The sequence below is a fragment of the Xiphophorus maculatus genome, chromosome 3, assembly GCF_002775205.1.
Source record: "Xiphophorus maculatus strain JP 163 A chromosome 3, X_maculatus-5.0-male, whole genome shotgun sequence".
Classification (NCBI taxonomy): domain Eukaryota; kingdom Metazoa; phylum Chordata; class Actinopteri; order Cyprinodontiformes; family Poeciliidae; genus Xiphophorus; species Xiphophorus maculatus.
In genome coordinates this window covers 3,739,122-3,860,359 of record NC_036445.1, presented here as the reverse complement: position 1 = coordinate 3,860,359, position 121,238 = coordinate 3,739,122, and the positions used below count along the sequence as shown (strand labels likewise).

Sequence of the window (121,238 nt, the reverse complement as noted above, 5' to 3'; positions counted from 1 at the left end):
TAGGATAATAAAGCCATTTCTTAGGTTTCAGAACTTCAGCGAACCACACAGAGAAGCTTTCAAAAGCATTATCCACAAAGGGAGAAAACATGGAAAGGTGGTGAACCTTCCTATTTGTGGTCGCCTTAAGCACCAAGCACAATACTATCTATTCAAAATACTTATTGCCACACAACTGTGTCAAAACAAGCCCTTAAATTCAAGGGAAAGAGCAGCATAAAGCTGAAAGATGAAGCACAAGCCTCCCCTTAACCCTTATTCATGCACTGACTGCAGCAGAAGGGTTAAACAGATCAACAGCCAGACCACAAAGGATGGCCCCACATGTCAGTGGTTGTCGGCAAGTGAGTGTGTCTAAGCACTTCTATCTTTAACAGAAACTATCTTATGTTCAAAGGCATTTTTCTCAATTTTGGTATGACAAAGCTGTGAGCTACAAATCGGATAACTTTGTAAAAGGTTATAAGACAAAAAATGATGGCATATTCACATTAAGATGTGATACTCTGGTACAGACAGTAATGAGGTATCTTGTATATTTATGCATGTGTATATCAGAGCAGACAAGAAAACGTAAAATGTGTATTAAAATCAGTATTTCTGGAATTACATGCTGCATGGGGTAACATCTTCCATTTTTTTGCAACTCTTAAACTCAGACAGTTCTTAGCATGGAATGTCCCCTCAGATTCAAAAAATAGAATTTGAATTACTGAATATACAGTATACATACCAACAGAAATAATAACTGTTTGATCATAAAATTTCTGGGTTGCTTTAGAGTCAGGGTTGATCCACACATAAACTCTCAGGTTGTTGTCAGCCATCGTCACATCTTGGATCTTCAAGGTGCAGTTTCCCTCTGCAGCTTTACCCACCACGTAGGTCCTTCTTCTGAACTGGGGTTCCACTTGATTAAATCGTTGATCATATACCACAGGATAATTCATGTTGTGGTACTTGTACCAAATGACACGTACATGCTGCTGCGTATGGCACGGCACCACAGCACAGCTTCCTTCAACTGCAGTAACTGCTGTCGGCACATGGATGGTCCAACATCTGACCTCGTGGAGAACTGGCATGGAAGATGGATCCAATTTAGATTTTTGTGTTCTGACGTACAGTATATGTTGTTTGTGAAGTAGATCTTTTTTTTTTTTTAGCAAAGCTGTAAGCCTAATATAAAAGGTAACCAGAAATTTTTTTTAGCAGCATGTGAAACATTTGCAGTAAGAAAATGACATAAAAACCCAATTATTATTTTGGGTTTGTTATTTTAATTTTCAATTATTATTTTATAAAATTATGACATTTAACAATACAATACTAAAAATAGTATTTAAAAATAACGTAATTTTTTAATTTAAATTGGGGAATTGGTGTATATCAATGGAAAATATGAAGATAAATAAATACATTTCAGTCATTTGTTTATATAGGAGCAGATTTAACGACCTCAATAACTGCAATTTGGTTCTGTCAGAATAATGCAAATGAATCCAATACTTGCAAAAAAATCTGTGTCAAACATAAAATGGTTCTTCAGTACAAGATACAGGTTACGGTACCACCACTGATGATGCAGAGCAGTCTAAGAAGACAAACAGGTCCCATGAAGACAGTGGTCACTTTTAAAATCCTCAAGATCCTAAAACACAATAAATGTAGAAATATTTCAGCAGATCATGTTGACTACTCATGCACTGACTGTAGCAGAAGGGTTATTATTATTCCATCACAATCATTTTTGCCTAGACATCATTTTCTTATGCCACTGGAAATTCTTTAATGACAAAGTTCTTCAGCAGATGTTAAAAATTGATTTAGAGGAGATAGTTTTAATGTCAGATAATCTGATTTGTAGGATAAAACTGCAGGCTTTATACCATAATTTCATTCACTACATAAATGTACTAGAGCACTTACCTTGTCAGATGAGCTGCTGCAAGAATATGTGATGAACCACTTGTGTGTTGCTGCTTTTAAGTCCACCGGTTTTGACCACAGCCTAATCGCATGCACGTCCCCTCACTTGTAGTTTTAAACAAGAAACCAATGACTGCGTCTACAGAAGTTAACCAGAGGAACAAGACCACCTGAAAAAGAAGCTTTCTTGGTTTACTGTTTGCAAAACATTAGACAAAGTATTTCAAAAACCTATCTTGACCCATTATTAAAATGCAAAGTTTCCGGACAATGCGTGTTTGAATCATGCCATATTTTGCAAGCTGTAAGGCATACATGTTATTTCAAAGAGTTTTTTTTACCCTTTACAATAAAGTTCATAAAAAAGACAGGCTATATTGGGTGCTACAAATGAATGTTTCTCTTTCATATGTACTTTTGTGACCTTTTGAGTTTGTCAAGCAGGAGAACGACATTTTCTTCCAGCAATATTAATATTAAGAGCAACTGCTTTTTCTGAGGGCCTAATACATTTTTTACAATATTTTTTGAATGGGCATTTTGTAATAATTAAAAATTAAATCTTACATTTATGCCTGTATTATGTTTACTATTTTTTTTTCTAAACAAATAAACAAACTGCATTTCTTTTGTTGGAATTTGCTGCGTTCTTTGTAAGCAGCAAGTTTTCATCCTATCAGAATTCATTTTGATCTGTTGCTAGGCAGATAAACCACTGTGGCAATGAAGACAGGCTTTGGGATTTGACTTTCTCTTGAGCACTCAATGTGGCTGACATCAAACGGTTTACTGGTTGATCCAAAAGAGTTGGAGATGAAGCAAAGCGAGGTGGACAGATCTCTGTCATGGGGCTCATTCAGAGTGATGGTGCTCCTCAGATGTGAGTAATTAAGAGGCTCATTTGTAACCACAACCTGGCTAGATTGATTAACAGGTTGCCCACTCTAGAACCAATGTATTATGGGTAACAGCTCTATATGTATACAAACATTCATTCATTTGTATATATATATATATATATATATATATATATATATATATATATATATATATATATATATATATATATATATATATATATATATATATATATATATATATTTGATAATTTGCTCAATAAAGTTAGCAAAATAAAAAATAGGAAATAATAATAATAATAAACAGAGACAACATGTAGCATGTAAATATATTTTAGAAATCATTCTCAGGACTGGATGCCTCTGGAAAACATATTTTTCTTCAGGATTTTCATAACAAACCTCTACGTATTTGTACAGTTTTACTGAACAGTAGAAAATTAAGACTAGCTGATTTAAGATCTGATATGAATGATACTGTAATTTTATCATGGATTGCACCAAAACAACATTTACATTCCATGTTTATTTCAAAGCTTGTGAGTGGCAGCTACAGTGGCTTGCAAAAGTATTCATACCTCTTGAATTTTTGATATTTTGTCACATTGCAACCATAAACATAAACATACTTAATTAGAATTTAATGTGGAATATCAATACAAAGTGGTATATAATTATAAAGTAGAAGGAAAATTATGATTGAAAACATTTTTCACAAATAAAAACTGTGTGCAACCAATTGCCTGATGACTATTTATAACTAAATAGTGTCCAACTCTAATTTCAGCACAAATCCCACCTAAACAAGGTTAAAACTTAGTGAATGTAAAAGAAGAAATAGGTCTTCAGATATATACTGAGTTCAAGAACATTATTAAGTGCTGGAAAATAATGATCTCTGTTAAAACCCAAGTAAATTTAATCCAAAATGAACAATTCAACTCATATAATAGGAATTTTAAAGTGTTATAAGAGAACAAATAAACTTACATAAAATATCTGACATTAAACTTGTGGTAAAAGAGTCATCTGGACTTTCATTTTGTTTCTTGAAGGCAGCAGTACAGGAAATAATTTACCCATTATGGCGGTGAGAAGCAGTGAAGTTCAGAACAAAGGTCTTAAATTTAATTTTGACTTGATTCACCTGAAATGTTTCATGAGTGTCCCCCAGTGAGGGAGTCCATGTCAGAGCTGGAATATGAGGCAGACATGGAGACATGGATCATATGACATAACCTAATCAAAATGTCATCTAACTTAAAATAAAAAAAAACTAAAAGAACTAGTGAAAAGTACAATCTCTTCTCTTTTATTCAGTATGTTAGAAAAATGTGGTTAGCATAAATAAACAAACACAAGAACTCCAAACATTTCCTTAAACATTTGACTGCATTTTTCTTTACATTTACAAAGGTAACCTTTTTTAACAAGTTTGTAATTCATAATCTCCAAAAACAAGCGCAAAGTTTAACATTATATGTGGACACGCCTCACCTCAGAAGAAATCTCTCACAACTCCTTTCCCTTTTCCTTCTTAAATTTTAACACTTGTTTAAATATCTGTGCACTAATAATCCCAGGATTCAAATGCTCAGTAAAGAAGTCATCTTGCTTTAAAGTGAACTTACCATATTTTTTAGAAGCATCAGAAAATGTCTTAACAAAGGAGGAACTCATTTAAAAACTGACAAGTACAAAAGAACATGCAAATGAAAACAGTTGGGAACAGCCCTATACTTATTTTCTCTCTGTGATCTCAACTTAACCATCAGTTATTTACTTAACCACCAGAGAAGGTGAGAACAGAGAAAAAGACTCTGCAAGCAATGGACATGCAAACCTCATTCATAAACATCCCAGCTCAGGTCTTTTGATGTTAAGTTGCAAATTATTGTGACAATATTAGCTCCAAAAAATCACACAGGGCTTCACATGCTTTTCAATGTCCAAGTGACCAAACAACAGGAACATCTCCGTCATGACAGACCTCATACCAAACTCACATAAAGCATACTCCATGTTAACTTTCGCTGCTTTCTGTATGATGCACCATTATATTTTTTCTGTTGTGTACTTAGGAACCATTTTAACAGAGAGTTTTATGATCCTACATGAACTATGAGTGCATTTTAGGATCATACCTACGTATGATAGTACCCCGAGCATACACATCTAGTGTAAGTCTAGATGTGTATGCTCGGGGTACTAATGGGTGAATGAAATGAATAAGTGCAAGCCATAAGGACCTTGTTCTTTTTAAACCCTCCTTGATTTTCAGTGTTAAACTTTTATTTCACTTGAGTTTATTTTCACTATTATGTCCAGAGAATGATCATTTACTCAGACTCGGGTTTTGGTCTGAAATTTAACCTGCGCATATACAACCTCTGATCCCTTTCTTATGTTTTTAGTCTTATCTTCAGCATGCAGACTTCCTATTTCTTCTTCATTGCTCACAGAATGTTCTCCCACATTCTCACACTTTTTCTCATTCCAACGGGAGACATCGGGCAGTTCAAGATTCACGTAAAAGTCTTCCTCCTTCGCTTTGTTATTTTCTCTCCAATTTAAACTAGCATATATCACATCTTCACTTTTGTCTGCTGAGCTTTTACTCATTTTTTCCAGATTATTGCAGCTTAGATCAGTTCCAGTTGAAGGTTGGCAGTTGTCGGCCTGAAAAAAGATCCACAGAATATGAACAACTTTTTATATTGTTTTTGGCTACTGAAATGGAAGAGAAGCCTTGAAAAAACAAAAATATTTTGGAAATTAAAAAACAAAATAATTTGTAACAAAGCAATGTCAATATACCTTGGTTTGCTCTTTGGCTCCATGTTGACCTGAAGCAGCTGCGACACTTTTAGGTGTATAGTGAGTCCTCTGAAACCTACAAAAAATGCAGAATATCTGACATCAATCGTGTCTTTTATTGGTGAACAACACAAGGCTGCAAAGAAAGTGAAACAGACTTATAAAAAGAAAAATGCTGCATATCCTACCCGACAACAAGCAGCAAGGCGCATATTATAAGTAGAAAAACTACAACAATGGCAATGGAGACAGGCATCCAGATTTGACCTACAATAAAAATGGAAGATAAAATTACTCTGCTCCAGCATGAATTTTATTTGCAAATTTAAAGAGACAAGACATACCTTCATTTTCTCTTGAGTTGTCAAGGTAGCTGACACAAAACCCTTTACTGAATGAACCCAGAGAATTGGAGCTGAAGCACTGCAAGGTGGACAGATCTCTGTCCTGTGGTTCATCAACAGTGATAATGCTCCTCAGATATGAGCTATTTAGAAACTCATGTGTAATCACCATCTGGCTAGACTGAATCACTGGCTTCCCATTCAAGTACCAATGTGTTGTTGGAGACGGGTTTCCTACTGTTTCACAGGAACAGTTGACCCGATTTGAAGTTTTCATGCATTTAGATGAAAATAATATCTGTGAAGGAACTGAAAGGAAAAAAGGAAAACATTTAAAGATGCTGCATATAAAAATAAATGCAATGATACAAAGATCTAATATTAAAAGTAATTGTAAAAACTGAAACAAAACATGAAAATGTATTTTGAAATCTTGTTTGGCAACTATGTAAAATAGCTTGATCAAGCTCACTTGTTTAAGGTTAATAAATTTGACAATTGGCCATAAAGCCTTTGAAAGTTGATTTACGGTTTGTAAAAACAAAATTATAATTTTTTTAAACTTATGATCTTCTTAACCTTATAGATGGTTTTGATCTCATCAGATCTCATACATACACAGAACATCTATGTCACTGATGTTTGAAGGTTTTTCGCCAAGAACATTTTCAGCCGTGCAAAAAAACCTCTTTTTGCTTGTAGACACTATGATGTTTAAAATCTTTTCATTTCCAATGACAATTTCCTTGGATCCATCAACTCCATGCCAGGTGTAATTCTGCTCTGCTGGGTTGGCATCACTGTTACATGTCAGAGTCACATTGCTGTTCTCTACAACCGGACCAGAGGGACTGACTGAAACTGTGACATTCTTAGGGGAATCTAAAAAAAAGGCAAATGACACATTGTTAATAATGGACACTAATCAAATATCTTTACAAAGCTGTGACAATTCAAAGACACTAATTGTTTTCTGTTTTGCTAACACTTGTGGAAACTTCTTGTTCATTGCAAATATAATATAAATTAGTGATTTAATTAAGTCTTATACATACACAGAACATCCATTGGACTAATGTCCAACGTCATTTTCAGCTTTGCATTAAAAAAGTCTTTGTGCTGCACAAACTTTAATGTTTAAAATCTTGTACGCCAACATCTCCGTATGTACAAGGTATAATTCTGCAATGTTGGGTTGGCAATACTACTGCAAGTCATTGGTACATCACACTTCCTTAGAACTGTACAAAAGAAACTGACTGCAATTTCTGTATTTTTAGGGAAATACAAGAAGAGGAAAGCAAATTATTTGAACCCCATAATGTATAGGAAGTTCATTGCAGGTACTTGGTAAAATGAATAAGCTAGTGTGACGGCCCCTGCTGTGCGGTCCTGTGTGTGTGCAATGTGGCAAGTAAACTGTTTATCAATTAGGGCCTCGATTGTTGGAGGTGCTTCTAGTTACGTGGCCACCTGGAAGGTACATAAGGAGTGCTGTTCCATTCGTGGGTGTGGCTGGCCGACGCAAGTACCAGACGCAGACGACCCGGAGATTAAGGCCTCCCGAGATCCGGACTCGGAGGCGGCGCTAGCAGAGTAAATTCAAAGTTTTATATTGTGAAACTAATCTCAGTGGGGAAAAAAACAAAACAAAAAAAACTTTCACGCAATAATGTCTTTCCTAATGCAGGATACATATTCTCCCTGGGCGTGCCTAATTTCTTTCTATGTACTCCTGTACTTTTTCACAATGCAAAGACATGTATGTTAGGCTGGTTGACAGGCATGGTATGTTAACTAAATCAATTGGATGAAGTGTCCATTTGGGTTTATTTCTATATGTCTAATGAGTAACCCTATGATGGACTGATGACCTTTTTAGCGTTTGCCCTACCTCTTATTGAATGATTGCTGGAGAACTAGGTTCTAGTTACTCTACCATGTTTAACTGCAGGTAATATGTGAAATGTAGTTTCTCACTACGTGTAACAACAAATATGTTGTCAAAGATATTTGTAACATAAAAATTTTGGGGGGGTTAAGACAGGTCTTTATTTACTTTTAAGTCAGCAGTGGAGGAGCTCAGCAATAGATACTTGTTTTGTTAATTCATGGCTGAGTTATTGATGCTGTTTTGAATTAATTTTGGTCGACTATCCACTCATGGGAAAGCTCACAATTGTACCACATTTCCTCTATTTTGGCATAAGAGCTTCAATTGTGTGTTGAGATTTTCAAAACCTTAGAAAAAAACTTCATGTTTTCCAGATTAGTAGGTGTCATTTCCTTTGTTTTACACCTGTTGTTGAATTTCTTTAGTAATGGAATTGATGTATAGCCTTTTGAGATCTTGAGCCCAAATACTTCAACCAGAAATGTTCTATTTAAGATATTTGATGTTTGGTCAAATTGGTCAATGTCCAGGTGTGGTTAGTGATGAATTAGAAATGAGCTATTAACTAACGAATGCATTTGGAATTAAGTACAATGAATTTATATTTTTGATGTCTAACAGATTCTAACTTAAGCAGAACACGGTAATTTGAACATAACCTACAATAAATCTCTGTATTTAGCTTCAAATTTGCTCAGTTATACATAACTGATCTGAACGTCATCTACTATGTTATGACAAAATGCTTTCAATATAATCCTTGATACAGTTAAGAAACAAATTCTTTATTAGGTTGATTATTCTTTTTTATTTTTAATATTTCTTCTGACTGGGATCAAAATTTTACTAAGGCCTAATCTAAGTTGCTGACTAATTGAATACAAAATCTGTGAATGTAGCTGAAGTAGGGTGGTGACAAGTATGCTTTTCCACCTAAAAGACTGGGTGCTAATTAACATAGATAAATTGTAAAAACACCACTAGAAACAATTAAATTGTTGCACTGATTATGAAATAAATATGAATAATATTTGACATTCTACTTTTTATTAAAATGTAAATAAAAATAGATTTTACGTTTGATTTGAAAGTCATTGCTTTATTACATTTTAAGCTGTGCATGCCTCTTTTATTATGAGGAATTACTTTCTTGACTGAATGCAAACAATTTTGAATCTCCAGAAGTATGTATATACAGTAGTTAACTTTGGACTTAACTATCTGTGTTTATTATGCATTAACAGTGGGATGCACTCCCGACCTTGTCTCAATTGTGGTTTAAGTGGAATTTGCAATCTAAGTCTGTGGTCAATAATGGTAACAAGTGGTTAAGAAAGGAGGGAATTACTTTCCTGTGAACTGTTAGATCAGTTTAAATAAGTAAAATCATCCATTAAAAACCTAATGTTTTATGAGATCAATCTATCGTCATTAGATGATCAGCTTGATTAACTGAAACACTGACTTATCTAAAAAGTTTTATTTCCTTCAGGCTTGAATGAAGATCAAAGAAATTCAAGAAATCTAAGAAATTCAGTGAATTGTCCAACCATAAATTTTATAATGATGACTTTTTTGTTTTACTGTATTATTATTATTATCTCTAAAAATTTTGATAAATATTAAAAGTTTTTAGCCCAGTGCCTACTCAGGGTCATCCAACAAGGTCAATTCTCCCCAGTGGAAAGCTGACTGTTAAGTCCATTAATTTACTATGTGATTTGTTGATTTAACATTTTTGTGTGGTACACTTTTTCAGCTTATGTTATAAGTTTTAACTGTTTCTTTTTACTCTGATGAAGGTTAAACGGCAGTATGTTTGTATGGTAACAAACATGCTGACTTTAGTTTTCTCCACATTTAATGTTAAATATATTTAACTATTAATCTTGCTGTCTAAATAGCATTAGATTCCATCTTAATTTTTAGAAACTAAATAAACGTTTTCAAATATTGTGTTTAATATCTCTAAATCTAAAAGCTATATGTAAACAAATACCCTGAGTTGTGACTTTAAAAGAAGATAAAGAAACTTACACAAAACATCTGGAACTAATAGTGTTGAAAGACCAGCATCAGAGCTTCCATCTTGTTTCTTGTACACAGCAGTGCAGGAAATGTTCTGTTTATTGTGGAGGTGAGAAGCAGTAAAGTTCATAACAGACGTCTTGAATTTAGTTTTGTCCAGATTCTCCTGCAGTGCTTCCTGAATGTCCCCCAGTTTTGGGGTCCAAATCAGAGTTGGAGGATGAGGCAGACATGGAGCTGGAGCAGAGCACATCAGACTCACTGACTCTCCTTCCTTTATCTTCAGTGTGGACGGAGTCAGAGTTGGTGAGGGAAAATTATCTGGTTGGAAAGTTCAGATGCAATTGATTATTTAGCGTGTTAGTAAAATACAATAAATTCAAAGTTAGCTGCCTCAACATAATTTATCCAACAAAATTCTGCATGTGTATGTCAAACCTACCTGTGACATCAATTTTTACAAATGGTGGGTAAAAACTGTATTTTAGAAGATTGCTACAGTCGATTCTGAAGTAATAACTCTTGGTATGAGAAAGCTGGATATTGTTGAAAGTTGTGGTGCAGTTTTTCTTTGTTAAGTCTCCTGTTTGTGGATTTCTGTCAGCAAGCTGTTGGGCATTGCCTGTGCTTTGGGAACGCCAAATAGCTTGACATTGGTTATTTAAGGCGCTTTGATCCGCTACATTAAAGGAGCAGGGCACCGTCAGACATGATCCTGTCATAACTTGTACAATCTGTGGCAAGTTAGCCTGATATCGGTTACAGTTGGAGCCTGAAAAACAAAACAGATATAGCAATGAAAAAAATGCTGCAATCTTTTATTTAAACTGTATCATGACTTCAAAAATAGCAATAAGTTTAAAAATGAGACTTTGCAGTTCATCTTTCATTCAAGATAATGTTAAAGTCATGATGTTCTTGTCTAAAATAGCTTTTGATTTGTCTCACATTTTTGCTTTGTAACTTGTTTCATAAAAGTTTACACTGTTCATTCATGTAAACACTGTGTAAAGATGGGTCATGTTCCTCAGTAATTTGCAATTTATGAAAATTTATGTTAATTTGAGTTCAAACAACCAATGAAGTTGGAGTAAACAATACACTGAAAGAATGAAACTGATTAAATATTCAGGTGTTCATTGATTTTAAAGTTTTTTTTTTCTAACTTCTGTTTATATGCTGCTAATAGAAAAGCTCAATAGAATGGTATTGAACCATTATTTACAATTTGATGTATAATTTAAATTCGGATAAGCTCAGTCTTCTTATGAAAACTCCATTATTTATGTAATAATTTAATTTGGATAATTTTACACTCTAATCTAAAATGATTTAAATACAATATACTGTATATCCAGTGTTATAAAAATTTCAACAAAGTTTAAATGTAACCAATTAGAAATTCACCTTGTAGTAAAGAGCCAATGAGAAGAATCATCAGAGGTCCAGTCATGTTTGTTGAGCTGATGTCAATCTTACTCTGCAAACAACATAAACCATCTGTGATAATCTTATTTATACACTTTAAAAGAAAATTAAATAAATTAACTGACGATCAATATGAACTTAGATTTATGTAGTGTCCTTTTACCATGTAACTATCTTCTAGTATTTCGAAAACATAATTTGGCAAGAAGTGTCATTCAGTAGTTAAATAAATCAAAAGGACTAATTATTATGTGGAAATAGACCCCCTTTCATTTTTTTCTTCCATATATTGAAAAAAAGCAGGTTAAGACAGACAAAATAACAGGAACTTCTTACTACATTGTGTAATAACAACAACAACAAATAAATTAGCAATATTTTATGCAATTTATTAGATTTTAATCTTCCTTTCCAGGTATGTCCAAAAGTAAAAACACTGACAAGCTGAAACAATCAATATTTAAAAATTCAAATGTCTCACCTTGTAAATGAAATGCTGGAACTATTTGTTTTCCTTGTTTGGTTTTACAAAATAATTTTATTCCAGTAAATAAAATTATCATTGAAAATAATATTAACCTTCTTCAAATATCTTTGCTTCTAGTGTGGAGTATCAAACAGACAATGACTGTTTATGATTAAGCAGTCATCTTCCTTAAAATGTGCACACCTATTCAGAAGCTGCAAGTACTGAAAAAGAGGTACCAAATTAAACATTTATCATATGACAATGACAACTTCCCCAGAGAAATGTAAACAGTCCCATCAGATTTGACTCTGTAATCTTAGCATCAGTTACTCATTAATTTAATGTGCAAATGTTTCATCCCTGATGTAGACCTACTGCTGATATTGTCTAGACAATGTTGTAGCTGCACGACTCCCCCAGCCTCCCTTTCCCACCTCCTTCTTCTTCTGAGGGGATGAGACGCGCTACCAGCTCTCAATCTAACTGCTAAATTGAGTTTCCTAAGTCTGCCGGGTATGACCTTGTCCAGAACTGAGATAAACTCTCTGTAAGCTGGCCTCCATCTGAGTGTCCCATCCTGCTTCCCCCTGTGAATTAGCCAGGCTCAGCAGCCTGTTTCACAGAGCACACCTGTTAACGGTCGCTCTTCCTCTTTGTTAGAATGTGCACTTGTTTCTGAACCAGGTTCTTTTTAGTGACTTGTGCGAATCCCAAGAATGTTGTTTTACATATAATTTATTGGTCTAAGGCAACCTATTAAAACTTTAACCACCTTTTTCTCTCCAGAATTAAGCGTCATTGCTATTTTACAACCGTCAAAGAACTTTGAGGTGACACTTTTTTAACTGAATGTCCACAACTTCTTTTAGATTTTCTTTATACTAAATAGTTTATTACTAAGGCAATTTTAAGAGGGTCAGTACAGCTTAATTTCAGTAGCAGAAGTAATCAAATAAAAATCCATCTTATCTAACCTATCTTTTCTTAATGCTGACACTGAGAACTAAAAGAGAACCTAAAATCTCCTGCATGGGAATAATGGATGATCTCGGGTTATCTTGACAACGAACATGTGTTAAATATTAACCACATAACACATAATGTGTGAAGCACACACTTATTTCATCATGTTGTAAGTGAACAATACATACTTGTTGAAACCAAACTGCTTTTTGTCAATATCAGTGTCAATGGAGATTTAGCTCACTACAGAAAAGTAGACAGTCCACTCAAGAACTGAAGAGAAAAAACAAAGCACATGCTCATACTCAGAGTCCTTATAAATTAAAACTACATACTTCTATGTATACAAATGAAATGTATGCATTTACATTTAGTATTATTTGTAAATTTCAATAAGACCATAATTTTGCTACATTTTTCTGCTTGACTCTCTTTCTTTGTCATAAACATTTTAAATGGTTTATGGTGGATTTTATAAATATACATCCACTGATGACATAGACAGCCGTAACAGTCACTAAAATCTGGCTGCTGGTTTATCTGGGTGCAGTACAAACCTTCATAGAAAGAACAGACCTCACACAATCACTCTGCTATGGTCTCAACCATCAGTTACTACTGATGTAACTGGTGGATAATTGTACACTAGCCAGTTTGATCCATGTTATTTCAAGCCAATATTGACTTTTTATTTCAATTGGCATAAGCAATGTTGATGGGACATGGGAACAAGTGATTTATTGGGGTTAGGTTTTGCATTCAACACTGGCTGTTGAGAAATACACTTTAAACTTTTTGTAAGATATTTCACATTGTTGCTTTCTATAAAAGCGGGAAGGGAAGAAGGGCATTCAAACAATATGTTGCCTCCACCATCTTGATGTCCCACTTTTTTGTAGTTTTTTGAGACTCTCTTGTGATCATCCCCTGTGCCTGCATTCATATGAAGGTATTCTTACTTACAGCCTCTTTCTTGCCAGAACCTGAACTCAGGTTCTTTGTGCAGATTCTACCACATCATGACTGAGGATGTTTGATAATTCCTGCTCACAAGTTCCACCACTTAGTATCATCCTAATACCTACTGAGCTGATTTCTGAATGTGACAGTAAGGAAAGCCGACTCAAAGTTTTCTTTATAACACCAATTATTCACAAACTCATGTTTTATAGAAAAGAATTAAGAAAGAAAATGAAAAAAAATCCTGCTGAGGAACAAGGTACACTGTATTGTGGCTGAAAACCCAACTTAAAAGTGTTGAAAATAACCTTATTTACATCAAAAAGAGTAAAACTGTCCATAAAGAGATCCTTCTCATGAATGGCCTCTTTCAAATCTAAATAATCATCCATCCATCCATCCATCCATCCATCCATTTTCTATACACCCTTGTCCCTAGGGTTGGGAGGGGTGCTGGTGCCTATCTTCAGCGAACGCTTCGGGTGAGAGGAGGGGTCTAAATAATCAAGAAGTTTTAAATTACATACATTCAATAATACAAGTGGAACTGAGGTGGAACTAAATACTGTTTGTCTTAGTCTTAAATTCTCCATCATTGTGTCTCCTCCAGTGTTGCTTGATGTTTTGCAAGTTTAAAATCATGTTGCAGCAAAGCTTTTAAACTGAAGAAGGCAGTTTCACTATAAACTACTGAATTATTATTTTATTTTAGAAGCTGAATAGAGGTTTTATGTTTCCATTATAGAAAACCTCCTGTTATGGTGTGGTAGATTGACACTAGATGGCAGTGTGCACATATTTTACTGAAAATGAGTGTGTTGATTTCTGTTGTCTAAAATAATAAATAACAGGAAAACATATAACTATATTAAATTGTATTGCACTTTATCAAGATTATATGACAGAACGGATGCTAAAATGCAAATTCATAAAGCATGGATAGCTCAAATGGTCAAATAAACACTTTAAAACAATCGCAAACCAAATGTAGACCATGCAATAGTGATATTAATACTGCAAAGTACTTGATTTTAAAGCATGTGATTGAAGATAATTTAATGAAGTATCAAACTATAACTAGAAAAGTTTGGCTCTTTAATTGCAACTTTAATAAATGGTTTATAAATACAGCACAAAGTACTGAGATATAGCACCCTCCACTACTGCTGGCATCACAATAAGTAGGGGAACAAATATTTTAGGGAAGCCTGGTACTATCAGCATTGTTTTTTGACAGCTCATATAAAGCCAGAAGACTGCAGCTGTTGCTTTAGAAAATACAGATGGTTCTAAAATATTCTGTCAATTTCAAATTAAGTGAACATATCATATATTGACAAATTGCATCAGCTAGCGAGAGTTAAAATAAGATCTAAATATATTGTGTGGATACAGAACAATTTGTTCTTCTCTGCAAAAACAAAATGACATAATTTCTTAGCTTTAGCAGTACGTTCTCGAGACATCACCTGAGGAAAAAGTTTTTGTTGTGTGCCGTTACTATTGTGTGAGTGGTGAGAAAATTGGATTAGGTATGGTTTCTACACTGACAAAAGCTGGAGTTGAAGATAATTGTCATAACTTTCCAAATGTTATAAAATGTAAGAAATGCTTTGGCCAAAAAGGTCCTTGGCCAAAACAAGAATACCTTAAGTAAAACAAATTCATAACAATATAACATATTGTTCTTAATTCAATGTCAACCAGCAGGACATTTTTTTCAAAACCTTCTTGACCTTGTACTAGGACTTTAGTTTGTTTCATCGGATTCTTAGAACCACGCCTGCCACAGAGTGATAATTTATTCTGTATTGTACATTTGTTCATGAATTTAAGCTGAGCATATTCACTTTTACATTTCTGGTCTTAACTTCTGCATACAGACTTCCCATTTCCAGTGCAGAGCTCAGAAAAAGCATGTCTCCCCTCTCAAATTTCTCTTCCTCTGAAAAGGAGTTGCCAGTGAGTTTCATGTTTGCATCATTCTCCGGCTTCTTTGCTTTCATCTTTCTTGACCAATTCACACGGGCATAAACCAGATCTTCACTTTTCTTTCCTGAACTTTCACTTATTTCGTTGTCAGTTTCATTGGAAGGTTGGCAAATTTCTGCTTGACTAAGTTCAGCAGTGTTTGCATAAATTGCATCTTCAATCATGTTTGGTACCTAAGAATGAAGGAAAAACTTGAGCAATAAACGCCTTTCAGACATCATAGTAAAGAAAAACATGACAATAGCATCGTTGGTTAACAAACCTGACTTTCCTCCGTCATTAGATATGCATTTGTATCAATATCACCTCCAATCCCTCTAGGTTTGGAGTGTGTCTTTTGAAACCTGAAAAATATGCTGATCATTTAATATCTGCTTATCTTTCTCCAGAAAATGCAAGACCTCTTCCATGGATAAAATAACATCCTACTTTATCTTCTACTATGTAATCAAAGGAGAATTGTTAATACACTCCAAAATTTCAAAATGAAAACGAAAGACAACAATATGTCTGCATAATACTCAGCTCCTTCACCTACCAGATTAAAACCAGGAGGGCAAATACTACCAGTACAAAAGCAACAACTGTGGCAATGAAACCAGCCAGTGTGATCTGACCTACAATAAAACAATATTATCAAAATTACTCTGCTGCAACATGAATTTGATTCACAAATTTAACCAATTAAAGAGAGAAAAAAGACAGACCTTGGTTTTCTCTTGAGCTCTCAAGGCCGCTGACACAAAACTGTTTACTGGCTGATCCCAAGGAGTTGGAGCTGAAGCACAGCAAGGTGGACAGATCTTTGTTCTGTGGCTCATTCACAGTGATGATGCTCCTCAAAGGTGAGCCATTTAGAAACTCTTTTGTAACCACCACCTGGCTAGATGGACTAACAGGTTGCCCATTCAAGAACCAATGAGTCATTGGAGTCGGGTTTCCCACAGTTTCACAGGAGCAGTTGAGCTGATTTGCAGTTTTGGTGCAGTTTGATGAGAACAGGATCTGTGAAGGGACTGGAATGAAAGCCAAGAATCTAATCAGTAATAAATACACAATAGATTTATGTACAAATTAGTTTGTTTGTTTTTTTTAAGTGACATTAAAAAAATTACTAAACGAAAATCAACATTTATTTTAAAATCTTGCTTGGATACTTTGTGAAGCTCTTTAGTCATTATTAGTTGTTTTATTTTGACAACTTCAGCAGAGAAAATAAAAAACAAAACCTGAATGAAGACAGACAGTTGTGTGCCAATCGAACATTGGTTTTTTGAGGTTATGTGGGCAGTAACACATTTCACCATCAAGCAGCCAAAAAGGAAGTGGAAAAGCAGATTAATCAGCACAAATTTCTTCAAAGGAGGACTATTGTGTAAAAATCTTTGTGGAACTAAAAATAACACAAAACCGACTCCCAAACCAGGTGTCTAAGTTTAAACCAGGATCCTCTTTATTGTGCTTTAAATGTAACATGACAGCAGCCTCACACACTGTCTTTGGTTGTGCACTAAAACCCAGCTAACATTGATCTCGATCCAGCGTCTCTTCTTCTTACTCTATCAACTAACCATATTAAAAACAAAAAAGAGCAAGTTGTGTAATATCCTAAACTTTTGTGGTTGAAAGAATATTATATTTCCAATAAGTTCCCTAGTATTATTTTGGAATACATCCCACTTAACTTTCTAACATGCCTCATCCACTTAAAACCTCTTTGCATGGAAACCCTTCTTGGACTATGAAATGCTGAAAATATGTATGCCCCCTAACTTTAGTTTTTTTTTTTTCGTCTTTAAACTGCACTGCTGAACTTTTGCTTTTTGTTGTTTTGTCCTTAAAAACAAAAATTAATAAACATATTTTGAAAAAAACAAACAAGCAAATTACTTAAAACTTTACAGAGATAATTCTGGACAATGGTAACTAATTATTTACATGTTTTATTTACTTCTTGTATCTATTTACTTTTAAAGGACTTTTACAAACCTTTCATCAGGAGCTGTTATATTTTAAGACTGAACTAACCAGACATTTTTTTCTGTCTTAAGGTTTGAGGGACATATGAAAGCCTGCATTATGTGTAAGACTGTCTTATTGTTCCAAGTTGGAAAATAATTTATATCTGCTTTGTTTGGAAAATCTTCTGTGTTTTCATCTATCAAATAAACTGAATGTGAAACCACACATCTGAAAACTTTAAATTTTACCAACACTGATGAAAACCTACTTTTTAATGTAAGCAATGCAAAAATGCAAAAATGATAAGACATATACATACACCAAACATCTATATGCCTGAGTTCGGAACGTCCTTCTCCAATCTCATTTACAGCTCTGCAGAAAAAAATCTTCTTGTCTGCTGAAATTTTAATGTTCAAAATCTGTCCAGTTCCAAGGACAGTTTCCTGTCCTTCATCAGCTCTATACCAGGTGTAATTCTGCTCTGCTGGGTTGGCATTACTGTTGCATGTCAGAACCACATTGCTGTTCTCTAGAACCGAACCAGACGGACTGGCTGAAACTGTGAGATTTTTAGGGGAATCTAAAAAGAAAAAAAAAAGAAAAGAGAATGACACATTGTTAATATGGACAAATAAAATATATTCGTAAAGTTGACAGTTCAAGGACACTGTTTTGATAAAAACATTTTGTTTACTGTAAGTGTTATAGTAAACGTTTGATCTTTTAAAATCTTATACATGCGCAAAACATCTGTGTATGAGGTTAAAACATTCTTCTCCAATCTCACTTACATCTTTGCAGGAAAACATCTTCTTCTCCCTCAATAATTTAATGTTTGCATTTTATTGATTGACTTACAGTTTTGATAGATATTGAAATATTGTAGACCGAATCCTACTCAGGATCACTCAACCAGCTAAATCCCTCGGTGTCAAAAGATAGGTTATTTTATTTATATGCTAAGTGATTGGCTGATTTAAATTTTTTATGTAGTACACTTTGATAGTTAAAGTTATAAATTTTAACTGATTGTTCTGTGTGACTCTGATGATGGTAAAATACCAGAATATGTTTATTTGGTAACAGTTTGTTTCTTAGTACAAGTGTGTTTTTAATCTTCTCCACTTAGTTTAGTTATTTATCATGTAGTCTAAGAAGCATTAGCTTACAACTTAAGTTTTTACAAACTAAATAAACTTGTTTTAATTGTGTGTGGAACAACATAACATTGATTACATCTGACTACTTTATACTCAGATATAATGAATTTATAGAAACAGATAATTTTATATCTATACAATTCAGATATAGTAAATTGAAAATAGAAAGTTTTATTTAGTTAAGCAACTCATTATGCTCTTTTAACTAAATAACATATATTGTCTGAGTTGCCATTTTGAGAGAAGACAAAGGAACTTACATAAAACATCTGGCATTAATCCTGTGGTAAAAGCTGCATCAGAGCTTCCATCTTGTTTCTTGTACACAGCAGTGCAGGAAATGTTCTGTTTATTGTGGAGGAGAGAAGCAGTGAAGTTCAGAACAGAGGTCTTGAATTTGGTTTTGTTCCGATTCTCCTGCAGTGTTTCCTGAATCTTGCCCAGTGTTGGGGTCCAAGTCAGTGTCGGAGGATGAGGCAGACATGGAGCTGGAGCAGAGCACATCAGACTCACTGACTCTCCCTCCTTTATCTTCAGGGTGGACGGAGTCAGAGTTGGTGAGGGAAAATTATCTGGTTGGGAGATTTCAAGTTGGTGTTTAATAACAGTAACTCAGTAAAATACAATAAATTTAATTGAGTTGCATTATTGCCAAATTTCGACCTACATTAAACCTACCTGTGACCTCAATTTTTACTTTTGAGTTTTTGAAACTGTATTTTAGAACATTGTTGCACTCCAGTCTGAAGTAATAAGTCTTGGTGTCATTAGTCTGCATTTTGTTGAAGGTTGTGGTGCAGTCTTTCTTTGTTAGGTTTCCTGTTACTGGATCTCTATCAATTAGTTGTTGAGCTATGGTTTTAGATGAAAACCATTTAGCTACACATTGGTTATTTAAGTTCTTTTGATGTTCCTTCATTACATCAAAGGAGCAGGGAATGGTCACACATGATCCTGTCATAACATGTACAGTCTGCGCCAGATTCACCTGAAAGCTGTTACAGTTGGTGCCTGAAAAACAAAACAGACACTGAAAGGAGAAAACGCTGCAGTAGTTTATTTAATCTTTAACATGACATATAAAACAGCAAAAACCCTTTATTTGAACTTCATTCAAGATGCAGTGACAGTCATGGGGATCTGGTCTAAAATAATTTTTGGTTTGTCTGAGCTTTGCTTTTGCATTTTGTTACATAAAAGTGCACATTCATGTAAAGACTGTAAAGATGAGTCTGTATGTCAGTGGAAGAGTGAAAATATTCAGGTGTACAGTGTACACCTGAATATTTGTGTACTCAGGTGTACTCACAGTACAGTACTGTGTACACTCAGGTGTACTCACAGTACACCTGAGTACACAAATATTAATGTGTACTGTGTACATGTGTACAATAGATATTTTAGAGAGTGTTAAAGGAGCAGGGGAGGTCACACAGACTCCTTTCATAACTTGTACATCCATCCATTTTCTGTACACCCTTGTCCCTAATGGAGTTGGGAGGGGTGATGGTGCCTATCACCAGCGAACGTTTCGGACGAGAGGTGGGGTCACCCTGGACAGGTCCATAACTTGTACAGTCAGAGGTAAATTAACCCCACACCTGTCAGTGTTGGCACCAGCTAAACAAAATAAAGCCTTTAAAGAAGAAAATGCTTTGATATTTAACATTAGAGAAAGAACAGCTTTTTTACTGACTGGTGGTAATTTTAATTTGAAGTGCTCTCACAGACATTGCTTCATGATCAACAGTCAATTTTGTGTGTGTTTGTTTGAAAATAATAACTATTTTCAGACTGAAAATGCCAGTAAAGTCAGAGTAAAATATGATGAAACAGCAACACTGATGACATATACAAGCTTTTGACATTTTTAGCATCAGTAAATCCAAGATTAGTTAAGGACATTATTGTGACTTCATGTTTCAGATCAAACATCTTTCAGAAAGGTTACCTAAGTATTCAGATTTTTTTTTTAACTTAACAGAAATCCATAATTCCTTCTTTTATGTGTTTGTATTATGAATAACGTTGGTCGCACTAAATATGGACATTGCAGGAATATTAATTAATTCTTAGTGTTACTTAAATTTTCTTTTGTGTTGCTCACAGATATCAGCACTTTCCTAAAATAGTGGCCAAAGTCATTTTTTACCAAATGTGACTTTTACCACCCTCACTCACTCATTGCCAAAAATATTGATTTAGATTAAAAAAAAAAAATTAAAAGTTTATTTTTGAATGTGAAGATATGATGACAGCGACACAAGAACACAATAGAACTCAACCATGAATTAAACAATAATTGCAGATTACGTACTTTATACACACTGGAACCTGTGATGGATTTTGTTTTTTCAAATATTTCAGCAAAACTAAATGCTATGCATAAGAATCTCACCTTGGAGTACAGAGCCAATGAGAAGAAATATCAAAGGTCCAACCATCTTTGTTAGTTGGTTCCTATCCCCAACACTTTTGTGGCTGGAAGTTTGGTTCACCTTGAGCTGATTGCTAGTCTATCACATGGAAACAAACACAAACGGACACAAATGACAAACTACTATGCAAAATCATAGAACAATTTAGAACAACAAATTCACTTAGAATACATTTTTTTTGTCCTTTTGAATACAGGTAGCATACCCAGAATAAACTGCAAATTCCATGCAGAAAAACCCCAGTCAGGAATTCAAACCCTCTTCTTGCAGCAAAGTAATAGTGCTAACAAAAGTACCACCAACTTGAAAGCTACTCACACAAACCTGGCATTGGTGGCAAGTGGTAAAGCTACTTGTAAGGCTTTGGGACTTTAGCAAGTGAAATTCTTTAAGGCTGTTAGAGTTTCTAAGCTATCATGAAAAAGGCAGTGGTAAAAAAAATGCAAAAAAATGAAGGAAGGAAAAAGAATAAAAATGACCAACTTACATTTTCATTTCAATATGTCAGAAAAATGTGAAGCCAGATTTGAAAACTTTTTAAATGTATTGTTTAAAAAATACATAAATATTTCATGCAGTATATTTAACTGCCAATATTTTTTCTTCTTTTACTTTATCTACATGCATAAGACATGTTTATTTCAAGACTTAAAGAGATAAATCCCCCAAAACCCAATAGACAGATGGCATGAAAGTTTAACAATTTGAAATGTAAATGTCTCACCTTTTACCAGAACTTTTGCAGCTCCTTATCAGTCTATCAGAAGATTTTACATAATCAATTCAGTCCATGTAGATGAAATAAACACTGCTCATATTACATTGGTTTGAAATCGCATGCAATAGCAAAGAGACAAAGATTACTCCAAGTCTTCAGTCACAAGAGACGAAAATAGGTTTAAATTTTTTTTGAAGCGTTAGCAACAGACCTAAAAAATGTGGAAGTAATTTAAGAGTTGAGAAATACGACGGGAAGTTCCCCAGAAATGGTTTTAAACAGCACCGTCTTCTCCTTCCTCTGTGGTCTTTGCTTCACATTGCAAATACTTTTTTGAGGCTCAAAGAAATTTGCTACTGAGGTGTTATTGTAATACACGGTTTCATTTTATACTGGGAAAATGCACATTTAATCAAAGAGAGTGTTATTTTGGTTTCAAGGTTGCTGGACATTCAAAAACCATATCACCTAAAAAATAAAGTTGTTTATTCTGGATAGGAGGGGATCGTCACAACAGTTACAGTGAGATGTAATTTCTAAACTTTGTCATGTGATTTGTAAATTGCAATAAGCATAAGGCATACTGCTGCAGCATAATTTATCTATTAAAGCTCTGTGTGTGGACATAACAACAACTTGTGATGCAACTTTCCACAGGTTCAGATGCAATAGTCCATCTTAGGATATTTTTACAAGTTCTGCTTTGACCAGGCTGCATAAGGCTGTGGTTAATGTTTTCTTTGTTAGGGTTCATGCTGCATGAATAAGTGTGTGAAAGGGTGTAGTGTGAAGCACTTTGGATCCTTTGCACTTGGTAGAGCACTATACAAGTAAAAGCTATGTTTACCTATGATGGTAGCTCTAGTCTGCTCTAGATTTCTAGTGAACTTCTTGTGTCTCTTGTATCTCCAGTCTCTTGTTGCCTTGTTTCCTGTGTTCCAGGTATACCTGAAGCTTTTGTGTTTTCTCCAATCCACCTAAGGGATAACTTACTGTATTTGTGTACTGCCAACAGCAGCCTGACATTCTCAGCTCCTTCACCAGCATCAAGCTCTTGTCAGGATTAAACCCAGGCAGCAGGTCAAAAACAGATGGTTTTGTTTTAGTTTTGTTCTAGTTTTTTCTCTTACACGTTGGTGTGTTTTTGTATTAGTTGTAAAAAAGAGAATAAAGAGGAAGTGGACAAAATGTGGCTGCAAAAACCACATCAATACTCTTAAAAAAGACTTGCTGGCACAGCTGATGCTTTCATTTCTTTTCTTTTGTTTTGTTGAGAAGTTTTAAAAATACTACTATGAATGAAATAGTGTTAGAGGCCAAAACAGGCACTAGGCAACAATTCAAACAACATTTGCAACCACGCTTGCCCTGGGGCAGACTGACAATCGGTAGCAGTGGGCTCTTTGACCTCCACCAGCAGGCAAAGCAGGGGGCGTGTTTTTCCCAAGGACATAATAATAGAGCAGGAGTTCAAACTGGCAACCTGCTCGTTACAGGACAAACTCCTACTTCTCACCAGAGTAATAATTACTACACTTAAACTTCTGCAAGAGTTAAACAGTTTTATTGGGACTTTTGTTATGTACAGCATTAATTTTGGAATTTGATACACAAATTGCTTTAACTCACCCTTGTACAGACAAGATAGAATCAGAAGATTAAAAAATAACTGTGTTGCAGGTGCTACCTTCAAAAGAAGGTAATTTTGTTTAATAATCAAATCTTACCATGAGAATCAGAAACAAAATTTAAGAAAAAGTAAAGAAACTAAATACAAAGGCATGAATTGATAAGGACTAAAGAACAAGGAGATAATCAAAAATATAAATACAAAAGAAAACCAAATCTAGCATTTAAGGATTGTGACATTAATTCTGAAAAGAAATTATACAATTATGTGGCTTAGCCAGAAGTAGAGGGGAAACCAATCATTATTTTACAATCTGAAGAAAAGCTCTGCAGCATTTTTCACTGGTGACAAAATGGTGAAACTGACCCTGAAATGGTCAACTATGATTCAAGCAAATGCATTTATGATGTAATTAATTGTTGTAGTGACACCAATATCTAAACCTGGAAAAAAATTCTAGCAAGATGTAATATTCAGCAATATTCTTTCTTTTTGGAAAAACAAAAATGTAAATGAAAACAAGCTACAACAGCTAAGATTCAGAGCAAGTGTATGTTTGTTAAATAAAAAAGATGCATTCCCAACTCCTGCAAACATAAAACCATAATCAGTGAATTTACATTTAAGTAGCAGAAGTCTGCAAGAATATTTACTTGTGTTTAGAGAAATAAATATGGATAATTTGAATCTCACTTAAAAAAAAAATCAGGACTGTTTTATAAATAGCAATACCAGCTTTAAGCTGTTTGGTACCTCTAAATCATTAGGATTAATTTTGATCTTGAGCCCCAACAATAATAATGAGTGGTGAAACATAATGTGATTATGAATCCCAATGGCAATTTACCTTTACAAGGAAAAGCAGCTGCTCTGTGACCACATAAGTAGAAAGTTCCTTTATCTATAAATGTTGTCGGATAATTCTAATGCCAGACTTCTTTTTCTTCTTTATAAAAGCTACAACGAATCATCAACGTCATTATTTAGGCTTCCTCTTTTCATAATCGATGTGATTTCTTTTATACTGATGTCATCTTCACTTGTGTTTTGTACCTAAAATTGAACACAAATATTTGAGCTAAAAATATGATGGGAGAAAAAAAGAAGAAATAAAAGACAAAGTCTAAAGACAATTTACCTTCGTCTGTTTGCCTCCAAATATATTATATAGAGGGTAATGGTGAGTCTTCTGAAACCTGTAAAATGATATCTAATATGCATTCAGCTGTTCATTATTTGATGAATGAAGACCACAGAGGAGGCAATCATGTCTTTACAGACACAACAATCTGTAATCTGTAATGCTGAAAATATAAAAGCTAAAAAATTATTTGTTTGGTGGGTGTGGAGGAGGAGAACAAGAAGTGTTTGTTGAAGAGAAAACGAGATATTGTACAGGAATGGCATGCAGCTGTCAGTCAGAGAGTATTATAAATGAAAAAAGACTATTTTGATTTGATTTGAACTGCTCACCTACCTGATAACAAACAGCAAGACACACACTAAAACTAGTAAGATGACGGTTGTGCTGATGAACACAGAAATCTGCCCTTTACCTGAAATGCAAGATGGGAAAATATAGATTAGCACCATTACAAAGTCCTTTGTCGGTGTCAAGATAACCAACAAATCATTAAATCATTAAAGTGTTAATATAAATCACTCACAAAGGGATATTTTCAGAGTTTTTAAAAAGTGATCATTGATTCTAAAACATTTCTGACTGACCAAGGGCCTCTTGTGGCTTAAAAATGGTGGTGGGATTAGCATTGAGTGATTAGAGAAACTCAGGGATCAACAAAGTGCATAAAAGAGATCCATTAATTATCTTCATAAAAAATTTCTAATCTTCATACTCTCATTTCAAATCAACTTCAGCCACAGGATCATTAAACAGTACTGATGAGGTGTCACTGGATGGTAATTCAGCTGAAGAAAACAGCAATTATTTAAGGACAAGTATTCAGAGTTTGTATTTACTCCTTACAACCTACATGAATTTCTAATCAGTTGGTTTTAAGGTGGACTTAGTTGAGTTGCATATTCACAATAGATCATGTATTAAATCAATTTATAGATAATAATAATAACAGATAATAGCAACAAAAAAATACACATTTATTTATATCAACAGACAAACCAACCTTGATTTTCTGCCAAAATTTGAGGGGATTTAATAAAAAGCTGTTTACTGTCTGATCCCAATGAATTGAAGGTGAAGCAGAGCAAGGAAAACAAGTTTCTGTCCTGTGACTGATTCACAGTGATGGTGCTCCTCAGATATGTGCCATTCAAAGAGTCAGTGATGACAAAAACCTCAGAGTGGTTGACAGGTTGCCCATTGAAAAGCCACTGTAACATTGGAGGGTTTCCCACAATTTCACAGGAACAGTTGATTTGGTTTGTGCGTTGAATGCAACTAGAAGAGGGCAGGATCCTTGGAGAAACTGTAAAAGAAGAAGAGCAAATTGTCACCTGAAAATATGACAACGCTTTCAAAATGTCAGGAATTAGGGATATGCTCTCCTTAATACAAACTTAATAAGGGAGATAGATTTGTTGTCCAGTCATTCTCTAAATTGCAGCTATTCCAGCTATGTGGTGAATAATTATATTCACCAGAGACATTATTGTGTGTTATGCCTTTTTTATGAAGAAACTGGGAATTTAGTCACTTTTTTCTGAGTACTATGTTTTAATATGGGTATATAACAAAGTAAAGCAGAAACACTGACCAGTGTTCAAATGTAAAATAACAAACGTTTTGCAATAAACCATGTGTGAAATACTCAACTGTAATATGTTGATGAAAATACGTGTTAATAAAATGAAAAACAAACCTTGATTTTCTCCTAAAATCCTAGGTGAGTTGATGAAAAGCTGTTTACTGTCTGAACCCAAAGAATTGAAGCTGAAGCAGAGCAATGACGACAAGTTTCTCTCCTGTTGCTGATTCACAGTGATGGTGCTCCTCAGATATGTGCCATTCAAAGAGTCAGTGATGATAAAACCCTTCCCAGATTGGTTGACAAGTTGCCCATTGAAAAGCCACTGCAACATTGGAGGGTTTCCTACAATTTCACAGGAACAGTTGATTTGACTTCTTGTTTCGATACAAGCAGAAGAGGGCAGGATCTTCGGAGGAACTGTAAAAAAGTAGAGCAAAAAGGGTTTCCAAAATGAATTAATATGTCTAAATCAACATTTGACAAATTTTTGAGGAATCTCATGTTTTCCAATTAAGCTAAACTCTTAAAAGCTAATAATTTATATATATAATTAAAAGTTTTCAGTTCTAGAATGTGATGACACATATCAATCAGCAGTTAACCTGCTGCTCTATTTCTGCAGAGATTAATGAAAATTAAGTCAGTTGAGGGCAATGGGAATTGGTGAAGTATAAGTACTGTAATCAGTGTTGGTATCTAACTGCTAAACCACCAGGACAGTCCAACAAGCTTTTAGGATGGACTTGACTTTTTGTGTTTCAGTATTCAATACATTTTCTGTAAAATAATTGATTTATAAATAAAAAACAAACAACATATATAAATAAAACAATGAACAAACCTTGATTTTCTCCAGAAATGTGAGGGGAATTAATAAAAAGCTGTTTACTGTCTGATCCCAATGAATTGAAGGTGAAGCAGAGCAAGGAAGACAAGTTTCTGTCCTGTGACTGATTCACAGTGATGGTGCTCCTCAGATATGTGCCATTCAAAGAGTCAGTGATGACAAAATTCTCAGATTGGTTTACAGGCTGCCCATTGAAAAACCACTGCAAGATGGGAGGGTTTCCCACAATTTCACAGGAACAGTTGATTTGGTTTGTGCGTTGAAAGCAAATAGAAGAGGGCAGGATCCTTGGAGAAACTGTAGAAGAAGAGCAAATTGTCACCTGAAAATATGACAAGGCTTTCAAAATGTCAGGAATTAGGGATATGCTCTCCTTAATACAAACTTAATAAGGAAGATAGATTTGTTGTCCGGTCATTCTCTAAATTGCAGCTATTCCAGCTATGTGGTGAATAATTATATTCACCAGAGACATTATTGTGTGTTATGCCTTTTTTATGAAGAAACTGGGAATTTAGTCGCTTTTTTCTGAGTACTATGTTTTAATATGGGTATATAACAAAGTAAAGCAGAAACACTCACCAGTGTTCAAATGTAAAATTACAAACGTTATGCAAAAAACCATGTGTGAAATACTCAACTGTAAAATGTTGATGAAAATACGTGTTAATAAAATGAACAACAAACCTTGATTTTCTCCTAAAATCCTAGGTGAGTTGATGAAAAGCTGTTTACTGTCTGAACCCAAAGAATTGAAGCTGAAGCAGAGCAATGACGACAAGTTTCTCTCCTGTTGCTGATTCACAGTGATGGTGCTCCTCAGATACGTGCCATTCAGAGAGTGACTGATAGCATAAACGTTCCCAGATTGGTTGACTGGTTGCCCATTGAAAAGCCACAGCAAGATAGGAGGGTTTCCCACAATTTCACAGGAACAGTCGATTTGACTTGTTGTTTTGATGCAACTAGAAGAGGGCAGGATCCTCGGAGGAACTGTAAAAGAAAAAGAGGAGCAAATTGTTACCTAAAATATAGAAAATACAGTTAAAATGGTTGGAGACATGTTTAAATCAGCTGTCAAAATAAATTAGGGATCACATTCTTTTAAAGACTTACTTAAGCCTGGAACAAAATGATACTTGAATATTTGAAACTGTGCAGCAGAGTTTTCGTTTGTTTCGATAAACCTAAATAATCGTTTGATCATTGCTCTTATGTATTCTTCTCTATAGTTTACTAAATTAAAAATGCAGCCGTCCATTGAAAATCATGTGTTGGGTATAAAAATGGATATTTTCAAGAGGATACTTTCACAAATTTGTAAAGGAATATTTTGTGTCTAGAAAAAGTTGAAAATGACTAAAAATATTAGAATAACGAAAAAATGTAAAGTATCAATTTAGGTCAAAATGCACAAAAGGTGGATGTCAATCACTGCTCACATAAATCTAATCTGTAATAGAATCATATGATGTCTTTTTCATGTAGCAAGATACTTGCTGTAATTACTAGAAAGCTAATTAGAAAAATGAAGTTATCATACAGGCCATGTCTAAAATGTAGCACTTCATTCAGGAGGCTTACATAGTTATTGTGTGCCTATGTAATCACACAGTAACTTGCTTTACTGTTTTCATGCCGAAACTGAGAATGTAGTGATTCTTGTTAATGTAATGTAATGTAATGTAATTCATAAGAGCGGACATTCTCTAAAAGTTAGGACATCTAATGATTTATTGTGTCCAAAAAGGAAAGAGATTCAAAAGGTTTTACTAGTAAAATGTCATAACATAATCAATCAACACAAGAACTTGCTGCTAAGTTGGTGCCAAGCAGTGTAGAAATAAATTCAGAGACAAAAACTATTGAAATATGAGTAGTCTTTCAATACTACTTGTATTGACTCCATGGATTACTGGATTCTTAGGATTACTGGACATGGTTACTGGACATGTCTAGTAACCATGTCCATGATTACTGTAATCCACTGTATTTTATTTTTGAAATGTCTTTTTGCCATAAAATCAAGTGTTATGTTTTTGATTTGTGAATGGTAAACAATATGCATTATAGGAATGGAGACAAACCTTGATTTTCTGCTATAATCTGAGGCGAGTTCATAAAAAGCTGTTTACTGTCTGATCCCAATGAATTGAAACTGAAGCAGAGCAATGACGACAAGTTTCTCTCCTGTTGCTGATTCACAGTGATGGTGCTCCTCAGATATGTGCCATTCATAGAGTCAGTGATGATAAAACCCTTCCCAGATTGGTTTACAGGCTGCCCATTGAAAAGCCACTGCAACATTGGAGGGTTTCCTACAATTTCACAGGAACAGTTGATTTGACTTCTTGTTTTGATACAAGCGGAAGAGGGCAGGATCTTCGGAGGAACTGTAAAAAAGTAGAGCAAAAAAGGTTTCCAAAATGAATTAATATGTCTAAATCAACATTTGACACACTTTTGAGGAATCTCATGTTTTCCAATTAAGCTAAACTTTTAAAACCTAATAATTTATATATATAATTAAAAGTTTTCAGTTCTAGAATGTGATGACACATATCAATCAGCAGTTAACCTGCTGCTCTGTTTCTGCAGAGATTAATGAAAATTAAGTCAGTTGAGGGCAATGGGAATTGGTGAAGTATAAGTACTGTAATCAGTGTTGGTATCTAACTGCTAAACCACCAGGACAGTCCAACAAGCTTTTACGATGGACTTGACTTTTTGTGTTTCATTATTCAATACATTTTCTATAAAATAATTGATTTATACATAAAAAACAAACAACATATATAAATAAAACAATGAACAAACCTTGATTTTCTCCAGAAATGTGAGGGGAATTAATAAAAAGCTGTTTACTGTCTGATCCCAATGAATTGAAGGTGAAGCAGAGCAAGGAAGACAAGTTTCTGTCCTGTGACTGATTCACAGTGATGGTGCTCCTCAGATATGTGCCATTCAAAGAGTCAGTGATGACAAAATTCTCAGATTGGTTTACAGGCTGCCCATTGAAAAACCACTGCAAGATGGGAGGGTTTCCCACAATTTCACAGGAACAGTTGATTTGGTTTATGCGTTGAATGCAACTAGAAGAGGGCAGGATCCTTGGAGAAACTGTACAAAGGTAGAGCAAATTGTCACCTGAAATTATGGTAAATACGGTTTCCAAAATGAATGAGCACTTTTAAATCATCTGTGAAAACATTTGTGATGAGTCATATTTTTTACATTTTCTTAAGCCATCAAAAACGTTGCATAAATAAACAATAACAACTTAGTTTGTGATCATTCTTATGTATTCTTGTCAGCAGCTAGCTGAATTATAAACACAGCAATCTATGTAAAAAAACAATATTGTAAAATAGAAATTTTCATTAAGATCTTCTAACATTTATGGTATTTATGGTATTATGGCTAAATACTTCGGGAGTATTTAGAAAAATTATAGAATGTAGATAAGAGAAAAAACTTGTATGGGTAATGAATCATTATCTGTATCATATTGTGACCACTGGGTGTCACTGTGGTTCAACAAAAATATGGCGGACCATTGTAGGGCTGCTAGACGGGAGAGCAAACAATTTATGTAATCATGTAAGGATTGGTTATTTGTTTATTTAGCTTTATTTTACGAGGATACAAAAACCCATTGAAATTAAAAATCTCTTTTGAAGATGAACAAACCTTGATTTTCTGCTGGAATATGAGGTGAGTTGATGAATAGCTGTTTACTGTCTGATCCCAATGAATTGAAGCTGAAACAGAGCAATGACGATAAGTTTCTCTCCTGTTGCTGATTCACAGTGATGGTGCTCCTCAGATACGTGTCATTCAGGGAGTGACTGATAGCATAAACCTTCCCAGATTGGTTGACTGGTTGCCCATTGAAAAGCCACAGCAAGATAGGAGGGTTTCCCACAATTTCACAGGAACAGTTGATTTGACTTGTTGTTTTGATGCAACTAGAAGAGGGCAGGATCTTTGGACGAACTGTTAAGATGCAGAGCAAATGATTAACTTTAAATATGGTAAATAGGGTTTTCAAAATCAGTTAAAGCATATTTGAAGTAACAAATGCATAGCCTGTTTTTTCAGCATCACTGCAGCAGGAAGTATGCACTCTTTGCACTATGTAAAAGGTGAAAAAGGAAATCTTAAAAATATGATATTACATAGCACATATGTAATATCAGTTAGCTTTCACTTCTGGTTATATTCACTGCATTTAAACACCCTTCTCTTCATAGCTCTTTTTTTCCCCTCACGCTGTCTCTAAACCACTTTCCCACTTTCTTCCCTTTTTTGTCTGATGTCAAATTTAACACAATTTCCAGCTTCCTTATGGGCAATGACACTGTGTAGTGTGGTTTCTCTGGGATGAAGTTTAAAGTTAGCATAACTGAAACAAATGTAGATATAGTACTTAAAATGTGAACAAAGGAACTAACTTACACAAAATCTCTGTTTTCAAACTTGTAGTAAGTGATGAGTTAGAGTTTCCATTCCCCATCTTGTAAGTAGCAGTACAGGAGATGTTCTGTCTGTGATGGAGATTGGTAGCAATGAAACTCAGGACAGAGGTCTTAGCTGTAGATTTATTTGGGCTCATCTGCATTGTCTCCATAATATCCCCCATTTTGGGGGTCCATGTCAGAGTTGGGGGATGAGTTAGGCATGGAGATGGAGTAGAGCACGTCAAATTCACCCAGTCTCCCTCCTTCCCCTCCAGTATGGACACAGTCAGAGTTGGTGAGGGAAAATGTTCTTGGAGGAAGGTTTCATCATATCATTTAGTAGGCAAAAATGCAAACATAGATTAATAAATACAATAACTCAAATTTAGAAACCTACCTTTGACATCAATTTTTACACTTGCTTCTTTAAACGTGTATCTAAGAGTTTTGCAATCCAGTCTAAAGTAATATAAGCTGGAATGATTAGGCTGGACATTATAGAAGGTGGTAGTGCAGTTTTTCTCTGTTAGGTTCCCAGTTACTGGATTTGTATCTGTTAGTCTTGCGTCAGTGCTTTCCAAGTAAACCCACAGAGCTGTACATTCCCCATGCAAGTGTTTTTCATATTCTCTTTGCAGCTCAAAGGAGCATGGAATAGTGACACAGGTCCCGCTCAGAACTTGTACAGTCTGCGGCAGAGAGATCTCAAACTTGTCACACTCAGGGCCTGAAGAACAAAACAGTTTAGAAAAAGAAAGTCAAATAATCATAAACGAGAAATGTTGATTTTTGCCTTCCTCCCTCCAAACTTGATTAGTGCCTTAGCAGTCTTTTCACAAAATATGTTTTATTTTATTTGAATATTATTTTAGAATAATACTTTAATTATTATTTTTTTTTGTAAAAGTAATGTGAAGCAGATTTACTCCTACAAGAGAAAATTTATTTGTCTAGTCAATACTGCTCACTGGTCTATTTCTTTATGTTTTACACAATAAATAATAAAAATTGCATGCATTATAATTTAGGTAAGTTTGAATATAAATTAAATGACCCTAAATATTCAAATAAATTGAACAAATTTTTACAAGCTACTTCTTTCGTTTTGTAAATAAAATTTAATGGAGAAGAATATACAGTATATAAATATTGCATTTGGAACTCAAGGAAGATAAATTCAATACAATTACCCAAAACACATAATTGCTTTAAAATTTTAACAGTTTAGAAAAATAATACAACTCACATTGAATATTTACTCTTGTGGAAAAGGTTACAGCACGGCTTTCATCTTGTTTCTGGTAGGCAGCAACGCAGGAGATTTGTCCATGATTCTGACGAGAAGCAGTGAAGTTCAGAACCGATATCCTCATGGGCGTTTTCCCCTGATTCTCCAACAGTTTCTCCTGACTGTTATGTAGTGGGGGGGTCCATGTCAGATTTGGAGGATAAGACAGACAGGGAACCAAAGCAGAGCAGGTCAGACTCACTGAGTCTCCGTTCTTCACCACCAATGTGGATGGAGTCAGAGTTGGTGTGGGAAAATTATCTGGGAGAAAAGTGACAATGATATCATCCAGTACGTTTAATAAGTAACTTGTCAAACACAACAAATGTTAATGTTAAAAAAGTTTAAGAAAACCTACCTTTGACTTCAATTTTTACACTTGCTGTTTTAAAAGTGTATTTGAGACCATTACAATCCAGTCTAAAGTTATAGGTGTTGGAATGGCCATGCTGCATGTTGCTGAAGGTGGTGGTGCAGTTTTTCTCTGTTAAGTTTCCTGTCACTGGGTTTGTATCTGTTAGTCTTGGGTCACTGCTATCTGAGTAAACCCACAGAGCTCTGCATCCACCATTTAAATATTGTTCATATTTTCTCTTCATGCCAAAGGAACAGGGGACGGTGACACAGGATCCTCTCAGAACTTGTACAGTCTGTGGTAGAGAGATTTCAAACTGGCCACAGCTTCTGCCTGAAAAACAAAAGAGGGTTTAGATAAAAGTAGTGAGATAATAAATTGGGTTTTTGTCATCCTATTCTTGTAGTATTTTAACAAAAATGTAATATGTTATTAGCTGTAGGACTAGCAGTAGTATTTGTTTGATTATATTTTTAAAAAGTAATCCTCAGTGCTTTTTGCACTGAATTTGTAACATTATTGCTTTTAGTTCACAAAGTAAGTTGAAATGCTGGTTTAAGACTTCTTGTTTGATCAGGTATTTGAACACAAGTTCACGTTATTAATTCTTTAAGTTCTATCAGAAGCTTTATCTAGTAACAGCTGTCATTACAATTCCTGCAATTATTTTCTCAATTTATATTATAAGCAAATTTATTTGCATTACACTATAAAATAAATTCAGTTCTTTAGTACCACAAAGACTCAGAAAGTTGTTGTTATTTTAGGAGAGGTTACCAGCTTGCTTCTGTCACATTCTACAAAGCAGTTCACGTGGTAGAACAAGTTATTGCAGGTAAGTTTTTACAGTCTAATTCACTATCATTTCAGTATGAGTAGGCTACAGTGTTAATCAAATTATTATATTAACATTTTTGGAAGAAACTAAACTTACACAAAATAGTTGTTGTTGAGGTCAAAGTTGTATCAGAGTTTCCATCTTGTTTCTTGTAGACAGCGTTGCAACTGACTTTCTCTCCATCATGAAGGTAAGAAGCATTAAAGTTCAGAACAGAGATCTTGACCAGAGTTTTGTCCTGATTCTCCTGCAGTGTCTCCTCACTCTCCCCCAGTGTGGGGGTCCATGTCAGATTTGGAGGACGAGACAGACAGGAAACGGGAGCAGAGCAGGTCAGACTCACTGAGTCTCCATCATTCATCTCCAATGTGGATGGAGTCAGAGTTGGTGAGGGAAAATTATCTGGGAGGAAGGGTCAATGATAACATGCATTGAGCAAGAATCCGAGTTTGTTGCTTATTTAAATTTTGTAATGTAGTGAGAAAATGATAATAAAATGGAAATATAGAAATGAAGTAAGAAAACTATAGTTAGTTGATACAAATAATGTTGATAAAAACGTTTACCTTTGACTTCAATATTTACACTTGCTGACTTAAAAGTGTATTTGAGACCATTACAATCTAGTCTAAAGTTATAGGTGTTGGAATGGCCATGCTGCATGTTGCTGAAGGTGGTGGTGCAGTTTTTCTCTGTTAAGTTTCCTGTCACTGGGTTTGTATCTGTTAGTCTTGGGTCACTGCTGCCTGAGTAAACCCACAGAGCTCTGCATCCACCATTTAAATATTGTTCATATTTTCTTTTCATGCCAAAGGAGCAGGGGACGGTGACACAGGATCCTCTCAGAACTTGTACAGTCTGTGGTAGAGAGATTTCAAACTGGCCACAGCTTCTGCCTGAAAAACAAAAGAGGTTTAGGTAAAATAGTGAGATAATAAATTGGGTTTTTGCTGATTTTTTGTCAGCCTATTCTTATAGCATTTTAACAAAAAATGTGATATGTTGTTATTAGCTGTAAGAATAGCAGTAGTATTTTTTTAGTGAAAAAGTAATCCTTTCAGGATACTGTATTTGCAAGTTTTAGACTTCTTCTGTGATCAGGTACGTGAACATATGTTCACATTATAAATGTTTTAAGATTAGACAGAAGCATAACCTAATAATATCTGTCAGTTATATAATTCATGTAATTATTTACTCTACTTATTATATTACATTACATTATAAATAAACTCAAGTCTTTAATTCCACAACGACTCAGAAAGTTGTCCAAGTTTTAAAATAGGAGTTGTAACCAACTTCCTTCAGTCATCTTCCAAAAAGTTGTTTTATTTCAGTATGATTAAGTCACAACATTAATCAAGTTATTATTTTACCATGTTTAAAAGAAACAACAAACTTACACAAAATAGTTGTTGTTGAGGTCAAAGTTGTATCAGAGTTTCCATCTTGTTTCTGGTAGACAGCGTTGCAACTGATTTTCTCTCCATCATGAAGGTAAGAAGCATTAAAGTTCAGAACAGAGATCTTGACCAGAGTTTTGTCTTGATTCTCCTGCAGTGTCTCCTCACTCTCCCCCAGTGTGGGGGTCCATGTCAGATTTGGAGGACGAGACAGACAGGAAACGGGAGCAGAGCAGGTCAGACTCACTGAGTCTCCATCATTCATCTCCAATGTGGATGGAGTCAGAGTTGGTGAGGGAAAATTATCTGGGAGGAAGGGTCAATGATAACATGCATTGAGCAAGAATCTGAGTGTGTTGCTTATTTAAATTTTGAAATGTAGTGAGAAAATGATAATAAAATGGAAATATAGAAATGAAGTAAGAAAACTATAGTTAGTTGATACAAATAATGTTGATAAAAACGTTTACCTTTGACTTCAATTTTTACACTTGCTGTTTTAAAAGTGTATTTGAGACCATTACAATCCAGTCTAAAGTTATAGGTGTTGGAATGGCCATGCTGCATGTTGCTGAAGGTGGTGGTGCAGTTTTTCTCTGTTAAGTTTCCTGTCACTGGGTTTGTATCTGTTAGTCTTGGGTCACTGCTGCCTGAGTAAACCCACAGAGCTCTGCATCCACCACTTAAATATTGTTCATATTTTCTTTTCATGCCAAAGGAGCAGGGGACGGTGACACAGGATCCTCTCAGAACTTGTACAGTCTGTGGTAGAGAGATTTCAAACTGGCCACAGCTTCTGCCTGAAAAACAAAAGAGGTTTAGGTAAAATAGTGAGATAATAAATTGGGTTTTTGCTGATTTTTTGTCAGCCTATTCTTATAGCATTTTAACAAAAAATGTGATATGTTGTTATTAGCTGTAAGAATAGCAGTAGTATTTTTTAGTGAAAAAGTAATCCTTTCAGGATACTGTATTTGCAAGTTTTAGACTTCTTCTGTGATCAGGTATGTGAACATATGTTCACATTATAAATGTTTTAAGATTAGACAGAAGCGTAGCCTAATAATATCTGTCAGTTATATAATTCATGTAATTATTTACTCTACTTATTATATAATCAAACTTCTTGGCATTACATTATAAATGATCTCAAGTCCTTAATTCCACAACGACTCAGAAAGTTGTCCAAGTTTTAAAATAGGAGTTGTAACCAACTTCCTTCAGTCATCTTCCAAAAAGTTGTTTTATTTCAGTATGATTAAGTCACAACATTAATCAAGTTATTATTTTACCATGTTTAAAAGAAACAACAAACTTACACAAAATAGTTGTTGTTGAGGTCAAAGTTGTATCAGAGTTTCCATCTTGTTTCTGGTAGACAGCGTTGCAACTGATTTTCTCTCCATCATGAAGGTAAGAAGCATTAAAGTTCAGAACAGAGATCTTGACCAGAGTTTTGTCTTGATTCTCCTGCAGTGTCTCCTCACTCTCCCCCGGTGTGGGGGTCCATGTCAGATTTGGAGGACGAGACAGACAGGAAACGGGAGCAGAGCAGGTCAGACTCACTGAGTCTCCATCATTCATCTCCAATGTGGATGGAGTCAGAGTTGGTGAGGGAAAATTATCTGGGAGGAAGGGTCAATGATAACATGCATTGAGCAAGAATCTGAGTTGCTTGCTCACTATTTTTCAGCTTACATTGTAAAATTAAAAATTTATAAAAAACATTTAAACCTACCTATGACTTCAATATTTACACTTGCTGACTTAAAAGTGTATTTGAGACCATTACAATCTAGTCTAAAGTTATAGGTGTTGGAATGGCCATGCTGCATGTTGCTGAAGGTGGTGGTGCAGTTTTTCTCCGTTAAGTTTCCTGTCACTGGGTTTGTATCTGTTAGTCTTGGATCACTGCTATCTGAGTAAACCCACAGAGCTCTGCATCCGCCATTTAAATATTGTTCATATTTTCTCTTCATGCCAAAAGAGCAGGGGACGGTGACACAGGATCCTCTCAGAACTTGTACAGTCTGTGGTAGAGAGATTTCAAACTGGCCACAGCTTCTGCCTGAAGAACAAAAGAGGTTTAGGAAAAATAGTGAAATTATATTTTTTGAGGGTCTTCTAAAATCATGACATTTTCCATGATTTTAGCTCTTTATATAATTATTAGAAAAATATGAAAGTGATGAAGTAAGTTCTTGATCATCTTGCCACAGATATGAGTTCTGGAGAAAGATCTTCAAATTTGCCAGGTTTGTTTGTAATTTTTTTTCACTAAGAACATTGTTTTATGCATATGATGTGTGTAAATACAGACCAGGTATCTCAAGTTGAGAAGCTATATAGTAATAATGAAATTTATTAGAGAAGTTTGTTTGTGGCCAGTGAATAGTTGCGCACTGACAGATTTAACATTCAGAGCAAATCTGTGCTTAAAAGGGTAAAACACAAGGACATTGCATTCTAACTCAACATCATGCAAATATGTCTGAAAAATAAAGGTTTGTGGCTTTTGCAATACCAGACGACCAAAGTCTACATGAAAAGACCTGTCAGTGACACCCAGACATAAAATCATTACCTCAGGCGTATTTTTGTAGAAATGTAAAAAGTTCAGTGCAAGCTTTTAAATACTTAAGACAGTCCTTTAGATCCATTATGCAATAGTCACACTTCTGTTTTATGCAAAATAAATCTGTGTGTCATATGCATAATTAATAAAAGCAATCTTACACTGTATAAAAATGGAGCTGAGAAGTAGGAAATACATAGTGCATGAAATAGTTTCAAGAATGAAGCCCTGCTTTAGCCCACATAACCAAGGAGAGAGAACATAAAAAGTTCTCTCAGGTAGGTATGGCATGAACCACGCTAGTTACCTAATGCTTAATGAAAATTGTGCAGCAGTGAACAGATTGACCAAACATTACACAGCAGATACGCTTTCACACTGCTTCTGGAATATTTAGTGTGTAAAAACACATGTATATGTTCAGAAAGTACTACACCAAAGATCATCATGTTTGAAACAGATAAATCATAAGTTAGGAGAAGGTTTAGCATATGAGCACAAACATGTAGATCCAGACACCACGGTGAGAAATTAAACCCAATTTGACTTGAATGATTTGTCCAAATGGCATGCATGCATGTTAAAATGTTCAATAATAAGGAATTGATCATATTTTACCATGTTTTCTACCAAAAATATAAGTAGGCCACAATATTAATCAATCCATAATTCTGACATTTTAGAAACAGAAGAATTATCTTACACAAAATAATTGCTGTTGTGGAAAATGAGGCGTCAGCACTTCCATCTTGTTTCCTGTACACAGATGTGCAGGAAATTTTCTCTCCATCGTGGAGGTAGGAAGCATTGAAGTTCAGGACAGAGGTCTTAACAAATGTTTTGTCCTGGTTTTCTTGCAGTGTCTCCTGACTGTAACCCAGTGTGGGGGTCCATGTCAGATTTGGAGGGTGAGACAGACAAGGAACCGGAGCAGAGCAGGTCAGATTCACCGAGTCTCCATCATTCACCTCCAGTGTGGATGGAGTCAGAGTTGGTGAGGGAAGATCATCTGAGAAGAGGGCTCAGTAGTATAATTTATCGAATTGTATTATTGGCAACATGCAATACAATAAAAAAACATCCCCTGCATACATAAATATTCTTCTAGCTAGCTATATCGATAATAACACATACCTGTGACTGTGAGAGTCACACCAGCCATGGTAAATGTTCCTCTTAGAGAACTGCTGCAATCCAGTCTGAAGTAGTAAGTATTACTATGATCAGGTCGCATGTTGCCAAAAGTGGTGGTACAGTTTTTCCTTGTTAGGTCTCCTGTCACTGCATTTGTATCTGTCAATTGTGGATTGCTTTTATTCTTGTCAACCCATTTTGCTTCACATTGTTCATTTAGGTTGCCTTCATATTTGCTCGGTATGTCAAAGGAGCAGGGGACAGTCACACAGGATCCTCTCAAAACCCGTACAGTTTGCACCAAGGACACCTGAAACGTACTGCACAGGACACCTGAAAAACGACATCATTTGAAGAAGAAAAGGACCAACTATATTGTAATGTATGTTATGTTTAATATTTTAAAGTAAAGAATGAAAGCTTTGATGCCATAAATAGTTGGAAAATACCTTATACAAAGCAACATTAATATGCAGTCTAGTCATTAGCAAATATGAATATGTGTCAAAATCATCTACAAATAAAGTCACTAATTTCACCCACAAGTGAGAAACTAATAACTAGATAATAACTATTAACTAATCTTGTATTCCTGTAATCTGTAGTCTGGCCCATCATGCGTAGGATTTGATACAGTATAACTGTATTTTTTATGGAAATCTACATTTTATCATTTACAAACTCACCATACAGCGAAGAGTCAATGAGAAGAAAAATCATAAGTCCAACCATCTTTGAATAATGAATGTTTAGAGCCTACAAATCACATGTAAAACAGTTAGTATGGTTGTTTTATAAAAAAAATACTTTAAATGTTAAAGAATATAAAATCAACAATTTTAATATATTTAGTATTAAATTACTTGCATGAATAATAAGCAAAATGACTCAAAATGTTCCATCTGTATTCTGACAATATGATCTGGTAGGGTTCACATTCACATAGCACTTAAGTGATTATAAAAGGAACAACACATTCCAGTGATCCTTTGCTGATTGTATAATATTTAAATGCAAAATGAAACAAATTAAAAGAGAGCTAGAGTTCAAACAGGACATTCAAACAGAAACTTTGCAACTAATGTCTTTGAAGCAAATCTACAAACATTAAATTTATTTACCCGTATTATCTTAATGTACAAAGTTCACATTTAAGTGGAAAATCAGTGGACTGACAAAAATTTAGAAAGGAGAATATCTCACCTCTTATTAAAGACATCCACAACTTTTATCCTCAGTAGTTATAGAAAGCCATAATATTGTTGTTTAAAATTTTATGGCTCACATCTGCCCTACATTCTGTCTTTAGTGCACACAGAATGTGGAACTAAAAACTGAAAAAGGAGAAACTAACCAAACAGCTGACAGATGCAAAATAAAATATGACCTTAGAAATCTTTTGCATGAGGCTTCTTGAATTTAATTTTAAAAAAGTCCCAGCATAAGAAAAATTAAAAGGCATGTGACTGGCTGCTTTCTGGTGGACAGATCCAGAGTTTGGTGATAAAACTCAGTAGTGATTTCTGCCTGAAAAGTAAAGAGAGCACAGGGAGTAAAACAAATCTAGGCAAGCCAGAAGAAATAAAAATCCTTTCTCAAAAAGATACTTGAGGAGTTCAATTTCAGGGTTACTCTACCAGAAAGCTTGACTATCAAGCAAAGTCAGGTCCTACTCCTAAAATCCCTCAAAATCAGGCGAACTAACTTCAGCAGGAAAACACCAATACACCAGGAACCTGACATTAGCAAACTTCAAGTCTCCCCATAATTCCCAGCCTGAATGGGGAAATTCTTACGTTTTTAGCATCAGAATATTTTAATCTTGTGTTCAGATGTTTTCAGACAGAATGCAGTTCCATCTGCAGTAGTGCTTTGTTACATAGATTTGAATTTGATGTCCTGATGAAGTTATACAAGTTGCAACACTGCTGCGACAGAAAGTACTTTTGAAGTACATTCAGTTGTGTTTTTCATGAAACAGGAACAAGACATCAGCAGAAAGTAAGAAAGACAAACTGACAGCAAGTAAATAGTTGTCCAAGTGAAAATGACATTTAGACAGGACTTCCACATTTATTTAGCATTTCTCCATATTCTAGGTGCTTTATTTAGCACCTAGAATAAAGATTAAATAAAAAAAACTTTTCTTTGTATGATGTGTTAAATATCAAGAGCAGATTTTAACCCTGATTAAAAAAATAAGCATGGAATATTCACAAAAATAAGGAATGGTTTTGTTTTACAAACCATCATTGTAAAAATTGAGTGGTTACTATGAGGGGCCGTTTAGGACAAAATTTACGTTTTGTCTCTCACACACTACCAAAAAGTCTCGCATACTCCAAAAAAGTAGCCACGCACACTCCAAAAATTTACGTTTTGTCTCTCACACACTACCAAAAAGTCTCGCATACTCCAAAAAAGTAGCCACGCACACTCCAAAAAATTACGTTTTGTCTCTCACACACTACCAAAAAGTCTCGCATACTCCAAAAAAGTAGCCACGCACACTCCAAAAAATTACGTTTTGTCTCTCACACACTACCAAAAAGTCTCGCATACTCCAAAAAAGTAGCCACGCACACTCCAAAAAATTACGTTTTGTCTCTCACACACTACCAAAAAGTCTCGCATACTCCAAAAAAGTAGCCACGCACACTCCAAAAAATTACGTTTTGTCTCTCACACACTACCAAAAAGTCTCGCATACTCCAAAAAAGTAGCCACGCACACTCCAAAAAATTACGTTTTGTCTCTCACACACTACCAAAAAGTCTCGCATACTCCAAAAAAGTAGCCACGCACACTCAAAAATTACTCACGCACATTCAAAAAATACTCAAATTGCGTATACACACACTACTAAAATGTCACACACACACACACAAACGTTAACTTTCTCGCTCACATACACTACTACCAGCTCGCGCACATACACTACTACCAGCTCGCGCACATACACACAAACGTTAACTTTCTCGCTCACATACACTACTACCAGCTCGCGCACATACACACAAACGTTAACTTTCTCGCTCACATACAGACGTTTATCTCTCACATACACAAGACTAAAGTTGAACACACACAGTACTAAGACTCGTTTTATGTATGTGTGAGAGCGACACTTTTTATGAATGTGTGAGAGTTGTCACGGAAGAGGCGGGGCATAATTTTTGGATCAAACTGCGCATGCGTAGATCCTAAACTATAAGTTTCGATTGTTGACTCACTGTATGTTCTATTACTTAGTATATTTGTGCTTTTAAATATATATAGAACGTTTAACTTTCTTGTAGATTAAATGTGCTATAGAATGGCAGCTGCCTGACCAATTCTCTCTCGTTTCGAATTAGAGTTAGCCATGTTCGGTATAGCAAACTCTTTCTTCTTCGGCACTAGTTGGCGCCGGTTAATAATTCCTGTAATACTGGCACCCAGTGGACAGATTGTACTACAGCAATTTTGCTATTTTTAATCAATCAATCAGATTCATTTATTTCTATAGCACATTTAATCTACAAGAAAGTTAAACGTTCTATATATATTTAAAAGCACAAATATACTAAGTAATAGAACATACAGTGAGTCAACAATCGAAACTTATAGTTTAGGATCTACGCATGCGCAGTTTGATCCAAAAATTATGCCCCGCCTCTTCCGTGACAACTCTCACACATTCAAAAAAAGTCTCGCTCTCACACATTCAAAAAGAGTCTGGCTCTCACACATTCAAAAAGAGTCTGGCTCTCACACATTCATAAAAAGTGTCGCTCTCACACATTCATAAAACGAGTCTTAGTACTGTGTGTGTGTTCAACTTTAGTCTTGTGTATGTGAGAGATAAACGTCTGTATGTGAGCGAGAAAGTTAACGTTTGTGTGTATGTGCGCGAGCTGGTAGTAGTGTATGTGAGCGAGCTGTTAGCAGTGTATGTGAGCGAGCTGGTAGTAGTGTATGTGAGCGAGCTGTTAGCAGTGTATGTGAGCGAGAAAGTTAACGTTTGTGAATGTGCGAGCTGGTAGTAGTGTATGTGAGCGAGAAAGTTAACGTTTGTGTGTGTGTGTGTGACATTTTAGTAGTGTGTGTATACGCAATTTGAGTATTTTTTGAATGTGCGTGAGTAATTTTTGAGTGTGCGTGGCTATTTTTTTGAGTATGCGTGAGTTTTTGGTAGTGTGTGAGAGACAAAACGTAATTTTTTGAGTATGCGAGGCTATTTTTTGAGTATGCGTGAGTTTTTGGTAGTGTGTGAGGGACAAAACGTAATTTTTTGGAGTGTGCGTGGCTACTTTTTTGGAGTATGCGAGACTTTTTGGTAGTGTGTGAGAGACAAAACGTAATTTTTTGGAGTGTGCGTGGCTATTTTTTTGGAGTATGCGAGACTTTTTGGTAGTGTGTGAGAGACAAAACGTAATTTTTTGGAGTGTGCGTGGCTACTTTTTTGGAGTATGCGAGACTTTTTGGTAGTGTGTGAGAGACAAAACGTAAATTTTGTCCTAAACGGCCCCTCATAGGTTACAGTTTAAAACCCACAAACCATTCCTCATGTCCTGTAATGCATTTGTGATTTTGCATAATTAACATATCCTTTAACAATTTATTGTCCATTTATTAAAATGAGGAATATGATAAAGGAGATAATAAAGGTTTTAAGGTTTACTTACAAAAGTCAAAACAATAAAACATGAAATGTGTGGAATGGAGTCCACTTCTAAGGATCAGCTATGTCTGCATCCTGACCAGACATAGCTGATCAGGATGCAGCTACGTCTGGAGGATAGGAGGTAATCTATGTGTCTTTGAAGGTGTCTGATGATAAACAAATTGTTCACAGAAATGGCGGCTACTAAATGGTAAATGGCTTGTACTTGAAGTCCACAGGACTCCAAAGCACTTACTTTGGAGTTACTGCATTGCAGCCACTATGTCTGACAGAAGCAAGGCACCATGCTCTGGATAATATGAGGAGGTTTGTGGTCTAGATGAGTGCAGAGGTAAACAGTGAGTTTGAGATTCCAAAGATAATCAGACTTAGATAGTAGGGAGCTTGTACTGAGAGCAGGGACAGCAATTACCAAAATCCTGGTGGAGCTCAGAGTCTGCTGAACTTACATCTAGGCGTGGTGAAAACGATGCTTCCTGAAGCACTGAGCCACTTTAAAACAGTTGCTCAGACAATGGCCTATTGTTCTCTATACGTTCTATAATAGTGACATCTAGTGGTAGTTTTAATGTACTGCAGTTGTGAATAAAATTGATAACTTATTTGAAATCAGAAGTCTGTTTCATTCATACCATTTTCATTAAACTCATGTTCTCCAAAGCAACCTGTGTTTTAATAGTTTATATAAAATTGAAAGGAGGATGTTGCAATAAACATTACCTTTTTAACAATAGTGACACCTTTTTTTCTGTTGGACTGTAAATAATTATTATTCCATGAATTATTCTTTTCATTTTATTTCTATCTGAGGACGATGATGTCATTATAGTGATTCATATAAGAAGAGACTCTGAGTAACATTCAAAGATTTTTATTTAAAAAAGGCATCATTTCCACTGTTTTGGGCTTCAGTTTGCTCCTCTTCTGGCTCACTACCTCGCCAGCATTAGAGAAAACCAGCTGACAGGGCACAGATGAAACTCAGACTCTCACACAAGTTTTTTTAATGCACTCAAAATCACACACAACCACTCAACCTGTCTAAAGTGCCTAAACTCAGATTTTCACGGACTCGAATCCATGCACACAACCACTCAAGTTCAGACGCTAACTATATCTCGTGATTTCTAACTTATGCAAATGCATGTCCACCTTTTCAAAAATCCACAGTTTAAGAGGAAATTCAGTTTCATTTTAAAGCCTAAAATGAAACTACAAAACCTGCCCATTCAGGATTCCTGTGAATCAGCACACGAGGAGCTGGGTGTCACAAGTAGTCCAAGACACCAGAAGAAAACGAGGCCTCTTTTAGGAGCGGTCACATAATTTTTGGCATGTTGACACAGTGATCAAAACACTGATCAAAACACTGCATAACGATACTACCGGTTCATTTGGCTCCAAACTGTGTTGAGCAGGAGGTGTCGTGCAGCACATCACTAAAAATATGAACTACTTCTCAGTGCAAAGCTCCTAAGAAGGGTTGTAAATGCCACAATGGAGTAGCGTTGTAGTGATGATGTGCTGAAGATGTAGAGGTGAAAAGAGTAGAAGCTTCTTGAAGAGACAGAGCCCAAATTCAAGGCATCAAATTGCAAAGTCAAATTTATTCTAAGTTGTATTTTATATATATTTACAGCATTTTTACCACAACTGAAAGTAACAAAGTTACTTGACTGTGCTTAAAATGACAATGCGCCTAAAAAATGCATAATGCTCCCCTTTTAACAAACTGTTTTAGTTTGAAAGCCCATTACACAAATCAGATATGTAAAACAGTAATGCAATGTTATTTACTTTCAGCTGTGTACCTTAAAAAGCCATGGATTACAAATATCACAAAATTGTAGAGATGATTAGAAAAAAGTCTTGATAATATACGGCAAAATAGATTAAATCTTGAGGCAGCTATTTGATGACCAAATTCTGAAAGTATAAATGCATTTACAATGTAGCATATTCTGTCACAGCCTAAAAGCAAACCAATTAAATAAAATAAAAAATCTTAAATTAGCATACAGCGTCTTGAACATCTTTAGATATGTCCAGTTAATACCACAATTACAACAGACAGACAGCACTAGAGTCAAAGAAATTATTTTAAAAACTCACCCTATTACAAACTTTTAAGTTGTTGTTGGTATGTGGGTGTGTTTACAAGTGTTCTTCCTAATTTTTATTTTGCTTGATTAAATTCAGCAAAACATCAGAGCTGATTTTTTTTTCCACAGCAATAAAAAAGCAGGTTATAATTATCTAGCTTATTTTGCCTGTCTCGGCCTCCTTGTGTTGACATAGATGGGATCTTCTTCTGTGTGTGGTATCTAAAGTTAAAGAAGAAATATGAACAAAACTCATTATTTCAAAAGCTAAAAATGTAATAAAAAGCATAAACATTTGCTAATATACCTTTTTCCTCTTCTTTGCACTATTATTTAGACTGTTTTGCTGAATCTTCAGATACCTGAAATAAGATATTGAAAGATGTTGTCAGTTTTAATGTTTTGCTGCACACCTATATATAATCATAAAAAAGTCGTAAAACACAAAGGGGAAACTGAACAGGCTTCCTCTGAACTACTCACTTACCTGATAGCAAACAGCAAGACACAGACTAGAGTTATTAAGACGACAGTAGTAGCAATGAACGCAAACATCAGGTTTTTATCTGAAATACAAATTTGAAAAATAAAGATCAAGATATAACTCTGACAGAGCTTATTAAATACACTTTATCCAGAGAAATATATTTTCACACCTTTGTCAAAGAAGTCATAGGGAATGATAAAAAAATGCTGAACAAAGGTTGTTCTTACACTAATAATCATGGATATGTATAGACAGAAGCAATGTTGGGTTTGTAATGTCGAGTAACATGTTTCTATTAATGAGGAGGAACACAATACAACAATAAATGCACAATGCATACCAAATTACTTTGAGCAATAAACTGTTTTAGACATGTCATACACAATTATATTAAGTGGGGCACTTCACATGTATATGCATTGAGCAAGGGGCAGCTATAAAAGTAAATCATATCATGAGATTATACACCAGCTGTCTGATACTAATTTTAAATATGGAGCTAAGTTTAGTTTCATTGACCATATCCAGTATTACAATCTAAATCTTCCACCAGTCTTCAAATTCAGTAAATTTATGCTGAATAAATTATATGTTATATCACATTTAATTTCAAAATTAGAACCTTTTCTCACTGTTGTGTTGCAAAATACTGTAAGGTAAATACTCAGAAGTACCCTATATCTGCATTTATTTAAGCAAACACACTGTACAGACATAATAGACACACTGATTACCTGTTATGCTGCATTCAGTACAAAACTGTTTCCTGGCTGATCCTACAGAGTTGAAGCTAAAGCAGAGCAATGATGACAGATTTCTGTCCTGTGGTTCATTGACAATGATGACACTCTTCAGATGTGTACTATTCAGAGTGTCAGTGGAGATAGAAATCATGTTAGATTGGATAACCTGCTGTCCATCCACAACCCATTGTAACATGAGACTGCTTCCAACAGTTTCACAGGAACATCTGACGTGATTTGCAGCTCTGGTGCAAATAGATGAGTCCAGGATCACTGGAGGAACTGTAAACCAGGAGACAAAACTGTAACTTGAAAATAAGGTAAATAAAAATGGCAAAACTACTGTATATACAAAGGGTCATAGGATGAATAAAAACAGGTGTGGAAATAATCACACAGAATATTTGATCAATACTGGGGGATCTCAATAAATTATAGTACCATTGAAAAAATCTTTTATTTCATTAATTTAATTTGGAAGGTAAAACTCATGTTAGATTAATCAAACACATCATTATATATATATTATATACAAAATATATACAAAATAGTCTTACAGCTCTTAAAAAACCCAAACTGGACAAATGAATGTTAGAAAAATGTGCAGAGATGACAGGATGACTGAAACCTTGAGGAGAATGTGAAACAAAATCATTTTAATAGGTTAAGATAGTTTCACAAAGTGCTGAGTGTGCCTGGAGTAAGTGCTTCAAGAGCCACAAACATACAGGTATGACAAATTTGGGCTATTACTGTTGAAATGCTTTTGACCTCTGAACCAGTGACAACATCAGCATCATCTTTCATGGACTAAGCTCTGTCATTTTATTTGATGTTTTATTTAAAAAAAAACTATTCATCCTTGTTGTCCAACATTTGTTTCAGTTGTAGCTGGTGTGAAAATGATACAAAAAGCTATAATCTATATAAATATCCAAGAATACAATTGTGTTTTGACATTCTTGATATGTTTTCAGAGACTGAAGTCACCAGTGGAGAAAGCTTTGTTCTCATCACTGAGTAGCGTGCTTGAACAGTAGCAATATACTGTATTTCAAAATAGCTCACATTAGCAGCTACATAGGGCTAATTTCAAAGGAGGTTTGAGTTAAAATAGTAAAGCATTATTTTAGTGTAGATTAAAAAAAAATCAGTGATATAACTAAAGAGTAAAACATGGCATAGATTAAGTAATGATGTTATTAGTTTCAAGACATGAACTATATAATTTTCGTAGGTATGACCATATATGTCACACTTCTACTTTTATTCTGTTTAATTCTTTGTGTTTCTGTTGGGCATGTTTTTCCTATGCACATGTAAATTAGCTCCAGTTGCTAAAGTTTCTTTTCAGTTTGTACTGTTTTCTATGTGTCTATGAGATAATTAGATTACTTATTGGGTCCAAAATTATTAGCCCTCCTATGAACGTTTTTTCTTTCAATTCTTCACTGCTGTTAAAGAAGATTTTATTGAAATCATTAGTGATTTTAATAAAAGGTAAAGATGTAAATTCAGTGGGCTAATATTTTTGTCCTCAACAGTATGTAAAATGTTAAAATTTGGGAAAGGAAAATTACTTACACAAAATCCTTGCTGTTAAATCTGTGGTAACAGAAGCACTTCCATCTTGTTTATTGTAGACAGCTGTGCAGGAGATTTTCTCACCATCATGGCTACGTGAGGCAATGAAGGTCAAAACTGAGGTCTGAAACTGAGTTTTGTCCTGATTCTCTTGCAGTTTCACCTGACTCTCTCCCAGTTTGGGAGACCATGTCAAAGCTGGAGGATCAGACGGGCAAGGAGCTGGAGCAGAACATGTCAGTCTCACAGAGGTTCCCTCTTTCACCTCCAGAGTGGATGGAGTCAGAGTTGGTGAGGGAGGATTATCTGAGAGGAAGGTTGAGTGCTACGGTTTAGTGGTTGAGCATGACATTTAATACATCTTTATCTAGACAACAGTACATTTAATATGGGCTAGTCAAACATATTTGATCCATAAGATCTTTGCTTTTCAAAACATACCTGTGACATTAATTTTCACAGAATCATTTGTATAGGTCCATATGAGCCTACTGGGACATTCCAGTCTGAAATAATAGGTTTTGCTATGACCAGGCTGCATATTGTTGAAGGTGGTAGTGCAGTCTTTCTTTGGTAGGTTTTCCGTTGTATGGTTTACTAGTTGTGTGTTTTGATTGTAAATGACCCACTCTGCTTTACATGTGCTAATCAAAAGGCCTTCAAATTCATTCTGGATGTCAAAGGAGCAGGGGATAGTCATGCAGGATCCTTTGAAAACTTGTACATAATATGGTAAAGAAATCTCGAACTTGTTACACTTGGTACCTGAAAAAGAAAAAAAAAAGGAAAAAAAGATGAGTCTATAACTTCGGTGGTCATAGCAGCTGTGCGCCACCACAAAGCATTTGTGTGTAGGTTACCATAATGACTTACAACAGCCCTGCTGACCTGCAATATAATTCTTAGGGAGGCATACAACACTGTGTTACATGTTTGTATGTAAAAATGTCACTCTACCACAGGAATGGATCATCAGCATCCACTCAATTTTGTTGAGTTTATTGAATTTTCCTGGTGTATCCTCTGTTACAACCAAGATGATGTGTATATCATTTTGGTTGTATACCTGGCATACATGACTAAAAGCTAATTTATTTGCTGAATGAATGATGCAGAAATGACAGCACAAGAGAAACAAATAATGTGCAATCTGGGAACCTGCAACTTCTCAATGCCATGTCCTTCATCTGAGAACAGCTGGGCTGAGCGGTGCCAGATTTACACATGGAAAATGAATCTTGTTGAAGTGAACTGTGGAAAATACCACAAGTACACTGGACTTCGCCTTGTAGATTTGTCTGAACTGTGATTGGCTGGTCTGCCTGTCAATCATGATCAACGACAACCTATCAGAGCCTTAATGTGTTGGAACTTTGTGGCAGACCCGGTGTTTTTTGTAGTAGCAGTAGTTCAATAGTTAAGCAACTGTGTTATCAAAAAGGAGTTATACGTGTGATATTTGCTGATCATTTTGTTTTGTTGCATCAAGAATTGTAAGTTGAGCGACAATAAAAGGACGCCACATCTTTGAACGGATGCCTGCAGGTTTTTCAGATACAAATCACCACGCCCTTTAGTTCATGAACTGACTGAGAACATACCAGTTAGAGAGGAAAGTGTCAAGAACTCACAATAAGATAAACCATAACAATTGGTTTATTTGTCCTTTTGACCTATATTAGACATTGTGTGGCACAAGTCTCGAGAATATTTAACAGTTCTTTTTACTTCACAAATACAGTGTATGTTTTTGAACGCATTTGTGGTATTAAATAATACTAATCACAAACAAATTTTGGTTATGACTCACCATGCAGGAAACAACCAACGAGAAGAAAAATCAGAAGTCCAGCCATTTTTCTAGACTAGAAATTACAGATAAGACATTGTTCATGTTTGTTTTGCAAACTTTCTTCAATAGGTTAATATAAAATATGACTGATGTATTCTTTATCTTGAGCATCTGCAATCTTTAAGATAATTACATCTACAATTATCTTGAGAATTGAGTCCTGAAAAAATAAAGCAGGAATCCAGTCAACATGCTTGTAAGAATATAAAGGGAGCATAATAAACAACCTTTTCCAAGCATTTTTTTTTCTCAATACCATGTCCCTCACTTATAAATGGGAAGACCCGAAGCTTTATATTTCAATGGATCAGATAATGAGAGACAATTATTAATATAAATTGGCCTCATTCACTCATCCCTGTTGAAACTGGTGGGCTACACAGCATATCAGTGGGAAAATAGTAAAAATTTCTATAGCAGTCAAAAAGGAAACATTGCAGTCATATGTAACAAAATAGGTATAGCCTATTAATGCCAAAGTGCTACTCAGCCAAATACTTCCCTGACTTACAGCTTGTCGCTGTTAGGTGATAACTTATTTATCTAATATTCCATCATAGAAAACCAAAATCAGTAAACAAAATATTTTTTAACCTAGTATGCCTTACATAGAGCAGGTCAAAATGACTTACTGTGCATGTTCATGAGGTCTGCAGAAAAGGCATCATTCTCTATAAGTAACTCATATATACACGGAGGCACTGAAGAGGAAGTAAAACCAACATGACAAAAACAATTATCACCACCACCTTTCTATTTTTACTTAGATATCTGATCTCATCCATCCAACCAATATGGTCACAAAACATTTGGTTTTGTGGCTTTCTATAGCAAGGAGCAAACAACTCACAAATCTTAAAATAAAACATGCATTACACAAGGTTGAATTAAATAATTAATTTCAATCTATGGAGGCTTTGTACTAAAACACAAATAAACAGTGTGGGAATTGTCCTTCACAGTCACCAGAGAAGGGGTCATTTTTGATGGCAGGAGCCACCTGAACCACCACATAGGGACTTTAAGTTCGGCCCTCAATTGGTTGGTTGTTGTGTCCTTGGAAAAGACACTTCACTCACCTTGCCTGCTAGTGGTGGTCAAAGGACCAGTGCATGGTAGCACTGGTGCCCCTGACTGTGTGCTACTATCCAGTAGCTTCCCACCATCACTGCGTGAATAAGTATGTGAAAGGGTGTAGTGTGAAGCACTTTGGATCCTTTGCACTTGGTAGAGCACTATACAAGTAAAAGCTATGATTACCTATGATGGTAGCTCTAGTCTGTTCTAGATTTCTAGTGAACTTCTTGTGTCTCTTGTATCTCCAGTCTCTTGTTGCCTTGTTTCCTGTGTTCCAGGTATACCTGAAGCTTTTGTGTTTTCTCCAATCCACCTAAAGGATAACTTACTGTATTTGTGTACTGCCAACAGCAGCCTGACATTCTCAGCTCCTTCACCAGCATCAAGCTCTCGTCAGGATTAAACCCAGGCAGGAGGTCAAAAGCAGATGGTTTTGTTTTAGTTTTTGGACGTTAAAATTATCACAGAGTTTCCTTCCTGAAACTCCTCTTCTTCCTGCTGCTGAGAACAGAGTTAACAAATTCTCTATAGTTAAAGCATTAGTTATCATACCAGCTTTAAATGTGTTTCAGTCTCTCATGGCTGGATGGAAAACACCAGTTCATAGGTAAAACAAAGACACATAGGCAAAACTTGAACAGTTGAACTTAGAAGTCATTTTTACAGAGGTCAGTTAACCTAGCAGTCATGTTATTGTACTGTGGAAGCAGCCCAGAGTACCCGGAGAAACTACTCTATGTTCTATGCATACATAGAACATAGAGACCTCTGCACAGGACTGAAACCCAGAATCTTCCTGCAAGGCAACAATGTTACCAACTTTGCCACCATATCTACTATAAAGTCTGTAAAACGGGCTAGAACAGGAACAAGGTCTTGACTTGCTGTAGAAGCTGGTCATAAAGTGTGAAAATGTCAGAAATAATATTGAGAGTAACATCTTTGCTTTGGCAATGATCTCAGATAGCAAATCTCACACCCATTTCGGAAAACTTCTTTTTCTCAGTACTAATTGTCATTACACAGAAAATTCTGGTTTATTTTAAGTTTTCTTCACTACAAGAATGTTCTGTTAAACCCAACATATTTTGGGTTTAGCTCTTGTATGTTGCAACTTTACCAAACTTATAAACACAAATATCTAATTCTATGACGGATCATTTCTGCTCCTCTCCCCCTCCCCCTCGACTGCTACCGCACATTGTGTCGTTCAGATAATACATTTCTTTCCTGTTGTCATGCTGCTATTATTAAGAATCCAGAGATAGTTGGGGGGTTTTTTATCGCCCCGCAAGGGGTCTTTTTGTGGGCTCTAGTGTCCCTTTTTCAAAGTAGGCTGACAGGAAAGGGGAAGACATGCGGTAAACGTCGTCGGGTCCGGGTGTAGAACCCGCGACAGCCGCGTCGAGGCTACGTTGCCTCTGAATGTGGGTCGCGCTAACACCCTCCGCCACCACGGCACGCCCTATGATTTTTTTTAAGTAAAAGTCTTTCCGTTTCATTTAGAATATTTTTTATTATTATTTTACATATCTATTCATTTATTCTTTTATTTATTTTTAGTTCTTGGGACATTTTCAGCCACCAAACATTCAGGGACAAAGCACACAATAGAGCGCACAATAATTTTTCTCTTTCAATGAATTATGGACTAGGAAATACTCATTTTTTATGTTTGACATCTGCAATAATAGTAGTTCATGATCAATGTCTAAAAAAGGTGGAGATTCTGTTAAAGACAAATAAGTTTGATTATATCTGCATTTACAGAACCACCTGAACTTACCCGTGATTTCTAGAGCTTCTTTTGAAAAAACTGAAAAACACATGCCACATAAATTCAGAGAAGCCTGCTTTAACAGACTAAATTCATTATGTCAGTTTGTTTAAAATGTTTTTGATTATTCCAACATAATATGAAACAAAAGTTAAGTTCAACTCCCTCCAATCAGATGTGATTTTAGCAGCTCCTCAATCTTTATCTGAAGCTCCATAGCTTTATCTGCATTCTCTCCTTTCTCCATTTCCCCTCCACTGTTCTGCAGGCCTCTCAGCACTGACTGCAGAGCATCAACATTCTTCACTGAGTCCATCTGGTCCCTGTCGGCACGGATCTCCTCCACCCAGCCCAGGTAGGCCTGGAGCAACCCCAGGTCGTCCACAAAGTTTGCAATAATCCTTAGATCTGGTCTCAATTTCTCCAGTTCCCTGAGCCTTTTTCTGCCCAGCTCTCCAATGTCATTTCCAACAATTCTAAAGAAAAGGGAGTAAAACAGTGGTGGAATACTCAGTCTCCACTAGATGGCAGTTGTGGATAGCAAATAGAAACAGGTTAAATGTGTTTGTCTTACGTCAGAATCTTAAGGGAAGTGTTTTTGCTGAGGCAGTCAACAATATTTTCCGTCCCTTTCTCTGTGATACCAGTGATGTCCACATAGAGCTCTTCAACAGTGGTGTTATTCTCCAGTGCGGTCCACAGCTCATTAACCCCTTCTGGACCCAGGTTGTTTCCACACATACTGTAAGAGTGGTTTGACAAAAATGTATTAAATGCGTTAGTAGATTGTATTTGCTCCTTTGTGACATGTTAAGGTTTCTTTTTCTTCCTTAGATTTTTCAAAGACAAACAACCTTGACCCTTTCAGATAAAACACATCCTGTGCTGTGAAAAAGTATTTGCTTTTCATCAAACTTAGAATCTTAAGATCCTCAAATGAGTTCAATATTGATAATTTTTATAAAAAACTTATCAGACAAAACAAAACAACAAAAAAATACTGCAATAAAAATAAATAAAAAAAATCAGAAGGGCAAATTTTTGTCAAGGGGACTTGCTCATGCAACTACTTTCTAGACTCCTATTCTTCCGACACAGAAAAGGAATTAGACCAGAGGATACGTACTTATACTTATCAACCAACCCTGAATAGCAGTATCTAGTTTATATACTTTAGATCAACATTATTAGACTACGTTTTGGACTCCTTTTCTCCCAACCGAAGAACAGAAGTTCTAGCAACCCTGAAGAGGAGCACATAGTTTACATACTTTACATCAACATTATTTTTTCTTCTTTTCCTTTTTCCTTTGGTTTGTTATTTTGTTTGCATTTCCTTTAAATTTCTGTAAATCACTTTGTATTGCTTTGTTGCTGAAAATGTGCTATATAATTAAAATTACCTTTACCTTTAGTACCATCTAGTGTCTATCTGTGTACACTGAATGCAAAAATGCATATAGAGAGTTGTGACGTTTTGGCGCAAGCTTCTTTGAAGTCATCATAAATAGTTCCCATTCTTCTATTAGAGAGACCAGTTAGAAAAATTTTCTAAATCAATTGAGATTCATAACTGGACTCTAGATTTGCCAAGAAAAAAGTAAAATCTTTCCACTACAAGCAACTGAACTTTTAGTGTTTAAAAAAAAATAACCCTTTAAGATCAGTGGTCATGATAAAATGATAATAATTAATAATTAATGAGTGGGAAAAAAAAGTAATACTTCTTGCAGAAATCATTGTTGAAATCTAAACATTTTGATCATTCCTAAAGCTTTTTGGGAAAATATTGACAGGCTTGACGAGACTTGTATAAAACTAACAGCACATCAGAAAGTCAAAATTGGTGCTGAATGGTGTTATGGTGAGGGGTTGCTTTGCTTGTTCAGCATCTGGACAGCTTGCTTTAATTGATGGAAGTATGAATTCTGTTCTCCACCAGAAAATGATGTAGAAAATTACTTGAGTAATACTTCATGATTTGAAGCTCAAGTCATGTGGGTTATTAAATCTACGTCTGTAAGGTTCAGAGTCTGAGTTTAAATCTGGTTGAGATGCTGTTGTGTGGCCTTAAATTAGCCAGTCATGTTAAAAAAATCCTCCAGTGTGGCTACTGCCAGTTACTTTAAACACTTGCCAAGAGATAAACAATCTGTTATTACATTACTTTTTCATGCAGGATTATGTTGGTTTTCTTTTTTCTCTTAGTAAATGAACTCATCAATTCCACTGACTGAAAATACAAATGAATTTTGTATTTACTCATCTTTACTAATATTTTTCTACTATAAAATCTATTTGATGATGTGAAACACATAAGTGTGGCAAAGGACAGAAAAGGAAGATATCTGTCATCAGCAAATAATTTTTCAAAGCACTGAATGTCCTTTATAATAAGGAGTTAAGGTTGCATAGTTTATTTGAAAATTCCAATCTTCTTAAAATTAATTATTTCAGTTGCCCTTAAGATTCTGAGAAGACTTACAAGAGTTTCTTGACTTGGCATTCGTTTGATTTCAGAACTGCAGATTCTAATAAAGCTGCTTGCCAATCCAGACAGTTGTATCTCAAACTGAAACAGAGCAGAAAAACATATGTGCACTTGATTTTTGTTATTTGCTGGGGATCAGACTTGTTTCCTGTCAAGTCTGTCAGGATGTATTTGAAAGAAGAGCGAGGAGATCCCTGGATAGGTTTAGGTCAGACTAACACAAAGAGTCAGTTTGTATTATTCAAATGTTGACATGTGAATATAAATTGAAGGACTCACTAGAGAGATTCACAGTGATGGAGGATTGGCCTCAGTCGGTTGAGTCCTCTGTTTCCAATGTTGGAGTAACCCAGGTTGAGTTCCTGAAGCGTGTGTGGAGAAAACTTCAGCACATAGTGCATTGCTGCACAGTCCACAATATTCAACTTCATTTTAAACAAGTTAAGCTTCTTAATCTCTGGTGCTGCGATGGTAGTGGTCTCGTTCGTGTGAAACTCCATCAAACAATGCAAAAGATTCAATGCGGTTTCATTTTTCATCTCCTTGTGTTTAAATTGGTCTTGGAACCATAACCCCAGACCGGTGGGGATTCCATTCTCTTCCTCCTTGGAGGGGTTAACAAGGCCATCTAGTTGCTTCGCTAATCTCGTTCGTAGAAGTCCCATAAAGAACCTTGTGAACATTTGAAGACTATCCAGCATGTCCATGTTAAGCTCTATGTTTTTTAGCAATGTAGAAGAGACAGATGGTGGATGTAACCCAAAGCACCAGAGGTTTAAAGCTTGAGTTATATCCTCCTGACTGAAGAGGTTGAGGGCACAGTAGAGAGCTGCCAAATGTTCCTGAACAGTCAATTGGAAGAAGGAAAACATCTCCACTGCCTCCTCTTTGAGAGGATGAAGGATCACTTCGATAACAGACCAACAGATATTCTATTTCTTTTACAAATAAAAATCTGAAAAGTGTGGCATGGAAAAGTGTTTAACCCCTATACTCTGATAAGTCTAAATAAAATCCATTGCAGCCAGCCGACTGCTATACCCCACCTCGATGTATTTTAATAACAATACAATTACAGTTATAAAATCAACTCCAAGATTTAAACTCCCCACAGAGCTCTGTTTAATTAAATGCAAACCTCCTAAGACATGACCATCCACCTAAACACATGGAAATCCTTAGCTTAACAAACAATCTGTTGATAAGACAACTATTCTTGTTATGCACACCACAAAATTGACCTCCATGGAATAGTAAGATGAAAAAAGAAATGGTTGAAAAAATACCTGAAAAGTCGTGTTTATTTCTTACCACAAAGCCAAAGCCAACAGGTGTAAAAGTTGCTCTGGTAAGGTGAGACCAAAATTACCTTTCTGCAAAATGCATTGCAATATCAGACATCTATTGCAGTATATCACCTTAAATTCACCCTCACCTGTGTAAAACATGTTGGTGATAACCTCATGCCTGCAGAGAAGCAAGGTGGAGTTTAGTTCACGGCAATCCTGGAAGAAAATCTGTTAAAGGTTGCAAACAACTCGGAACTAGGACTGAGATTTACCTTCGAACATACAGCCAGAACCACAAGAGAGGCTTAGTTCAAAGCATATTTACCTGTTGGTATAGCCTAATTAAATTCCAAATGAACATCCAAGTGAGAATATGTGACAATACTTGAAATTTGCCGGTTACAGATGCTCTACATCACATCTGACAGATCTTGAGCTGTTTTGTACAGAACAATTATGGTTCTACAAAGTATTGGTACAGGGAGACGGAATACAAATTCCCTTCAAACTTTTCAGATTTATATGCATAAAAAATTCACACTCTTGCAGTACTTTGTGTTGATTTGTTAAATTAAATTCCAATAAAACATGTTCACATTTACAATTGTGACATGTAAAAACAGGAGGAAAGAACTTAGCACATTTGGAGCCTTTAGGGAAATGACTAGCAGCATGAGAGTGACTCACTCCTTGTCATGTGTTGTCTTGCTGATGTCTTTCTTTCCGAAGAAAATAATTTCCACTTTTTTGGATATATTTTTAAAAATAAAATCTAAGTTGTTGTACAGTTTAAAATAAACTATGTTCTGGTTAGCAAGACAAAAAATCATATTAACTATGTTTTGGAAGATTCAAACAGATTTTAAACAAACCATTTGTTAATAGCATTTGCATTGGTAGCTTGGTAGACAGTGGTGACACAATGAAACAGGCCAACTTCCTCTTCTTTGCCCCTTTCATCCCCTTCCCCAGTCTGCTGGAAGAAAAGTGCTGCAGCCATGCATGGAGACACAAGCTTTTTTAAATGTCTCCAACTTATTGGTGAGTAGTGAATTAATTTATTACTATCTAGTGAGTGGATGTTCGTTTTGTAGAAATTCTAAAGACTTTTATTGTTAGTTAATATGCATGATAAACTGATATAATCAGTAAGGTAGCTGGTTAAATCAGTCATGATTATTTTAACAGTGGAGACATTTATTTTGCCTTACATTGATATTTTCTGCAGTCTTCAGTGGCAAAGATGAAATTATTTCGTGAATTATGTTGTAAACCTTTCTGATTTCTAGTTCATAGTACAAAGAATTTAATTCAAAATGCAACATATTTTTTTGAACAATGTGCAGAGTGGATACTTCTTACCAGGGCTAAGGGCACAATTACGCTGTTCCTTTTTTCTAAATATATCTATTGCACAACTATTTTGTGTTGGGGATCCAAAAAATTGCAATTAAATACAATACTATAACCATTACATTATCATTAATCAATGTGAGGAATTTCTATGGCTTATGAGTGATCATTCCCAAATACCATAAGAGATTATTGTTTTACAACTGCTTGGCCATAGTGTTTTTTAAGTATCCCCTGTTAATATTCCTTTAACTTATAATTATAGTCAAGTAAAATGGTAATTTTCTGCTTTCTAAATTATTTTCTTTTCTTTATTACTAAAGCGGTCTTGTGGATGGCGGTCCAGGCTGTCTCGCCTGTGCCCTCAGTCCCTGACCGTGTACAGGGTGTGGTTGGCTCCTGCATGGTGATTCCTTGCTCCTTCACCCCTGCAGACCCTCACCCCAACAGGGGACGGAAGGAGAGGGTGGATGTGCGACTCAGGTTCAGAGGTGGTGGGCCTTTTTTCCCTCTCAGGAGCATTGCTTTCAACAGCGAGAGCAAAGACCAAGTGAGCAGGGATTTCCTCGGCCGGACTTTTCTCTATGGCCAAATGTCCGATGGAGACTGCTCAGTGAAGATAGAACAGCTTAGAGTGGATGACCCAAAGGTGTTTGAACTGGCATTGAAGAAAGGCAGTGATTTACTCTGGGGGGTGTCAAGGAGTGTAAATGTAGACATCATCGGTGAGTGGCATAAAAATACCTTGCTCTGTCTGTTTTTGTTTTATGTAAATTAATTGAAATTGTTTGAGAGGTTTACAGCTTACAATCTCATGAGAGACCGGAAATAAAATGGGCAGCAGTCATTGACAGTTATTGTAGTTTTGCTGATTTACTAGTTAAATAAATTCTAAAAGAAAAAATACATAGATGTTTTTTTTCTTTCTTGCTGATAGACAACCCTGAGCCTCCTGTCATCAGCGGCATGTTGTCAGCCAAAGAAGGACAGTTGGTCTCTCTGAACTGCTCCGTCAGCTACCACTGTCCCTCCAGACCCCCAACCCTGCAGTGGAAGTGGGACCAAGGAGCCGACCTCAACAGTAGCGAGCTAGGAGAGCTACAAACCCTCCACCCAGATCCCCACAAGTGGATGCTGCTGACTTCTTTGTCTTTCATCGCATCCCACCAGGTGAAGCCCCAGCTCTGGTGTGCAGTTAAATATCCAGAAACCAAAATGTTAGCGATGGTGAAGGACCTTCATGTGACATGTAAGCAAAACTATGTCCCTTATATCTTTGTTTCTTTGCTGAGTTTAATCTAACCTGGTTTCCATTACCCATGCTTTTAGTTCCACCAAAAGATGTGAAGGTGGAGGTTCAGACATTGATCGTTCAGCAGGGGGGCAACGCCTTGCTTGTTTGCTCATGCAAAGCTGACCCTCCAGTGACAGAGTATCGCTGGTCCTACACTCAACACGGCCACACTGTGCACCTCCACCACCGATCACACAGTCTGCGATTGTTGAACGTGACCAAAGACATGAGAGTCCGCTGCTCAGCCAAGAACACCATTGGTCGAGGAGAATCCCAGCCCACGTCGCTTAATATACAATGTAATTATATCCTTTATGCTACTTTGTTGTTGCAATGTTTTCCTTGACACCAAACACTTTCAAAAACAGAAAGATTGTTTTCTTAGAACCAGATGCTGGATTTTTGTGGTTTTAGGATGTTCATCTTTCTATTGTGTTTGGTTGGGTTTTGCACAGATGACACCTGCTTTACACCGAGATATCACATATTGCACAAGTGGAACTCTACCTGAGTGTCTTACTGGAATTCACTGACATCCTAAGAGATCCCCATCTTTTCGCAAATGTTTGTGAAGCAGTTAGTACCTGTGGCCATGGACGAAACATCTGAATTCAATAATTTCGATAGATATACAAATAGAATACAATAGAATAGAATAGAAATATCTTTTTTGTCAAAGAAATTCAAATGTACGAGCAGCATGTTAAATTTAAAGGAAAATGTTTATTTTTAACACTTCCATTTAAAGGTAAACACTGTAAATGGTAAACAAAAAAATAAAAAAATGACACAGACTAAATGAAATGTTCAACAGAGTAGGGTAATTTGATTTTTTGTATATAGAAAACAGCAAGAGACTATTTGAAAGAAATAAAGCTTCTATGAAAACAATTTTCTGCAACATTTTTTAGCTCTATATGCCAACATTAAAAGCCATGATAAGGACTATTGGGGTAGTATAACATTGCAAACACATACCTTTTGTTTCTTTTAGATAAGCCTTCCATCTCACATCTCTCTTCCACCTGTGTTGTGGAGGATTCTGAGGTGCGCTGTCGCTGTTCGGTCGACTCCAACCCCAAGGCAGCTGTCACCTGGAGCGTCAATGGGACTGTTCCACCTTATGATTACAACGTGTCTGTAACATCAGAGCCCGACATGCTCACAGTGTCTCTAAGGGGATACATGGACAAACCATTGAGTGTAATCTGTTTTGCATTCAACGCACTCGGAAATGACTCCCTGGTTTTGCTGCAGGGGGAGGAAGGTATGTTTCTATTCTTGCTACACTAACAAAAAGAACATCTTCCTCTTGTTTTTCTTTCCATGTGATGCTGGGGTTGAACTGTGTACACAATATCCCCACAGCCTACATATATTTAAAAAATGAAGGAAACTGTAAACAAAAGCTTGAGGGATTTTGTTTTATGTCATAAAGTGGTCTTACTGGTTTCCTAAAGTCACTGTAATTGGTATGGATAGCATACAGTAAAGATTTATATGCTGATTTATCCTGCTTTTGTATTCAAGATCCAGAAACTGCATCTGTGGTCTGGATCATTTTACCTGCTGTGGTCATCTCACTGTGTGTATGCCTTCTGTCCCTGCTTGTCTGCTTCTACCGAAGGAGAGCTAAAAGGTATGTGTGACAAATTTACCTATAAAATGAATATGTTATTTCTACATATTTATAATACAAGGCTTTTGGTCTTCTCCCTTCTAGACACATCATGATCAGACATCAATCTGTCTTCCCTGAAGGACTAGGAATTTATCAGAACAGGATGCCTCTCTACATTAACTGCACTGAAGTGACAAATATTTACACTAATGGAAGCTACCAGCTTGTGTACCAGAACTCCACACCTGTTTTTGTCCATACAAAGCAGGTATTATATATTTTGGTTCTTAAAGAAAAGGTCATACTTAATGGGAGATACATCCCAATTTTTTTTTTCTTTTACATACTGCCCACTTTGTATTTTAATAACCTGCCTCTGTTTTTCAGGTCCGTCCAATGGGCCGAAGAGGTGGGGAGAGGAGAAGAGGTAGAGATGTTGCAAGAAGAGACCGAGGAGCAGGTGTGGGACTCAGGGATACATCAGAGGTCCAAAGTGCTTCTCCAGATGATCCAGAGACAGCCATCTATGTAGAGATCCTCTGAATTTTAAAACAAAAATTAAGTGGAAATTGATTCTCTAATGTTTGGGACAATTGTCCTAGTGTTACTCCCTGTGTGCAATGTATATAGTGTTCAATAGGAAGAGTTATATTCCTGCTAAAGTTTTATTTTCTTAAGTCTGCAATGTAAGAATATAAGATATTCTTTACTTACACTGTACTTTAAATATTCTTGTGAATGTTTTTGTTTTTTAAACATTGATCAGTGTTTGAATTCTAAAGAGGACAGCAAATAATAAAAATTAAACTATGACCATTAACATTCAGTTTATTGTCATGTGGATATTTTTTTTAATTATTTTTAAGGGATATGAAGCAGAGGCCAAAAAAATCTGATTATGCTGCCAGAAAGTAGCATGCCCAGGCCCCAGCCCTCTGATCTGCATGTCACATGATTGAGACATTCGTTCCTTCCCATGAGTTGTGGACCTATGTAGTGTAGTGATGTCTGGCCAAGTCCCAGGAGACCAACCATCAGGCATTCCTCTGCAAGCTTGTTTCCCCAGAATTGCCATACTTCTTGTAATTGTGATCTACTGTTCATAAAATTGATCAACTCACTCTTGCTTTGACCTCTCCCCTAAGGCCAATTTACAATGGGTAACCCTAACTGTAGTCAAAGCCTTCAAAAGCAATCACCCCATGGTACTTAAATTCCTCTACCATATAAATGTCTCAAATCTGGAAAAATTGGAAAATTGTTTCCACCAGATCAGCTATTTTCCCTCAGCATATGAATTCAAGTTGTCTTGTTTATGAGTGACAGTAGGATGAGGCAGGAGTCAGATGATTACAACATTAGAGCTTCATGTCCTGTAATGATTATACTAATATGGTCCATTATGGAAAAAAAGAGATAAGTTAAAAAGTAAGCACTTGAATGTTTGGTTTGCCAGTTCATCTACTGTACATTCCAGCTGTCAAATGTGGTCACTGAATGTGGATCATGACTGAAATCTCCTTCTTGCAATTTTTTAGCCATGATCCAGTGGGATGTTTTGAGGCATTGAGATCCCCCAGAATCAGTAATTTTCTTTAAATTAACTTTTCTCACCCCAAACTCCACATTGAAACAATACTAAAGCTTTGTAATTTTTTACAACTGACATACATTGACTCAAAAGGTTTGGCTTCTTTTTAGTATTTGTATAAGATCAATTATATCCTGAATTAAATTAAATCAGTCAATTAGTTAGTAATCATGTTTTTTATAAACACTACCAGAACATAAATAATAAAAAATATATACATAAATATTGTGAATATTTATGTTTATCAATGCTATAAATAAATAGAAATTGTATAATATATAGAATTTGTAGAAGTATAATAAAATATAATAGCAAAAAAAAAACAATATATAAAGGATTCAAGTTTTTTTTTTTTTATTTTCATACCACCTTGGATTCAGGTTACAGATTAATAATAATGATTTAATAATGACATAAAACAACTTACATGAAGTGGAAAAAGAACAACTTAACACGAATGTTTTTCTCCACAATAAGATATATCGACATTTTGTTTCACTTCGAACATTTTCTGACTTGGAAACTGCATACGTTCCACCACTTGGTGGCGAATTAACTGCATGGTGAGATAAATTGTGCAGTAGAAGAAGAACGTGAAGCTCTCATTGGTTAGAGACGCCTGGAGTCGGAAGTTACGACACATTGACATTTGCAGCCTTTTGGTGGGAAAATGTGTGCTCACTTGCGCATATTTAACGTTAAATTCAAGTGGTCGTTATATAAATCGAGATATTTACTGTAGCAATAAAAGTATTGTGTTAAATGTGAAGCTTAAAACAGCGTGGGAGATTATTGCACTACAGCCTTTGACGATTGTTGAATGATCCGGCATATGTGGGAAAGTTCACTGTCTTTTGTTTACTAGCATGCTATCTGGTTAGTCAGGAGTCGTTCTATCGCTGTTCTGCAACAAAGTGAGTTTATTGTAGTACCACGAAAAGCAATCTGGGTGTGTTTTAGGGTTTGGCTGTACGTCGTATTTTTTTTTAAAACGCCCGATTGACGGAAATTAACAAGAAATTAATCGCATTTCGAAAAACAAGACAAGTATGCCAGAAATTCAACTCAAGCATGTAATTTCTTGCTCCACCGAGGACAACGTAAGTTGTTTTATGTCATTATGTTCGTAAAGTCAGCTGCGCTTTGCTCAACGTTTTTGTTTCAATTCAAACCAGACTCATAAAGCAGACAATCTGCTGAGCTCAGACACATACAGAAAGTGGAAAGCAGCAAAACCCGGTGAGAAGCAGACGTCCGTCATCCTCCAGGTTTGTCTTGTCTCTAATTATTCCGGTGTTTGTTTCTTTTTTTTCTTTCTGTGAGATTCTAGAATAATAAATGCTTATCATTCATCTTAAGTCACCAACCTATTCGTTGACATATAGCTCAGCGACCAGCGTCTACTAAAAACTCCAAAATATCTTTAAATGAAAAATGATACTTTAAAAGTTTCTCCCCCATTCCTATTAGCCGTCATTTTTGACCTTACACAAACTAAATCATCGTTTAAAATGAAGTTTCACCAAATTAGCGTAGAGATACAACCTGTTTTATTAGTAAGAAACTAAAAAACAAAACAGCATAAAGAGGGAACATTGTAATGATGGAAAACAAATAGAACAGCGAGTGAATCTGGATGAACAATAGTATTGCAATTGCATATTTTCCTAAAATGTGGCAGTCTTTGCTGCTGGATTTCTGTAAATTGCTGTATGCTGGATGTGAGAAATCTTAAATCTAATCCCATAGCTTTTCTAAAATCAGCTTTGCTCCTTCGGGGAGAAATTACTCAAATCAGATTCAACCTGTGCTAGCTGCTCTACACTGGCTTCCTAGTGTATTGAATGTAGTGTAGTGAATTTCAAGCTCTTTTTGCTTTGCTTTAAAAACCTAGGATCACATTTCTTTGTATATGATGCTCCACATAGCACATTAGGTTCACAAGTCAAATGTTAGACACACCTAGATCCAGTATCAACAGATGAGGTCCAGGGGCATCTCAGAGGTAGTGCCAAACCTGCAGCCCAACCTGCTTTTGCACTTTAGAGCTATATATATATACATACAGTACACACCAAAGGTTTGGACACACCTTTTAATTCAGTGAGTTTCCTTTATTTTCATGACTATTGACATTGTAGATTCACACTGAAGGCATCAAAACTATGAATAACACATGTGGAAATATGCATTAAACAAAAAAGTGTAAAACAACTGAAAATACCCCTTATATTCTAGTTTCTTCAAAGTAGCAACCTTTTGCTGTGATTACTGCTTTACACACACTCTGCATTTTCTTGATGAGCTTCAAGAGGTCATCACCTGAAATGGTTTTCACTTCATAGGTGTGCCCTGTCAGGTTAATAAGTGGGATTTCTTGCCTTATAAATAGTCATGAAAATAAAGAAAACCCATTGAATTCGAAGGTGTGTCCAAACCTTTGGTCTGTACCGTATATACACAGTATATACTGTATATATTGGTTGTATATATGTTTATATATATGTTGAAGTTTGTCTCTATTTGCTCTCCATAAATCTCTTCAAAAGTAAGGGTAAAAATGTTTTATATGATGCATGAACATGGACTTACTTTTGGGTTTGTCACAAAAAGATATTTTATCATTCTTGTGTGACTGTGTGATGCTTAAGCATTCGGAAAGCTTTTTTTTGTCTGAATTTGTTTTAGCTTTTAAATTGTTTGTCAAACTGTTTAAGCTGTTGTGAAACGTTTCACTCTTTCCCTCTAAAGTAGAGGCCCACAAACACAGTACTCTTGTAGAGCAGCCAATTTGAGATCCTTATTGCTGATTATGATGTTCGGCCGATGTAACACTTTTTCCAGTTATTTCGGGTATAAAATAAGGCTATGCAACAGTTTTTTTTTTCCTGTGTCAGAAAATATTGTGTGTTTACAAACTCAAATGAGTAGTCATGCTAAATAACCAAGTTTCTTCATTTTGATTGAAAGTGTGGGGTGAAACATCTTTGTACTGTGAGGCTGACGCAGCAGTCAATTTATTGACTCTTTACGATTGATCTTCTTTCTTTCCCTCTGAGAGCTGTCTCATATTGTATTTACTTTTTCTCCAGTTTGAAAAAGAGGAGCAGGTCCATAGTATTGATATTGGGAATGAAGGATCAGCTTTCATCGAGGTGTTGGTTGGGAATTCTTCAGCTGTCAAAGACCAGGACTATGAGGTTTTTCTCACAAATCACACTATGACAGTTTTCACTTCCTAACCATTTTAATCTTTGCTTAATAAAAAAAAAAAAAAAATTCTTCCTTTTTACCTTTGCTTCTTTCTTTTTCTATCTCTCTCGCTTTCTCTCAGGTTCTTCTCGTCACATCTTCCTTCATGTCCCCCACTGAGAGCCGTAATGGCACCAACATGAACCGGGTTCGTTTCTTCGGACCCAACCAATTGCAGAAGAGCACCGCTCAGGAGAAGTGGGACAGGGTGAAAATTGTGTGCAGCCAGCCGTACAGCAAGGTGAGGAACTTAGTGATTTCAAATCGGCTGACATATCACTGTTAGGTGACAGCAAATTTATTGGTTGTATATTTTTTCCCATGTAGAGATGGTGGTAGGGATTCGATATTCATAAAAGGAAGCATCAGATCCACTGTGCAGTACAATAAATCCTTTCTGACTCTTACAAAATATGGCACAACAAATTTCTGAGCCTTTAAATAAAAAGGTGTTTATTGTGGATAAGCACAATAAACACCTTTGATAAAGTCAACAGTACAGCCTGTGAACTGAAATATTTTTAACAGGAGTCTTTTTCCTTTGTATGTTTATCTAGAATTTAAGCTGCACACAGGTTCTTTTAACAGAATGTGTATTTGTGTTGTCTTTTGCACTACAGAACATTGCATATGGCCTTGCTTTTGTCAAGTTCCACTCACCGCCTGATAAAACCGATCCTCCAACCTCCTCCCCTGTAAGTCATCCACTGTGGTGCTCCATTTTAACCATTGCTATACAAATCACTCTGTAAATGAGGATAAAATAACAGAACTTTGCTTTATCTATAAAAAATACACCTCTTTTTTATTTGATGTTCCTTGTCTGAAGCCACATCATCACATCATCTTAAATTACACAGTATTTCTTTTTTCTAATAGCTGTAATACATCACATAGCATTTATTATTTTATAACCGAATAGTCACAGACAATCCAGTAAATGTAGCTGTAACTCACCATTATAACTGGGCAGGTTGTGTGTGTGTGTGTACGTGTAAGTGCTGTATGAAATTAAACATGAATTTCTTCACATTTAGATTTTTTGTGAAACATTTTGTTGTAGTTTCATTTTCTGTTGAGATTTTTTAAATTTTCTGGTAAGCTAAATTGGAAATGTGTTCATTTATGTGATACAACGGCGCCACCGAGTCTCCATGACAACCATTAAATGCCATCAGCACGCAGTTGTCAAAGAGGAATATAAAAAAAGCTTAGACTCCTTGTATTAGCATTTTGAATAAATATGTGGACTGGTTCACATTCTCACTGATAAGTACGGTGGAGGATATATGATGCTGTGGGCCTGTTCCTCTTCTCAAGGCTTCAGAAACTTTGTTCGAGTGCAAGGAATTAAATTCTTCTTGAAATATCAGGATATTGTTCAAAATCTTGTGGACTCTGGCATTAAAGGAGTGTTGGCTCTTTCTTTTTTTGGAGGGTGTGTTGATCTAATATAAACGACCAAATCAATACAAGAATGGTTCTGTTACCCCAAAATTAACATTATCCATGGATACCTCATGGATGCCCCATAAATCCGATAGATAGACTGTGTCCTCCTGGCAAAGGACGTTTGTGCATAGTAATAACAGCAGGTCAGACAATAATTGTGCCACTAGTGACTTTAAAAAAAATCTAACACCCCAAATAAATAATAGAACTCAAATGAAAGCCCAATTGTTTTTCTGAAATTTTCAGCCTGAATTAACTCTACTGCATTAAAAGACAGATATATTTTAAGGCTTTTTGCTCCTCTTAATGCCACAAGGCTGGCATGGAGGGATTTGATTTGAATCTAGGGTGAGCTCAGTTGGAAGTGTTTTAACTATGAAATCATTTGTCAGATTGAAGGCCTCCTTTGTAATTGGAAACAAAATCACTTAATTCAGTCCCTGAATTTTCTCCTTTGGCGCTGAACTCATCCTTCCTTTCTGCCAGAAACTGACGAAGCTGGGACAGTTCAGGGTGAAAGATGAGTCTCCTTCATCTGGGCCCAGCCTTCAACCTGGCAGCCTCTTCTTCAACCGAGACAATTCAACAAAGCCAAGCACTTCACTCAAAGGTAGAGCCATTTATTTTAATTTACAAGCCCTATTGATTCCTTTCAGGTCTTTGGGATTTTAAAGCAGTAATGAGTGTACTCTAATTAGGTTTTATTTTAGGCTGCCTAACTTTGCTGAGGGACATGCGAGTTGAAAGACAGGCTTTTCTATTGGGGGTCCTTTATGTTAATGGCTGTCTTGTTCTTCCTCCCTGTCTGCTTCTCTTTTCTATCTTTAGTCTCTCCACAGAGTGACAAGCTGAGCTATGCTGCTGCTGCTCTGCAGGCAGGAGGTAACTCTCAATCACCAGGTCAAGCTTCCACCTCCATCTCTGCCTCACCACAGGTACTAAATATCCCCCCATCATGTTCTGCTCTGAAGGGCACCCACCAAACACCTGTTCATCAGTGAGCTATAGCCCTTCTCTTCATTTAGACCACAAAGAGGCAGAGAAGGCTGTACAGGAAATGAAACCAGACAGAAAAGTTTGATGCAGCTCAGGATCTGTAGGTGTTTGAAGGTTTTTATGCACTTTTAATATTCTTATTGAGTTAATTAACCATTATTTAACCCATAAAAATGGGTTATGAAGAACACATTTTTATTTGCAATAGCAACCAAATAATATGTGATAAATCCAATAAGTCTAACTTAACCTGAAGTGAATAGCTTTCATGTATTTTTCAATGTATGCACATATTTATACCTGAAAATTACTTTATATTTTATGTAAATTTAAAAAAAAAACCTTCCTGAAAATCAGCCCAATGTTTCTTTTAACAGCACAGATAGAGCAACCTTTTCTGCTCGAATCCACATTAGACATGCAATCAAAATACGGTGCTCTGAGTGAGGAGTTTGTTTATTTCCTCTTTTTATGCAAACAGCTGCAGAGTGTTTATACAAAAAAGCTGACTCAGAATATTTTGCCTACGTTTGTTCATCTTAACGGAGCAAAAATCCCCAAGCTAGCAGATGTATAGTTTTTTTTCTAATGATGCAATAAATAATTTGATGGAAAAGTTGCCTCTTCACTCTTGGTAAATACTCATTGCCTTCTGATGACCTTTCTCTGGCTCCAAAATAAAGTGAAAGTAACTTATTCTCACTTTTGCTTTACCAACATGTCTGCTTTTAATGGATAAATGCATTGTGTTTTACTGTAACCTTATCTTACAATTTAAAGAAAACTTCTAATGAAGCATCAGAAAATGTTGAGCTATTAAAAGACTTGTTTCACCCAGAGATCGTTGCTTTACTCTTGTCCAGGAGAAGTGAATTCTGCAAGTCAATGACTCGATGCAATCTGCTGGGTTTCATTGGATAGAAACCTTTTAAACATCTATGAATAACTAATTGAGCATACTCTTTGATAACTGGGATCAATATGAATCTATGTATGATTGAATTGAAATGATCTTTTTGTAAAGTTCCTTTAGACGACAGTTGTTGTGAATTGAAGTGATTTCCTCAAAGTAGTGTGGATTGGACGCGGTTTGGACGAAGGTTTCTTTTGTATTTTCAAAAGCTGAAACTTTCTCTTTGTACTCTTTCTGGACTTTCTGCCAACAGACTCTCTACTCACAGATGTGTCAGTTGACAAAATTAGGATAATGTCAATAATGGAATTTTCAATGCAATTTTCATAAAATAGACTAAGTCTGAAGGTTTGATTGACAATAATCAGTGAGTTATATGCTAAAGTAACCACTTAATACAAGTTTGTCAAAATGAACTGGTTTGTAGTAGATTCAGCTCCAGCCAAGAATCTGTTCAGTGAACCAGTTAGTGTTTTGTATTAATTTTTTTACATACTTGCTACAGTAATTTGATACTTTTGTCATCCAGCCACCAGCAAAAAGGAAGTTTGAGTTCAGCAAAGAGCGACAGTCTCCCTCTGGACCTCCCCCAGCAAAGAAAATGAGTCCTGGGGGCTCGCCTGAGACCAAAGCTGCGACCCCTAAATACAAACCGAGTCCTATCAGCACGCCAAGCCCAAGCACTGCCAAAGGTAGCAGATCATTAATAAATCTATTTATGCTATAAAACAAACAAACCTCGAAACTGAGCTCTTTCTGCAGCATCATCAGCAAAGAAATCTGCTGAGAAGAAGCAGGAGAGCCAATCCAAACCAGAACCTAAACCCAAACCGAAGACAAAATCTACGAGCGAGCAGCAGGTTCCGTTTAACCGGATCTTGGAGGGAGTTGTGTTTGTGCTGAGCGGCTTCCAGAATCCCTTCAGAGGGGAGCTGAGAGAAAAAGCGCTTGAAATGGGAGCCAAGTACCGGCCTGACTGGACACCTGACTCCACACATCTTATGTGAGTATTTCCTTTCAGGTTAATCACAAATTAGATAATTATTCAGGTTCACAATATTTTTATAGTTTATTAGCATTTATACTGCTTTATTGGATGTCGCATGTTTTAGTAATGGCCTTAACCAATCTGCATTATTAGCTCTGTTGTCCTATGCATTGTTGCTTGAAAACAATGCATAGATTTTCAATGGGATTTAGGTCCATGAATTTGCAAAACATGAAGTTCTTTTTGTAACCTCCAAGTGGAAAGGTGTGCTGGTTTTGAACTTGAGAAACACAGTAGACCAACTCCAGCAGAGGACATGGCCCCTCAAATCATTTCTGTTTAAACTTCACACCAATCATCTCAAGCTGGTGTTGCTCATGAACCTTTTTCTACCATACTTTTTTCTTCCACACAACCTTTCATTTTATAAACTTAGATGCAGCAGTCTGAGAACATCTACCTTCTTTAGCAATTACCTTTTCTGACTTACTTACTGTCTGAGATTGTCTTCTGGATAGCTATGAAGTCAGTAGTTTCCACATTAGTGTGGAGGTTGACATGTTTGTTAAATTTATTTTTAAAATGAACAAACAGATGCATAAAATATAAATCACTTCATGTATGTAATGAGTTTCACTTTTTGAATTCTATTTCTGAAATGAACTTTTAAATAATGTTCTAATCAACAAGACAGGCCAGCCTGGTCTCTCTGGTGACTGATTTTAAACATATATCTTTACAAAAAGACCTTTATGGACATTTTTGCATTTCCATTAAAGATTTTCAACTAAATAAGTTCCTATTATCTTTTCCACTTGAATTGATTTTATGCTGGAAAAGCAACTTTACTCTTGTTCAAAGGCAAACAAAATATAGAGATGCACTTAAGCATGAATGGTCACCAATCTGCGGTTAACAGATCAAGCTGTAATGCCGGCACAGCTCTACTGAGATATATGGGTGAAGTTTTAACAATTTAGGACATGTGGTAGTTTCATATCAAAAGATGAATCAGAAGAACGATCACACTGCACCCTTTCTTCATTTATAGGATATGAAGGATTCCACACAGTTTGTTGTTTTGTTCAAACAAAGTGCAAGTTAATAGGAAGAATGAGTCCTATGGTAGACGTTTCAAGGACACCTGATTTGAATGGATAGGTGACGGATACACGAATAAGAAACAGGAAAATAAATCAGTTTTTGTTTAGGAGGTGTTCAGCTGGCATACTGAGGAAACCCGCTGTGAGCACAGAAGCTTCAGTGATATCACATTTATAATGCCCACCGTGTCAAAGCTGTTAGGGAAGCTCCACGCTGCAGTTCTCTGGAGACGAGCACTGCTTACAGATACTGCTGTGTAAAGAGAACTTGAAGAGATAAACGAGGAACAAATGCTAAAGAGCGAAGAGATAAGTCAACAGATCAATGCACTGAGTAACTGCACAGTGTAGGATAAAAGAAAGTAGAGGAGGAATAAAGCCCTATTGTAGCTAAAATGTTCTTCATACTTTTGTTTAGGGGAATTGCCTTTAGATAAAAAATAAAATAAGGTGCACCTCAGCATCTTTTCTTTGTTTAATCATTTAATGCTGGTAAACACATTCAAAATGAGACAAATTATTCCTAAAGAATATTTATTTTTTGGTCTAACATACAAAGGTTTTTTTTAAATAAACTTTTCTTAATTTCCCCTCTAGATTTTTATGCACTCATGGTTCACATGGTCAGAACATTAGTTTAATGGCTTTTTGTTTGCAGCTATTAGACCAGACTGACTTGTCAGCTTTCCTGTTGTGTCATAAACATCTTTTTTGTTTGTTTTTCCGGATGCATGTTCCTGCCTTGGCCCATTATTCTACAGCTGTGCCTTCGCCAACACCCCCAAGTATAGCCAGGTGAAATCAGCAGGCGGCATCATTGTCCGGAAAGAATGGGTGATGGACTGCCATAAGAGGAAACAGAAGATCTCACATAAACGGTAAGAAAGTGATAAATGAGTTTCAGTATATTGGTTCCTAAATATCACTACAGTATTTAGAATGCTCTTATATTTTTGGTAACATGATGTGCTTACCAACAATATATTGTCCAGTTGGACAGGCACTCTCAGCCCCTTAATGGCAATAAATATGATGATGTATAAGCTCAGAGATATGAGTTTAACAGTTATATCCTTCCACTTAACTTTCCAGTAATATGCTTGAAAGCATAACTGTCATCTTCTTTAGTAATGACTTTTTTGGATTTAGCCTCTTTGTGAAGCATGTCAATAATCGTCTGCAAACATAGCCAGCACCTATCTCCCTTGACGTGGCCATGACATTTTTGCATAAGAAAAATTTATGTATGTTGATGTTAAAAGTGTTACTGTAGGATTTATAGTATAAGCAAGTTCATGATAATGAGCACTTGCTGTGCAGCTGAAGAAACTCATTTATGTGAGAAATGTGTGTCAATATTAGTGAACTGTGGTATGTTTATTTAATTATTCTTGCTGAGTACACAAATGATCCACAGCTAATGCAAGGTTGTTATACACCAGTAGCTTAGATATTATGGCAAAGTTATGCAGAATCTTGTCTGTCCAGCATCCTTTCAGAGAAAAGATAATAATAAGAAAACCTCTAGCTTCTGAAGTAGGAAATGTTTTTTAGGCAGCTGTTATTGGTTTCTCAGTAGCACAGCTGTTTTAATTAAAACGATGTTAATTATGAATCTGTACGAGGTTTGTAATCTATTACTGGCCGTTTAAGTGGAAAATTAAACAAAAGATCACAACTAGCACTTCAGTGTGTGAGGTGAAACCATTTTCTTTCATATAGTGTGATCATTCACTGTTGAGTTGATTTAATCTTCCAAGGCATTTCATTTTAGAGTTTTGCCAAATTATAGAACTATACTTAAGGAAACACCTTATAGCCATATAAGAGTTCACTTTTTCCTACTCCTTTTCAAACAGAAATGTAGTAGCAAACTAATTATTTTGTTCTTGATTATGTATGCGCATGCTTTCTCTGTCATACTGATTGCTTTAGTTTCTTGTTTTTAAAAACCTGTTTGAAATAAATAAATAAAATAAAATCAAGTAATGGTGCAGGTGAATCAATGGAAGAATCTCTGCTGCATGAGAACATGTGTGACTTTAATTTGATCTGTGCAGTTCTGCACAATGCTGGACTGAATAGCTGGGTTTAATTTTAGGCCCTGCAATGAGAAGAACATGCCAGTATATGGATCTGAAAGCTGTCAAAAAGAGACGGGAACCTAACAAATGCTCCTAGCATTTAACTGTTGAAAGCCTGTTTTAGTGAGATATCGATTAAAACAACAACATATTATATTTCTAGACACTTGAAATGTCTGCATTTGCGTCTTGTGCCAGTATTATGCAGTTCTAACTGAAGTATAGAACAAAGCTGTGAAAAATCCCAAAACTCATGTCAACATCAAATATATTAAACTGCACCAAATTTCATTTCAGACCTGCAGAGATGCTGAAACTCGTCCAAACGAGCAGCTGGTAGGAATTAAGTAGCACAGAACATGTGACTACAGTATGATTCCATGTCTGATGAGAACTCTCTTTTGGGCTGTGTCTGTTTGCCTGCGTTGTACAGGCTGTTCTCAGCAATCTCACTGATTGAAACATCCAAAAATACTCCCACCACAGCAGGGAAGACCACTTGCTACAGAGAGCACTGTAACCTTGAGTAGAAGATCCCTGCTGTGATCACAAATTCTACCCACTGAGCTCCTGCAGCTCTCTAATTATATGGCTCATTATGGGGGTTTTATAGAACATCAAGGTCCTCTGTCATGGTTCCTGATAAATCTGTCTGTACTGAATAATGTAGGGCTAAAGACATTGGGAGATCCAAATTTAATTGGGATCTTACTGTATTATCTGTGTGGACTTTTGATTTTTCATTAAGAAATTCCCACATACATACTGCCCCCCACTGTCTCCTCTATGTTAGCTTTTATGAATAATAAAATTCTGAGACAACAAAGTGAAAAGTTCACTTATTTCAGTACTTTTAATTAACTAAAGGAAACGTATTATTTAGATGAATTACAAACAGAATGTTTTCAAGCCTTGATTTCTGTTAATTATAATTATTTTCTGCTTAGAACTGATTCATGTCAGTTTTGTGGGGAAGGGATCTGTAACCTTTGAATTTGGCAGTAAAAATTTGCTCTAATTCATAAAAAAAAAATCTGCGGTGTATTTTACATGACAAAATATTACAAGTATTTTTCAAAGTTTTCAACTTTGTTACATCTTAAATGTTTAGTTTCTAAAATAATTGTACCATTTTATGAAAGTGATTGTCTTTCCGTTTCAGCTTTGCGTTCAAATATAAGATAGGAAAATTCACAATAATCAAAAAAAATACTTTCTCTTTAGCCTGTAATTGATGCCTTTTTCTAGTTCAAATTAAAAGATAAGAGATCATCACACTGCTTGTCATGGAAAGAGCAATTTGATAACTTTTTCTTACATACCTTTTCAAACAAAGATGTATGAAATAAAATGCCATTTCAATAAATGAAGCTAAGTAAATTAAATATTGCTATGCAGCTAAGTTTTTATCTGTGAGCTTTATTTAAAAAGAAAAATTCAAGGAGAATAAAAGTAAAAACTTCACTGCAACCTGCCATTCTCATTCATGTTCGCCTTTCTCTGTAAATTTTCTATTGTGCCGGTGAGAACTCGCCCCTGGGCTCCCCTGCCCAGCACTGCTATTGTGCTGCATGTTGAGTGTGCAGCTTTGATGATGTATTCTTTATTTAAAAGCTGCATCTGCTATGGGTAATTAAAAGAACCACTTACTTTGATGATGACAAGCACCCGTACAAATCTGCACACTCACGCTTTAACTGTTGTTGCTGAGCATCTGGAGGTAAAACGTGCAGCTTCGCTCGGCTCCTGACATGCATGCAGGCTGTGGAGTGTTTGTAACAATCAGATTGGGATATCAGCTAAGAACCCCAGCCGACACTGAATATATAGTCATTTAACATTATGAATCAGTGAGCAACAAAGGACACATAAAACAAGAAAATGAGAAATACTCAACCAGCTCTGGCACTGGCTAACAATATAACCAAATTAGGAAGCAGATTTTAAACCACTAAAAAGAGGATAATTGGGTCCAAAATATTAATGCAATCAGGTTTTAGTATTTCTTTTAAAAAGATATGGAAATAAGTCTGAAAATAAAATCTTGCATAAATAATCTACAGCTCATAAAAGTACCTGCTACATAAAGGAATTATGATTTTACTTTCAAGGTGATTCTCCTACATAATGCATTTGAGCCAGAAGTTTAGAACTACATTGTCATCAGTTGTGGTTGCAGTAAATAATAATACTAGATCGGCTGCATTAGTGAGGATTGTGAATTATGCTGGTGATTTGATATATATTAGAAATATATTTGAGGTCAACATGCTGCTGAAATGTGCTATACAAGTAAAATTTGATTGATTGATTGATTGATGTAAAATCTATGAAAACTCGTCCTCCAACATCAGAATTTTTGTTTTTAACCTGAAATGTTCTGATCAACTGGAGCTCTAATTGATATTTGTAGTAGTTTTTCTGCTCCAAGTAAACATTTTAAGTAAACATTTGTAAATACATAAACAAATTTAGTTAAAACACTGCATGGCTTAAAAAAAGACAAAGCCTCCAGATGGATTGATCATTATTTGGACTCATAATGTTAATGAGCCTGAGCCTGACCACCTGCAGCCCAGATCATAGCGCTGCCCCACAGACTGCTACTGTAGACACTAGGTATGGTGGCTGCATCACTTCATCTGCCTGCAGAAATCTTTTAAAACAAGATTTCTCTTAAAGCAGATTTTGTTTGACCTCCACATCTCAGCTCTCTTACTTTACAAGGATGGTGTAAACAAAGTCATGGTGTAGTCATTTCTACACCATGACTTTGTCCATTTATTTTATCGGATGTGTCCTTTAAAGTTAGCTGGCTAAAAAGCCCGTGCTGGCAACCCTTAACAGAATCTGTTCATCCATAATGTTAGAACCAAAATAATGTGTGATTTAGCACACAAATCATTTCTCCCATCTAAGAAGAGGCAGGAATAACTCAAACATATTGATCAGTTGTTTTTTTGTTTTTTTTGTGATAGCTGCTCTTACTGTCACAACTTCATTTACTCCCTTTTCTCATAGTCTCATTTGTCATTTTCCAATTTCCTGGCCTAAGCAGAGGTCAGTGAAATGTCCTTCTTCATTGTGTGGTAAAATGATTTCACCTTATCTACAGTATATCACTTCTGTGCTTCAGATACCCCCCCAGATAATTTTTAGCTGACTTTATAGTGGCTTGAGAGGATTGTCTGGGAAAGGTTGGCAGATGATTTACTCCTAGTCTGCAAGTCATTTTTTTAATGCAGTTGTTTCAGAACAGCTGGGATAGTTTCTTCTGGTTCTTCTGGAGTGTCTCAAAAAATTTAGTATGAATAAAATATTCTTTTATTTCAGTAATTCATTTAATTCATGAAGTGGAGATCTTTTGGAGTTGATAAATCTATTCCAACAGCTTTAATGAAAACGTTTCACTTTTTCATTCACCTCTATGCCAAGATTGGACTCATGTATAGAAAATCACCAAAGCCTGTTCCAAAATTATTGTCTATCTTGTAAGAAATCTGTCTTTGGTGATTTGAAGGATCCTTCCTTACCTTATGCTCTCAGTTTTTCAGTTGCCTGAGATCCAGGAAAAACACATTTGTCCCAAGAGCTGTGCATTTCCTGAACTCAGATCCGTTCGTACCTAAAACTGTGTAATTCTTTTTTAGCACTTGCCTGCTTATTGCACTTTTTATATTGTTTTTATGTGGTTTGGTGTCTGTGTTTTTATGTACTGCTGTTGCTCTCTATACCTCTTTAATTGCCCCATGGGGATGAATAAAGTTATATTGAATGTAATTGTGTTATATTGTGCAGCCCTAAGTATTTATATCTCAACAGCAAGGTTTTATGGAAAAAGTTGCTTCTGGCTGACATCAACTGTTTTGGGATTAATACGACTCAGTGTTATTTTCCTAATGACTTAAACATCTTACCACCACAAACTTCTTATCCCTCCTGCCATGAAAAGTGAAATATGAGAGACATAGAGAACCCTACTACTCTCTGGGACTGATAAATGTCAAATAATTAGTTAGCATTTAGATATAATATGTTGCACAGTTCTTTCTGGGATCTTTATTTTTAAAAGAAATCCAATGTTATTTGCTCAGGTCAGATGTTACTAACGTATCTGGTTCAGGAGCAACTTAACACGAAGAAATGCAACACTGCAGCATGTGTGGTGGCTCTTTCGGCTGTCGCCAACTATTTGTGAATCTTCTCAAATTCTTAAATGGACTTAGTTTCACTATATTCTACAGGCTGTGGTTATCAGTGTTGCTTGTGAATCTTATATACCAGCATGTTTCCCCTTCAACTCAACCTCAAATTAATTTGTTGAGTTAGAATCCTTTATTGGAACTGTATGCCTTTAGCCTTTTTTTATTGGTCTTATGCTAAATTTTGATTTACAAAGTAACTAAAGTTTCAGTTTTTAATTAGCTTTAGACTACAAATGTTGTAGTCTAAATGTTGCGAAGCTGTAGATCAAATAAAAATGTGATTTGATCATTGCACGATGCAAAACCAACAATACTTCTAATTATGAGGCCATTTTGTGTTTGTTGATTTCTTTGTTTCAGACAGATTCCTCCCTCTCAGGTGGGGTAAATCTGTCCTAGGACTGCTAGATTTAAAAGTACGTTACTCAGAGGTGCTGGTGATGTTTTAAACATTAGGACAAGGGCTCATTCATCTGGAGAAAAAAATGTCTGAAACTTGCTCTTTGTTGCAGAGGCTAGCAGGTAAGGGCCTCACTACACTTTGAATCACGTTGTAAAACAGATGGGGAAACAAGATATATTACCCAGTTGTTCTTTCCCCTCTGGCATTTCATCATCCTGACACATTTTGTTTCTTGCTTTCCATCAGCTACTTGATGGATGGGGCGGAGTCCAGCTCCGAGAGCGAAACGGATGGTGACGACCAGAGTGAGGAGGAAATCGAAACTAAGGTCAATTTGTCTTATGAGTGAGCCAATAAATATAATCGTGGGATTAAAGAAATATGTGAAGTTTACAAATCTAGAGTCCGGCTGTTCTTGCAGATTCCACAGAAGCAGGCGAAACAAGTCACTCCGATAAAGACACCAGAAAAAAAGGATGAGGATGATGAATATGGAGGCTCAACTGATGAGGATGAACCAGGTAATAAGTCAAAATTTGTCAAGGAAAATCAAATGGTAAAAGCTTATTTTATTTGATCTGCCCTGTTGTCTTTCTTTGTACCTTTATTTGGATGTCCCTTTAATTTGATATTTGGGTAGAGAGGTTTTTATTTAATTGGCTGGAAAATCTAAAATAGGGTTTTAGCTGATTTGTGACCAAAGTTCACCTAAGACTAATAATGGAATGAGGAGATTTAATTATAGAGGTGGAAGTTTAATGGAAAGGGGGATACAGAGGAAATTGGGTACATAAAATATCTAATTGGGAAGTTAGTTGAATAAAGAGAAAGTCCACAAGCATCTTAACGTTTTCTTAACTTTAAGTTATTTTGGGAGTTGTAGAAAAAGGTTGAGATATGTTTATAAAAACAGTTACAGTAAACGTATGTGAATGATTGATTGACGCTAAATGTAACAACAGAAAACGGAGGTAATATGTAAAATTTCCTTTTTCTAGCTTTCATCTTATGTTATTTCCTCATCAATTACATACATGGAGTGTTTTGTTTTCCTTTCATGCATGTTTGAGAAATCCTTGAATTTCCCTTGGCAGCCATTTGGGGGTGCCTAAATGCTTGCTCTCACAAAGCCCCGCCTATTTCCACAAAGCTCCTCCTTGCAGCTGCAGCTTCCAGCTGAGCTTCTAACTCACAAAGCACCCTTCCCTCACACAGCTTCATCCCCTTTAAATAAAAGTAAAAACTGAAGGTAAAGCATTTACTATCCAAAGAACTTTGAAGTTCCTTCTAGCTGCATGCACTAAATTCATTCATGATTTACACACAGGAACAATCCTGCAGGCTTCATATTTTCCATTTTTCCACATTATTTTTGCATCAGATTGCTTTGAATATCTTTCTTTTTATCTTTCTCTTCTGCGACTGCATGAGGCTCTCTTCTCATTATGGGTTAGTTTAAATTTTCCTTCTAAATGTGCCAGTGTTGCAGACCAATTCATATCTCAGTAGAGTATTCGTATAAAGTTCCTGTCAGCCTGTAGAATGCGTGGCTGATGGATTCCCTACTCGTTTGCCAAAATAAAGTGATTTATTTGCTCCTTTTCCAATTCTCTAGCTCTTCTCAAACTCCTAAACAACAAATAAAAACATGAATTTATTATTTACATGACTGTACATAGTGTTTTTGTTTTACTTTACAAATATCTATCTTCTATATATATATATATTTTGCATGATGCCTGTAATAGCCTTCTAATTTACTGAAGGGTCGGTACTGACAGCAATGCATTGTGTCAATCAAAACTCCAGTTTCTAACATCAAAGCCTATGCTAATTTGGTCCATTCACTGAGCTCAGCAATTGCTGATCCTCATTATTTATTAACTAACCCCCAAAAGTGCAAAAGCAGAAATTAAACCTTCCGGCAGAATATAAATCCTTCTCATTTTTTTTTTTACTTTGTTTTATGTTACTGCTGAAGTTGTCACCTGTCACACACTACTTCATAGCTCAATTTTATTTCAATAGCACAAAAAGACACAATATTCCAGCATCGCCTTGATGTGTATTTGATACTGCAGATTACACTCTTTTTTTTTTTTTTTCCCTCAAAGACAGGCTGATACTGATTTTTTGACATGTCAAAAAATGATGTTGCGTCATTGTCAATGGTACAGCATTCTCCATGTTTAGCTCTTGTGCACTGCTGCTACAGAACTGAAGTAGCAGTGACTCAAATAGTATAACTTAAACTCACACTACCCAATGCAGACTTCACTGATGTCAGCATGTTGGATGCTTGAAACTTAAAATATGACCTATTTTCTTTTTATTTCTCTGAGTATCTGACCAGAGCATTTGGTTGTTATTCCCAGAAATAATCATATTCTTTTCATGTTTTGTAATTTTGTTGTGCTCTGGCACAATAACAATAAAAGCTTTCTGATCCTGATACCCTTGATCCAATAACAAAATATGGATATTTTTTCTACTGAAGCCTTAGGAACCTGAAAACATAAATCAAAACTGAGGAAGTTGAAGGTAACTCATTTAAGCTGTTAAGTAAGTTAAATACCAAGGGTGTAAAATAAACTATAAGTCATGCGTTGAACTGTAGTATATAGTAAGTTGAAATGACCATTTTGGTCCAACACAGAATTGAAATTTGAAAGAAGAAAATGTGAAGACATTTTAGTCATTGAGCTCTGACATCTAATCCAATAAGAAAACATATATTGAATGACAGAACCATAAATCTCCTTGGCATAAACAAGTAAGAACATCTCTGTGTGGAACAAATTCAAGAGCCGATATTAAGTGATTTATTTGAAGTGATTGATTTTATTCCCTCAAACTACCGGAGCCTGAAAGAGGGCAACAGCACAGCTGAAGTGGACTAAATGAATATAGAGGGAGCTACGGGACAAAATGAGAGTCATAGGATTAGACAAAGGGGCTAACTATTATAATCTACTTGGGAAATGGATGAGTTTACATCATCACTGCGAAAAGGGCAAGAGTAAGAAACCATGCAGCTTGGGTGGAAAGTGAGAATGGAGTGGAGCAGTAATGACTGCAAAGGGACTTGTGCATGATTCTCATTTCTATGTTAATGTGAGACCCAGAGTAAAGTGGTGAGGTGCATCATTAAGGAGAGACAACAACCTCTGACCCACCAACACACCACGTTACATGCGGACTGCATTTTAAACAGAGCTGCCCCCCCCAACTAGAACCCTCAACAACACAGCCTGGCAAGAACCGGGCTGTGTTGCCAGCAAGCTTACATGGAATGAAATGCTTATGTATATTTCATAGAAATGTGGACTCACCTGGCATTTTAATGAGACATTAAACTCCTCTCCACAGATGGCAAGGAATTTAAAGCAGATTTAACTCTTGCACATATTAAAGTTAATTAGTTTTAAGATTAGGGCCACAGAGCAGTCAGCACATCTCGCCCTCGTTGAATTTATATGTTGAGTTGCAAAAACAAATATTTAACTTAAAAATATAATTCCCTGCAATACTTTTCTTTCATTAGAGTAAATCTGGCATTCCAGGGAAACCACTGATGATTAACTTATAACTTTTTTTTAGCAGGAGAAGATGAAGGTGATGATGAATCAGGAGTAGATACAGAAGACGAGCTGCAGAGGTAACTGGAAGCAATACCACAGACTGTGATTGTAGTTCTTAGCTTGGCTCAGATTAGTGCCATAAATGGCACTAATCTGAGCCAAGTGAAAGGGCACTTAGTTGTTCTAAGTGCCCTTTCCAACTTTAAGCCATGTTCTATGAATTAATTTCTAAATACACTTATACAATACTGCATACATGTATTTTAGTGTTAAAAAGTAAACAACCGTGTCTTCAAAGAGGAGTGTTGCTTTTAAAAAAAAAATGAAAAAAAGCTTCATGCGAGTCGAAACCACTGCTCCTTTTATAGAACCTACGTCTGGCCAGCAGTAGTTGGCCAGACGTAGGTTATGTTTTGCAGTAGTTATTCGTAATAGTAATCCACTTTTATAAGTGGCTATTTCCTATTTAAAGCTGATGAGATGTCTGATGAAAGAATAACACAGATGGCTGTGAATGTCAAAACATTTTAAAGCACATCTATCATTATAAAAGCCAGTCTCTCCTAAAGCGTTTCAAACTGGCTGGCATTAGAGATGAAGAGGAAAATTGGCTTTCTGTAATAGTTTTTTTTTTGTTTCTTTGTTTTGATTTTCAGCTTGACTTGCCCTGATCAGTGTTTATCTGGTCTGAAACTATAAAGGGAAGAAAAAAAATCAGTGTGTTGGTTTAAATATTTACAGATTACACTGAACACTCTTTGGTGTGGAAGTTGTTTTTGAAGAAAAAGTACTCAAAGTTGGATATTTTATTACCAGTAACATTACGGAAGCACATAATGTGTAGGAATCTGTATTCTCTACCACATATTGGAACACTACTACAGTTTGTTCAAGGTGCTAGAGCTACGGAAACTTGAGCAAATCAAAGGGTGACTGAGCACATTTTATCAAAGTTCCTCTTTTTTACCCTTTTGGTCTTTGAGTGTCTGTCCTGGAACAAGTCTGGCTGATATGCTGATATGCTAGTACTGTGCCTGTTGGCACAGTACTAGTTCTTGTTTAGGAGTGAATTCATTCATTCATAGGTCAAATCTGAGGCTTCCTATCAATTCAGCCTTTTTCTGCACTTACTAAAAAAGCTTTGGAAATGACCAGGTGCTGGACTGAAAAACAAGCAGGTAATGTCATTGAACAGTCTTCACAGATTTTGCTGTTAAAAAGTTTCTTTGGGGGAAATCTACAGAGAATGTGGGTTGGTACAGGACTCTAGCTGTGAATAAAAACTTAACCGGATTTTCTATTGTGTGATGAGCACTAAAAGATGCGGCCTACATTGTGTTCTCCTTGTCAAAGGGTGGAGAGCAAACAGAAGAAAGCAGCTGCAAAAGAATCACCAGTAAAAGAAGAGGATCCGTATGGGGGGTCGACGGATGAAAACACAGATGCTGAAGCGGAAGAGGATCATCCCATCCCTGAGCTGCCAGGTACGTTTGCCTTTGCTCTTATCTAGGCATCTTCCTGTTTCTGTTACTCATGCTCCGCTTGCGAGAACACATCTGTCTCTGATGGTCTGATGCATGGGACGCTGCAGCTGCTCACAAAATTGATGGCCAAACACAAACACCAAAAGTGTCTTCTGTTGCTTTTGTGCTTGCTCCCCTTTGACAAAAGACATCTATAAATTCCTGTCCTCCTTATTGTCTAGTCTGGCACCTGCCTTTTTTGATTTTCTTTTCATGTTTTATTTCTTTCCAGATTTTCTTCACGGAAAGCACTTTTTCCTTTATGGAAAATTCCCAAACAACGAGAGGCGACTACTTTTACGGTACATCGTTGCCTTTAACGGGTAGGAGCAGACTTTTTTGTGTACCACAAGTCATTTTAAAAACTGAACGTTTTACTCCAGAAACCTGGCATAGATGTTTCTTTAGTTTATAAGTGCATACCACTTCTGTGCTTTCATCAGAGTGATCGAGGAGTACATGTCAGATAAAGTGCAGTTTGTCGTGACGAGTGGCGGATGGCACGAGTCCTTTGAGGAGGTAAGTTCCCTCCGTTTGAAATGTAATTTAATAAAGATGTCCAACATAACATTTAACATTTGAATGAATGGATGCACTTGCCATTATGTGCAACTTCCAAAAGACGGTACCCTGACAAATTGCTGGAGGAAATTTTGCTAGTTGTTGCTAAGTTACACAGAGGGCACTTCAAAAATGCCTTTTAAAAGCCTCAGACCTCCCTAAAGATGCAATCCTAGAGTTCGATGCTGTTATTATCATTTTGAAAGGTAGAATAAAACCATCAAGTAAATTGGGGCAAATTATTTTTGCCTACCTAGAGAGCCCTTAAAACATGTATAAAATTGTTTAGCTGAGTTGGATTTCAGTAGATTTGCCGAAATCAAGCTTTTACCAGCTGATGCCGATTTGTGGTTTTCTTTGAAGTCTGTCCTTCATATTCGTCCATTTCAAATTATCTTTCAGTAGACTGTAACAAATTTAAATCCTTTGTGTCCACTTTTTTTTAAACTCAACTATGGCATGCAGCAATCAGATGAAACAAATGTCCTGGAGGTGTTAGACTGGAATACTTAAGATTGCAGGCCCAGGCATATGCCTGTAATAATCATGGACTGGTATAAGACTCGCACACCTTGAGTATAATATACTACTATATCAAAACGCTTACGCAAAAATTTGTAACGCGATATAAAAGCTTTTATTTCTACATAAAAATATTACTTCTTCCTGTTGCTACTAAATTGATGCATTTTTACAGGTAATATTTCTAATTTTTGACTTAAGCAAAAGTGTTGAAGTGTTTCTTATTAGAGTAACACCAACCAATTAGCCTAATAACGGACAGGTTACCCTTGATGTGACCCGCAGTTTAACCTGCCTGCAGATCAGGCAGGGTAAAAATTGTAGATTATCTTTATTAAACATGTCAAAGCTAAAGCCAACAGTTTGAAAGCAAGACATTCTCTCTTCACAGAAAATTAAGTTCTATGTAGTACATTGGATATGAATGCCTTTTCTCTTACTTGTCATTTTTAGTAAGTTTTCTCTCATAGAACAGACTGTTGATGATTTTACATACTGTAATGGTGTGAGTTCTGGTCAAGGAAGAATTGCCTGATTTCAATTACTGTCTAAATTCAGGCGATTTAACATCATAATCATCATTGGCACAAAGATTTACACATGTTTCTGTTTGATTTGTTTTTTGTTGCTCACATCGATCACAGGCGCTGATGGAGAATTGCAACCTGAACTTTGTGAAGCCTGCATGGATTTATGCGATCAATGAACGTCAGAAAATGCTGCCCTACCAACCTTACACTGTTGTGCCCTGAAAAATACTCTATAAGCGCACACTGAGGAGTCTGGCACACTCTCTTCCAGTCCTGATGAAAATGCAAATGGGAAAAGCCATAGATCTTTTTCTGATTAGCCACTTCAAATGAGCAATAAACCATTAAGTGTTCACTTATGTTTTTTACACTGACTTATGTGATGGTCATAAAATAACTTTAGATATTTTCTCCAGAGAGCTGGGACTAAAATGCTTATTAAATCATCTCCCTTGAGTTAAGCGATAGATTAGTTATAGATTTATTTTTATTATTTGCCCTTTCTCCTATGAGTTGTTCGTCACAGTCAGGCGAGAAAAGTCATCCTTCATATGAAGCTCATCTCCTGGACATTAAGAAAAGAAGCAAAGTCCCTGATTCAGGCCTTGTTGGAGTCTCTCGATCCAAATGCAGCTTCTGTTTGCCTCTGCTCTTCACTGCAACCGCAGGCTACAGGACTGGAATGAGTAATGATGATGTCCTGACTGCCAGTGGCACTGATAAGAGACTCAATGTTGCAGACTGTTAGACTTTATGAGATCAAACCAAAGTCAAGTGAAAGGTTGAGGTTACTTAATGCTGCAGTCAAGAATTGGAAAAAGTTACATCAGGAATACAGGAGTCTAATAAAAATGACCTGAGTAGGGGTGGGTTTGTTTTCTGTTCAATGACTTCTTTCTGTGTGTTTGGAAAAGATGAGCTTGTGTATGAAAAAGGACAGTCCGGATTTTATATCATATCATTGTTGTTATTTTTAAAATGCTAGTCTTAATTTATGCAGTTTTCTATGGCATATTGGGTTTTCGCATGTCTACAGCGGCTTCTTTGACTCTCTGTCTTAAGCTATTTTTCTTGTTGCTGTGGTACATAATTATTTTGTCCGAATAAAAAGGGTTTTTAATTAAAAACATGTCTGTCATTGCTTATTAATCCGACTTGCTTTGCACTCGGTCGCCCTCATTTCTCCCCGACTCCGACTCTGCTTGCTGCTTGAGCGACTCTTCTTTTTCATCCCCTCTCTGATCTCGAGTTCTCTTTCCACTTTAATTTATTGCTCCTCCTTTTTTCAAGCCCAGAGCCACTGGGTCTCCCGCACTTCAGTCAAGGGGATTAGAAGGATGGTATGTGGACGAGAGATGGGGAAGTAGCAATGGTTACAGGGGAGACTGAATACAGGAAAGATGAAAAGGTCTGAGTTCTCAGCAAGGACGCATTTTTAAAGCAGCCAAGTATTGGATTGTCTGTTGTACTTCTAGGTTGAGGGCCTTTCACAGGCGTACAACCTGTATGTTGGAGTTGTTTCCTGTAGCCTTGTGTGTACCAATTTGCTTTTCATGACGCGGTGAGTTTAGGGTGAAACTCATTAATGTCATATAGTAAGAACATGTATTGCCTGTAAAGATGTCAGCCCATTGAAGTGCCCTTTTTTTTTAGTAGGCTCCATTTCCATCATCTTGGTGACTGGAAGTGTGAGCAGCTTCAAAATATTTCTTTAAGTAGCACTCTTTCCCTCATTCTTGTCTCCTCAATTTGTTTCAACAAGATTTATTCTTTACTTGTAACTTTTTTTATGTTCCCTATGAAGATTAGCAATGACTAAATAGGCTTAATTTAAAAAAAATAGCAAATTGGTTTTAAAATAAAAAGGCTTAATTTTTATTTTAAGCCTTTTGTGATTATTTTCTGCTCTTTATATGTTTTACTGTGGTGTCTGATTATAGTGGTCATCTACCACTTATAGAAGTTAAGATAATTTAGGAATATCTATATTTATCCTTATTTGATCGGTCACAGTGTAAGACCTTTGCTGAGACATATGTTCAAACACACCCAGAGGCCCCAGTGCTGTCAGACACAAACTACTAAGCTTTTAATTTAAAAAGTGCGTATGCTGCCATCTGTCCTTAAATAAGTCATCTGTTCAACACCTGTTTTCACAGGAAGAATGACCTCACTGATTGAACTCCACACTATTTTTTTATTTTTGAACAATTATCCAATCAAATACATGCAGCATGCTTGTCATTACTGTTTTGTAAATTCTAGTATCTTTTACTGTGTAAAAAATATAATCTCTATTACAAACAGTGATTTAACTCAAAAGCAACATTGGACTGCAAAGAGCAAGACTGTATGTTTTCCTTGTAGAAAGACTTTTGAATTAAGTTTAATTTCCCTTACCAATTTCTAGTAACAAAACCAAAATGACTCCAAATAGTTTCATTAGCGATTTTTCCACAAAGCGTTAAACAATCTTTTGCAAGGTATAGATGACTCTGCAGTGCAAACTTTCCCTAAACACAGCCTCCCTCCTACATATGAAACTTGAATGAGGTCTTTAATAAACATGAACCAAGTGCCCCTTTCCACTGTAATTTATATGATGTAGTTTCAATCAAAGGCATACCACCTAAGGATTTTCTCCTCACTCGATGTACGCCATCATTATTATGCAGGAGCTGCACTCGGTAAAAAATGTGAAAGGTTTTGAATAGAGATTTTCATTTCAGGTGCCAGTTGATGAATAGTCTGGCTTTATAAATACAATACATTTGAATCAAAAGAACCCCATTGAAGTGAAGTATGTTCCAGGAGTCTGTCTTTTATTTAACAGTCCGATTTATGATTAAGCTGAGTTAAGATGCTGTGATAAAAATAAGTTATGGTGAAAAAAGGAATAAGTGCAAAGTAACTTTTTAAGTTTTTGACAACTAATGGGAATTAAATTCCCAGCCGAACATTAGGTGGCTGAGGTGCTATTTTTTTCTATGTCCTTGCTGTTTCCTGGAAAATCTGTTTTCTCTGAAAATCTCCCTCTTCTGCCTCACATTCAAGTAATCTTTAAGCAGGTGTGATTTTGTTCAGATTTTCAGGACAACTTGTTTTGAGAAACATCACCATGTCAAGGTAAATTCTTTTATAGGATGTCTAGTGGGAAATACGGTGCCATGAAAAACTATACCTCCTAAAATTTCGCCATGCTAAAACCACACTACTTAATTGTTTCTCCTGCTTGAGCTGCGTTGCTGAGAAGATGGGCAAAGCTGGGAAACATACGTCAAAAGAGTTGAACAAAAGGTGTTTATGCAAAGTATCAAATTAAATTGCATGAGCATAAATTGTCACACCTTCGAGATTTTTAATTGGAAAATATATTTTTTGAATAAGTATTTGTTTCCTTTGTCTTCACAATTATTTACGACGTTGTGTTGTCCTGACCAAATCAAATAAATTAAATGTTGTTAGTAACGTGACAAAAAATATATTTAAAAAAATAAATCAAGCTATAGAAATATTGTTAAACGGGAATAAGCTTTACAAAAACTCACTAATATTTTGTCAAATATTTATTGATAATCCATTCTAATTTTATTATTTTTATTGACTAACATATGCAAGGTAGTAAATCTCACGTCTCTTATGATACTTGAGTGAAAGTAGTTGCATGTGAATGTTACTAATCAATATTTAATAATACAAATAATTAATTTATGAATCCTCAAAACCTAATTTACAGACAGTCACTGATGCACATCCAAAATTCATTTGTAGAGATTTTTTTTTTTTTCTCTGGCCTCATTTCTTGTTTGCTAGACTGGGATTTGTTGGACAGTCACTCTGCTCTCTAGTTGACTTTCCTCTTTTTTTCCAGTCAGACTTTCCTTCCTTTCAATTATTTATTTTCCTCCTCGCTCTGGGTGACAAGGCTTATCAGCTTGAAGGACGGTTCAGCCAGGATTACTTTTTGCCATTTAAGGTAAACATATCTTCAGAAGTAGAAATAAATATATAGGAGGAGAACCAATAAAGTATCTCTGTAATGATGGAAGAATAACTGTACATCTCTTTCGTAATGTGCTACAACAAGAATATTCAGGAACAGCATCAGAAAGTAAAACACGATTCTTTAACTTTGCATGTGAGATAGATAATTACATTCCAAAATAAGTGTGCACTACTGAAAAAGCTTTATATGTATACTAAAAAAGCATTTGGCTACTACTGCAGTTGTAGAATATTTAAAATTTTGGGCAAAAAAAATGCTTTTAGTTTTATTAAAATAAGTTGTAATCAAACACATTTTATGTGCACCACCAGAGTAATTTGCTTCAAAAATAGCATATTTATGTAGTCAAACCACCGTATGCAACATAAATTCTTACATTGAATGCATTTGTAACATTATTATGATTTATCTTTGTATTTGTCCGGTTGCTTGGTTTTAATGTCATTCTAGACTTGTGCGATCATTGATAAGAGTCCCCTCTTGCCTCTGATATTAGTGTTGCTGAGGAACTAAATCAATCGGAACACATTTCATTAGTGAGGGCGTAATGACAAACCGTAGCCGAGCTCCTTGTTTAGGGAATTCAGCATGGAAAACATTTATCACATGTTAAAATAAAATCACTGGATGCACAATATCACCAAAGTAATTGACCCTAATTTGTAAAAGTCAAGACTTATAGATCAAATCTCAACAATAGTATTCAGATCATGAGGGGGAAAGCTGAATTTATACCTTTCAAAGCAGCTATGTCAGTTAAGTTCTTTATTGTTATCGGACAGCAGGTACAGGTTTAATTAAATATTCTTAACGCATTAACTTTACAACCACTTGCATTGATCTGCAAAATCTGAAAGGTCATAAAAATACACAAACTGGAAATGGGAAAGAGACTATCCAGTAACAAATAGATGATCCACACATCTAACATGTTTATGATTACAAGTAGTTTTCCATTGTTTCTAGTTTTATTTGAGACATTGTAAAACTGAAGCCCCTGGTAGCCATTTTAGGGTGCTTAAACACTTGCTCATACAAAGTGCTGCCTATTCCTGCAAAGCTCCCTTTCGGAGCTGCCGTCTCCAAAAGCACCCTGCCTCATAACTCCTCCACTTCGCTCCTCCAGACTAGCAGCAGCAGCAGTTAGCAATCAACTTGTGGTTCGCTGTGTCTGCTGAGCTTATCATACAAACTACATCTCAGTCCAATGCTCCTATGAACAGTTGTTAATGGCACAATGAAAAGCACTGTGGTGAAAACATGCTGAACTTGAAATGTCAAAAAGAGTAGGAGAATCTACTACTCAAGGATCTACTACTCAAGGCTTCAAATTTTATAGTCAGATTTATTTTAAGCCATGTTTTATATATAAAGCATTTTTATAACAACTGAAAGTAACATAGTAACTTGATTGTGCTATAAAATTGCATTATGTGCCTTGAAAATACATAAAACAGCCCCGTTTAGCCTCGTTTCTTTATTGCCCGACAGTATCAGGCTGAGCTTTTCTTGTTTTGGGTCCAGCGATCTGCAGAATAATGAAGGAGGTATTTTTTGTTTGTTTTTAATGCAGAATAATATACACTGCTCAAAAAAATAAAGGGAACACTTAAACAACACAATGTAACTCCAAGTAAATCAAACTTCTGTGAAATCAAACTGTCCACTTAGGAAGCAACACTGATTGACAATCAATTTCACCTGCTGTTGTGCAAATGGAATAGACAACAGGTGGAAATTATTAGCAATTAGCAAGACACACTCAATAAAGGAGTGGTTCTGCAGTTGGGACCACAGACCACTTCTCAGTACCTATGCTCTCTGGCTGATGTTTTGGTCAGTTTTGAATGTTGGTGGTGCTTTCACACTCGTGGTAGCATGAGACGGACTCCACAACCCACACAAGTGGCTCAGGTAGTGCAGCTCATCCAGGATGGCACATCAATGCGAGCTGTGGCAAGAAGGTTTGCTGTGTCTGTCAGCGTAGTGTCCAGAGACTGGAGGCGCTACCAGGAGACAGGCCAGTACACCAGGAGACGTGGAGGAGGCCGTAGGAGGGCAACAACCCAGCAACAGGACCGCTACCTCCGCCTTTGTGCAAGAAGGAACAGGAGGAGCACTGCCAGAGCCCTGCAAAATGACCTCCAGCAGGCCACAAATGTGCATGTGTCTGCACAAACGGTTAGAAACCGACTCCATGAGGATGGTATGAGGGCCCGACGTCCACAGATGGGGGTTGTGCTCACAGCCCAACACCGTGCAGGACGCTTGGCATTTGCCAGAGAACACCAGGATTGGCAAATTCGCCACTGGCACCTTGTGCTCTTCACAGATGAAAGCAGGTTCACACTGAGCACATGTGACAGACGTGACAGAGTCTGGAGACGCCGTGGAGAGCGGTCTGCTGCCTGCAACATCTTTCAGCATGACCGGTTTGGCAGTGGGTCAGTAATGGTGTGGGGTGGCATTTCTTTGGAGGGCCGCACAGCCCTCCATGTGCTCGCCAGAGGTAGCCTGACTGCCATTAGGTACCGAGATGAGATCCTCAGACCCCTTGTGAGACCATATGCTGGTGCGGTTGGCCCTGGGTTCCTCCTAATGCAGGACAATGCTAGACCTCATGTGGCTGGAGTGTGTCAGCAGTTCCTGCAAGATGAAGGCATTGAAGCTATGGACTGGCCAGCCCATTCCCCAGACCTGAATCCGATTGAGCACATCTGGGACATCATGTCTCGCTCCATCCACCAACGTCACGTTGCACCACAGACTGTCCAGGAGTTGGCGGATGCTTTAGTCCAGGTCTGGGAGGAGATCCCTCAGGAGACCATCCGCCACCTCATCAGGAGCATGCCCAGGCGTTGTAGGGAGGTCATACAGGCACGTGGAGGCCACACACAATACTGAGCCTCATTTTGACTTGTTTTAAGGACATTACATTAAAGTTGGATCCGCGTGTAGTGTTATTTCACTTTAATTTTGTGTGTGGCTCCAAATCCAGGCCTCCATTGGTTAATAAATTTGATTTCCATTGATGATTTTTGTGTGATTTTGTTGTCAGCACATTCAACTTTGTACAGAACAAAGTATTCAATGAGAATATTTCTTTCATTCAGATCTAGGATGTGTTATTTGAGTGTTCCCTTTATTTTTTTGAGCAGTGTATATAGAACATACAGTATGTACTGTATGCGTGTGTATATATTCTTTCATCAGGGATTTCAACAGGTTAGTTGTGCGCTTTTGTGCTGGTTTTGGTGCTGCTTATGTGTAAGAGAAGAACACCTGTTCTCTTAAGCCTAACATAATTCATTTAATTAATAGATTATGACTAAATGAAAATGGTGAAAATCTCATCTAAAGGTCAAATCTTGACCATAAGAATAGTTAAATTATCACCCTGTTGTCTTGACAACTGAACATCTGCAGGTTGAGCTCATGAGACAAATTGGAGAGTTATTTACTTGAGGAATGTTTCTCTGGGATTGTTTTTTTGTTTTTTTTTTTAGGAAGAATGGCCACTGCCCAGTTTTATTTAATTGTTTTATGTTTTGGGGCAGAGGAAATCTGTTTATTTCACTCTAGCCAAGCTGGCGCCAACAGAAATCTACACAGATGCTGTTGTATGCTTTAAAACAGTTGTATGTATTTAAGTTTCGAAACAATAGCAAATCAAACAAACATTATTGGTCAGTGTTATATTTCTGATAACATATGTTCAAGGAACAACTTTTATTCTATTTTTGTGAATTTAAACATGATGTGACATTTACATAATAGTGTTTTTTATCTTAACACAGACATCTGTCTTGAATAACTCATATGTTTTTGATTTTTCTCTTTAACCAATTGAGATTAAATATTTTCTTGTTATAATTAAATATTATAGAGACAAGCAGAGAGATAAATGCCCAGGTTTTCACTGTTGATTTCATTGTTTCAGTAATTGCTGACTGCCTGCAAACAGCAATGTGCTCCTCTCCTTATTATAACAAGTTGCTGCTACACCGGATTATGTAGAACGTGACTGACCTTCAATTTACTGACTAGTTCATCATTTTCTTTGCAATCAATTTTGCATTATTGACTTCACCAAAAAATCCATATGACAGATTCCTTCTATCAGAAGAACTATTGAGTTGTAAGTGTAAATAGAAAATTTCGGAAGAAATTTAGCCGGGGCCTGCCAAGGCGCGGCCGTGGGGTTCGGGCCCGGCGTCGTCGCGCCACAAATCGGCGTCGACGCCAAAGAACGCCGCGACGTAAGCAGTGGCACGCGGAGAACCGCAAGAACGTTAAGCGAGGCGGACGTGCACCGTTCGGTACGATTTAAAATGTTGTCGAGGCTTTTATTTTGGAAGTTTTGTTAAACTTCATTTCAAAGGGCCAAACTAATCCCATGCGTAATAGTCCTTGGGTTAAAATAGTTATATAATGCTCAAAACACAAGTAGCTGATGTAAAAATATTCAAGGCTTTTATTTTGAAATTTTCAGTATGCTTCATTTCAAAGGGCCAAACTAATACCACGTGTAACAGTGCTTTGGATGAAAAAGTCAAATAAAGCCAAAAAGAGCAATTACGTCATGTAAAATTATTCAAGGCTTTTATTTTGAAATTTTCAGAATGCTTCATTTCAAAGGGCCAAACTAATACCACGTGTAACAGTGCTTTGGATGAAAAAGTCAAATAAAGCCAAAAAGAGCAATTACCTGATGTAAAAATATTCAAGGCTTTTATTTTGAAATTATTATTATGCTCCATTTTAACGTTCCAAACTAATCCCATGTGTAACAGTGCTTTGGATGAAAAAGTCATATAAAGCCAAAAACAGCAATTACCTGATGTAAAAATATTCAAGGCTTTTATTTTGAAATTATTATTATTCTCCATTTTAAAGTTCCAAAGTAATCCCATGTGTAACAGTGCTTTGGATGAAAACGTCAAATAAAGCCAAAAACAGCAATTACCTGATGTAAAAATATTCAAGGCTTTTATTTTGAAAATATTATTCTCCATTTTAAAGTTCCAAACTAATCCCATGTGTAACATTGCTTTGGATGAAAAAGTCATATACGGCCAAAAAAAGCAATTACCTGATGTGAAAATATTCAAGGCTTTTATTTTGAAATTATTATTCTCCATTTTAAAGTTCCAAAGTAATCCCATGTGTAACAGTGCTTTGGATGAAGACGTCAAATAAAGCCAAAAACAGCAATTACCTGATGTAAAAATATTCAAGGCTTTTATTTTGAAATTATTATTATGCTCCATTTTAAAGTTCCAAACTAATCCCATGTGTAACAGTTACTGAGTTAAATCAGTTATATACAGCCCATAGCAGCAGTAGTTCTAAAGGCCAGTTCTCAGTCCTGATCTGTTTCAACTGAGGATAGATAGAACTACAGTGATGCGTATTCGTAGTCCTAACCAGCAGCCAATAGCCTCTTGAGGTCCGTTGCTATGGCAAATAATGGTCTCAGCAGGTGTGAGCTCTGAGCTGTGAGCTCTCAAACACACAAGTGTGTTTGAGCAAACACACTTTACTGAAAAAAAGCATTGGAAACAAATCCTTCTTGTTCGGGAACCGTAATACATATTCGAAAAGCGTTTTAAGCGTATGACAGTTCAATGTGTCTTCTGCGATAGTCCCGAGATTCATATCTGTACCTCACTCAGAGCATTTACAGTGATGAGAGAAAGAAATGTTGTGCCCAGATATGAACCGAGATGGGCTGTCACTCTAATTTGAAGAAAAATGAGAAACTTTGGGTCGCTTAGAGGCAAATTGTGGACAAACCGTAACTGTTATCGACGAGCCGTCTTCACTTTCGAAGAGATCACAGACGTATCTACAAAATGAAATTTGAATGGCATTTCTACGTGAATTAGTGACGACACAGAAAATCCTCAAAAATAGGGTATTTCCAGGATTTTTCCCTATGACTTATAATGGGGTTTTTTTCGTAGTTTTTTGCGAATTATGTCGCCACGTTAAGCCCAAATCCCACCAAAAGTAATAGCAACAATGGCGTGAATTTTCTGCACGTTTTGATACCTCATTTGTAGGTGTGCACCCAGCGGTATGAGCCGCATTAACGGTTACGGAAGAAAAATAAAGAACTATAATAATAAAGAGACGCTTGTTGGGTGTAGAGTAATAGGTTCCTGCCATTGCTTTGCATGGCAGGCCCCAAATAGTAAAATAGATAGTGTACCTGCATGTTGTAGTTATGAATTAGAACATGAAATTGGGGAAAGTTTCAGTGTTTTGATACTGTGTATTGTTGAGAGAAAAAATTGTGTCTTTTGTTTTCAAACTTCAGGGGATGGATGCAAACTAATAGATGTCCTCCTCTGCAGTGTGCAGACTCTTAAAGAGATGCCATTTGACTCGTCATGTGGATAGTTCTTCAAAAAAAAAAAAAAAGCTTTCCTTTCATTCAAGTATAAACATTTCTTATAAAGTAGAACTTTGAAAAGCATTAAAAGAAATATGACAGTAAGGTTGGTGTAATTATTTTTTCCACTTAAGTCACTCAGGAAGCTGAAAATATATTTCACGAAAGAACAGCTGCACATCACAGTTTAGGCTTTAATTGTGAAACATGCTATTACAACCTTCTTAAGGTGCCATTAGGTCTGACACTTTCTCTGTTGTAACATGAAAAATAAATACATAGAGGTTGTAAACTTTGTGAAATGCACACAGTATCTATTGAGCTGAAATTTTGGCTCATCACACCTTCTGTTTGATCAGATAATGTTTCTACTAATTAACATGTCACATTTTTTTTTCTCTTGTTGAAACACCGATGTGCTTTTCTTCAGGTAGGCTCCTCTTTATTTACATTTCATGTTTGAGGAGTGCTTAAATAAAGGTTGTATACAGACATGCAGTTGAAATATAGCTGTCAGACTTGATGACATGTAACATGTCAGTGTGCAAGTATATGATGAGAGATGTAGCCTTACTATTCCCATGGAGCTGGAAGGATTTTTGCTTTTACTTTTCTACGTTGAGGCAGTTGGTATGATATGTAACAGTGGCAGCAAGGTATACTTTCCACAATCAGGAGCAACAGTATCTCAAAAGCTCACATAAAGTCTCTTTGGAATCTATAAAGTATTTCTGAATTAAAATGTAAGTCTTAATGTGCAGGTGTTTCTACTCTCTGGTGTTGTAAAGTGTTTCTTAAGAAAATATGAAATTGTGACACTTTCAAAAACACTTAGGCTTAACATGTTTTGTCACGCCCCTTTCTGTTTCTGTAGCCAACCATGTGGCTCTTTCTCTTTCTCGCTAGAACGGATATAAACAGGCGAAAATGAGCCTCTATTGCCCCCTTTCCCTCCCCTCATCCTCCCCGGCTCCTCTCCTCTACCCAGCAGCTGTTTCCAGCTTCTTTCACACTCGGCGCCGCGGAGAGCACATCCGCGGCTCAGCTGAAGGACGGGAGCAAACATTTAATTTTCACATTGTATAACTGGTCAGGGTCGGGGTGAGGCGATCGGCAGCGTCTGTCTCATTTCTGCCGCTCAACCAGGAGGGAGCGCGGAGCAGAAGTTCAACCAGAACAGAAGGTAAGGCGTAATTCATAAAAAAAAAAATGTTCGGAAATGCTTTTTGCAGGAATTTATTATTCCTATATAGGCGAATAAGATACATTCTTGTTAGTTGTAAGTTGCTGTAAACTTCAATGTTTACTATACTTTTTGCTTATTTTCATGTCATAGTTTTAAATTGCAACAATTCACATTCATCTGTAGAAATGAATCAGTCAAATCAACATAATCTAGACATATTAAAATTTAATAACATTTATTCCAGTTTTATTCTGGGTATACAAGAAACTCCTGCAATTTATGCCCATTATTAAAGAAGTTCTACATTCAAGGCAGCCAAGCTTTTTGCATGGAAAGTCTGTGCAGCAATCCCTCCTCTTAGATATTGTGGGGAAGTTTAATTTAGTGGAAAGAAAACATTTGTATATAAAAATAAAAGCTTTCGTTTTGCTTAATCTCTTGCAGACAATATGTTACTTTTAAGTACTGAAGAATGTGTTTCATTCATTTCACAATAACTTCCATTATTTTGGATGAAAGTGCTAAAATCACATCTTAAAATAATAACTACGCCAACCTCAAATACTCGTGTCCTTCTTTTTAAAGATGCAGCATGTAAATGCTTGGATTATTTTTTATTTATTCCTAAACTCCTGTTAATCCTGGCTCCATACTTAAAAAAATAAACTGGTCATTGTATAACAGACCAAGAACAGTGTGAAGTTATGTGTCGTTTGCAAATGCATCCAGCAGAAGCTCTGGTACTCGTCCTATCACACAAACTAAAAGCATCTGAGAGGCACAAGCTTCTTTATTTCTTCCAAGAAGTTTTAATTTTGATTACTGACCTTGTCTTAATTGTGACACTAGCAAGAATTTACAGTTCAAACCTGTGAAATAATTGGCATAGTGTAGTTTACAGTAATGTTTTAATGCAAACACTGTGTTCTTAGCATAAATCTTAGATTGTTGAGTTTCTTGTGCGGAAATCTTTTAGATAGGTTTATTTTAATTCTTTAACTCTTTTATTTTCCAGTCGTGTTTGAAGTAAAGCTATAGGTTGAGGCAAAGGTTTTTTGGCAGTGAAGTGGACAGTAGGTTCTACTTTCTAACTAATGGCTACACCGTGTCTTATTGATCCCCAATAGGCATGTGTACAATCTGTGCCTAGTGACAAACTTGTATTATCATATGATTCACTTACAAGATAAAGGAAAATATCACTCAGACTTTGTTTTCGGCCTTCAATTAAAAAAACACTCTTCAGCACTTTATCCTCTGCTGTTGACTTCTGAATGTGAGTTTCCATAGCAGTCTGTTCGCAATGGGCTCACTTCAGTTGCAAGTGACTACCAAAAGCTTCAGTGTCTCTTTTTAAATAAGAGATAGAGAAGATGTGAAATTGCACGTTGAATAATAAATGCTGATGTCTGGTGTGGAGCACTGCCTCAGGACTGGAATTTTCATGTTGTGTTGAAGTGATTCTCCTGCATGCTCATCAGTTTATTGGGAATCCGTTTAAGCAGAGGAATTCTGGCCATTTTTGCAAGCTTTTACAAGGGAAAATATTTGTTACCTGCTGTTTAATTTAGTCACTTCCATTTTTATCACTTTAGGTAAGTGAATTTTACCTTGCAAGGCTTTGAGCACTTGTTTATCACAGAATTATTTTCCAAGAAACAGCTATCATTTCAAATCCTCTCGGTTTTATGTGGAAGGTAGAAATAAATACAAAAGCAACATCACATTCTGTCTTTTGTTGCTCTTCTTTTCATAATTTGAGCAGAGAATGATCTCAGAATAGTAGTTTTGTTCTCTGTTGCATAATTTACAGACGCATTGCAATATATTAGAATATGATTTGAGTTAATTTATTTCACTACACTTTAAATCACAACATGAAACCTACACAATGTAGAGATTCATTAAATATAGCTGCTTTGACTTTCATCTTCATAAAAATACAGTGCATCAACACGAGTAGATAAGATGTCCCAAATCATCACTGACTGTGGAAGCTTCACATTGGACATAAAGCAATTTAAATTCTATGTTTCCACGCTCTCTCCAGAGTCTGTGACCATAATTTAAAAGAAAAATCCAACATCTACTTTCACTTATAAAAAGGACTGTAGGACAAGGATCATTTATTTTTCGTAACCCAGCTGAGATACATGTGATATAATCTGTGGTGTTAAGGAGTGGCTTAAACACAAGGGGTGTCAAAATCATAGCCCATGTCTTGAATATGTTTGTGTGTGGAGATTCCAGCTGCATTCCACATCTTGTGAATTTCCCTGAAACTCTAGAATTTGCTTTTTTTTTGCAAGGCTGTTGTTATGGCTGCTGGTTTGTGCACAGCACTTTACATCCATCTGCATGACAGCATGAATACCACACCATACATGTTCCCTGAGATTGTGTCAGCCATGTCATAGCTAAAACACACATGTACTAAAAATGCTATTTTACTGGTGTTATATTATGATTTTCTGAACATCTGGGTTTTTTTTCACTAGCTAAACAAATAGGTGAAATACATTTAATTCAGTTGAGTATATATCTGTAGCATCAGTTCACAACAAATGTGTGAATTGGCACCGAATGTTGTCTTAATTTGTTCTAGTCATGCAGTTACACACAGAGCCTGAGTGGGAGTCATTTTTCGCCCTGTAGTTTTATGTTTCAGACCCAATTTAGATAAGAACCTATTATCATTAAAATCAGGTAATTATAATCTTACTTGTTAGGTCTACAATTGTGGGGCATTGTGACATAAAACTATTAAATGGTATGCCTTAGCGCAACAGAATTCATTGAGTTGATTAAATAGTAGTTTGCAAGCAAAGTACATCTTGCTTTACCCACCTCATCATCCTCATTTGACATTGTTAACCTCAAGCTCATTTTTTTTAAAAAGTCAGCAATTTTTGCTCAACTTTTTCCAACGCTTTCCTCTTTTTATATCTAACCTTCACCATGTCCACCCTTGCTCTTTCTATTTTCTATCTTCAAAAAAAAATGCTCAGCATGTAAGGTTACATTAATTATGTCAGTCACTGCCCACAGGCCAATTTCCTGGTCATTGTTGACCATAAATTGGCCATTGTTGGTCACAACAAAAAACAAGCATTTTTTTTTTCTTTTGAAACACTTGTTTCAAGAAGTGCTTTTAAAACAAAAACAAAAAAAGACAGCCGATACGGCAGGCAGTTGCAACATAAAAGCAGCTTCACCACACTTGTATTGTAGTTAGACATCGATTACCAGTAGACAAATTAAACTGTTTTTATGTTAAAATGGCCTGCCATAAGGTAGTAGCATTTTGCTGTTGACATAGATGCAAACCGGCTCAAAAAATAAAATAAAATAAAAGATGGACGCTGGCCCTTATGCCCCAAACGTCACACCCACCCACCGGGAAATGTCCCAATCCTCCCAATTCGCCAGTCCAGGTCTACTTTAAAATATTCCAATTTGGTCCTAATTGGAATTCAGTTTGCAATAATACTATATTAGTATTCACATTTGCAGTCAAAATCTACTGACTGATCATTAAAAACAAAAGGCCACTAAAAGAAGTTGAAGAAGCGAGTCTTATTTTTATTTTTTCCTGAATTGGACAGAGAGCTGATTATGCAGCAGCTGAACACGATTCCCAGTGGCATTGAGTCTCATTCCTTCCTCTCAGTGAAAGAAATCAAAGATGTATTGCAAGACAGCTCATTACTCTGAAAACTTACTTCACTTTATTCACCATTGGGTTTTTTCTTTAATTTTTTTTTTTAGCAGTACCAAAACCAGACAAGGTGAAAAATGTAATAGACCTGTCTAGAGTAACCAGGGATGAGTAGAGCAATGGACAAGGAGAAACATGAGGATATTTCACAGGAGGACTGAGTGATAGGAGAAAATAGGCTGGGTTACTGGGAGGATAGTTCTGTTTTAAGGGCAGATGAGGATGAGAGAAGGAGAGGTTGCTTTTTAAAAGTGATTTTGCCTGTTTAAAAAATGCAAAATAGTGTAACAAAATCAATTAATTTCTTGTATAATCAAGTTTGAAAGAAAGTAGTGTATTTTGTATTTGTAATTTGGTTGCATTTTTCATATTCTTAAAAACTAGTACCGTATATTATTTTCAGAATATTGGGTAGTTTTTTAGCCATATGAAATAAAATTTTCATCCAGTGCGCTGTTGATGTGTTTATGTGCCTTGAGGTGCTTCAAGGCAGTTTTCTGGACTCTGATTTCACCTTGATATTTAAATTTAAATATCTCCGTTATGTTTTATATTTTGTGTTTCTTGTGTGTTGTGCAAACTAACTATTGCAAAAACCATCTTCAGATGTTTTTTTTCAGTTTTACCTATTTTTAATTTTGGCCATTTATTTTCACATTCTCATCAAAATCTGTGGTTTCTTATCTTTTTCAATCATTTAAAAAAAAGCATTTATACTACACTGTTGTACCTTTTCTAAGTCAAGAATCAGATCATATTTATTTATAAAACCCAACTTCAGTCTTGTCTGCAAACACATAAAATCTGACCTTAAAAATCTAATCTCACTAAATCCATTGACATTTTGTGCTTGCAATCTCCAATAACTTTTTACATTTCAGGATGTATGCTGGATGAATACACTGTTATATTTTCTCCGATGACAATTAAATTGCAGCGACAAGCAGAGAATAATGTACATTCTTTCAAAGTTGCTGTCACGCTGTTTCTTTTCTTGGCTGAAACCTGAACATGCTTTTCATGAGGGTCCAAAATCTAAAGTTTTAGTGCATTTTGTGAAACATCACACATTTGAAGCATGCATGTCATTTTAGCACGTGCCCCTATTTTGTGTTGCGTAGAACTTTTAGCATGTGACTGAATTCTCCCATCAACAATTTTTGTCTCACTTAATAAATGCTAGTGTTGTAGTACCCAAGACCAGTCATTGTCTCAACTTGGTCTCGGGTTAGGTGGTCTTGACTACAACACTAATGGACGCCTGTCCATCTTTGACTGAAAGTTCAACACAATCTATGAGGTCAATTAACTAGCAACTTATTAAAATAAAAAAATAAAATAAAAATAAAAGCAAATGGTTTGTGTTTTAGTCATGGTATAGCCACTCCAAATATTCAGCATCCTTGTCCAAATGATATTCACAGCAACAAGCCGTTCTGCTCAAAGAATCTTATACAAGTTGTCATTTTTCTCATCTTCATTGTTTTAGCAATGTCACTGTTCCTGTCTCTGCAGAATTTTAAAGTTTAATCTTAGTCTTTCTGTTCCATGTTCATTTTTGCTGTCACCTTATTGTGTCAATTCTGGTCACAAACACATCTCAACACAGCTGGTGGTCCAACAGATTCCTACTTCTTCAGTCTTTGAAAAACATCTCTGGTTCTTCAAATGTGAGAGAATTATATTTTTTGTTACCAAGGCAAAGTTGCAGTTCAAGATTTATTGGTTTATTTAATTTTTGGTTGGAGGAAATATATATTTTTTCTTTTCATTCTTATCGCATTAGAATGAAACGCGATAAATGTAGCTCATATCTTATTATGAGCTACATTTCTTATTTAATAATAAGAAATGAGCTAAATGCAGGATTTTTATTCTGCTATAAATTGAAAGTAAATATTTGAGGTCCCAGTTGAGCAGCTGTGGGCAAAAGATGAGCCAGTGCTGCTTGAATATTTCATTTTCTTTTTTGCTTTTTGGTGGAACAGTTTGTAGCTTTTCTCTTGCTCTAGTTTAATGCCTTAGGGCAGCTTGTTCTTTGTTGTTTTGAATTAATTTTTAGGCAAACTGAAGTGAGAGTTACTTCAAAAACATTGCTTGAAAAACTGCTTAGAAAACAAAGCTCTTAATATATTTCAGGTTTCCTTAAAAAAAACAAAAAAACATATATATTTCATATATTTTGTTTTCAGTAAATCTTCCTGAACTATGTGACGGTTAAATGAAGATAACAGATGATTTATAAATAAAAATGGACTCTCATCACATGAGGAGTCCAGAATTGGTCTGCAGGATTTCCAAGATTGTTTGAAAAGTAGATCTTAGCAGAATCTCTTGTGAGTGTGAAGGCAGTCATTATGCTACTGAACTGCTTACCACTCACCAAATACATTTTTACTGCTGGTTTCCCACATCAGGTATCACATCTGGAATCGGATGTTTGTTTACAAGCTATGTATGCAGTTTTCCCTTAACGTTAAAACTAGTTGTTTCTTTACAAACTAAGACATAACTTTTTTGTCACTCTCTCTGATATTAAATCTAAAATAAATACTTCGGGTCAATTAGAGCTATGGGAATTATTTCTAACCAGTCAAAAAGTTTATATGCATTCTTTTAATATTTGGTAGCAATGCATTTAAACTGTGTGGCTTCTCATGACAGTTTGCTTGAATTTTGGCCCGTTCCTTATCATGATTTGACCCCTTTATTCCAAATTAGGGATAGCGTTTTGATGATAACGCCCCCTATTTTCCTTTAACTGTAGCAAAGGTCAATATGACCAAACACATATTTGAGTTTTTTTCTTTTTTTTAGGTCACAGAACATGTCTACAAAATTTAGAATCTTTGTTCCTGAATTGTCAGATTGCAACCTGCTTTGTTACTTTACTGGCTTTATTGTGCCAATTTGGAGAAATGTCTTCTTCATCCCAAAGTGGCCCTTTATCTCATCTTTAGACAAGACTTATTGTGACAAACAACATTGTTACCAGCTTCACCCAGCAACTTTGCAAAGTAGTTTGTTTTTTCTGGAACTGAAATGCAAATTTCAACTTTTTCCTCCCTGGGACACAGAACTTTCCCTAAATGGTATAATGGTTGAACATTGTCATGGTGTTTATACTTATATATAATTGTTTGAACAGATGACCATCAGAACTTCCAGCATCTGACATTTATACCCAGAGGAGAGGTTGTTGCTTTAAAATATATCAAAAAAGGTGAGCCATGATTTAACTAAATTTTAACAAATCAGTTAACTCATTTATTTAGTAATGTTCATGTAACTAATAAGTTAATTATTGGTACTAAATATTTCAATTACCAGAAGCTTACAAAGTTATGCCAACATTGTCTGAGTTTTGCCAAACTGTTTGTAAGGTATACGCTTAGTGTAACTAAACTTCTGACTGAAGAAAGTAACAAAGAATTATTCCTGTCATTTTTCCGGTGGTTAGCAACAGAAGTAGTGTTGTTAAGGCTGGCTGACCTAAAACTATAAATCTTTATCCTGATTTAATGTCAAAGGGTGAGAAAGATGTGTCTTTTATCCAGTATAAGTAAATATTCTTTTTCAACTATATATAGAATGTGGAACGTTTCTGCACCTCAACCATCAGTTGCAGCCTTGCTTGGAAAGAAGGACGATTGTCAATGCTACAATTATTTTCATTATTTTATTAGCAGCGTTATGTTGCAGATTGTTTCTTTGACATCCTGTGCAATAATTATTACCTAGTGCAGGTCCCTATGTGCTTATCTTGGCTCGGTCAGCCAAGAACTGCTGACCAAAATACCATGTCTGCATGTCTTTCACTGATTGCTATGAGCTGAATACACTAATCTGCTCCTTGACCTTGTTCTCCTTTTCCTCCTTCTGTTCCCTGTCATTGTCTTCATCCGTCCAACTCATCATTAAATTTGATGCCGTTGTAGCTACATGTTGCATTTGAAGTGCTGTCTAAAAAACTCATCAGTTACATCAGTCTTCTTTCAAACATTCTAGGCATAATTTTTAAGGTTTTGCTCCTCTTCCTGGAGGAATCTCCTTTACTCATAGTACACATGCTAATCATTGCCTGATTATGATTAGCGCATCTTTTCTTTAGAATTGACAAGTAATTAATTCAAAACAATGCTCCGGTGTGTTACAGAAGAGATCTCTAAGAACATAAAGAGAATATCCATAATCTGGGAGATTTTAGTGTCATAAAGTGGTTCTATTCAAGTGTGTAGAATATGGACTTAATTTGAAGAGTTACTGCATATTAAAAGTGGAGACAACTTTGTATAGACTTATAAAGTCAAATCTGCTGGACAATTTTCACTAAATCCTGGCAAAGGAAAGTAAATCTCTAAAATGTTTTTAACCTACAGAGTTTCAGATCAAATATAGTAACCCAGCTGTTAAGAAAGAAGTACAGTCTAAAGTTGATGCGCTAAAATTATGAAATATCATATCTGATCATAAAGAAATACTGAAACATGTCAAATTAGCTTCATAATAATAACTATATACCTCTTAATGTAGTTCCTTTTTCCTCATTACTTGCCTTTACAACATTATATTAAAATAAAGTGTTGCCCAAAAAAGCTGAAAGACTATTTTATGGTTTGACTTTTCATTAAAATTTGAAGAACATATTCCCATCCAAATGTCATGTCTTTTCTACTTTTTCCATTAAAGCATTCATTGTTCATTGTTGTCCATGATGTCCTCTGTTGATTCTTGTTAGTATAACTGAGTTATTGGTACGTGAGCTAAAAGTGTCTGCGGTGTGGCAGCATGTTGATATCAGCTCTTCTCATGTTGGTTTTGATTGCAGATAAACTTGGGGTAAGCAGTATAGCTATGTGAAAATCTGAATCTTATTCATCACCTTCAGGCTGACTGGTAAGGTGTCAGAGGTCATTTACAATTTCCTATTGGTAATAAATAATTGATGTGCCATTTTGCATGATATTGTAAGTTTTAGTTGTAGATGAGAGCAATGGAAAGAGGAGAGGGGAGAAAATGTAATGTATTCCGCCAGTCATGCCTCTTTTCTGCATGTCTACTGGCATTAATGATTGCTATATAAATTTATTCACACATTTTATGTTCTTCTGTCTTCCTAGTTTCTTTTTTTTTATCTGCAAATGAGACAGCAGATGTCACATAAAACTAATGTCATAGAAGTATTCTTAAATCTTTGTCAGTGTTGTTATTTTGAAAAACATGAATGGAGTCCTTAAAGTTATTCTACTGAACTACTTAATTTGCCCCAGTTCAGGAAAAAAAAAACATTCTGCACAATCAGTTTTCCATGTTTCATCCATCTTTTTAAAAAAATAAATAGATGCTCTTGCCATGTGGATGAGACACTTTTTGGTGTTGCTCATAAATGACCCATGATTGCCCACAAACAGGTGTGAAGAACAGTTTCCACACCACAGCACCTGCCATCTGACTTTTCGTTGGGGGGAGGAACCATTCAGTCCCAACTCCGCTACTCAGATGGAATTAAATCAAGGTTTCCCCTGCGACTGCCATGAAAACACGGAGTAGAGCACAGATGAAACCACTTTACAGGTTTCTTTCAGGCATCTGGTGATAAATGAGACGTCCCTGCCTTCGTAAGTGACATTGAATGGACATTTTGCAATAAGAAAGGTGAGAAACAAACAGTAAGAGCAAAATTCCTGTTTGAGATTTCCTAAAGGGAACTTTTTTGTGGCTATAAACATCTAAATGTTGAAGTTTTTGTTCATAGCCCGCAAGCCAGATTTTGCAAACTAATAACACAAATTGCCATATGGTTTTTATAGTTGCTTCCATGCCACCCACATAAGTGCTAAAGGTATGGGCAGCTCTAACATCTGTTGGAGTGCCCATAAATCTGTAAAAAAAAACTATTCAGGTTTGGGAACAACATATGCTGCCTTGTTTTTCACAAAATGCTTTATTAAAGTTTATTGGTCAGGCAATGCTTTATTGGCTACGTGGCTGCTAGAAAATGATTGAAATTGAAAAGCACTCTATAAATGGATAAATTAGTTTAATTCAATTGTTTTTTCTTATTCTTTTTTTAAAACACAGTAAAAATCTAGGATGTAAAATTCAATAGTTTTGAAAGAATAGATTTTCTTTTCTTTTTTTAGATGTCATTTCTTCTTTTTTTGCCACTCCATCATTACAATGTAGCTAGTTATTTTTCTTTAATTCACATAAATCAGCACAAAAGAACCATAGTCATTGTGGTATCTGGGATATTGACTGATTTGATATTTTATTTTCCAGAAATGTCAATAGGCTATAAAATGCTAAGTGTGTCTTGTGTTTTAGTATTTTTGTTAGTATGTGGTCACATTTATTTATTTCAGTTTTTATCTTTGTTTTCTAGAAATCCGCTAAGGAAATGGTTGGTGAACAAAATCTGATGATTTTATGCTTTTGCTGATTTCACCGACTGTGGTGAGCTACTGGAGGCTTATTAAAAATCAAATGTTCTAATTAGTGAACTCAATATAGGATGCGCTGACAGTAGTTATGAGTGTAAAAGCTCTTCCTGACGGAAAAAGATTCTAGGTTAGCAATTTCCAGAATCAGTGAAGTGTTTGAAAATGAAGATAAAGGAGGCACAAAAGTTGCAAGAAGCCTTTAGAAAGGAAGCTTTTCTGTAGAGGGTTGTTGGCTATTCCCCCAGGCTGCTGCTTTTAAGGAAGTGAGACTTCATCAGTTAAGGATGAACACATTGCAGCAAAGTTTATCTGTTTTTTTCCCCCTTTGGTAATGCCAATTTTGTCTGCCTTGGAACGTCTAGAATTTATAAGTCTTACTGTTATGGTGTACTCTTTATTTAGGGAATACATACTTAACAATGCTATTTGTCTTTGTTTTGAAATAATTTGGAAATTCTGATTAACTGCAGAACTGTGCAACTATGAATACTCTCCCTAACACACACTTTGTGACTTCAGCTGTGGTTCTAATTTAATGACCTATAATTAATGAGTGATTTAATGGGATAAATGAAACAAAATGTAATTCTATTTAGTCGTGTTTAATTTGTACAGATATCTTTGTCCCTTAACATGGAGGACTTTTTTGTTAGATTTTTTGTGATGAAGATCCTTTATTATCTATAATGTAAAAAACAAGTTTTATTGTTATGTATAGTTCTTGGAGAGAAATTGTAATAGGCCGGTAAAAGGTTTACAAAATCCAAGATTTGAAATTTGCCTCAGAATTTCTGAACACTGCATCTCTATTGTTTTCCCATTTCCCCATTTTTTCCCCCCATCTTTCTTTTTGGCTGTTTCGGTTCATTGTTTCAGTTTCTGACATTTTGCTTTATGATTTAACTTCCATCCATCCCCTTTAAAACGTTTCTCTCAGCTACACCTTGTGACTTGAGGAGATGATGCAATATGGTGTTAAAAATGTCTAGATTTTCAGTATATTTTGCAACCAGTGGTCATCTTAATTATTGTCATGTTAAAAGAACCAGAGAAAAAATAACAAGTAACTAACAACATTTTAATGGAGAATATTTTAAAGAAATTCATAGATATGTACCAAAATTTTACTCAGAAATACAATATCTATTATTTTACCCCCACTTTTAATCATCCAAGAATAAACTAGCCAAACTCTACAATATCTTATATGACTTTAGACGTTATATGTCATTTGTATTGTTGTTCTTTGAGTGATTTCCTATTCAGCGCTCTCTGTGTTTCTCTGTAATGCGAGACAAAAGAATAATCCATTACTGATGTTATAGAAACTTTTGCTTTTCATCTCTGTTGTGTAAAAAGAGCTCAGTGTTTGTATTTGCTAAGAAAGACTCTTGAATGAACTCTGAGTCATGTGAGGTCTCATGGTAATTACTTTTCTCCTCCTCTCTTTGTTTTAGCCACTTTCCTCTTTATCATGTTCACTGGAGCGAAGTCATGACTTTACTCAACGAGACCGAAGAGACCACCTCTCTCTCCGCTCCCCTCTCCTCCCTTAGGAACAATTTCTCAGCCTTTTTCACACCTGACGCCTCTTATTCCCCTGTATCCTATCCCACTTCCTCCTCCTCTTCCTTCCTGCTGACATCCTCCAACTGCACCGACTCTTCACCATCTTCCTCACCACCGTACAACTTCTATGCTGTGCTGCTAGTCCTTCTAATCTTTTGTGTGGTGTTCGGCAATGTGCTGGTGTGTGTGGCTGTGTCTCGGGAGCGTGCCTTGCAGACCACCACCAACTACCTCATTGTCTCCCTGGCCGTGTCCGATCTGCTGCTGGCAACCCTGGTCATGCCTTGGGGTGTTTACCTGGAGGTAATGTAGAAATATGCACAACGTTGTTTTTCAAACAAGTCTAAAAACATTTCTCTGATCCAAAGTGGAATAAAACTGGATGATTCTTTGTAGGTTCAGGTGTTTTTTTTTTTTTTGTTGGAGGCAATGTTAAACAAATGAAAATTATTTCCATATTTTAAAACAGCAGTGACATATTCTATCGCACTGCTAAAGTATTCAATTGCAAAGTACTGTCTCCTCAATGCGCGAGAGAAGGAAAAAACATGAAGTTGACATATTTAGATAATGTCTGATGAGGTAGTCAAGAGGTAGTGATACTTTTGTGTTTTGTATGTGAATCAGTGGGCAAGATGAGCCGAAAGAAATAATGTTGAACAAATGGATGATTTGCTTAGTGGCCCAAAATATAACAAGATAGGGCAGTTTCATTAGGCATTCTAAAATAATATATTCATCTGTTATTAGCTTGCCAAATTAATTCCTGTTGACATTTATCAAATATGTAAATTAACAGATAATCCCTTTGCAGAAAATGCCCATATAATGTTTGAAAAGTGCCAAAGCGAATCTCTCTGGGCTTATCGTCAGGCAAAGAAAGCCAGAAGAAAGAAGACGCTATTAGAAACATGATAATTATTAAAGTTTTATTTTATTCTTCTGCTACTTATTCAGACATAAATGACTTGCATCATACTTGAGTTATAAGAACAATTGGTTTGCTTGTTTTGTAATTAAATTGCGTGCTGTGATTTGTCCTTGTTAGATTATAGGGAACGACTGAGCCACAACTTTAATCTATTTTTGTGTTCCTGAAGGTGGTTGGGGAGTGGCGCTTCAGTCTAATTCACTGTGACATCCTGCTCACTCTGGACGTCATGATGTGCACCGCCAGCATCCTCAACCTGTGCGCCATCAGCATTGACAGGTGGGTTTCCTCTTTTTTTCTATCCCAAGGTGAACCCAACATGACACAAGGAAGGCATGTGAAGAAGACATAAGTTTTTCTACCAAAATCAAAGGCACCCTGGAAACAGGAAACCCAGGAATAAAAGGAGAAATGAATAGAAAACAGGGTCAGGTAGTTATTGACCTCACAATGAGTATCAGAGAAAATAACAGAGACAACAAAGGAGTCTGTTTGTTGGAGAGTGTGGTTACAAGAACAGACGATGTGTTGAAATGGCAGCCAGGGAAAAAAATCAAAGATTAGCACTTAAGAACAGCCAGCAGAGAAATCAAACTCAAGAAATCTGAAAAATAATGGAGAGAAAACATATTCTCAACAAAATAACATCTGCTCAGGCTGATACTGCAAAAATGAGGAAAAATAGCATAACCCCTTTTTATTGTGTAGTCTATCTTAACAGCTACACATATTTGTAATAACACTCATTTTTTAAAATCTTATAATACATGCCTTATCAGAATAGAGTTTTATTGAATCATTTTTCATACTTTGTATTCAAAATCTAGTTTAGAAAAATATCTTTGTATCTTAAAATTCACTGATGGTGGGTAAACTTAAAAGATTTTTACAAATGTAATAATTGTTTTCCTCTGGGAAACTTCAAGCTATTAAACAAAACTGATAAGAAAATAATCAAAAATACCCTTTTCCTGTCAAATTGCTATAAGCATTATAGTAAAGACATTTGTTATTTTGTAAAATATGTAGTTTATATGTTGTCTTTGAAACTATTCCAAAATGTCATGCTGTCTGGCCTATTTGCATAATATTGGGCTGAATAATTAAATAAAGTGTCTTGTAGTTCCTCAAAATTAGATGGGTCAAAAAGCTGGAATGATGACAGATGTTTGTCTAAGGGTGAACACCTGCTTCATTATTTGTTTTTATTTTATCATCCAACTATCACTGAACAGCAGGACAAAAAAGCCCTGCGTACTGTCATCATGTATGTGTCCAGCAGGTTGGAGACTGTGGTTTTATGTCCCCAATGTCCTCCGCTGTCATCTGTGATCTTGGCAGTTTTTTAAGGCCCATAAAAACACATTTAATGATTTGAGCTTCCACTTGATGCGCTCGTCCTGCGTCCTGAGGGAGGTGACCAGACACCCAGCGGGCAAACCTTCTATAGCTGTGTCCTCATTTTTCAAACCGACATATTGAGGTTGTGCTAGTTTACACACGCAGTCTGGTACATTAACCTAGGACAAAGTCTTTAGTCATTTTTGAGGGGGAAAAAGACAAAAACAACAACAAAAAAAGACAACTAAGGTTAATCCTAGATATTTGACTTCTGGCTTTGCTTCACATAAAAAAAAGATTGCTCTCATGTATTTTTTGTGTGTTTTACCCATCAATATGTTATTTTTTCTTTCCACGTATACATTTTGTCTATCCATAAAATACATTTTTAAGTATTTAGGACCTCTTTCTTTCATGCAACTACAAACTTTAACTTTTGTTCTGGAGAGATAAAAACAAAAAGGAACTTTTTGTCATGCAGAATATTGCGTGTAGACAAAAACTTCCTGTATGCCATTCTAAGCACACAGTCTACAAGGTGAAGCATAAGTGTGAAATTAAAAAGCTTCAGGATGCTTTTCTTGTGCATGGAGAAAAATAATTTACTGAGTTGATGGTGAGGTGGATGGAGATCATTACAGGGAAATTCTGGCAGAAAATCTGAAAGAGGCTGTAATAGTATTGAGACCACTATTTGCTAAATGTTTCAAAAGTCAATAATATAGTCTCCCATCATGCAAATCAAATGAATCAAAACAACTAAATAATGAATTAAGCTTCCTTATCAGGTTTGTACTAATTTATCAAGTTTTATTGCTGAAGAGATTAGAAGCAGAAAGATACAAGAACTAGTAACTGAAGGCAGCTGCAGAAACGAAAGAACAACAAAAGAGAAAATCCTGTCTCTGATGAGGTCCATATGATTCTGACTTCAAACTGCCATCATCTGCAAAGACTTCTCAGCATTCATTTAAAATGTAATAAAGCAACTTTACCCTTAGAAGTAGTTCAACTAAAAATTTTCATAACTGCAGATAAAGCTCTATAAGGTGATTTGCCATCGTTTGCAATTCCTGAATCCTTCCTGTGAGATATAAACAGACATCTTTTAAGGACTTGTTTGTAAGAATCTGAACTGCTCCAGGCTCACTATCTGATTATACGTTGCAGGCAAAGTAATGAATACTGTGCAGAATCGACTCATGTTTTAACAGCTTCTGTTTACTTCTTGTCTGTGACCTTCCGGGTGCCGCCGAGACATGAGCTGCTCACTTAAAACCACCAACAGCAGCAGGCAACTTCAATTGCTTTTGACAGCTATGTGTTTTGTGTCCTTGCAGCTGCGAAACAAGAAGTGACAGCTTTTGTCTGTTTGAGAAACAAACCAGGATTTGATTGTCATGTTTTTATTACTTTAAAATATGTAAGAACACGGCTGTGGGATAACTAACTCACTGGATTTATCAGAGATTGTTTGTTCTGCATTGACATATTTGTTCAGAAGCATGCCTAGTGGGTGTAAGAGACATGCTAATGTGACACCAGTCGGGTTTTTTATACTTGTGCATGTATGTTGTTGCAGATACACAGCAGTAGCCATGCCGCTGCTGTACAACACCAGATACAGCTCCAGGAGGAGGGTGGCTGTGATGATTGCCGTGGTGTGGTTTCTCTCTTTTGCCATCTCCTGCCCTTTGTTGTTTGGACTGAACAATACAGGTGAAAGTAACTTTTAGACACTCCTCTCACCTTACTGCAATCAGCCATTGTGGTGGTCAGAATAATCACACCTATTAAGGCCATAAAAGTAGCACAACGAAACTTTGTTGTGAAAAAAGATGATCTTTTAGGGGTTGTGTTATTCCTACTCAGCATTGTGCACAAATGGTAATGTATACGACAAATTTTGATATAATCAGTGGTTGTTGTTTTTTTTATTTACTCTTGGCATATCTCATTTCAGAGTAATATGATATAGTTAGTTGTCTGCTGTGTGCCTTTTTTAGAGATAAGGCTGTTGACCAAAGATCTATGACCTCTGTGTTGTCATTGTGCAGGACTCCTGTATTCTAAAGTGACTGATCAAAATACTTTATTACATCTAAAATTTTCTATTTCCACATATTGTGCTCCATTGTTGTTATGGATTCAGAGTTTGGTTTCCAGACAATTCTGCGAATAGAAAAGCAATGAGAAACAACTTTGAGACATTGTGTCACTTCCAGCCCAGGTTCCGACAAAATGAAGTTTGTTTTATTAAATGATGCTAGAAATGTTCTCATTTATTTGTAGAAGGGCGTTAAAACTTGCAGAGCTTTTCAGTCAAGTTCACACTTTTTTCTCATCTGACAGCAATACTTCTGTAGAGCTGTTTCATACATCTGGGAACATTAGCCAGCACTCAAATTACTTTATGCTTAAACTCTTGCATTGGCAAAATAATTTGTACACATTGAGTTAGTAACAGATGATGCTTTGTAAAGCGATTAGACACAGATAATCTTTGATTAGTTTGTTACCTCACTTGGCAGCTGGAGTGGTGGCGCTCATCAGTCAACTTCTGTGCTGATAAAGGCTTCTGCGGTGGGGGGTGGGCTCAAGCTTTGAAAGTGTTCAGACTGAGCTCAAAGAAAGGGCTTTAGGCTGAGTGAGAATCACAAAGTAATGTGAGAGCTTACTTCCAACAAGCCAGCACAGCAGGACTGAATGATGCAAGTCAGACAGCGAAAACACATCTCTCTCCTCACAGCTATGGGTTGCTCGTACATTACGGCTCACAGCTTGAGACGTTTCTCATTCGCTTCTGCTGACAGTGTTAGTGATTGAGTTACATCACTGGTATGCTTTAAATCCAAGCAGTGTTGTTATAGATGTTTTTGATGAAACTTAGATTAGTAAAATCCAAAGGGTACCGAATAATTAAATTCCACCTAAGGATCACTTCAAACGGTAGGATTAAATGGGTTAAGGATCTGTAAGGAAAATGTTAAATTCTGCAATGTCTTTCTTCTCTCATAACAAGTGATGTGGATAACAGCTTTGTTCAAACTGGATAAAACAGTCAGAACACAATAAAGCTACAACAAACAAGTGACTGAATCTGTCTGCGTTTGTAGTGCATTTAAAAGATGATGAAAGGCAGCTTGTCATCTAACCTGATTGTCATGTAATTTTTTATTATTACTATTTCATAGTTGTTGCTGATAATTAGAAAAGAATAATCAACAGCAAATCAATATGATATCAAAGTTATAAATCCAGAAATGCATGATATTTTTTTGGTTTCATTACATTTGAGGGTGAATTTCTAAGCATCTAAATTTGTCAGTCTAGTTCTCTAAAGGCGATTAAACTTGGTTGCACTTTATAAAACTATTTATATTATTTATTCCACATGTATTGCATATGTTAACTCAGAGAATAGTAATTGTCTGAGCATAATGTATAGTGTATAGTTTGTATGCTTTTGAAAGCTGTTTGTGGTGCTGTTTAATAACAGTGAAAGCTTTTGAATTTTGTGTGAAATCAGGGCTTCTTTTGGTACATAACATTAAAAATAACCATGTATGTGCATCTAATAATTTATTCTAATTTTGATTCAATATCTGGTACCTTGATTGCTTGAGTTGCATATTTTGCAAAGCTAATACTTGCGTCTTCTTGTTTATCTTTCCTGCATCAGACAGCCGGGAAGGCACAACATGCAGCTTCGCAGACCCGGCGTTCGTGGTCTACTCCTCCGTCGCATCTTTCTATGTACCATTTATCGTAACATTGTTGGTGTATGCCCAGATCTGCGTGGTGTTGCGTAAACGTGGGAGACGCACTGCCCCACCGCGCAAACACGGTGGTCCTGGAGCAGCAGAGAGTCGACAGCGGAAGGTAAATATCTCAGTTTTGCTGAAGCTTCACTATTTTCTTATTGTTTTAATTTGTTTGGGCTGATATTTACAGTAAGCATCCATGAAACCTAAAACCCAGGTCACTCTATTGTAAATCTGCCTTAGTGGCAGAAGATATGTTTAATAAGCTAAATAAGTAAAGACTAATTCATGTATTTCAGTAGATTTAAGTAAATAATTGTCCAAAATAACCATTCTACACATTTAAAAATGTAGCATAACATACTAAAGGCCAGTAAAGCCAGGCTGCATAAAATGTATTTGCACCTAATCAGTTGTTGTTGAAAATTTTATATAAATCAAACCAATATTTTATTTGTAACTGTTAAGATTAAGTGTACGTAGTGCATATAAAGAGAATTGTTCTCTGATTCATTACTTTAATAATCAAAACTCGTACTTGCACATTATTGCACACATGGTGTCTCCGTGTTGCATAACACTCTCAGTCCATCACACTGTGGATTGTGGTTTAATAAACTCTCTCTGTATTATATTGATTTTAGTTTTTGTTTGAAAAAATGGGTCATAAATCTGCTTTATGTCTTCAACTGAGGTGACAGAGGGTAGAAACGGTCTACCGCACTAAATTAAAACTGGTTATTATACACTGACAACTTCCCTTTACCATTTTCCTGCTACACAGCAACAACATTGGTTTTCAAGAAGGAAAAAAACAATGTCAAATTTTAATATTGTTCCATTAGAAAACAATGTATTGTTGTTGATTTAATAATGATGGAACAACCACTGCTGTCTAGAAAATTCTTCTCACGTCTTTTTGTTTCTTTTTTCCAAAGGTTGTGATTCAGTTTAATTAAAAGAGGTTACTCGTGAAGTTAGGGTAGCTATTGATTGAAAATTAAATTTAGAAGACACTTGAAGTGTCATGCAAAACTATTACACTTTGTCGTTTTATTTGCATTGAGTGTAAGGGTCTTTTTAGATTTTCACTCTTTTCACTTATTGAATCTCCTTTTTCCTTCCCTTTTCAGAATAAGTGCACACAACCAGAAGATGTGAAACTGTGTACCCTGATCCTAAGGCCTGCCACTGCAGGTCCTCAACGAAAGAAAGTGGTGAGCAACCTAAACAAGCTTTCCATCTAAACAATGTGACTATTTTTTCTTTATATTTCTCTTTCCATTGAGTCTCCTGAATCTGTTGTGAATTTCTGCTTTGTTATTTGATTATTACCACATACCATTCTGTCCCTTATTTAACATTTTGTTTCTTCTTCTCAAACCTGCATCTTTTTTTGTCCCCCAAAGCTTGCTTTTCTCACCTCCCTCCTTCTTCCCTCGCTATGTATCAGAGCCTCGTGAAGGAGTCTGTGGTTCATCCCCTCGAAGTGGAGCCGGGTCGTTTCCTACCACAGACGGAGCAGAATCTACCGCCTCCCAACGCTCCACAGCCTTCCAATCATTCACTGCAGTCTAAAATCTCACTCTCCATCGCAGTAGGACCGGCTCCGGCTCTTCCCTCAACCGTGGCGCGATCCGCTTTAACGCCCCGTCCCCCCACCCTCGAGGATGGCATGAGGGGCCGAGAGGGGTGGAGGGAGCGCAGCGGAGGCAAAGAGAAATGGGGCACCACCAAGGAGAGGGTGAGAGGGAGGCTCTCACAGCAGAAGGAGCGGAAGGCAACACAGATGCTGGCTATTGTGCTGGGTGAGGAAGAAGAAGAACAGACTAATTGATCAGATGTTCACATAGAATTAGTGGCTCTTTAGACTTAATGGAGATAAAATATATCCTTTGATTTGGGTTGAACAGGCTTATATTTTAAACAATTCTATTTTTCATCTCCATTTATAGTTTGTTTCTTGTCAAAGCTTATTGTTTAGCATTAACCTGCAAGAACCACATTTTAGCATAAGGCAGAAACTACTTTTATACTACGTTGCAGTCTGCTTTCTTACAACCTTACGTGTTTTATATTTTATGAATGGCTGCATCTCTCAAAATAGAACTGGTGAGGTTATCTGTTGCTTCAGTAGTTTTGTGACACTGAAATAATAAAATGTAGGAATGTGAATGTTGTTTCATTACTCAGATTTCTGTATGAGTTGTCATATATTGCTGTGCAAACTAAACACACATAGGCAGGCTGACAGCTGCATTAGGCGAACTATATTTTTATTGCACACAATATACGTTCAACATAGTGGAACGTATTCCATGGTGCATATGGTGCAATCTTGTAGATGGTCAAGATCTGCCGATAGCAGCCACATGTTCCACCTCATCCCAAACATTAAAATCCCCAAAGTAGCCAGTGAAAGATGTAAACTTGGCCTTATATCCCCCGTTTCTGGAGAAACTGCTGAAATGAAAGAATAAATTGAGTTTGATGGAATGTAACTTGGATTATACTGGAATGTGCCTCGTTTATACAGCTGGATTGTAATGGGAAGTATTTTAGTAATTACAGCTGAATTTGGACCATAATTTGATATAAATTTAACCAAATTATCTCATAAAAGGACTCAATTTAATTGGTTACCAAGAAACTACATTGTCATAATAAAAAGTCTGTTGTTTAAGATGTTTGTTTAACTTACTTCCTGAGTGACTTCAGCAAAATTTATCATCTTACATTACAAAATTAACAGTAAAAGTTGGTGCTTTTTCTTAAGAGGTTCTTCCTAAAGAAAAGCACCTAAGCAGGATGTAATGAATAGTAACACATAAATCATTTTTTTAGATCGCTATTAAGCCATAAATAAATAATGTTCTTCACTAAATAAACATTCAATAAAGAGTGAGTTATGACCATAATTCCTCCTTGAGAAAATAACGTCTGTAATTCTATTTTATGTCGTTCTTTTGTTTTGAGCTGATATTCTGTGCTGTTGATTTTGCTAATGAACTACTCGGAGATTTTCAAATGAATAATGATTATCAGACATTTTTAGAGTGGAATATAAATATATACGGATATATATTTATGTATACACACATTCACATATGTGATCAGTGTTGTCTGTCTGTTTTCAAGGTGTGTTCATCATCTGCTGGCTGCCTTTCTTCCTGACCCATGTGCTAAAGGCCCACTGCAGGAGCTGCTGCATCTCACCTTCTCTGTACAGTGCCGTCACCTGGCTTGGATATCTCAACAGTGCTGTAAATCCTGTCATCTACACAACTTTCAACATTGAATTTCGCAAAGCCTTCATCAAGATCCTGCACTGCTAGCCCAGACTAAAAATGCATCAGTTGTCAAAATAAATAAATAAGAAAACAAGTTGTGGGACTTGTTAAGAGATTGCAAAAATAAAAATACTCTGTGACAGTTTGATTCTGAGAGGAACTGAGACTATAATCTGTGTGACTTGGAGTCATAGAGATAAAGATTTATTTTGGAAAGCTTGAGGAAAAAAAAATTTAACCAGCGCCTCAGTCAAGACTAAGCCACAGAGAGAAAATAATGTTTATGAAGCCAACGACAGCAGGCACAAAATATCCTTCAAAAAATAGTTTGTGACAAGTGGAAGACAGCGACAAGAAAAATAAGAAAGGTGGAGAAATGTACAGTAAAGGAGACAAATACTGTGCAATGTGTCTATATTCTGTAAAGGGAATACGTTCAGACAGGTGATCATACTTCATCATTCTGACTCAGACTCCACATTTGTGGATTTCAGCGCAACACTACTGTTTCCTGAGTACTCAAACCTTTGATTTGTATTTGACCGATTCTGCTACATTAACTTGTGATCTCAGCAAACCTTCTCTCAACGTGTTTGCATGTGCTGGTATTTCTCACATGACAGGAGCAAATAAAATGCACAAGAAAAGGAAAGGAAATACCGGTACTCCAAATTTGTTTTTGTTTAATTTTGTATTGGTGACATGTTTTTGGAAACCTACTTTCGTTTACTAAATATGTGCTGTCAGTAATTGTTTTTAACCCCAACCCTACTTCAGTGCATAAATTGTGCCATCTATAATTTACTGTTTCAATAGATTTTGTGTTGAACATTGTGTAAATAAATATTATCAATCAATAAATATTATCAAATAAAAATAATAATTTCATCTCTTTCAGATTTGCTATAGAGGGGGGAAAAAAACCCTCAGCCAAAATGAACCAAGTTATTCTTTGTGCTATTTCCTTCCATATGTACTTGGGAGGTTTCTGTACTTCCACCATCAGTTTCAACATCACTGTGGAGGAGAAAACATCCTCATTGCTTTCATCTGCTTAACAGCACCACCAGGTGATGTAATTTTATACCATTGTGGGTATATTTTTTTTTAAAAATCATTTTAACTTTTAGTGATTTGAATGTGTACACCTATTTTGGTGATGGCAGCGGATGTGAATCACTCACACAAAATCTGTGTATGCGGGTTTCTTACCGATCACTATTAGTTTATCACACCGCGGCTCTGAAATTATTAAGTTGTTTCCATGAGTTTTGCTGCAATAATTGTAAAATTTTGCTTGGCACCATAAAACCTCTGCTTGTGCTTTTTCCTTCCCCCTTTAAAGAGGGCCATAACAGATGACTTTGTACATTTCACCGTTTATGTGTACATGCATACATAAAACATCATTAAGTCTCTTTGCCATGCACAGAACATCTTAGCAACTAAAAAATACAAGTTTATGGGTTTATTCAAATGTGCATCCATTAAAAACAGACAAAATGAGTTTTTATTGTTTTGGAAGATAATGTCTAACTTTATAAGTTAGCTTATTAGCAATTCTGAATAAATTGTAAAGGGAAATTTTCAAGTTGAACTATTGAGGAAATGAATATAGAACTCATTTTGTCTTTGGTGGTTGTCTTGACTAAACTCATTGACTTCAAAGGCATTCATTTAAATCCACATTTGTTTGCTAGATAATTTCCTTTTCCTTTGATATTATAATCCCCTCTTCTACCTAATCCAAACGTGTTAAATAACTTTAAGAAATATGAAATAATTTTATACTCTGGTGCCATTTAGTCAACTTTTCAGATTTGTATTTCATTAAGTCTCTTGATGTTCAAACATTATTTAAATGAAGGCAGCAGAAGTGAAAATAAAAACTGTTTTTATAGTTACAAGTATAAAAAGATTTTTATTCCCTCTCGCCAGCAAGTCTGACAGGAACAAAGAAGAGAAACAAAAAGTGTGTAACTTGCAGCGTTGTGACAGGAGCTCTGCTGCACTGTCAGTGAGCTTGCTGATCTGTCACCAGGCACAAAATAAAACAACTGATGTTATAAAGTTGTAAATACTGCTGCTTTATAATGTGAAATAGCCTAGGTTTTTTTTTCTCTCCCTGACTGTTGCCAAGAGGTTGCAAAGCTGTCAGACATGAAAGGTTTATTTTCTTAGCATCAGTGTGATGAGGAGATTGGAAGGATGGAACCTCATGCTTTTGTTCTGAAAGTTTGTATAGATATTTTGTAGATTACATGTTGGAAAGCGTCCTTTATGATACACTTCACAGAGAACAGTCAGCACTGCATTATTTTTCTTTCCAAAATATTCATTTTGCACTTTCCATGACCTGGGAATTGAATCCCTTTCTACTTGAAACAGACCTTTAATGACAAAGATCTTATAGAACAAATTTCAGAAAAAAACATGATGGTAACACTTTTTCAATATCTTAATTGATTCTTGATTGACAGTTATTGTGTGAAGAATACATCTACATTTTGTGACTATTTCTCAGAATACAAATTGTTTGCAGCAAATTCTTAGTAATTTAACATTTTAAATAAGTGGTCCTGAAAATAGATACATTTCCTTTTTCAACAAAAAAAATGTACTGTCATGTTTCATGTTGTTAAGGAGAATCTATGATGGAGATTTAATTGATGATACATACTCATAAACCTACAGAACACAGTATAATCTTTTCAGATGTTTTCAGATTTCAGAAATCTAAAAAAAATATATAAATATAAAACATGAGGTCTTTTAGAAATCAATTATGCCATGTCATGCTATAATGGAGACATACAAATCCACTATCTGCTTGAGGTGTCTTCTCCTTTGTGATAATCAGTTTTGTGTGACCTAGAAAATGCTGACTAACTCTCCAACAAGATGATCAATCTGAGAGCTTTATAGTCTCACACAAGGAGATCAAATAAGTACCCTTGGGAAATCTCAGTACAAAAAGACCTACAGTTCCTGTACAACCATTCAAATTAATAAAGGGAGCTGAATTATTAGATACTGATCTCTCGGTTATGTGAAATTCAATTCTGTTTACGCGAGTCCAGCCTGCCCTTGTGAGTGACTCATTGTTTGAGGTGTACATTACCCTCTGTTATTCAACTCTGACCCAGGCTCACAATAATAGCCATGCATATTACATAGAGTGCCAATGACTACCCAGGTGCATATCTGTTACTGAGTCGGCTGCGGCAGGGAAGGCTGCAGCAGTCAGAGAAGAAAGATTATGGAAAGGCGGTAGGGGCAGAAGGGCATGACACAAAATGTGGATTAAGTGTTATCCAAAAAGGAAGACAGCA

General features: G+C 36.0%; 6 protein-coding genes and 1 long non-coding RNA gene across 18 annotated transcripts in view; 4 read left to right on the top strand and 3 right to left on the bottom strand.

Moving 5' to 3' along the window:
* Window positions 1-4,990: 4,990 nt before the first annotated feature.
* Window positions 4,991-40,570, bottom strand: LOC111608103. Of its 3 annotated transcripts, XM_023330768.1 has the most exons (25): window positions 40,425-40,570; window positions 39,908-39,977; window positions 39,222-39,554; window positions 38,791-39,096; window positions 37,251-37,580; window positions 36,832-37,137; window positions 35,983-36,312; window positions 35,513-35,818; window positions 34,676-35,005; window positions 34,206-34,511; window positions 33,275-33,604; window positions 19,067-19,378; window positions 17,963-18,226; window positions 16,389-16,697; window positions 16,220-16,298; window positions 15,944-16,025; window positions 15,546-15,854; window positions 11,277-11,349; window positions 10,312-10,641; window positions 9,879-10,190; window positions 6,566-6,829; window positions 5,948-6,256; window positions 5,792-5,870; window positions 5,604-5,679; window positions 4,991-5,465 (listed from the first exon to the last, which is right to left on the bottom strand). In XM_023330768.1, the coding sequence occupies exons 2-25, from the start codon at window positions 39,951-39,953 to the stop codon at window positions 5,130-5,132; spliced, it is 6,057 nt and encodes a 2,018-aa protein (XP_023186536.1). In that variant the 5' UTR covers window positions 39,954-39,977; window positions 40,425-40,570; the 3' UTR covers window positions 4,991-5,129. The 3 variants fall into 3 exon arrangements, with proteins under 3 accessions (XP_023186536.1, XP_023186535.1, XP_023186537.1); XM_023330767.1 differs by lacking the exons at window positions 4,991-5,465; window positions 5,604-5,679; window positions 5,792-5,870; ... (9 more) ...; window positions 17,963-18,226; window positions 19,067-19,378 and adding exons at window positions 23,527-24,645; window positions 24,731-24,788; window positions 25,070-25,148; ... (8 more) ...; window positions 32,026-32,355; window positions 32,875-33,177 and having other exon boundaries at window positions 40,425-40,566; XM_023330769.1 differs by lacking the exons at window positions 4,991-5,465; window positions 5,604-5,679; window positions 5,792-5,870; ... (13 more) ...; window positions 34,676-35,005; window positions 35,513-35,818 and adding exons at window positions 23,527-24,645; window positions 24,731-24,788; window positions 25,070-25,148; ... (8 more) ...; window positions 32,026-32,355; window positions 32,875-33,177 and having other exon boundaries at window positions 40,425-40,566.
* Window positions 40,571-46,128: 5,558 nt separating this feature from the next.
* Window positions 46,129-48,944, bottom strand: LOC111608105. Its single transcript, XR_002752536.1, has 3 exons — window positions 48,804-48,944; window positions 46,297-47,501; window positions 46,129-46,211 (listed from the first exon to the last, which is right to left on the bottom strand). It is a non-coding gene; the product is annotated as an uncharacterized LOC111608105 (long non-coding RNA).
* A 4,489-nt stretch (window positions 48,945-53,433) lies between these two features.
* On the bottom strand, window positions 53,434-58,289 carry LOC106699903 (protein NLRC3-like). Its single transcript, XM_014472324.2, has 6 exons — window positions 58,162-58,289; window positions 57,436-57,467; window positions 56,280-56,907; window positions 55,995-56,081; window positions 54,084-54,251; window positions 53,434-53,985 (listed from the first exon to the last, which is right to left on the bottom strand). The coding sequence occupies exons 1-6, from the start codon at window positions 58,287-58,289 to the stop codon at window positions 53,667-53,669; spliced, it is 1,362 nt and encodes a 453-aa protein (XP_014327810.2). The 3' UTR covers window positions 53,434-53,666.
* Window positions 53,785-62,365, top strand: LOC111608104 (sialoadhesin-like). 2 transcript variants are annotated; one of them, XM_023330770.1, is made up of 9 exons: window positions 53,785-53,864; window positions 58,262-58,330; window positions 58,966-59,367; window positions 59,580-59,891; window positions 59,972-60,235; window positions 60,931-61,203; window positions 61,467-61,575; window positions 61,660-61,825; window positions 61,945-62,365. In XM_023330770.1, exons 2-9 carry the CDS (start codon window positions 58,288-58,290, stop codon window positions 62,098-62,100), a joined length of 1,725 nt encoding a protein of 574 aa, XP_023186538.1. In that variant the 5' UTR covers window positions 53,785-53,864; window positions 58,262-58,287; the 3' UTR covers window positions 62,101-62,365. The 2 variants fall into 2 exon arrangements, with proteins under 2 accessions (XP_023186538.1, XP_023186539.1); XM_023330771.1 differs by lacking the exon at window positions 61,945-62,365 and having other exon boundaries at window positions 61,564-61,575; window positions 61,660-61,752.
* Window positions 62,366-63,776: 1,411 nt separating this feature from the next.
* On the top strand, window positions 63,777-86,526 carry xrcc1 (X-ray repair cross complementing 1). Of its 2 annotated transcripts, none has more exons than XM_023331554.1 (17): window positions 63,777-64,248; window positions 64,324-64,416; window positions 66,241-66,348; window positions 66,483-66,641; window positions 67,021-67,095; window positions 68,339-68,462; window positions 68,681-68,787; window positions 70,291-70,453; window positions 70,524-70,764; window positions 72,614-72,730; window positions 78,791-78,872; window positions 78,966-79,065; window positions 82,148-82,202; window positions 83,479-83,609; window positions 83,881-83,971; window positions 84,092-84,167; window positions 85,376-86,526. In XM_023331554.1, the coding sequence occupies exons 1-17, from the start codon at window positions 64,198-64,200 to the stop codon at window positions 85,481-85,483; spliced, it is 1,881 nt and encodes a 626-aa protein (XP_023187322.1). In that variant the 5' UTR covers window positions 63,777-64,197; the 3' UTR covers window positions 85,484-86,526. The 2 variants fall into 2 exon arrangements, with proteins under 2 accessions (XP_023187322.1, XP_023187321.1); XM_023331553.1 differs by having other exon boundaries at window positions 82,145-82,202; window positions 85,376-86,517.
* Window positions 86,527-96,581: 10,055 nt separating this feature from the next.
* LOC102231523 (D(2) dopamine receptor-like) lies at window positions 96,582-119,702 on the top strand. Of its 8 annotated transcripts, none has more exons than XM_023331466.1 (9): window positions 96,582-96,847; window positions 105,397-105,407; window positions 105,980-108,883; window positions 109,681-109,790; window positions 112,435-112,571; window positions 114,535-114,734; window positions 115,750-115,833; window positions 116,070-116,424; window positions 117,755-119,702. In XM_023331466.1, the coding sequence occupies exons 3-9, from the start codon at window positions 108,506-108,508 to the stop codon at window positions 117,949-117,951; spliced, it is 1,461 nt and encodes a 486-aa protein (XP_023187234.1). In that variant the 5' UTR covers window positions 96,582-96,847; window positions 105,397-105,407; window positions 105,980-108,505; the 3' UTR covers window positions 117,952-119,702. The 8 variants fall into 8 exon arrangements, with proteins under 8 accessions (XP_023187234.1, XP_023187233.1, XP_023187236.1 ...); XM_023331465.1 differs by having other exon boundaries at window positions 105,397-105,464; XM_023331464.1 differs by lacking the exon at window positions 96,582-96,847 and having other exon boundaries at window positions 100,933-106,223; window positions 106,954-107,024; window positions 108,469-108,883.
* Window positions 119,703-121,140: 1,438 nt separating this feature from the next.
* Window positions 121,141-121,238, top strand: part of LOC111608141 (transmembrane protease serine 6-like) — a 10,493-nt gene continuing 10,395 nt past the window's right edge. The window contains exon 1 of the mRNA XM_023331219.1: window positions 121,141-121,238. This exon is cut by the window's right edge and continues 89 nt beyond it. The gene's annotated coding sequence lies outside the window, so the exon portion shown is untranslated.

Bases quoted from the DNA above. Each gene is read 5' to 3' on its own strand.
- LOC111608103 (XM_023330767.1), bottom strand. From the start codon at position 39,953: ATGGTTGGACTTATGATTTTTCTTCTCATTGACTCTTCGCTGTATG. The intron at 37,581-38,790 runs GTAAGATAATTC...TTTGTTCTTCAG, and splicing joins CACAACAGCAATTATTTTGT to GCAGAAGCTGTGGCCAGTTT. The intron at 33,605-34,205 runs GTAAGTTTAGTT...TTTGTTTTTCAG, and splicing joins CTCAACAACAACTATTTTGT to GCAGAAGCTGTGGCCAGTTT.
- LOC111608104 (XM_023330770.1), top strand. From the start codon at position 58,288: ATGCATGGAGACACAAGCTTTTTTAAATGTCTCCAACTTATTG. The intron at 61,576-61,659 runs GTATGTGTGACA...TCTCCCTTCTAG, and splicing joins TACCGAAGGAGAGCTAAAAG to ACACATCATGATCAGACATC. The intron at 61,826-61,944 runs GTATTATATATT...TCTGTTTTTCAG, and splicing joins TTTTTGTCCATACAAAGCAG to GTCCGTCCAATGGGCCGAAG.
- LOC106699903 (XM_014472324.2), bottom strand. From the start codon at position 58,289: ATGGCTGCAGCACTTTTCTTCCAGCAGACTGGGGAAGGGGATGAAAGG. The intron at 56,908-57,435 runs GTGAGGGTGAAT...CTGTTATCGAAG, and splicing joins CACCAACATGTTTTACACAG to TGATCCTTCATCCTCTCAAA. The intron at 56,082-56,279 runs GTGAGTCCTTCA...GCTCTGTTTCAG, and splicing joins CATCACTGTGAATCTCTCTA to TTTGAGATACAACTGTCTGG.
- xrcc1 (XM_023331553.1), top strand. From the start codon at position 64,198: ATGCCAGAAATTCAACTCAAGCATGTAATTTCTTGCTCCACCGAGGAC. The intron at 64,417-66,240 runs GTTTGTCTTGTC...CTTTTTCTCCAG, and splicing joins AGACGTCCGTCATCCTCCAG to TTTGAAAAAGAGGAGCAGGT. The intron at 68,463-68,680 runs GTAGAGCCATTT...TTCTATCTTTAG, and splicing joins GCCAAGCACTTCACTCAAAG to TCTCTCCACAGAGTGACAAG.
- LOC102231523 (XM_023331468.1), top strand. From the start codon at position 108,506: ATGACTTTACTCAACGAGACCGAAGAGACCACCTCTCTCTCCGCTCCC. The intron at 108,884-109,680 runs GTAATGTAGAAA...GTGTTCCTGAAG, and splicing joins CTTGGGGTGTTTACCTGGAG to GTGGTTGGGGAGTGGCGCTT. The intron at 116,425-117,754 runs GTGAGGAAGAAG...TCTGTTTTCAAG, and splicing joins GATGCTGGCTATTGTGCTGG to GTGTGTTCATCATCTGCTGG.